This window comes from Rhyacophila brunnea, unplaced genomic scaffold (assembly GCF_057557595.1).
Source record: "Rhyacophila brunnea isolate RB1 unplaced genomic scaffold, BYU_Rbru_1.0 scaffold_12, whole genome shotgun sequence".
Classification (NCBI taxonomy): domain Eukaryota; kingdom Metazoa; phylum Arthropoda; class Insecta; order Trichoptera; family Rhyacophilidae; genus Rhyacophila; species Rhyacophila brunnea.
The window spans coordinates 25,760,889-25,882,953 of record NW_028232774.1 but is presented as its reverse complement, the minus strand read 5'-3'; the positions used below and the strand labels follow the sequence as shown (position 1 = coordinate 25,882,953).

Here is a 122,065-nt window from a genome sequence, read left to right as displayed (position 1 = left end):
ACTGCCGTAAAAATTAATAAATAATATTTTTAATAGAAACGCTAATCTTTTTTTGCGATAAATTGCGTCTAAACCGAGATATTTCGATTTTAATTGCATGCTTTCTAACATCTAAATCGATGTTTTTTAAATTAAAAAAAAAGATATAAGGATATAATAAATTCCAATTTACGTTTAGCGTTTCGCTAGGTAATAGATTTAGGTATATTTTTATCGTAATTTTGATAATAAATCTTATGTCATTCATTCTTACCACCCGATAGAAATGTACCGAATTTGACACGTATTTTTGGTATATAGAACTCCACGATACATCTTAATTTTTTATTTTATTTTTCTCATTACTTTTGAATATATATCTACCGATTAATAAACTTTTCTAGCTATTTTTCGATAACAACTTTACCTAGAGACATCACCTTAATGTCAACAGTATTGAAAGTCTACCAACTAGCGAGTCGCGATGATCTCATTGCATGCGTTCGAACAAGTTTATTGGGCCACACGTACTGATTATGGGTAGTTGCGTGCCGAGACTTGAGTACACAAACTGGTGACAGTATTTCCAACTCGCCTCTACTTGAAACCTACTCCTGTGGTAAACATACACATTCTGACTGGAATCGTATCAATCATACCCCAAATATGTGATTAAAAACACCTACTACCTATATGAACATACACTGGTGCAATCATATCTAATATCCTCGAAAAGTTTCTTCATGTCATGCAAGAAGATTTTGGGGTTTCCCGCTTTGGAAAGAATAGCGAGGTGACGTGACAAATGTGACCATACAGCCTTCTTACTGGTGCCTGACGAGAAGCTACCACCTGAGGGCACAGAGGACTTCACAGTTTGGAGGATGATAACTGGAATCAAAACAGTACGAAGAAGTGGGATAGAAAACTGCCCACAAGATAGCCACAGAAAACTGCGGAACACGTGACGGTCTGCCCGCCCGTTTCATCAAACCAGTCCCAAAAAGCCTTAAAGCCGGTGATGCAGTCATCACAATGGCCAAGGCACGGTTGACAAGAGATTCGCATCGAATAGTGAAGCCGTTCATTTACAAACTCTTAAAACAGAGTCTACTTACTTATGTCATTCGGCGTTCTGCCATGTAGATTGTAGAGCATACGCTTCATAACTTTGCACTTCGGCTCTAGGATGAAAATGATGTAAAAATTCTAAAAATACCTTTTCTTACATATATTATTATCTATTTATTTAATTATTATCTACTACATTTAGTAATACAAGTGAATATCATTTGATCTGATTTTATCTGAGGTAATCCGGCTAAGAGGCGTATCAGTGTAGTAAAAAGTACAAAAAATGCAATGTTATAAAACTATACTTTATATTTTTTGTATTGACTCTTTATACTCTCATTTATATTGTTTTACCTAATACTGCTTCTATTTCTTTTTTTTTCATGTCATGGTCCTTTTATGAATTTGTAATTTGTAAAGTTTACTATCTGTAATAAGTAAATATATAAGTTTGAATTAAAATGTATAGTTAGCTACATATTATACAACGTTATTAAACAAACGGGTTTGCATTACGTTACGTGTGCATTTTTGTACTGTCCCTGTTGCTGAAAATTTCCAAGGTATTTAATACATATATCCGCCCCTGGGTATCCACTTGTATTATGTTTGGTTTAAATTTTCCTTCAGCTTTATAATATATATTATATTCGTCGTACAAGAAATTGCATATTAATTAATGCTATGCGTGGTAATAATCTCACCAATTATGGATAGGAATTTTTTCCTTCTTAGCTGTGGTTTTCCTTGAAGTTAGTTATAAAAATCAAACAAATTGAATAGATTTTAATTTTTTTACAATTTCAGAATTTTGTGTTTTAAAAATTCATTGGATGAAATAGCAATACCCAATTACTGTATTTTTAAGATGCCGTACAAGATAATTTTCTCAAAGGAACAGTCAAAACTCTCATAATACGTGCAGAAACAAAATGATTGTAGGTACTTATATTATAATACGTAGAGGATGATTTTTTTTTTAAATATTTGGGGCAGTAAAAAAACAAGAACTTTTTTTGTATTTATTTATTTACCCGTTTATATAACCTCATCTCATAAACTAATGTCAACCTTGTTAAAATAATAATACAATATTTTAGATGTAAGTATACATATTTAAGTTCTATTATGCTATTCAGCCGTCGTATACATAGCAGAGTGGCGCAGCGAAAGCGTGCTGGGCCCATAACCCAGAGGTCCGGGGATCGAAACCACGTTCTGCTAACCTTTTTTTGATAAATGTTATTTTATTATTTCCAACCAAATGATAGACAATATTAAATTGAATAAATGAATTCATATTTTCATGAATAAATTTTATGTAATAATTTATCACCTTCTCAAAAGGAAGGTAAGAAATCAAGGAACACAAGCATTAAAAAACTTACAAGGTTAATTCATAGATTGAAGTCATTAGTTGGGGAAGAGATTGCAACTGTTTCCTTCGAAAATGGATAGGTACAAAAATAATTATCAAATATTATTAAAATTGTTCCAAAAACAGTGATTGCTGTGTTAAAATATACTTACTAATACTATAAAATCTAATACTAACTCTGAGGAAGTTGGTATATAGGTAGTATATAATCTGATAGATATAACAAATTAGAACAATTCTGAATAAAATTATTGATTCACCTAATCTTTAGTAAATACGCACATCAGACGTTTATTGGATTTGATTGTCTTAAATATGTATGTAACAAAAAAGAAAGAAAGAATGTATTTTCTAAAAATTATCGAGGGTTCCGGTTCGTTTATTTTTCCATTTCAGGTGCAGGAATTGTACACTTTTGTATAAAATCATGAACTGTGCTATATAGGCATATCCTATTGATCATTCATTATGCGTCAATTACCTACATTGAGCTACTTTACGAGCTGTTTGTTGGCGAATTTAAAAGCGGGCGATTCAGCTACTGCGATTGTGATGATGACACGCAAAACTTTCCATTCGCTGAGAAGCCGCAAGCCAGAGACTATTTTGACAGAACGTAGTTCGTTTCTTTCCCGGGAGGTTGCTACTACGCTCTACTGCGCAGACGCAGTAGGCCCACACGCCGGCGTATAGCGTGTAAAGTTGACCGGCTTTCAACTTTTCTCGGTAGATTGTTTACAATCTGCTTGTCAGCTTGTTCAATGATGACTCTGGGCGACTTTACAGGCAGATTGTAAATTCGTCAACAAACAGCTCGTAAAGTAGCTCAATGTAACTGACGCATTAGACAATGAATCGCTTCAAAATTTTCCTAGGAACCTGTAAATTCAAAAATGGCAAAGATAAACTCATTTTTTAGAATCACCATTTATAGTATTTTTTTATTTATAAAATAGAAACTCTTCCGGTTTTAGTATTTATTCAGAGTTCACAGAGATTAATCAACAATAACAGAGAATACCTCAAACGGTACACTAAAATAGATTAACAAGATAAGATGACTCGCTCGACGAAATAATCAGATGAACTTGCCAAAGGATTAGTTCAGTTCAGGTAGGTATTACATTTTACAACTAGAAACCACACTTATCACTAGAAACGAATGTAGATAGTGTAAGATGCTTAGTTTCAAAATAGAGGACCTGTATGATCAAAAGGGTCAGAGCTAATTAGACTAAGTTGACTGGCTGTAAGACTGTGAGAGATAAATATTACGGAGTCAACATAGACTTAAATTCTAATCCATCTACATAGCGCTTGCGGCGTCCAGTCAATAGACCGCGCCATCTATGGGTCTCTTATTGAAGTCACGCCGCTACATATTTGATTTTTAGTTTAGGGATGTATAAATATTATGGTGATGAATACAAATATGAAATTAAACTTTTGCATTAATTGAAAGCCCAAGAACAAACGCTAGGGTGCCATGAAAGATTTTTTCACACATTAAGGTGAAGCCTTTACTCAGCCTTTCTACCAGAGGCACCTAGCGGAAAAATTCGAAACTTGCAATTTGAGATTTTTTTTGATAATTTACAATGAAGATTGTATTAATTAATCAATATGTACCTATCTTAAACATTAAAAAGAAAAATGTTTTCTATTTTAAGTCAAAGATAAACCTACAATTTACGAAAAATGTTATAAAATGTGAAATTGGTGCAGGGTCTCACGTTATTATTACATATTGTTTTATAGTCATATTTATTATTAAATTAAATTAATTAAGTTTTCTATTTTTTGTGACAGAGATTTTTGACGAATTCATAGTTTTAATATTTTTTATATTCATTTTAAAAAACATCGATTTTTATAAAAAATATAAATGTGTATAACTTGAAATCCTTTTTATTTATATCAAATCTTATTAGTCCCAATATTGAAGCTCGAATCTCAAATTGCAAGCTTCGTATTTTTCCGCTAGTATATCAATTATAAATAAAAAAATGTTGTCACACTTGTTTTGTGGTTAAAACATAGTTTTATACGTTCATTTCTAAATAAATATTGATACATTATTTTTTTCTTTTGTTTTATTGATGTAAACTATCAATATTATTACTTACTAGCTGAGCCAGCTGGCTCTCGCCAGTCTGTCTCGCTAGGTCTTGGCGGTGTTGGATTTTAATATACCTAATTGTGAAGTATGCATAGATGGCGCAATAGTTTTCTCTTCGGGATGGGTTGTTTATTCACGTCAGACAGTTTGAAATTTCGCTGATAGTAGTAGAATGAGGTTGCGGAATCCTTCATCCAGCAGTGGATTGATCCTAGTTGATGATGATGATGATAACGATATGAGTATGTAGACAAATATAATATCACCAATTTTGATAAATACAGCAATTCAAATGACAGATAGGAGTAGAATATGGGTAGGGAGGCCTTTATCCAGCAGTGGATTGGATCAAGTCGATGGTGACGATAACGATATTAATATGTAGATAAATATAATATCACCGATTTTGATAAATACAGCAATTCAAATGACAGAAAGGAATAGAATCAGGCTAGGGAACTCTTCATCCAGCAGTGGATTGAGCCTAGTTGATGATGATGATGGTGATAACGATATGAATATGTAGATAAATATAATTTCACCGATTTTGATAAATACAGCAATTCAAAAGACAGAAAGGAGTAAAATCTGGCTAGGGAGGCCTTTATCCAGCAGTGGATTGGTTCAAGTCGATGACGATAATGACAATATGAATATGTAGATAAATATAATATCACCGATTTTGATAAATACAGAAATTAAAATGCAGAAAGGAATAGAATCAGGCTAGGGAGGCCTTAATCCAGCAGTGGATTGGTTCAGGTCGATGTTGATAAGGATGATATAAATAGGTATAGTATCACAAATTCGTTTAACTGCTAGTAGTAGAATCAGGTTGCGGAACCCTTCATCCAGCAGTGGATTGATCTTAGTTGATGATGATGATGATAACGATACGAATATGTAGATAAATATAATATCTCCGATTTTGATAAATACAGCAATTCAAATGACAGAAAGGAGTAGAATCAGGGTAGGGAGGTCTTTATCCAGCAGTGAATTGATTCAGGTCGATGATTATGATGACGATATGAATATGAGGATAAATATAATATCACCGATTTTGATAAATACAGGAATTCAAATAACAGAAAGGAATATAATCAGGCTAGGGAGGCCTTTATCCAGCAGTGGATTGATCCTGGTTTATAATGATTTAAATAATATGTATAACACCAATTATTAATTGTTGAATACCTTTTAAATATTTTTGGGTTATATGAGCTAATTGAATGTATATAAGTTTCATTGGTTTAAAAAATTATCATTTAACAGCCATAAAAAAAATGTTACGTTATCAAATTTTGAAATAATATTCTATGGTATCCAGTGTTGCCATGTCTACTGAAATTTCAGTAGATCAACTGATATTTTTTTCGAAATTCAAGAAATCTACTGATATTTGTGTTTCTCCATTATTGTAAATTAACTGATGATTCTTTTAATAATAAACTTGTAGTGATTTACGCATGACATTTTTTGATGTTATACACTTCTAAATTGACATAAAAAGCATTGTAACTCTACCCAAGAGCGCCATTTTACCCATTAATATCATCATTGCTTACAATAAATTAATATAATTAGTTATTGTTATTCTTATTAGTTTTAAATCATAGCTTATAAACCACATTTTTCAAAATCTACTGATATTTTATGAAATCTATTGATTTTTTTGTCAAAATCTACTGAAATTTTAAATTTTGACTTGGCAACACTGGGTTGATCGCATAGTCAGTGTTGCCATGTCTATCTACTGAATTTTTAAATTTTGACTTGGCAACACCGCAACCCAGTGTTGCCAATTCAAAATTTAAGCTAATTAAATGTATATAAGTTTGATTGGTTCAAAAAAAATTCATTCAACAGCCGTACAAAAAAAAAGTGACATTAAATTTGGAAATATTAATCCTTGGTTATGTTCATGTTATGTTAAAACGCCGATATTTCTTGCGCCCGCGTTTCAATGAAATGATCAGTTTTAATCGGAATTCGTATAAATGTTATTGTTTATTTGAATAATTATAGTTATCTACGGGTATTTGTTATAAATGTGAGTTATTATATAGTGCTGTGCATTTTTAAATCATTATGAGACGTAAATAATATCACCTGTGACCTGTGAAACAACAAATGACGGATGGTACCTAGTTTTTAAAAGTGATTTTTTTGTGACTGTGTTAAGTTTTACAAAATTGTGCTCACTTCAAATTATAGTTACTCGAATGCATCTGATAAGTAAATATGTGGTCAGTCAATTGAAATACCGTAATTTAGTATACATAGCGTGATAAATATGCGCAGTGTCAAAAGACTTCCTTTCCGTCAGAGGTGTAGAAACTTAACTTAAACAAAGAACTTAATTCATAAAAATTTAAATAAATCAGTTCTAATATGTTTATCTGTTAATCTTTTTATGATTAGTTTGTGAAAATTGATTGTATATATCGGTTAAAACGCATTTTAAATTTAAAGCAGCCATCTTTGGTTAGTCGGTTTGAGTGTTGCAAACATTGTGAAAAAATAAATTCCCGACATAATCAGTTGTCAATAAAATGGCGTGTCGCTGAAAAATGTATCGGGAAATGATTAAAAATCACCGAATTCGGGTGGAATTTCGTCAAACGGCAGTCAACTATGGTTTACCGATATTTCACGATCCGAGAGTCGATTTTTCATTTAAACCTATTGGACATGACGAATAAGGCACACAATCACTAGCAAAAACGGGCAAAGCTGTAGAATAATAATATATAGGAGACTAGCTGATCCAGCTGGCTCTCGCCAGTCTGTCTCGCTAGGTCTTGCAGACAGCTTTTCGTCATAGTGACTTGGTGTTGATTTTAATATAAAAATTGTAAAGCGTGTATAGACGGCGCCATAGTTTTCCACGCTTATTTGATTAGCTGATTTGTCAGTTTTACGATCTGCATGTCGTCACTGCCAATACAAATTTGGAGTCATGTGCGTAGTCTATTCTGGAGTCTGGCCTTCTCAATATCGTCTGACACCATTTCAGGCTGCTAGGCCTAGCAGAACAGCTGGCAATCGCCGATTGCTACCACTGTCATTTTAATTTTAATACAATATATGTGTAGGTATGTGCATTTAAATATGATAAATAATTATATATCTCAATCGTGATTATCATAAATAGCGATCCAATATAACGCGAATATTAATCTCTTTCGGGTCCCATTTACATAATAGAAAAAGGTTAGCAGCATAAAAAATAAATTTAAACATTATTTTGTTTCATTGTCTATAAAAAATAAATGCTCGGAGCCATAGAATAATATTTTAAAAATCATATTTTGATTTAAAAATTAACCTTAACCCTTTATAGGGCAAAGCATTTTTTTCTTCATTTCAAACCGGTCTCTAGCATTTTGCATCAGATATTTCATATCTTAAAACAATTTCAATATAAAAATAAAAAATATCTATCAGAAATTTGGAAAAACTATAATTTATGGTGGTTTTTTTATCAACCAGTGCCCATTCAGGTGATTTTTTTTTTTTGAATTTATGAAATATTTTTTTCAAATAAAACAAATCAATAATGGTTGTAAATATTATTTATTTAGTCATAAGAAAAGTTACAATTCATTTTTTATTTTTTTTATACCCATTTACGTAATACTTTTCAAAACATAGTATGCAAAGCAGTACATTACATTGCTTACAAAAATAAGATATGCGTTTTGGCTCTCTAGCCGTACTAAAAGCACATCGACAGCTCTTTTTCTTAGATTTACTCATAATGAACTGAAAAAAAAATAAAACATATTAACGTAACAGTACCTACCGACATACAACATTACCATATTACGAAATGACCGCGAAAAATGGAGTATAGTGGGGGAGGCCTTCATCCAGCAGTGGATAGACCCCGCTGATGATGATGATGTTACTTCTACAGTCAAATATAATACAATACAACCATATGAAAGTTGCGATTTTGATAGTAATTGAGTACTTTAGCATTCAATGGATGTCGCAACTAACAAAAAAACACCATTTCTTCTCGGATATTTTGAGAACTTTTCCGATCCCAAATATTCTGAGTAAAAATAAAATATATTTATGATAGTATACTATATTCACAATAAAATATAACTATACACAACTGCCTGAGTCGCTTTTTTATATTTAGAATAATTCTAAAAGTTAGCCATGCGAATTGCAAATTTGAGGTTATGTACTTCCCGCTTGGCAATAGAATGATAAAACAAGTACTCTATTATAATATATTTGTAAAAAATATAATGTAAATCAATAAATACATGCATATTAAATAATTATGTACATACCCTTATTCACAACACATAATATAAATGGGAACAAGATGACTTGCAAAGTCAAGTGTCACTCGCGAATTCGTCGAGTCGCGACCGCAAACGCGCAATGGCCGATACATCGACCAATCGTTGGAATAATGTTTTTCGAGCGATTGACGTATACTTCATATTAGATGGCTTATTTCATAACCAGAGAATGTTCTCGACAACGTCTTGAAGCACTAAGGTTGATAGTTCCATATTTAGTGTATGACTTATAGCTCATAAATGAGGTGGTCGATAAATAAACCGTTTTTGACCTTTGCCCTATAAAGGGTTTTAAACAATATAGTTTCCCGGTGCGGGACAAATAATGAAGCAATACATATTATATCTGATAAAAATAGGAATTTATAAGACCTAAAGATGTGGAATCAGCTTAAAGAGGCTTTCATACAGCAGTGGATTGATACAGGTTGATGACGATAATGACGATATAAATGGGTAGGTATATAAAATCACAAATTTAAAAAAATATTGCAGTTTATATGACCAAGAAGAGTAGAATTAGGTTGGGATAACCTTCATCCAGCAGTGGATTAATCTTGGCTGATGATGATAATGACGATATTATGAATGGGTAAATATAATATCAGCAATTTTGATAAATATAGCAATTCATATGACCGACAGAAATTCAAACAACTTAGAGAGGCCGTCATCCACCGGTGGATTGATTCAGGCTCATAATGATAATGGAAATATAAATAGATATAATATAATATCACCGATTTTGATAAATACAGCAATTCAAATGACAGAAAGGAGTAGAATCAGGCTTGGGAGGGCATTATCCAGCAGTAGATGGATTCAGGTCAATGATGATAAGGACGATAGAAATAGGTATAATATAGTAGTAGAATCAGGTTGCCGAACCCTTGATCCAGCAGTGGATTGATCCTGGTTGATGATGATGATGATATGAATGTGTAGATAAATGTAATATCACCGATTTTGATAAATACAGAAATTCATATCACAGAAAGGAGTAGAATCAGGCTAAGGAGGTCTTTATTAAGCAGTGGATTGGTTCAGGTCGATAATGATGATGATGATAATAATGACAATGACGATATGAATATGTAGATAAATATAATATCACCGATTTTGATAAATACAGCAATTCATATGACAGAAAGGAGTAGAATCAGGCTAGGGAGGTCTTTAATAAGCAGTGGATTGGTTCAGGTCGATGATGATAATGATGATGATGATGACGATATGAATATGTAGATAAAAATAATATCACCGATTTTGATAAATACAGAAATTCATATGACAGAAAGGAGTAGATTCGGGCTAGGGAGGCCATTATCCAGCAGTGGATTGGTTCAAGTCGATGATGATAAGATGGATAGAAATATGTATAATATCACAAATTCGTTAAACCAATAGTAGTAAAATCAGGTTGCGGAACTCTTCATCCAGCAGTGGATTGATCCTGGTTGATGATGGTGATGATTATGATGACGATATGAATATGTGGATAAATAACATTAGAAATTCAATACTGTCAATAATACAATCAACGTAGAGAGGCCTTCATCCAGCAGTGGATTTATTGAGGCTCGTGATAATAATGGCATTATATATAGATAGGTAGATAATAATATAATATCACTGATTTTGATAAATATAACAATTCATGTGTAAGTAAGGAGTCGAATAAGGCTGAGGAGGCCTTCATCCAGCAGTGGATAGGTCAAGATTGATGATGATAGGGACGATAAAAATAGGTAGATATTATACAATATGACTCATTTTGATAACTATAACAATTCGTATTAATTTCTTTCATTGTTTGCAATGGCAACTTTGTTAGTTTAATATGACTATATTCTGATCTATGGAAATTATTAGCCTAGGTAATTATTCAATAAAAAATAGACCGAGTGAACAGCCACAAAGAAGTATTTTAAAAAATCAAATTTGGAATATCACGTTATCTATGAAATGGCGGCCAGTGGCGTACACCGCTGTCAGAAGATATTATACCTAGTGAATTGTACCAAAATTATGGTTTTTTCACCGGAAAAAAGTGCGCCAATGCCTACATTACGATATTTGAATAAAAATAATCGAATTTGTTTGTCAAATAAAGGATTAGAAGGTCTTAAGCGACGAAGACGTCATTCTGCTGTACGTTAAATGAAATATGGCGTATCGTATACGGTATGTAAGAAAATATCGGATATAAACGTCAAGTACCTGTGAAATCATTGAAAATTTGTGAAATGTGGTCAATTCAAACGGTAGATGAATCGGTAGCGCACATTTTGAAGTGAAGATGTAAAAATAACAATAAAATGTCGCTTAAATGAGCTGTTAGTGAATTTTCCAAAATCTCTTAGGATAATAATAATGAAAGACTAGCTGAGCCAGCTGGCTCTCGCCAGTCTGTCTCGCTAGGTCTTGCAGACAGCTTTTCGTCATAGTGACTTGGTGTTGGATTTTAATATAATAATTGTAAAGTGTGTATAGACGGCGCCATAGTTTTCCCTTCGGGATGGATTTTCATTCACGTCAGACAACTGAAAATTTATCTGATTTGTCAGTTTTACGATCTGCATGTCGTAACTGTCAATACAAATTTGGAGTCATGTGCGTAGTCTATTCTAGAGTGTGGCCTTCTCAATATCATCTGACACCATTTCAGACTGCTAAGCCTAGCAGAACAGCTGGCAATCGCCGATTGATACCACTGTCATTTTAATTTTACTACAATATATGTGTAGGTATGTGCATTTAAATATGATAAATAATTATACATCTCAATCGTGATTATCATTAATAGCGATCCAATATAACGCGAATATTAATCTCTGTAGATAAATAACATTAAAAATTCAATACTGTCAAAAATAAATCAACGTAGAGAGGCCTTCATCCAGCAGTGGATTTATTGAGGCTCGTGATAATAATGGCGTTATATATATAGCTAGGTAGATAATAATATAATATCACTGATTTTGATAAATATAACAATTCATGTGTAAGTAAGGAGTCGAATAAGGCTGAGGAGGCCTTCATCCAGTAGTGGATAGGTCTAGATTGATGATGATAGGGACGATAAAAATAGGTAGATACTATACAATATGACTCATTTTGATAACTATAACAATTCGTATTAATTTCTTTCATTATTTGCAATGGCAACTTTGTTAGTTTAATATGACTATATTGTGATCTATGGAAATTAGTAGCCTAGGTAATTATTCAATAAAAAAATATTGTGTGAACAGCCACAAATAAGTATTTAAAAAAAATCAAATTTGGAATATCACGTTATCTATGATATGACGCACAGTGGCGGACGCACCTGTCAGATTTTTATTTACGCAGTGAATTGTACCTAGATTATGGTTTTTTCACCGGAAAAAAGTGCGCCAATGCCTACATTACGATATTTGAATAAAAATAATGAAATCCCTTTGTCAAATAAAGGATTAGAAGGTCTTAAGCGACGAAGACGTCATTCTGCTGTATGTTAAAAGAAGTATGGCGAATTGTATACGCTATATGAGAAAATATCAGTTATAAACGTCACGTACCTGTAAAATCATTGAAAATTTGTGAAATGTGGTCAATTCAAACGGTAGATGAATCGGTAGCGCACATTTTGAAGTGAAGATGTAAAAATAACAATAAAATGTCGCTTAAATGAGCTGTTAGTGAATTTTCCAAAATCTCTTAGGATAATAATAATGAAAGACTAGCTGAGCCAGCTGGCTCTCGCCAGTCTGTCTCGCTAGGTCTTGCAGACAGCTTTTCATCATAGTGACTTGGTGTTGGATTTAAATATAATAATTGTAAAGTGTGTATAGACGGCGCCATAGTTTTCCCTTCGGGATGGATTTTCATTCACGTCAGACAATTGAAAATATATCTGATTTGTCAGTTTTACGATATGCATGTCGTCACTTCAAATACAAATTTGGAGTCATGTGCGTAGTCTATTCTGGAGTCTGGCCTTCTCAATATCATCTGACACCATTTCAGGCTGCTAAGCCTAGCAAAACAGTTGGCAATCGCCGATTGCTACCACTGTCATTTTAATTTTTATACAATATATGTGTAGGTATGTGCATTTAAATATGATAAATAGTTATATATCTCAATCGAGATTATCATAAATAGTAATCCAATATAACGCGAATATTAATCTCTTTCGGGTCCCATTTACATAATAGAAAAAGGTAAGCAGCATAAAAAATAAATTTAAACATTATTTTGTTTCATTGTCTATAAAAAATAAATGCTTGGAGCCACAGAATAATATTTTAAAAGTCATATTTTGTTTTAAAAATTAACCTTAAACAATATAGTTTCCCGGTGCGGGACATTCATATCGACACAAATGTTGATAAATAATGAAGTAATACATATTATATCTGATAAAAATAGGAATTTATAAGACCTAAAGATGTGGAATCAGCTTAAAGAGGCTTTCATACAGCAGTGGATTGATACAGGTTGATGACGATAATGACGATATAAATGGGTAGGTATATAAAATCACAAATTTAAAAAAATATTGCAGTTTATATGACCAAGAAGAGTAGAATTAGGTTGGGATAACCTTCATCCAGCAGTGGATTAATCTTGGCTGATGATGATAATGACGATATTATGAATGGGTAAATATAATATCAGCAATTTTGATAAATATAGCAATTCATATGACCGACAGAAATTCAAACAACTTAGAGAGGCCGTCATCCACCGGTGGATTGATTCAGGCTCATAATGATAATGGAAATATAAATAGATATAATATAATATCACCGATTTTGATAAATACAGCAATTCAAATGACAGAAAGGAGTAGAATCAGGCTTGGGAGGGCATTATCCAGCAGTAGATGGATTCAGGTCAATGATGATAAGGACGATAGAAATAGGTATAATATAGTAGTAGAATCAGGTTGCCGAACCCTTGATCCAGCAGTGGATTGATCCTGGTTGATGATGATGATGATATGAATGTGTAGATAAATGTAATATCACCGATTTTGATAAATACAGAAATTCATATCACAGAAAGGAGTAGAATCAGGCTAAGGAGGTCTTTATTAAGCAGTGGATTGGTTCAGGTCGATAATGATGATGATGATAATAATGACAATGACGATATGAATATGTAGATAAATATAATATCACCGATTTTGATAAATACAGCAATTCATATGACAGAAAGGAGTAGAATCAGGCTAGGGAGGTCTTTAATAAGCAGTGGATTGGTTCAGGTCGATGATGATAATGATGATGATGATGACGATATGAATATGTAGATAAAAATAATATCACCGATTTTGATAAATACAGAAATTCATATGACAGAAAGGAGTAGATTCGGGCTAGGGAGGCCATTATCCAGCAGTGGATTGGTTCAAGTCGATGATGATAAGATGGATAGAAATATGTATAATATCACAAATTCGTTAAACCAATAGTAGTAAAATCAGGTTGCGGAACTCTTCATCCAGCAGTGGATTGATCCTGGTTGATGATGGTGATGATTATGATGACGATATGAATATGTGGATAAATAACATTAGAAATTCAATACTGTCAATAATACAATCAACGTAGAGAGGCCTTCATCCAGCAGTGGATTTATTGAGGCTCGTGATAATAATGGCATTATATATAGATAGGTAGATAATAATATAATATCACTGATTTTGATAAATATAACAATTCATGTGTAAGTAAGGAGTCGAATAAGGCTGAGGAGGCCTTCATCCAGCAGTGGATAGGTCAAGATTGATGATGATAGGGACGATAAAAATAGGTAGATATTATACAATATGACTCATTTTGATAACTATAACAATTCGTATTAATTTCTTTCATTGTTTGCAATGGCAACTTTGTTAGTTTAATATGACTATATTCTGATCTATGGAAATTATTAGCCTAGGTAATTATTCAATAAAAAATAGACCGAGTGAACAGCCACAAAGAAGTATTTTAAAAAATCAAATTTGGAATATCACGTTATCTATGAAATGGCGGCCAGTGGCGTACACCGCTGTCAGAAGATATTATACCTAGTGAATTGTACCAAAATTATGGTTTTTTCACCGGAAAAAAGTGCGCCAATGCCTACATTACGATATTTGAATAAAAATAATCGAATTTGTTTGTCAAATAAAGGATTAGAAGGTCTTAAGCGACGAAGACGTCATTCTGCTGTACGTTAAATGAAATATGGCGTATCGTATACGGTATGTAAGAAAATATCGGATATAAACGTCAAGTACCTGTGAAATCATTGAAAATTTGTGAAATGTGGTCAATTCAAACGGTAGATGAATCGGTAGCGCACATTTTGAAGTGAAGATGTAAAAATAACAATAAAATGTCGCTTAAATGAGCTGTTAGTGAATTTTCCAAAATCTCTTAGGATAATAATAATGAAAGACTAGCTGAGCCAGCTGGCTCTCGCCAGTCTGTCTCGCTAGGTCTTGCAGACAGCTTTTCGTCATAGTGACTTGGTGTTGGATTTTAATATAATAATTGTAAAGTGTGTATAGACGGCGCCATAGTTTTCCCTTCGGGATGGATTTTCATTCACGTCAGACAACTGAAAATTTATCTGATTTGTCAGTTTTACGATCTGCATGTCGTAACTGTCAATACAAATTTGGAGTCATGTGCGTAGTCTATTCTAGAGTGTGGCCTTCTCAATATCATCTGACACCATTTCAGACTGCTAAGCCTAGCAGAACAGCTGGCAATCGCCGATTGATACCACTGTCATTTTAATTTTACTACAATATATGTGTAGGTATGTGCATTTAAATATGATAAATAATTATACATCTCAATCGTGATTATCATTAATAGCGATCCAATATAACGCGAATATTAATCTCTGTAGATAAATAACATTAAAAATTCAATACTGTCAAAAATAAATCAACGTAGAGAGGCCTTCATCCAGCAGTGGATTTATTGAGGCTCGTGATAATAATGGCGTTATATATATAGCTAGGTAGATAATAATATAATATCACTGATTTTGATAAATATAACAATTCATGTGTAAGTAAGGAGTCGAATAAGGCTGAGGAGGCCTTCATCCAGTAGTGGATAGGTCTAGATTGATGATGATAGGGACGATAAAAATAGGTAGATACTATACAATATGACTCATTTTGATAACTATAACAATTCGTATTAATTTCTTTCATTATTTGCAATGGCAACTTTGTTAGTTTAATATGACTATATTGTGATCTATGGAAATTAGTAGCCTAGGTAATTATTCAATAAAAAAATATTGTGTGAACAGCCACAAATAAGTATTTAAAAAAAATCAAATTTGGAATATCACGTTATCTATGATATGACGCACAGTGGCGGACGCACCTGTCAGATTTTTATTTACGCAGTGAATTGTACCTAGATTATGGTTTTTTCACCGGAAAAAAGTGCGCCAATGCCTACATTACGATATTTGAATAAAAATAATGAAATCCCTTTGTCAAATAAAGGATTAGAAGGTCTTAAGCGACGAAGACGTCATTCTGCTGTATGTTAAAAGAAGTATGGCGAATTGTATACGCTATATGAGAAAATATCAGTTATAAACGTCACGTACCTGTAAAATCATTGAAAATTTGTGAAATGTGGTCAATTCAAACGGTAGATGAATCGGTAGCGCACATTTTGAAGTGAAGATGTAAAAATAACAATAAAATGTCGCTTAAATGAGCTGTTAGTGAATTTTCCAAAATCTCTTAGGATAATAATAATGAAAGACTAGCTGAGCCAGCTGGCTCTCGCCAGTCTGTCTCGCTAGGTCTTGCAGACAGCTTTTCATCATAGTGACTTGGTGTTGGATTTAAATATAATAATTGTAAAGTGTGTATAGACGGCGCCATAGTTTTCCCTTCGGGATGGATTTTCATTCACGTCAGACAATTGAAAATATATCTGATTTGTCAGTTTTACGATCTGCATGTCGTCACTGCCAATACAAATTTGGAGTCATGTGCGTGTTCTATTCTGGAGTCTGGCCTTCTCAATATCGTCTGACACCATTTCAGGCTGCTAGGTTTAGCAGAACAGCTGGCAATCGCCGATTGCTACCACTGTTATTTTAATTTTAATACAATATATGTGTAGGTATGTGCATTTAAATATGATAAATAATTATACATCTCAATTGTGATTATCATAAATAGCGATCCAATATAACGCGAATATTAATCTCATACGGGTCCCATTTACATAATAGAAAAAGGTTAGCAGCATAAAAAATAGATTTAAACATTATTTTGTTTCATTGTCTATAAAAAATTAATGCTTAGAATCATATAGTAATATTTTAAAAATCATATTTTGATTTAAAAATTAACCTTAAACAATATAGTTTCCCGGTGCGGGACATTCATATCGACACAAATGTTGATAAATAATGAAGCAATACATATTATATCTGATAAGAATAGGAATTTATAAGACCTAAAGATGTGGAATCAGCTTAATGGGGCTTTCATCCAGCAGTGGATTGATACAGGTTGATGACGATAATGACGATATAAATGGGTAGGTATATAAAATCACAAATTTAAAAAAATATTGCACTTTATATGACCAAGAAGAGCAGAATTAGGTTGGAATAACCTTCATCCAGCAGTGGATTAATCTCGGTTGATGATGATAATGAGGATATTATGAATGGGTAAATATAATATCGGCAATTTTGATAAATATAGCAATTCATATGACCGACAGAAATTCAAACAACTTAAGAGAGTATTTCATTGATTGATTGATTCAGGCTCATAATGATAATGGAAATATAAATAGATATAATATAATATCACCGATTTTGATAAATACAGCAATTCAAATGACAGAAAGGAATAGAATCAAGCATGGGAGGCCTTTATCCAGCAGTAGATGGGTTCAGGTCAATGATGATAAGGAAGATAGAAATAGGTATAATATAGTAGAAGAATCAGGTTGCGGAACCCTCCATCCAGCAGTGGATTGATTCTGGTTGATGATGATGACGATATGAATATGTAGATAAATGTAATATCACCGATTTTGATAAATACAGAAATTCATATCACAGAAAGGAGTAAAATCAGGCTAAGGAGGTCTTTATTAAGCAGTGGATTGGTTCAGGTCGATGATGATGATGATGACGATATGAATATGTAAATAAATATAATATCACCGATTTTGATAAATACAGAAATTCATATGACAGAAAGGAGTAGAATCAGGATAGCGAGGTCTTTATTAAGCAGTGGATTGGTTCAGGTCAATGATGATGATGATGACGATATGAATATGTAGATAAATATAATATCTCCGATTTTGATAAATAAAGCAATTCATATGACAGAAAGGAGTAGAATCAAGCTAGGAAGGTCTTTATTAAGCAGTGGATTGGTTCAGGTCAATGATGATGATGATGACGATATGAATATGTAGATAAATATAATATCACCGATTTTGAGAAATACAGCAATTCATATGACAGAAAGGAGTAGAATCGGGCTAGGGTGGTCTTTATTAAGCAGTGGATTGGTTCAGGTTGATGACGATGATAATGACGATATGAATATGTAGATAAATATAATATCACCGATTTTGATAAATACAGAAATTCATTTGATAGAAAGGAGTAGAATCAAGCTAGGCAGGTCTTTATTAAGCAGTGGATTAATCCTAGTTGATGATAATGATGATGATGATATGAATATGCTGATAAATATAAAATCACCGATTTTTATAAATACAGGGATTCATATGACAGAACGGAGTAAAATCAGGCTAGGGAGGTCTTTATTAAGCAGTGTATTGGTTCAGGTCGGTGTGATGATGATGATGATGATGACGATATGAATATGTAAATAAATATAATATAACCGATTTTGATAAATACAGAAATTCATATGACAAAAAGGAGTAGAATCAGTCTATGGAGGTCTTTATTAAGCAGAGGATTGATCCTGGTTGATGATGATGATGATAACAATATGAATTTGTAGATAAATATAGTATCACTGATTTTGATAAATACAGCAATCCATATGACAGAAAGGAGTTGATTCGGGCTAGGGAGGCCATTATCCAGCAGTGGATTGGTTCAAGTCGATGATGATGATGATGATGACGATATGAATATTTAAATAAATATAATATCACCGATTTTGATAAATACAGGAATTCATATGACAGAAAGGAGTAGAATCAGGCTAGGGAGGTCTTTATTAAGCAGTGGATTAATCCTGGTTGTTGATGATGATGATGATGATGATGATATGAATATGCAGATAAATATAATATCACCGATTTTTATAAATACAGGGATTCATATGTCAGAACGGAGTAAAATCAGGCTAGGGAGGTCTTTATTAAGCAGTGTTTCGGTTCAGGTCAATGTGATGATGATGATGATGATGACGATATGAATATGTAGATAAATATATTATCACCGATTTTGATAAATACAGAAATTCATATGACAAAAAGGAGTAGAATCAGTCTATGGAGGTCTTTATTAAGCAGTGGATTGATCCTGGTTGATGATGATGATGATGACAATATGAATATGTAGATAAATATAATATCACCGATTTTGATAAATACAGCAATTCATATGACAGAAAGGAGTAGATTCGGGCTAGGGAGGCCATTATCCAGCAGTGGATTGGTTCAAGTCGATGATGATAAGATGGATAGAAATATGTATAATATCACAAATTCGTTAAACCAATAGTAGTAGAATCAGGTTGCGGAACTCTTCATCCAGCAGTGGATTGATCCTGGTTGATGATGATGATGACGATATGAATATGCAGATAAATAACATTAGAAATTCAATACTGTCAAGAATACAATCAACGTAGAGAAGCCTTCATCCAGCAGTGGATTTATTTAGGCACGTGATAATAATGGCATTATATATAGATAGGTAGATAATAATATAATATCACTGATTTCGATAAATATAACAATTCATGTGTAAGTAAGGAGTAGAATAAGGCTGAGGAGGCCTTCATCCTGCAGTGGATAGGTCAAGATTGATGATGATAGGGACGATAAAAATAGGTAGATATTATAAAATATCACACATTTTGATGACTATAACAATTCGTATTAATTTCTTTCATTGTTTGCAATGGCAACTTTGTTAGTTTAATATGACTATCTGATCGATGGAAATTAGTAGCCTAGGTAATTATTCCATAAAAAAAGATTGAGTGAACAGCCACAAAGTATTTAAAAAAAATCAAATTTGGAATATCACGTTATCTATGAAATGGCCGTCAGTGGCGTACCCCGCTGTCAAAAGATATTATACGTAGTAAATTGTAGCAGGATTATGGTTTTTTCACCGGAAAAAAGTGCGCCAATGCCTACATTACGATATTTGAATAAAAATAATCGAATCCGTTTGTCAAATAAAGGATTAGAAGGTCTTAAGCGACGAAGACATCATTCTGCTGTATGTTAAAAGAAGTATGGCGAATTGTATACGCTATATGAGAAAATATCAGTTATAAACGTCACGTACTTGTAAAATCATTGAAAAATTCTGAAATGTGGTCAATTCAAACGGTAGATGAATCGGTAGCGCACATTTTGAAGTGAAGATGTAAAAATAACAATAAAATGTCGCTTAAATGAGCTGTTAGTGAATTTTCCAAAATCTCTTAGGATAATAATAATGAAAGATAATAATAATGAAAGATTATTGCTTTATACACCTTTGAGAATACATAAAAGAAGTTTCAAATTTTTAAAAGATGTTTAGAATTATTTATTTAAAAAAAACTAAATCGACGATTTTTTGGCAAAAAACGCTTGGGAGTTTTCACATATGCTAGGCTAAATCAGCTGGAAGTAAAAGAGTTAATATAATTAATTTGTATTTATTTTTTGATGACTGCATAAAGTATGTTTATTAATAAAATAGTATTATTTTAAGCCTCTCGATCTAATGTTTTAGAATATAGTCATATTTCAGTACATCCATGTGCAGTGGTGTTAAGATTTTTTAGATTTATTAATTTTTAAACGCATTTATAAAACCATTAGTAAACTTGTTGTTAACATTATATAGTGAAATATTTACGATAAAAAATTATATTTATAATCTCTGTGATCCCAAATTTGACAAGAATTAGGCATTTTATTATTTAAAAAATGGGCACGATTAACACATTTGAAGATTATTCTAAAGATACTAATTGTAAGCTATGTCTTTGATCAATAAAATGTGATACACATCCTACGAATAATGATTGTTTTATAATAATTGTTGACCTAAGAATAAGGTAGTATTTTTTTGAAATACGCCATTTCTATCGGCATTTCCCAGTGGTTTAAGCTACAACATACGGCCGTAGCCGTAAATTGACAAACGATAAATTAAGTAGGTACTAAGACCATGTTAATGCGCGTGTTTGAACATGTAACGAACCGGAAAAAAATCGTTTTCAACTCTGCTCAAATGTTCATTCATTACAGGGTCGAAGAGTGCTAGATATTGAACATACTTCAAGAAATTACTATTATTGGTAGTAGGGGAAGCTGTTGTACCTCGAACACATGCATGTTTTTGTATATTGGCGCCATTTTATCTTGAAATTTATAATAGTAGTTTGAACACCTTCCTCTCGGTGGATACTTGACGTTAGTTTCAGACGGCAAGCGGCACGCGTGTTTATGTGAAGTGATTTTGAAAATTTTCGTTAGTAAAAGTAAGTTTTTTTCATTTATTTTTTTGTAAATATATGCCATACCATGTTTCTTGTGTGAATAATTAATTGTGTAATTGAATTAAATTTCATATGTCTATAACATTGGGTTATTATAAATATTGTATTCCTTACCTAAAAAAAACTATTAATTGTTTTTATCATTTTGGTGTGGTACAACTTGGACATAACAAATGCGTTGTACCTCGAACATGTCCAAGGTACAACACGTTTGCCACGCATATTGTATATGACCATGATTAGTATTGTGCATTAATTTAAACATACAATTTAATTCCAACCTGTTGTTTAAACTTGTTCCAGGTGTTTATTTAATATGCCTCGTACGTATCAATACAGGAATCAAAAGGGTTCTCCCAGATAACGAAAAAATACAAAGTGCGATCCGTTTAATAAAAGAACAAAAATATATGCTGAACAGAGCTCCGATACTAAACGGGTTACGCAGAAGCACAATAAGAAGGTATATTCATCATTTTGAAAATACTGAAAAGCCTGTATGTACCATTTATGAAATCTTGCTTCAAAGAAAGTTTTCAGTGAATAAGAAGAACATAATATATTGCTGCAATACATTACAGAAGCTGCATCTTTGTAGTATGTCTTCTATGATAAGACCTCACCCCAAAGCTTCGCCGCGGAAAAATAATCACCAGGGGCGAGAAAAGGGTCGATCTCGTAGTCTGAGTGATACATCGGAGAAATTAAGAATCGAGGATAAGAAGAAAACTAAGCTGTCGAAGACTTAAAATATTATTCCATCGAAAAAAACTAATTATGTTCTTAAAAAAGTTTCTACTGTTAAGAAAAAGTTATTAGTTAGTTTCGAATTTTCATCAGCAGAGTCATCGGCTGATAATTTTGCACTGCAAGACTCCAGCGATTCAGAAGGACCTCAAGAATTTCCAGGTGAATTTTAATCTACACTGAATTTAGAATATCAAGTGGGGGATTTTGTATTTTTTCTTTATAAAAGAGAATAATTATTTTCTAGGAAAGATCTTAGAAATAGGCAAGGATGGGGCCAAGATTAGCTCAATGCAAAAATCGCTAAAGGGTTAGAAATGGTCGGAGAACGTCGACTCGATGAATTATCCTTGACATAATCCAGAAAATTCTACCACCTGAAAAATGCCAATCTAAATTTACTTAATTTACTAAATTCTAAATCTACATTTATCAAGTTAAGGAAATGGTCAAATATTAGGGTGATAAGGAAGAGATAATTGAGTTTTTATTATTGAAAACGATTCATTTTATGTGTTATAATATCTACATAATTCTAAAGGATAATTATGATTATAACTGTTATGAAAAAAATGTTCTTTTGTTCCATAAAACATATTTGTAAAAAGCTTCTTTTCTTTTATCGAAATATACAAAACCTCCAAATTTAATAAATCTGTGTTTTTATTTAGTGTAGGTACCTAAATATCCCCTTATTACGATTTTTTAAATGTATATCCAAGGTACAACCTTCATATGTTCGAGGTATAACACCCCTGTTGTACCTTTGACCTAAATCCACATTTTTTATATGGCCTAAAATCACCATAAATATCAAGATATTTAATTTGAAACAAAAACATCAAAGCATGCTCAACAGATGCTAAAATCAAACCAACTAAAGTTGGCAATTTTACCTATAACCAGTAATTTATGAAAAATCAAAAACAGAAAATAGGTCCGAGGTATAACAGCTTCCCCTGTACAACTTTTCATTTGTTCCACCAAATTAAGTCCTCTCCAGTTTTGATAGTTTTCCAAATGAAAAATATTCCTTTCGTGCGAAGACAGAAGAACTCCAATGTTTTTCCAGTCTTTTAAACCTGTTGTTTGTAGACACGAATAGTCTTTATCATTAAATAACTTGCAGCAAAAACAAAAGAGCGCATCTTTCTTAATTGAATATATCAACCATGAACGGTATATTTCTTCACCATTAGGCAGTAACCTCTTATAGTACTTGTAGTTGAACATGAACCTAACCGAAAAAAATATCTTTTTTTTAAACGGGGCTATGATTCCGTCGCTATAGGATTTGTTTCCCGAATAGACCAAACGTCAATTTTTCAGGAGACGAAAAACAAATTTCATTGTCGTATATTGAAATATCAGTAGATGTATCAATCATTCTTTCTACACTGTATGATTGCAACATTATCTAAGAATAGATTCCAAGAATAATATACTGGTATAAATCAGTAAATTCACAGAAAATGCGTTTTATTTACAAGTACTCGTTGTGGATATTCGGGAAATTTTTAGCGCTCTCTCAGAATAATGGATATTCGGGACAAAACAAGGACATTCGGGACTTAAGACCGTAGCGTATTGCTGCACGGCCCACGGATAACTGAGTGGTCAAAAAGTACGCATCTCAAATGTTATATTTATTTACACGATAATTGTTAATGATTACTTTTACTATTTAAATACCTAATGATCGTAATAACCCAAGTTTGTAGGTAAAAATAACATGCGGCATTCGCTTTTTTCGGTTTTTTTCGTATTAATTTCGTAGTAAGTAAAGTAATAAAATAGTTTTTAATTATCTTTTTTTTTATTCAACGAATAATTCACAAGATTTAAGAATGTACCATTCTAATTATTGAACATACATAATTTTTAAAATCACTTCTGAGAAAATATATTATAACCAATAGAAAAAATCTTTTTGAAAAAAGTAAGACACCCGGCAGGAATCGTCCCTGCATCTCCTGGGTTTACGACCCAGTCCACGAATTATCCACTATGCTACGAGGTGACATACTTATGACGACAAACATTAACTATTGGCCTTTTAATACCTGCTCATCAGTATTCTTCAAAATCAAGCGACTATCGGCGATCGGTTTTTGTTTATTAAATAAAAGTAGGTATCTACTACTTCAATTACTAACCGACGTCACGGATTTCTCCAATATTTTATGATGGTACTTACTCGTACTTGCTAATAATTTTATATTTATACTTTTTCCAAAAAAAAAAAAATCTATGTATATATATCTGTATAATATTATATCTATATATTTCTATAATTAACAATTAAACTTATTACAAGCCACCAAATAAATATTATATGTTTACTATTGGAATTACAACACAAAATAATACCATCTATAAATTAATTACCATTGGCTGCTAATATTAGGTAGGTACCAATATCCTAAGTATATAATATTCACCAAATAAATAGTTACTAATATACATATTAAATTAAATTAACTATCAGCGCATTCAAAAATAAATAATAGCATCGCCTTTATTTTCATAGAAATACCTAGATTAAAAGTAAAATAAAGACAAACAATGTTTGATTAATAATAATTTGAAATAATAATTATTTTTTACGTCATAGTAGTTGCCGGGTCATACTGTAGAATTCATATAACCGTTGGGATTTTGTGTCATTTATTAAAACAAAATGCAGTTATTTAGGTTAAAATACTCACTTCCATAACTTTACTATAAGTTCAGGGCGAACTGGTGATGTATCAGCTATAAATGATCTCTTCAAATTTGATGAATTCACTATTAAAACAATAGTAACTTTAAAAACAATATCAATAAGACGAAATTTGAAAGAGCACTCCGGACGGCCGAAAAATATGAAAGTGGGCGTGATTGTTTTAGAGCTGGATAGCGTGAATGTGGGAGCGAGATGCACGGCGTCAGCGCGGTTCGATTGGCTAAAAGTCATATTCGGGAAATAAAAACTCAGCCAGAGATTTATTTCGACCGAAATTAACTTGGATATTCAGGTACGAATAGTTGGACATTCGGGAGAACAACACGGAGTAATTGTAACTTAACATGGCGTATTCGGGTTTTTCAAAAAAATATCTCTGTTCCTAGATAAAAATAAATTGTTTTTATAAATGATTTCGGTAGAGTTCGATAAAAGAAATTGAACTGCATTAAAACGTCAATTTCGACAAAAATGGATATTCGGGAAACAAATCCTATAGCGACGACATTGTAGACCAGTATTTTTAGTAATGACTGGGAAAAGGATTTATATGCAACAAAAACAGGATTAAATAAATGTGCATGCCACATATGCAATTAATATTATTAAAATATACACTAAAAACGAAAAAATATGCACTTCACCCAATATTAGGTACTAATAAAAATGAAAAATAAATAAATAATCTTAATAAATATAATACAATACCAATTAAACACAAATAACCTATATAACGTTACATTACAATTTTCAAAGTACAATTAATTGAATAAGAAGGCAATGCAACTTTAAAAAACAAAAACATCACACTTGACTATCCCTAAATACTATTTACTGTTTTTTGTCCGTAACAATAAGTTACAATGTGGTGTGGCATTGAAATTTTTCGCATATCCGTAATGTATACGTAAACCACTGTTGATGATTCACAACCAAACATAGGGTCTCGTGATACGCTTGATTAAGATCGAGTGTGGTCGGGGCAATTGGTTATCGATTGTTCCACTATTTTGATAGCGGTTATCGGAACAATTAATTTCCGTATGTCAGTAAAAATATATATTCATATTTGAGAACACTTCATAAAGCGTCTCTTCGTGATTACGTCAATCACTGAGGGCTGCCGTTTCTGATAACGAGCTCGAGTGTTTGTAAATCGGTCGTACCAACATACCCCTAAGATTCAGCGGAGACATCGATTCTCAAAGCACAAAATCCGAGACCTCTGAAGCTCATCTCACATCTCACATCTCATCTCACAGCCATACAGGATCCTTTATATTAATTTTAAACATTTGATGACTGCATAAAGTATTTTTATTACATAAAATAGTATTCTTTTAAACCTCTCGCTCTAATGTTTTAGAATATATAGTCATATTTCTGTACGTCCATGTGAAGTGGTGTTAAGATTTTTTATATTTATTAATTTTTAAAAGCATTTATAAAACTATTAGTAAAATTTATGTCGACATTATTATAATGAAATATTTACAATAAAAAAATATATTAACGCGCGTGTTTATCTTTCTTATGCTTTGAAAATACCATAAAAGCTCTATTTTGACGTACGCTGAGCATGTGGGCCGTTAAGTAGGTATATAAAAAAAGAAATAGACCAGTTATTAAAAAGTAGAGAAGTATAATAAGTCTAAATACAACAATTATAAATTATATACAAGGAAGTACCCCGTATGAGCTAAGCAGACCCTACTTTATGAATTTATAAAACAGTGCCCACCTATACTCATCCTCACGTAGGTGGAATATGTCAATATTCGAAGTGATTTGGTTGAACAGAGTTATTGCCCTCCCAATAATTGGCATTACCAATGACACGTTAGCTCTGTACTTTGGGAGAACATACAACCTATGCTCCCGATTTCTAAAAATAGTTATCAAGGACACTCAGGTTAATACTACCAAGAACAGCAGAATTCTCATTTTCACCACGTATATCTAAGTCAGAAAAAATATGTGGCCAAATATAAATATCGTCTAGTGTTTAAACTGCAGTATGTAAGTATACCTAAGAGTAAGCCAGTTGGATAAAGCCACGGATAGTATCCATACAATACAACCTCAAGTAAAGGAGTCTCAAAAATATCTTTTGAACTCGCTCCACCATAAAGCCGTATTTTAACTGATGCAGGGGCCAAATAATCGACCCACTCTCAAGTCAGCTTCTAGCTAAGGAGTTATAATTTTTTTAAATATCATAACATCCGAAAAGACCCGGGAAGCACGCAAGACAAAGTCCAACATTAAATTTGTAGTGCTTTTTACAAACGATAGCCATATGGCCACTAAACGTCAGTGCCAAACACAATTCCAAGATTCCTTACAAATCGTATTCGCGAAAGAACTCTGCCATGCATCGAATATTGAAAAAATAATACTCGTGAGGCTTTAATAAACGATAAAATATTGCATTTATCAATATTGAAGTCCAGTTAGTTGCGCCTGCCCCAATCTAATATAATATTACCTATATCAAGTTGGAGTTGATGTCAATCGTCCAAGGTGACAAACTCCATGAAGAGTTTCAAGTCATCAGCGAACAACAAAAACATTTTTAATGACCATTGTCGTCATTTATGAAAATCGTGAACAACGATGGCCCCAAGTTTGAGCCCTGAGGGACACCAGAAAATGTTTTAAATAATATTCGTGACTGATAGAGGCCGTATACGTATCGTTGACGGTTCCTAAAATAACTCCCGAATAACTTCAAAAATCGATCCGACAATCCAATAGTCAACCTGGTAGTTATGTACATACCCACAAATAATATAATACAAAAGTAATGGGTACTTTAATTTTGAATACAAAGATCGATTGCTTACCGTAACTCAATTTCGAAAGCGCTTATCATCATCATCATCAGCCCGAATCCACCCACTGCTGGATGAAGGCCTCTTTAAGCAGCTTCCACTTCTCTCGGTCCTGTGCGTTGCGTTGTCACGTACTTCCGCAGAACTTTATCATTTCATCGACCCAGCGGCCTCTAGATCTACCTTGCGGACGTTTTGTACCTCTTGGATACCACTGGATGACTAAATTTGTCCAACGATTGTCTCTTCTTTGAGCTATATGTCCAGCCCATCTCCATTTGAGGCTTCTAATGAACTCTATTACATCGCAAACCCTTGTATGCTTCCTTATCCATTCATTACTCTTTTTGTCCTTTCGCGTTATGCCCAGCATGCACCTCACCATACCACGTTGTGCTTTTGCGTTTGTCCCAATTAAGCATGGCAGTCGTAGCATAGTGGTAATGCGCAATGTGCGAAGCCCAATAGACGCAGGTTCGATTCCTGCCGGGTGTCTTACTTTTTTCGAAAAAGATTTTTTCTATTGGCTATATTTTCTCGTGAGATTATGTATATGTTCTATAATTATTTACTTACACCGCTTTTTAAAGAACCGGTTCTTTATCGAACCCTGTTCAATCCTCGAAAATTGGACTGATAAAAATAATATTGCTCCATTTTAAAAAGGTTTCATATTTGATTCAGGCTATTCCTCAGTTGAGGCATGGTCTGAGGTCATGGTTGAGGCAAAGATCGTGGCTAGGCGATGCGTGGATTGCGTGTCGCGGGTGCAAATGCCGACTGAAATATAATTTGTCATATAAATCCAAAATGCGTCCATTTAATGTTCTGTTTATTGTTCTATTAGTAACAATAATAATATATTCATTCACATATGTTTTCTTTTTAAAGTAAATGGGTAACGTTTTTAGTCATCTTTACACGATTTAAGAATTAATACCTCCGTCGCCATCACGAAACAAATTGATGTGTTCCCAACTCGACGTTCTCTCTCCGAATGGCAGCGAGTCCAAAATTTCGTAGCGCCTATATAGTTGAAAATTATTTGCTGTTTCACTGATGTATCGCCTTAATAATTATTATTAATTGAAAAACGCACTGTTTGGTATATAAAAAGATTCTATTGAGTGTTCATAATGCTAAAATTAAATGATTTCCACCGAAAATATACCACTCCAATCAAAATCTGACCTCTCTACATATTAACTGCGGGTAAGATCGACACTATTATTTATATAATCGATGTCCGAATATTTTGACAAAGATTCGAATAGAGGTCGCCGCTGCATTATAAATTAATATTTTACTTACTATAACGTAGCTACATTCATAGTAGTTTTTTAAATTCATTAGTTTGTGGTTACGGTTGGTTCATTACCGTCGTTACGATAAGTTTTATATATTGAACAATCATTGCAAAATATTAAATTAGCAATACTTTTATCAACAATAATTGCAATTATTGAAGACTCACAAGATGGAGCCGGTTTCTTTGGAATGTTGACGTGTCGCAACTGTGAGACGTATATTAATAACATAATAACAATTGTAGTGTATACATTAAATAATATCATTGCTTCTGATTAAGTATGACATTGATTTTAAAATAATCAATACATAGTGGTTTTAGTGTTCAGTGACTTATCATTACAAGAATGGAGAACCGTCAATATGGCCTGAAATGCAGAGATGCATATAAGAATATTGCGATCTTTCTAATATTTTATGGTAAGGAAAGAATGTTTATATTTATAGTAAACTACCAATCTATCAGTGGCGAAGTATGGAGGTAGGCTGTTAAGATTCAACATAAACAGTAAATACTAAAATTTGTCAGTCATATTTATTTGATTTCATTGAAATGCCTGAGCACAGGACGGCAAAAATCATGACCAAGTGGATCCCACAGTGGAAACGGTCTAGGGGCAGACAAAAGAAGAGGTGGGCTGACTGTATCGAAGAGGACTGGAGAAAGATGGGGAGGGCTGGAGACTGGAGAGGAGCAGCCAGGGAAAGGAGCGTGTGGAGGACAATTGTAGAGGAGGCCAAATCCCGCCCCGGGATGTAGTGCCGAGAAAGAAGAAGAAGAATTTATTTGATTTCATTGAACTAAGAATACAATTTGCAGATGGTGTTGGTTAGTTTTTAAAATTCAATTAAACCCTGCATAGACCAAACCATAATAGTTTAGGTATGCTATGGGCGATCCAACAAAAATAATGCCCACCTTTTCAGCTGTGTTTATTCGTTTTTGTTGAATAAAGAATACATACCTATTACAGATCTGATGTTGTTGGTAAGTTGTTTAAAATTCATTAACCCCAGCCTATACCAAAATATAATCGATAAGAAATATTCTTCTATCTATAAAATATCTAAAATTAATGTACGGCTTGATGGCATAATTTTAGATGTTTTATAGATACATGAATATTTTTGGACTATTATCTACTATGGCTTGGATTAGGCGGGGCTTAATTGAATTTTAAAAACTAACAGACACTATCTCCACATTGTAGTCTTAGTCCAATGAAACCACTGTTTATATCGGATCTTAACAGCCTACCTCCACCCTTCGCCACTGCAATCTATGTAATACACTAAGTAAGTAAGTAATGATTTCGAAGAAATCTTTCCTGTATTATAAATGGAGCCTAAACGTATGAATGATAACAACGCGCGCTCACGAAGAACGACAAAAATACAAATTGTTAATTATTAATATGTGAATGAAATAAACTCTACTTCTTCTTCGCCGGGACCTCATGATTGCCTTGAGAGCCTACTCAAAATGTTGGCCCCTAATAATTATAGCCGTTATGCTACGCTCATTAGATAACCACTTGCGGATGCGACAGATCGCATCGGTATGGGGTATGTACCCGGAAAAGTTTTAATCCCTTTCTTTCCGATGCCATTTTCTGTAGACGCGTTCAGATGTCAAAAGTGGACTGAGTACTAGGATCAACAATTCATACACACCCTGATAAGATACTGCCTAATTTAACTATTTTTTGCTTAAAGAATTGTAACTTTCTTCAGAAATTTATGCACAGGAAGCTCGATCAGATAGAAGTTTCTACATTGTTGATTATTACTGATTGATTGGCGACTATATCGTAAAACTATATTATCAAATTTTCGTGTCGGGAGTAGGGAATCCAATGCCGATGTCTAGTATAATTTATACTATTTAAGACATTTATTGTTAATATCGTGTACGTTCAATCTAGGAAATACATGGGTTTAATGGAGTAAATAATATTGTAATATAATAACGTGAAAGTAAAACAGTTTTTTTTATTTACTTAAGAAAAGATTCGGCGTAGAAACAAAGTGCTTGCCTGCACGTCTGTGGCACTGGCGGTTAGACGCCGTTCGCGTGCCAGAACGTCAATGGCGTCTAGCTGGTTAAATGGACGAATTTATTATTTTTACGATGCTCTTACGATTGCGTACGACAACAAAAAATGGTTATTTATTATCCGTGAGCATCCGGCGATTCCCCCTGTGACATGTGCAGGTACATCTAACATAATTTTGTACACATACTAATTGATTGTGATTGGTAAAAAAATCAATCCCGAAGGTTTCTGGATTACGTTTACTAATCCCGGGATTCATATGTATGAATTGTCCGGGATCCCGGGATTAGATTCTCTAGTCGAGAGGAATTAATAGTTTATTTGAAGAATATGATGATTACTTTTGAGTAAGTATCCAAATTAAAAGTTCAATTGATATTAATTTCTAGGGGCAGATAGTGATCATCGCCCTGGTTCTAGCTTACTGTACGTACGTCCGATTTATTAGTTTTAATCAAATCTAGTTTGAAGATTTGGATCATATAATATTATTATATATAATATGTGTGATGTTTCCCTGTTCGATTGAGAAGAGTTCCGGGTACCTAGCCAATACGTCGATTGATAATAATATAATATAGCCAATGCATACCGAAGTAGTGAAGACTACTCTTTGTTATGCCAATTCAAAACGTTTTTTTTAGTTAGAAAGAGAGGGGGGGGGCTATAAAATTGTTTTCCATTGACTTAATTCATATATTTCGTATTTTTTTTTTCGTATTTCGTATTCATAACTCGAATTAAATACATTCATACCTCGGTATAACAGATCCCACTATTTTTTTTCGACCATGTCCGATCCTACTAAGATCATACGGGCCTCCACAGGGTGGAGGTTTGTATTGACAGATTTTGTTTTTACGAGAAATTGATGTCAGCCACTTGCTCAACCTATTAGGTCAATACTCTGACTCATACACAAATTGAAAAACAAAATGTGTAGTTGCGAGACCCAGGATTCGAATCTATGTATTTATGTATGTATTATAATTGTTTTTGTAAAGCAAACCCTAGACTAGAGCTATGGTGCACAACCTATTTGACAGAAAGTGCCGCAGTGGGCCCACGTGTTGAAAAACAATGATATTATAAGTACAACACTTAGTCTAGACATACATTTTAATTATTTTTTATTTAATAATTACATATCAGATACCGATTTTGGGCAGCATGCGGCACACGAGCCGTGGACTGTGCTTCACTGCTGCTAAATATTTAGGTACCTACTTTATTGGTTTTTCCTTATTTATATTCCCATAAATCAGTGAAAAGTAACACGTGGTTTTATATATATTACGCCCCCCTCCCCCAAATGAACTTATTGGTAAGTATTTAATTTGGCTTTCGTGTAAAAAACGTTATTCATCACCGCCATTGCCCATAAATATAGTCTACAATCTACATAAATACCTAATGCCTTTGAAAGAGAGGTTTTGAAGAAGCAAAGCCAAATTTTATTCGAATTAGAGGACATCACAAGATAATAATGAATTAAAATAAGCACATAGGTACATACGTAGGTACTTAATATATTCGAAGTCATATAATATTCTATGATCAATTAATAATATTTTTTCAGTGTATATACATATACTAAATATATTATACATACATGCATAAAAATAATACGTACGTACCTACCTATTGATACAAGGTCAAATAATAATAATGAACTTTAAATGTGATTCTTTATTCAAGTGGTTTTAAGCAGAGCTGGTAACTGAACTGAAACCAAACCATAAAACCCACTTACCCAAATATCTCCTTAATTAATTTGGAACCGGAACCCGCGAAAACCCACAACCAAAACCTTTTTATAAAGTCGTATGTTAGATTGTTTTTTTTTTAACTTTTAATCTTATAATAAAATATTTATTTTAGTTTCTGTCATCGTTTGTTTACTGGTGCTGAAACAACTTATTCGAAAAAACAGTTTATTGAAATAATATAATAAATATAATATTCCGACAAGTTTATTTTACCCATGCGGTTGACCACATACAGACTACTGACTAATCTCAATACATACTTTGAAAAAATTATAAATAATATCAATAATATAGCTACCTCTAACTAGACAGGTAAAGTGTTGGTAAGTAGATAACACTTTCTAATGAACCTATTGGTTTTTAAAAAAAACCGGAACCGAACCTACAAAAAAGTCGGGATTATAACAGCTCTGGTTTTAACACATTAAATCTTAAACATTTATTACATTATTATAAGTTAATATTAATTATATACTGAAAATAATGTAACAGCTTTTCAATGACACATAAGGATTAATTAAGTCAGCTATTCGTGGAAATGTTATTGAGTATTTTGTATACTTACATATTAACATATTCAAAATTGCTTGTAGGTAAAATAAAAAAATAAGTTAGGTACCTACCTACCTATTTAATAAATTATTCGAATATATATGTTAATACAATTTAAGAACAATGATTTTTCTCTTTTCTTTTGTTGTTTTCATTATCGTTGAGTATTTTGACTTCGGTCAAAAGGCTGTATCTATCTATTCTTAGGCCCGTTTCAGACAGGACACCGGTGCCGCGATCGGTATAATATAGGAGACCTTTGTATTCGAATAAATGGGCCTTTGTATTATGTTTATGAACGCCCCAGAGCTAACGAAATAACGCGTATCTGGTACACCTTTCCGTCGGCCGCTACATTTTCAAGCCGCCGATACAATTGTTTTTATTACCACAGCCAGTATTTTGTTCTAATTTATAATGAAAAATTATGCATTGATTCATTAGCTCTTGGGCGTCATAAATATAATACAAAGGCCCCTTTATTCGAATACAAAGGCCTCTTATATTATATCGAGCGCGACACCGGTGTCCCGTCTGAAACGGGCCTTACAGTTTGTCATCCGAATCTTTTCACTTGCTTGGGCCATTAAATAAGGCAGCATTTATGTCCAACTCCAAGTAAGCTGTAATCTACAATCCATAATCAAAACTTGCAGAGATTTATCACATTCTCGCGTTGCTATTCATCAACTTGTTACAAATTAAACAACAGCGTTTGTCTTCACTCTTAAAAAAAATACTCATTTCTAATAAATTCGTCGTAAAAATTATAAGTTTTGGTACAATTTTGTGCACTCTTGCGCTCATCGTCAAACTATTACTGTGTTAAGAGACGACTGTGCGTAAGAGGAACTACGCCTCAGTTTAAAGCGCGAAGTTTAACATACAATCTTTCTCACTCACTCCTGCTGCAGTCCGTAAGTAATGGAATGCAAATTAAGTTGTACTTTCTCATAGTTAATTTGAAAAAACTTCCACGTAAGTTAGTTAAGAATTTAAACAAGTAAAGTATGTATCACATTTGACAACTAGAAACCACACTTATCACTAGAAACGAATCTCGATAGTGTAAGATGCTTAGTTTCAAAATAGAGGACCTGTATGATTAAAAGGGTCAGAGCTAATCAGACTAAGCTGTCTCGCTGTAAGACTGTGAGAGATTACGATTAGAAAATTATGGAGTTAACATACAGTTGAATCCTAATCCATCTATATAGCGCTTGCGGCGTCCAGTCAATGGGCAGCGACATCTATTGGTCTCTTTTAGAAGTCACGCCGCTACAATGTAGATATATTTTTTTTTGTATTTGCACAACTTAATAATTAAAGTGAGCATATTATGTTGTAATCAATCAATGGTCGACGAATTGGACATGCCTGAAAATAAAAGATATATATTATTATTAGCTCTTCTTATTGACCATTGCTGTGATGTATTTTACGGCTTTCAAAAGTATCATCATTTCATCGGTCCGAATGATAAAATTTTATTATTATCTGCATAACTTTCTAACTTTCTTTTCTTTCTTTCTTTCTTTTTAAAAAAAAAACTTTCATCTTTATTTCCTATATTTAAAAGGCATTCATTTTGTTCACCACTAGTGTTATACAAAATCTACCAGTGCCACTAGTGGTTGAAGAATTTAACCTTGAACATGCGTCCAATTGAATCTATCTGTGATTTGGATGATAAAATACGTTGAAATAGATATATTTTACCAGACACAGGATTTTGACCCATAACCGTAGATTCAATGACAGACGTTTTGTCACTACTAGAACATGGGGATTCTACTACGTACTTAGTATAAGTAATAATGAAATTTGTTTGTAAATTTAAAAAAAAATGTGTAAGTAGGTATAATAATTATTAGTGTAGGTATTATGATTTTACTGATGAAACAGATTTGATTGTGCGATATATTTTATTAGGAAAATCAATACAGTTATTTTTATAAAAATATTCTACATAAAATTTTAGTCAGAATAACAGTTATTTAATATAACGATAATTAAATAGTGTTGTAGAATGCCGGGTCTTAAGTAGTTAAATTATTAAATCAAGAAAGGTCATAAAACAGGTTTTCAAGAAACTTGACTTTACACATACATGCTTACTTACTGACGTTGTTTTTGTGTAATCAACAATCGGTGTAATCATTATCATAATTATTATATTAATGTAACCACATTTGAGGAAATTGGTGATATTATTAAGTGGCTGTATACCTACTTGTAGTTAAAATAATATTATTTAATACCACAGCATTGGTTTCCTAACAAGGTGTTTGAATATTACATTCGTAACGTATTGGTACATGATACATTGCCATAGGTACATACAAGCATTGACTTATTGTTGGGGACCTAATACATACAATAATAGCAAAGCGTTTCCCAATTAATTTTAGTCATAAGACTTTTTTATACCACCTCAGTTCGAGTCTTGGCTGCCTTCGACCCCCGCTGCGACTCGCTTAATGCGCAAAATGATGACGCGGACAACGCAATGTTTATGTTCAATCATCTCGAAAATTATATCGACGACACCTATTTTTTTTTACAATTCTGTAATATGAATAAGAATATAAAAAGTATCCATGAGGAATCTATTAGTTTGATTGAAACTTTTAATAACTTTGTATGCAGATCTATGGATGCAGTACTGGACCGCCCCCGAACTTTAATTTAATGTATTGTCACCATGACCCTTTAATCCTAAAGCGGGCTCCCAGGCCAGGATTTCTGGCGGGCCAGTTTAGTGTAACGGTTTACATTAGGATTTTCCAAATGGTGTTCCAGGTAAAATTAAGTGTATTCAGTGTACTTTTAACGATTTTTAGCATTTTTAATAAATCCACTTAAAGTTGTCAAGCATCGACACACATTAATCAAAAATTACATTGCAAAACCATGTGTTTCAAAAAGTTAAAACCTTTCAAGTGAAATTGCACCACAGGCGACTTTTTTTTACTATTAAAGCAAATTTATGAAATGTGTTTATCTCACTTATCTGGTCGATCCACCATGCCGGACCCGAGGCTAGAGCCCTGTCAGGCCCCCTCCCTGTGGGGGCCATGATTGTCACCATAGACTATAGATACATAGTCTTAGTACATGTGTACCGAATTTCAAGACTTTTGGTGTAGGTACTTAAAATAATTGAGGAAAATGCTTTATCTGGGGGACGGTGAAAAGCTGCAAATTGTAGATTATTTTTATATTAAGAGCGTATTTCAGTGAAACGGCAAATAATTTTCAACAGTAGGTGCGACGAAATTTCTCACTAGTCGCCAATCGGAGACCGACAGTGGAGGTGTCTGCACGTCGATTTGTTTTGTCATGGCGTCGGATGAAAATATTCTTAAATCGTGTCAAGATGACTAACAAACTTTACGTATGTACTTAAAAAAGAAAATATGTCAATGAATGTACTATTATTATTAGTAATATAACAATACACATAACATTAAATGGACGCATGTTGGATTTTTATGACAAATTATATTTCGTTTGGCACGCGTCATTTGCACAATCCGCGCATCGCCTTGCCACAATCTTTTTAGACCATGCATCAACTGAAATATAGCCTTAAAGAGTAGACAACGGAACCCCTTAGCGTAGCATGTTATTCTTTCGTAAAATGTTGGATTTTTTTAAAAATATTTATCCACAGCTGAGATTCAAAATTGCAAATTACTGTGGAAACGTTATATCGCTTTTATTAAAAATATTTTTGTTCTTTTTTCTCGGAGTGACAAACATATTTAATTTATTTTTATGAATTTGTCTGCGAGATATGCAAATTTGGGTAACCATGAAACGTTTATTAATGCAAAACTGTGATCCAAGAAATATGCAAACAACTCTTACCTCATTTCAAAATATTCTAGCGGACTCTATACACATCTCGTGATGCCACCAAAATTCAACTTGATTGGTGAACCATTTTTTTACATGTGACTTCTTACGTATCTATCTGAATTGTATCCAATTGCGATTGGAGATAACCTGACTCTGACTCCTGACCATGGACCCCACATCCTGAAGCGGCTTCCCCAGGCTAAGATCTTTGGCGGGCTCCCTTACCTATCGCTAAGGATAAAGGCTGTGTGACGTTCTACACTCTACACGTTTTCCAAATGGTGTAGGTACGCTGTAAAATTAATGTGTATATTTAGTGTTTTTTTTGTATATTTTAATATATCCGTTTGAACTATGGAGTTGTCGAGTATTGATACACAATTAAAAATTGTATCGTATGGTACAACCACATGATTTACAATAATAATATTATTGGTGACTTTTTTTTAACTAGTGAAGCAAATTTTTGTTGTGTGTTTATCTCACTTATCTGGTCGACTCACCTCGCCTGGCCCCGCCTGAGCCTGAGCCCCCAGGCTAGGGCACTGTCAGCTCCTCTCTTATGGTGGCCATGCTCCTAACCATCACACGAGTCACTTCTTGACTAAGCACGGTAGATTCGCTGCCAAGATCTTTGTGTTTGGACTTGTCATCCGACCAACATGTCCATGTTGCTGAAAACTACAGGACGCAAGCCACATCTTCTGTGAATGTCCGAGAATGTGCTCTGAGAAGGAAGAGATGCTCAAGTCGATCCAACCAGCTATTGGACCCATCGGGCCGTCTGACCTGGTCGCAACGAAGGCCAACTATAATAATTTAAAAAAAATACGGCGTCTTATTGTGGACGTGAAGATCTCTTCACATAGTTTTTTCACATACTTACCTTTATTTGAATTAATTAGAATTCCCATGTGCACTTTTATTAGTAAGCCCCTGTAAACTCAGTCAAAACACACAAGTTTGTATCTACACTGTTCAAACTGAGTGCGTGGGGACTTCAGTCTTGGACATCTGTTCCGGAGACATTCCCAGGCGTAAACAATGCTTTACATCCAAACGTAGGGCCTCGTGATCGCTCGATTGTGACCGAGTGTGGTATGGGGTGGGTTGGATTAGAGGGAACTATTAAATAGTAAATTTTTACATCTGTACCATATCCGTTATCGTACTTCAGCGATGATTTTGGCTATACTTGTTCTATCAGTCTCTGCTTAAATATGAATGGAGTGTTGGGCTCAAACCTGACTGATATTCTTGAGCCAAAACGTTATTTCAGGGTTTTGCAGATATTCCCTTGAATGATAAGATACAGAAGTTTGAATTCTCAGGATGCCGCGTGATACTATGGTCAAAATATGTAATTTTTCTAGTTTTTATTAAGTACCTACTATGTATTATTACGATGGGATCCTTTAGCGAATTCATTATTTTGAACTATTTTTTTATTATGTACTGTAAGTTTGTCTTTGACTTATTTATACCCACATATTGATTAATTAAAACACTTTAAAATGTAATAATATTAATAAAGTGTATTAAATCTAATAGGCTGATCATTAAACCTTCATATATAATATATAAATTGATATGACGTAAGGGTTTATGTTGAGGGATTTATTCAAACTTATTAAAACCACGGGTTCGGGGAAATTAAATATTCAAATAAATGGTGGGGTAACATTTAAATAATTATCAATATTTCACGTTCACATACACTTTGGCGCGAAAAGGTAACGAATTAGATTCAGACGCGACGGTCAAGGCTCGAGGGATGGTTCCCGACTGGCCAATACCTGCCCTCTCTCATAAATTCATAAATTGGCCAGCGACCAGTGACTGATGCTTCGCACACTGCGCTACTGGAACCTAATAATCTCATAACCTCAAACTGTCAAACTCATTGTCTTTCCAACTTTATTCTAATCTTTTTTCCGTAATATCTTTACGGGAATATTCTACCTGCCTGTAATTATATTGGCAGGAGTATTTTTCAATATCTGCCACATGTTTTAAATTAAAAATCGGTTCGCCCATCTTTAACTTTTGACGTCTTAACTCTTGACTTGTTATTGCTTGTTTAGTTCAGTTCAGGGCCACCAATGTTCGTAAGAAAATATGATTTTTCATCGAATCTACTGATATTGGTACTATTGTTTTATTGATGACTTGAAACTGAGAGACTGGGAAGACTAACATGTCGCGTCTCTTCGGTTTCGGTCGCGAACGTTTTGAAACTGAGAGATTCAAGTCTTGCCGTCAGCGAGCCGCCATTGAAATTCATTAGCTTGCAGAATTTTTGATGGGGAATTTAGGTATTTAATGAGATATTTGGTATCAATATATATGTATATCTTTGACCATGTCCGATCCTATGTGTATCATAAATGGGTACTCTACGAAGGTTTGCGACTTGCTCAATCTATTTGGCCCATTCTCTGACTTCAAACACACATTGAAACACAATATGTGTATTGGACAGGCCCATGTTTGAACCTGGGACAAACAGCATTATAAGCTGATGAAATTATGAATTAATGAAAAATAAATTTAATTACTAACGTAATCAATGGCAACGACTGGGCAATAAAATGATTATACTATTTAACATTTATTGTTCACCTTGATTACTAAATAAATCATTTAATTGTGAGAATAATTTATAAACCATCAAAATGTGATTAGTGGAAAAAAATATATTTAGTGTTTAGTTAAATTATACAGTGAAGTGTCTTGGAATCTCACGCATAGTAGAGCAAAAAAAATGATTTATTTTTATTTTGATTATTGGTTTATTTCTAAATATCATATGAGTTACCTGAAGAATTGGGAATTTCTCTCAAAATTAAGTTGGGCACAGATCATCAACAAGCAATTTTTCGTACAGCCAACATTTTCACAAAGTGGCCTCCAAAACTGTCAGCGTCTGTACCTAAACACGTCGCTTTTCAAGGGTAGGTTTTTCGGAAATTCTCTATTTCTCGGTAGATGATGATGAGTTTTGTTGAACTTGTGCTTAAGATACCCATCCATAAATATATTAAAATAAATAGGTAATATGTAGGTACCTACCTAAAGAATTTGCATACAATTTGAGAATTTGAGACTAAAAATGAAAGGGAACAGCGTTCTAAATCAGCCTCGGGACGACGCCACTGTCTGAGGCATAATATAATAATATTTTTTATTGTTTTTTTATCACATCCGTATTACTGTGTGACATCCTATTTGTCCCATGGCATAATAGAAAAACATCGATTACCGGTGTACAACCCGTGGCACTGCCACTCATTTCAAAGATTTACAATCTCACTATTTTATAAGACAATGAAATGACAAATACCTATATATTATGTAGTATACCTGTTTATATATAAACGCAAGATAATAGGATCAATCAGAACTTAATCAGTATGGACTTACTCTACCTAGTTTTTCTCTTTACTCTATCTATTTTTCAACTTTCGATTATTCTTTAATTGTCTATTACAATGGCTTTACTATTGCTCCGAATATATGTCCAGCACATTTTTTTGTATTCACACCAAAAAAATGTATTGTTGTTTAAAGACGATGTCGTTGGAACGGATTCGAATCGATTTCTATATTATAAATTTTATTGATTTAAGTTTTGTACTATTTACATTTAGTACTATTATGTACATTTAGGTCGTTTTTTGCGACCCGGGTTTCGCCTTTCGGCATTTTCAAGTGCAGTGTACACTCACCAAAGGTAAACACACACTGACAAACGACCTAAATGGAATAGTACAAAACTTAAATCCATAGAATTTAAATTCAAATTCCATCAAGTACCGTCGGTCGATAGTATTAATATTTCTATATATTTTTATATAATATTATAATACCTATCACAGTTGCATGGCAAACAGTGGCGGACTTTATATAACGCAAATGATGCAATAAATTCGTCATAAGTGTATCTATAGTCTAAGGTCATAAGATTTAAAAAGGAGCCTCCAACACAGAACAAATTATTCACGTACCTATATCAAAATCATAATGTTTGAAGATTTTTGTTTTAATAAAAAACTTTTATTTTAGATTATATTTCACTCTTCGTCGAGCGAGCTATTTTCATTTCTCATAGTGCAGGATCCCATAGACTTCTCGTATACATAATATGCGGAACGTATTCTGACAATTGGAATAGGTTTTAGGGGTCACCAAGATATATAATGTCGATGTTGCCAGGCGATATTAGTGGTCAATTTTTTTTTATTGAGGTTTTAATTTTTTTTCTTATAACCCACCAAAAATTTTTCTGAATTCTTCAATAAAACCAAGACCGAAATGGGGATTGATTGAAAACGCAATAATTGTACCATGCCATCGGCATGGTCGTAGAACAGTTCGTCCCATTTGAAAAAATAAAAATAGCGGGTAGTGCAATGTGTCCAAAATTATCGATTCTTAGGATTCTCCTTGGCTTAAATTATTTTATTTAGTAGCATTTTTGTATAAAATCACCCAGATTGGTTTCTTTACTATATCTATGCATATGACATTAGTTTTAGTATTATGGTTAATCCATAAACAGTGTAGGTTGCATATAGAGGTAGGTGAATAAATGAAATAACGATAACCACTAATCACACTAAGTACACATTTATTAAAAAAAAGAAACAACAAGTCAAGTGTTCAAACTGCTTTAAGTAAAGTATCATGATCACAGTTTTTACAAACACTACTTACACATTTGCACAATGATATACATGTCAAAGCCGATTTCTTATAACTACATAATAATGTACGGCAGTTAGAATTACATTTATGCATGGTTTAACTAAATAATTTGGCAAATTATTTTCTCGTGACTCATAGCCAAGTTGTAGGAAATCAATAGGCTCAATAGTGGATGAGATGAGTTTTTTCTTAAACAAACTTGTGCTGAAGCCTTTAAATATTGTAAATACAATGATTCATAGTATGTGCATATCACTCTTGACAAATCCAAAACCTAATCCTAATCCAAATCCAAATCCTAAACTAAATCCAATATTTTGGGAAATAAATTTATATCGAAATTCATCCGCTGTTGTTTTTTGTTTATAAAAATATGTACCTGCCCAATGGGAAAATAGGTACCTACCTTAAAATATGTAACAATAACAACTATTGTTTCTTATCTAAATATGTTTAGAAGATCTTCAATATATAGATACCTATCTAATATCAAATGAAAATGTAATATTTGTTTTTGTGTTAATATAATAATATTTATCTCCATCTGTCATATTAAGTACATTGAGACTAGGGATTCCAATCCCGGGATCCCAAGCTATTTTCGATACCTATGAATCCCAGGATTGATAAACATAATCCCGAAACTTTCGGGATTGATTTTTTTATCAAATTTTATGGATTATAAAACAAAAACGAAAATAAAACAGAAAAAATACTTTTAATAACAAATAACCACATTAGAAATAAACTGAGTTTGAATGAAGTTTGATTTATACCCATGTGTAAGTTGCCGAATCATTTTATTTTTTCACATAAATTAATAGAAATGAGAAATATTGGACAAAAATAACAAAGTAATTCCACCATGATCTCATGCGTTTTACGGCAGTTTCATATTTGGCTGACTGATTTGTGAAACGGAAAGGCCATAAGTACACCATGGTTTGCTTAAGTATTTTAAACCTCGCTTACCCATTCATCAAGTCTTTACCATCAGAAACAGCTATCTCATATTAAATTCACATTATTATTTATATTACAATATTATTTACTCCATTAAACTTATGTATTTCCAAGATTGAACGTATACAATATTAACAATAAATGTCTTAAATAGTATAAATTATACTAGATATATTTTTGACCGATTTTATCAATGTTATTTGTAAATATAATTTTTTTATATTAACAATGGAAAAAAATGCCAATCCCGAGATTGTCAAATTGTAGTCCCGAAATCCCGGGATCAGAATTTTGGATCGGGATCGGATTCCCTAATTGAGACTTAATATATTATCAATATGACAAATTATTGTATTCTTGCTCCTCAACACGGTTATAAATCTAACAATGCATAATATGTAGATTACACACAGTGTAACAGACAAGTCAATACATATAGGTAATATACAAATGTAAGAAATATACTAACATAACATTTAAAGTTATAATAAATGAAAAGTAATATTCTTAGTTCGTTCCTGATCATTTTCGAATACCATAAAAAGTGTTTACACAAATAAAATCTAATGGAAATTTTAAATGGAAAATTTATACACAAATAAAAAAAACCGTTTGGACGCATGAATTTATTAAGGTACAATTAAAAATTGCTTGTTCGTTTTTTCTTGTAGGGGGTCTCAAAATCAGCGTCGGGCTCCTACGTCACTAAACGCGCCATTGATGGCAAACATTACTTATAGGTAACACTAATGTGTAACAGCTCAATGGCTAGGCCGTAGAATCTATTATAAAATCATTTATAAGCCAATAAAATCAAAAAAATATATATTATATTTCTTACATGTCAAATAAATTATGTGAAGAATTATACTGCCCTAAAAAGCCCTGTAAAAAGACAGTGTTTTTGGTTTTGGTGAAATGAGAACCCAAGTTTAAAACTACCTTTTCTCTTATAATATTATGTAATACCTATGAGAGAAAAGGTAGTTTAAAACTTGGTTTCTCATTTCACTAAAACCAAAATGACAGTGTTTTTACTTATCATGACTGTATATATTATACTCCTCAGGATACTGCGAGCATTTTCCCGAAGCGTTGCAGAGTATTAATGAAAAAAGTTTAATATTAATTGAATGAAATCTATTTATATTCTAATTTAGTGTAGGTTTTTTTTCAGAATAACACATTGCCCAACCTTTATCGAGTCGTGACTCCATTTTATAGAAGCCAGCTGACCATAGGCTGAAGAAAACTCATCGAATATATTATGTTTTTCAATATAACCTAATCCATATTTAATTCGATTAGTGAAATTGTAACTTATTAACCAGCTTTCTGACATGTGTGCATTGGATGTGTGGACGTCTTAAAATAAACCGATGCAGTTGGAACCTATGTAAAATATCCCCCCCCCCCACCCCCGCTTGGCGCGCCCCTTTATCTTTTAATTATATTATTATTTTATTAATATCTTATTTTGAAATTTTATTTTAGTAATCTTTGAATAATGAAGGTAAGGTCATCTTAACACGGCTCTTACATCAAAACTCGTCTCGTGTGATGCACAGCCATAAAAAACCTTCCGAGAACTGAGATCCAGTGTTGCTTGTGAAGACCGCGGATATCTACCTAGCGACAGTCGCGCGTAGCCTTCGAAACGTATCGATATTTGAACGTGGTGATCAGCGTGCCGGTATAGGAATGACCAATTCGTAGGTGTTTGTATTTAGCGCTCGAAATTGAAAAGTTTACGAACTGGAGCGCTCGAAAATTTTCTGATGATACTCGTATTAACATGGTTATCAAATTTTATGGGTATTTTATAAACATAAATGTGCTAGATTTTTTGTTATATGGCATAATCTAGCTCAGCCATTCAAAATATTTTAACCACGAGACGGAGCGATAACTTTACAGATTCCACGAACCGGAACAGCGTTCCGGTGCGCCCCGGTCCATTTCGAGCCCTGGTTTGTATGTGACGTTGACTCTTCGACTCGGAGCCCGAGAAGCATGCAACTTGTCGATTACAACAGCAGATGTTTTTTTTCAAACGAAACAGTCGCATTCGATCAATCTACGGAGTTCCATTTGGAAACGTGTGTTTTGTTAATAACGATGACGTCACATCGATATATTCGATACGTTGTAGGCAAGACGACTTCTGATGTGAGAGCCGGCTTGGAAACATCAACGCCGTGAAATATGAGACTATGGCTTTAAGCGAGAGATTATAACCTGAAGTTTCAAAATATATTTTATTGTTCGTCGGCTTAGATACTGGAAAGCAATAAAATTAATTCTATTAAACATTAATTGTCAAAGAGTATTATGCAATTTACCAGTTTTCTAAGGATTGTGGGAAACCCCGTCAAGTAAAAAACCCAATTAATATTATCGTCCAACAGTTTGTTTACAATAAAGTAATTATTACAATAAAAAATATATATGGCTGCAATAATAATATCTAGGTAACATTATAGAATGTAACACGTACGGCAGTGGTCTACAACTCTACAAGATACGTGGGCCGCGTACCTAACCTCCTCGACGGGTTGCGTAGTGTACTGCGAGTCACCAAATTATAGTACGCGGTCCAAAAAAATCATTTCGCCAAAAATTACAGGGCGCGTTATTTGTTGAAAATGTATGTAAAAAAAAAATAACGGAGAATTTGAGAGATTTCGGTGCCCGTTTTATTTAGGTAACTCTTCCGAGCAAAAATACTTACCGCCAAATTCAAGAAATTCTATTTCAAATCAAAGTGAAGAGCTTTTTTTACCTATTTCGAGCAAATTTTTTGCATGTCTCTCCAAATTTCTATTCTACATACATAATTATTACACACTTATAGTGCTTTGCACCAATTTATAGTACGAAAATATCAAAATTTTAGTACTTTTGGCGTACCTATTTGTAATGTTGAAATTATATTTTTAAGATAAAAAATAAATTTTTTCCGATATTCGAAATTTTAGTTTTTTGGGCGTAATATACCTTTTTAATATCGTATATAGTACGCAGATCAAAATTATAGTGCAAATACTATAATTATTGTACGGTTGGCAACACAGGCTGCCTGAAACTAATCTTCAGCTACTTTATCGCGAAACTTTACCAGATAAATAATTATTATTGCCATTTCAATAAATGTATCTAATTTATGGCCGACCCATAATACAAAACTTTCTCTGAGAACATGAATCTATATTTTTTGAAATTTTTTATATTACGTTGAATATTGCAATTTAATAGCAAATTTTACAGAAGCTCAAATTAACCGGCACATTCGCATATCCAATCAGATATGGATACGGATGCAATCGTGGCAGATTTTCTGCCACGATTGCATTCGAACGTGAAATGACAATTTGGATTATCCACTCAGTAGTCATGGTCAATGATATACACAGCCTGAACATAGTCTACCCGACTTTGACAGATGCTCGAGGCACATAAGATTTATATCTCCCCAAATTCCTTTGATAACCTTAAAATTGCAAATTTTTATACATAATGTTTCATGAAAAAAAATTGCGGTGACTGTGCTCGAAGTCACAGTCATTTCGGTTTGTTGTAGAACCTAGCGCTCGAAATGAAAAACTTTACGAACCGGAGCGCTTGATAATTTTCCAAAAATATCAACAGATTTATCGAATTTTCTGTAGGTACTTATAATTTTATAAAAATAAGTGTGTTAGATTTTTTTATATTATGCTCGTACGATCAAATAAATTAAGTGTCTTTAAACTTGTGGCATGCAAATGTTGCTAGCGCCGCAGATAAAAATTGAGCTGTATCATACATGATAAATAATATTTTATTATCATGAGTCCGACAAGTGTCACATTGAACGTTTAAAAATATGTAAGTAAAATAAGTGAATATGATTTACTTTTAAATAATATGGAGATATAACTCAATATTTAATTTTTTCACAGACGGAGCAGTAATCTCGGATATTTTTTCACAAACCGAAGATGCGCTCCGGTGCGCTCCGCTCATTTAGAGCGCTAGTAGAACCACATCTGTCTGGGGTCGGTTTGTGTGATTGGAGTAATGAATGATAATCATATCCTCGATTGCCCAACATACCCTCCCCGAACAGTTTCTGATGACACCTGCATTACCATATTATAAAACTAGCGTCTGTTACCTATACAACGCCACCTTATTCGTTGTGATATCATCTTGAATATTTTTTTTAAATTATCAGCATTATAAATTGCTTCCAATTTCGTGATACGGCTTCGTCGATAATGAATGAGTAGATACCACAAAGAGAAGCGTAGTTATATTTCAAAAAAACTTTGTCATATTTTTTACATTTGAGATGTCAATATAAATGATATTTATCTTCAATAATTGCCATTGCAAAGCAAAATATCCGTATTTCATAACATAATTATTATACATAGTCTTGTTTTCGTGTGGTTGTGAATTCCTAAATTTAATAATATAATATTATTGTGCTATCAGCTAACTGTGAGATATCTGAGTCATGACCTTACAACCTTACTTCGTATGGGTCACCATTGGTCATGAAAGACCCGCTCCATATGTTTTGATAATAATTTCACACGCCTGATAATAATATTATGGAACTATTATTTTATTTAGAGTTAATTTGGTCGACTTTTAAAACTTTCGGCCTTTTTCTCGTTTCCGTTTTCCATACTTGCTCTGATTCATCACCAGGCAAGTCAGCCGACAATATGTATTCTACCCTTCTAAAGAAGAAGGCAGTAGCTCGCAAATTTTGTGAAATTGAGTTATGAATGCAATACGTTAAGTCATTTTGAAAGCTATATATTCTGCTCACCTTAAAATCAGTATTATCACTAAAATACCGTTAAAATCCTTAGTGAAAAAATAGACATCTTCTAAAATACGAGGGTGGGTCAATAATTCCTTAGAAAAAAGCATTAAAACAGGTTTTATTTTTGTATTTTTTTTTTATTTCTCAACATAATTTCCTTGGAGCTCAATACACTTGGTTAGACGTTTCTCAATTTTTTTTAAACCGTCAGAAAAATAAGTTTTCGGAAGGTCCTCAAAATAAGCATTTGTCCGATCGATGACTTCTTCATTTGAAAAAAAACGTTGTCCACTTAGCCATTTTTTTAAGTTTGGGAAAAGGAAAAAGTCACTGGGGGCTAAATCTGGCGAATACGGTGGGTGGTCGACCAATTCGAACTTCAATTCTTCAATTTTAGCCATTGATCGTAAACATGTGTGAACACGGGCATTGTCCTGATGAAAGAGGATTTTTTTCCTGTTTAAATGAGGCCGTTTTTCTTCAATTTTGTTTTTTAGCTGGTCCAATAAAGATGCATAATAATCACCTGTTATTGTTTTTCCTTTTTCCAAATAGTCAACGAAAATAATTTCACGTGCATCCCAAAATACAGTAGCCATAACCTTACCAGCTGATTTTACGGTTTTCGCCTTCTTTGGACATGGTTTGCCTTCGCAATCCACTGCTTTGACTGTTCTTTCGTCTCGGGAGTATAGTGGTGTATCCATGTTTCATCTACAGTCACAAAGCGACGAAAAAATTCATCCGGATTGCGTTGCATGAGCGACAACAGGGCTTTAAAGGCCACCACCTTACTGCGTTTATTGTCGACTGTGAGCAAACGCGGCACCCATCTTGCAGAAATATTTTTCATGCCCAATTTGTCATGTAAAATAGAAATGACGCTACCTTTTGAGATCCCTGTAACCTCAATTATCTCACTAAACTTTAATCTTCGGTTACTTAACACCATATCGTGGATTTTATTGATCATTTCTGGTGTAGTGACCTCTACAGGACGTCCTGAGCGTGGTTCATCCTTTGTTGATGTACGACCACGTTTAAATTCATTTAACCAGTTATAAATAGTTGCAAGTGAAGGAGCAGATATGCCGTGAACTAAATCCAACTCATTTTTTATTTCCTTTGCTGTTAACCCTTTTATATTAAAATGTTTAATAACAACTCTAAACTCAATTTTCTCCATTTTCCATTTTTCCATTTTCCACAATTTTTTTTTAAATGTACGAGAAACACACAACAACCCGACCAATCTGATTGAAACTTCGCAGCATACTGAATCGGTAGTGCCGCTGCATGAAAACAAACCGCTTGCAGTACTAGTCGCTCCACCTGTCGGCTTTTCTAAGGACTTATTGACCCACCCTCGTAATAATTTTTTTTTAGGAAAAAGGCAGTAATTGCACCTATTCATACCAGTTACTGTTTTTTATTAATTCACAGTACTAAAGTTTGAGAAAAAACACATTATGTCATTTAACTCGAAAGTGTGTGAGAGTCAGTTACTGCCTTCTTCCTTAGAAGGGCAGTATTGTATATTAATACTAATCTAAACAAAAAGGCTAAACACCAAAACATCATGGCGGCCAGACTATCGTGCTAGTATCTATACTATTTGGTAAACAAGTCCTAGTACATTTTAGATAATATAACATTCTGAATTATAATGTATGTAAGTATAGCGTCTTAAATCGATGAATGTCGTCTTAAATCGATCGTATAGCGTCTTAAACCGAAGAAAATTGCGCCGCAGGCTATTTTTCTTCTAAACTTGATTTTGCTAATTTACTACTTAACGGCCCACGTCCTCCGCGTAGGTCAAAATGGAGCTTTTATGGTATTTTCAAAGCATGATCCTGGACATTCCTTAAACGTTGTAGATAATCTATTTATATCATTTTGAAGCCTTATTATCTTTTATATTTATTTCAAACATTTGATGACTGCATAAAGTATTTTTATTACATAAAATAGTATTCTTTTAATCCTCTCGATCTAATGTTTTGGAATATAGTCATATTTCAGTATATCCATGTCCACTGGTGCCAAGATTTTTTACGTTTATTAATTTTTAAACGCATTTATAAAACCATTAATAAAATTTAGGTTGACATTATTATAGTGAAATATTAACGATAAAAATTATATTGATAATCTCTGTGATTCCAAATTTGACAAGAATTGGGCGTTTTATTTTTCAAAAAATGGGCAAGATTAACACATTTGAAGATAATTCTAAAGATAGTGATTATAATCAATGTCTTTGACCATTCAAGTGTGATAAACATCCTACGAATAATGATTGCTTTATAATAATTATTGACCTAAGAATAAGGTAGATTTTTTTGAAATACGCCATTTCTTTTGGCATTCCCCAGTGGTTAAGGTGATGTCTCTAGGTAAAGTTGTTATCGAAAAATAGCTAGAAAAGTTTATTAATCGGTAAATATATATTCAAAAAAAAATGAGAAAAATAAAATAAAAAATTAAGAAGTATCGTGGAGTTCTATATACCAAAAATACGTGTCAAATTCGGTACATTTCTATCGGGTGGTAAGGATGAATGACATAAGATTTATTATCAAAATTACTATAAAAATGTACGTAAATCTATTACCTAGGGAAACGCTAAACGAAAATTGGAATTTATTATATCCTTATATCTTTTTTTTCAAATTTAAAAAACATCGATTTTGAGGTTAGAAAGCATGGAATTAAAATCGAAAAATCTCGGTTTGTACGCAAGAAATGAGAAAAAACGTTTAGCGTTTCTATTAAAAATATTATTTATTAATTTTTAGGGTATTTATTTAAATTGAATCTTGTATTTGTATATATTAACTAATCGATTGTAGTGATAATGGCCCAAATTGGCCCGAAATAACAACAGTTGTTCGTGAGGTGCTGCCAGCGCGGAAATAAATGAAACCCAAAATACACACATACATTGAAAATAAAAACACACTCACACATAGATAATACGTATGACGAATAACATTTTTCCAAGGTCAGTTAAAAGCCAAGCTTTCAAACAATAATAATATTTTCTGTTTGGAGATATCGACGATAGGCAATGGACTATTATATATCAACCTCCACTTTTTGACATAGTGTTGTAAAATTATTTCAGATATTTATTACTGTTTTGACATATCTAACTTTTATAAAGCGATTTTAAAATACGTATAGTTTCATAATAATATAAAGAAAGCATACGAGCGAAAATGCCTAAGATACTTCTGACACACATCAAATTTAATCTTTGTCTAGTGACTGTACAATTTATCCCTATTTATGTTTAAGTGTTTAAAATGTTATAAGTAAATAAAATTCGTCTATTCATGCGGTAGTTGCAAAAAATTATGAACAATATACAATGTTAAAAATAATAAGAATTGTTAAAATTTCTAGTCACAATATTATTCAAAGACAAATTAACCCGATCAAAACAGTCTCGACAAACTTCCGCTTCACTAACTTTTGTTCTATAATATGTTTATCCTGGATACAGCGGCAAACACATTTTGAAAATAGCCGATATACTGGATTATTTGTTAGTTTGGGTTAGTTTAAGTTAGATTAGGTAATCCTAACAAATAATCCAGTATATAGGCTATTTTCAAAATGTGTTTGCCGCTGTATCCAGGATAACCGACTTGTACCCTAACTTTAATTACATACATACTATTGTACTATATTTGGGCCATCAAACGTTCATTCCTGTCTACGGCCTTAAAATTATTATCTACGTGCCTATATAACTGTATGCCGTCCTGTCAAAAAGTGGAGGTTGATAATTTAGTATGTAGAAAATAGAAGTTATTATTAGTCTCCGTAAAATATAGGGTTAACAATTCAGTGAATGAACACATAAGTGGTGAATTTGAAAATAAATTAAATTAAAAACGATTAAATGAACTAAGAAAATTATAACAATAGGTAGGTACAATAAATTGTGTATAACCGTGGTATTACTAATTTTATGCCGTGATGCTTTGATAGTTGAACTTTTCATAATATTTGGATCACTATTTAGTTGCTCATTTATCTGCTACATCATAAAGTCGTAAATATTGTTTTTTTTATGAAGCAATCATAAATACAAAAAATTAAGATCTACTTTTCAATCATAGTAGATACCTAGGAATATGGTATTGGTGTTGATAATTTTTAATTATTTATTCGAGATCTTCAGGGAATTACAAAAGTCCACACCTAGAAACCACTGGGCCAATAAGGTTTCTTTTTATATCTCCAAATCCATTTCACTTACACATTTATAGGTAAAATAAATAAAACTATCTTTTATTTTATCTTGCACTGTTCTTTAAAATCGACATTAGATTTTTTCAAAGAAATAACGTTCTGTCTTTTTCTTAGAATATTATGTAATCAGTGCTGCACTTACTTCAAATTCTAAATTTTTTTCTTACGTTTTACAATTTTTTTTTTAATTTGTCACTTATTTTGTCCTTGGGTTTGCTTATCAAGATTTGTTCGCATGTTTATTTACGTTTTTTCTTGCCTCCAACTTCTTTTTTATCCAATTCGTTGCGTGTCTTACTTTATTCTTATCTCAGATATAGTTAGTTAGTTAATACAAACCGTCCACTCTGTGGAGGCCCATATGAACCCATTAGGATCGGACATGGTTGAAACGAAATGAATTGGGATGTCTATATAATATCGACTATGTGAGCACCTTATTGTCAAAAGATACCTAACGACCATTTTCGAGTTTTTTCAAATATTGATGCCAAACTGTTCTCTATGGCAATACCTATAGAATAAATATTCATTCGCTTGCGTAACTGCTTTAAATACAGAGATAATTCATGTTGAGAATCATGTTCAGTATCAAATCGTGCTCAAATCCTTAATGGTTTAGTTTCAAAATAGACTCATATCCATACAACCAATGACATCCGAGATGAAAACCGCAATTTTGATTTTTCGTCCAATTAAGACCGTAGAAGGAAAGGTCACTGCCTTTAGTCTAACCTTCAGGATTGTTGTGACAGTAATTTTCTCCGTGTTTTCACTGAATTCTTATTACATTTTTGAGATTTTTAAGACTATGAGTGGTTCAGTGTGTTCAACAATTCTACTAGCACATATTGGTTAAGCTAGAAATCGCCAGAGGAATCCGGAAAGATGAAAAAGTCGATTACAAAAAAATGACAGGCAAGTTATCTTGAAGTTTTAACCAACATGGGTGTATTCTTATTTGTATCAATTTATTTGATTTTATTTTACGTAATAAAATTTTTCTTTAAAAAATGCTTTCATTAAGTATATGAATATAATATTTGAATAGATAGATAATAAAATGTACCTTATCCGTATGTAAATGTACATTATATGAATATAATATTTGTATAGGAATAAGTACCTACCTACTTTTTTTACAAATGAGAAAATCAGAAAACATTCTACCTACTAATTGAAAGTATGTATTACTAAATTCTTTTTACTAAATAAAATTGAATTTACTAAAAATAGAATGATGTTTGACAGTTAAACATAAACTAACAATAATGACGTGATACGATATTTTATTATTTTATGATCAGCATTCGGGATTTCGGCATTCGGGATTTCGGCTTTAGAAATTTAGGCTTTCGGGATGTCAGCCATTCGGGATTTCGGCCATTCGGGATTTCAGTATTCGGGATTTCAGCCTTCGGGATTTCGGCCTTCGGAATTTCGGCTTTTAGGATTTCGGCCTTTCGGGATTTCGGCCATTCGGGATTTCAGCATTCAGGATTTCGGCATTCGGGATTTCGGCTTTAGGGATTTAGACTTTCGGGATTTCAGCATTCGGGATTTCAGCCTTCGGGATTTCGTCCGGCACCCGGTATATTGTATTATCGTTTTATATTGCAAGTATGTAATGAAGACGTATAGTGTAAAGTTTTAATGTCGAAATTATTTTTTTAATTATCACTAATATTAATTATTGTATTTCAACAATTTTAGTTAGGTTAGGTACATATCTCTAAATTTTACATTTTTCATTTATTTGCTAGTTTTAATCATTATATTACATATACTATAATCACTATTACTATATTGTATTATCGTTTTATATTGCAATTATGTAATGAAAACGTATAATTTAAGTTGTAATGTCGAAATTATTTTACGCCCAATATTCTTTTTTCTTTGATAAAATAATAATTTTCCAAAATAAATATTATAACACATCTTTCATTATTGCTTACTCCGTCATACACCCCTGGCATAAACTTTTATTCCAATTCACTTTATTTCCTTTCAAAAAAGCCTATATCCATATGATTGACTTTCAAAACCTACTCAAATCCGATGTTAAGTATCAAAACCTACCTAAGTGAATTCTTAACACACTAAATAACTTTTTAAATGTTGCTTTTACATTAGTAACCCGGCAGGTGACGTGTTATTATCTACTTCTTTATTCATTAATTTTATCTTTTCTTATATTTTGCAATAATTAAGCCCACAGCAGTTTTTTCGCTTTTGCCAACAATTGTGTTCGTGGAGTTAAGCAGGTTTTGATAATATACGCCTCATGTCATAATTATAACTACAGTCGAACTCGGTTATTACAATCTCGGACATAGCGAGATCTCGGATGTAATGAGGAAACAGTCGGTATATGATTTTCTCCATACATTTTTATTCACTGTTATTACGAGATACTTATCGGATATACCGAGCTAAAATACTGGTAATGTGTTGATCGTTTAAAGACATTTCGACCCTAAGCAATAAAATCCGATCGGACAAGATGCCGCCGGGGACAGATTACGTTTATGACACTAGTTAAGTGTCTAATTGTTGTTTTCGCCGACAATAAAAATACCTATTCTCTGATATAACGAGTACCGCTTATAACGAGCAAATTCAGCCGGTCCAACCTTCCTAGTAATAACCAAGTACAACTGTATGTTCCTTATTTTGTTTAATAATAATTCGAATGGCATTTGTTTTGCTTTTCATTTAATATCATTCTTTTATTCCACCTCTAGAAGAAATTCGATGTAATTGTCAATTGTACAAGATTAAACTCAATCTTATAAACATTTGTACTTAAATGTTCATTTACTACTATAAATGAATTTTACTGTAGAAAAATATTTATATTAATTCGTATTGACAACGTAAAAAAATCTGGTTCATTGACTGGACAGGATACCCTTTTATTACCACTGTAAAAAAACTACGGTAAACAAAATGTAAAAATCATAAACACTTTAAATCAAATCAAATAGACATGTTAGAATTGTAAATATTTTATGGGGAAAATATTAATTGTAAATATTTTTAAGTAAATATATAATAAATTTAAATGCATTTTTATCAAGCTTATGATTTTTAATATGTGGCGACACACAATATTTTATTTTATATTTTATTGCCATCTGGTTGCGATCGACGAAAGTTTTTAGTAACACATTTTTAGAAATTCAAGGTAGATGCCTGTAGATGCCTGTAGATGCCTTTAGATGGCGTTGAAGTTACATTTGATCGTAAATTGAGGCAAAGAATTCGCCTTAAGCTACAACATACGGCTGTAGCCATAAATTGACAAACGATAAATGAAGTAGGTAGTAAGGTCATGTTAACGCGCGTGTTTGAACATGTACCGAACCGGAAAAAAAGATTTTTTTCGGTTAGGTTTTTGGAGTCGATGGCCATTAGATATAATTAACGTATTATTTAAATGTGGTAATTATTGTGTTAATTTAACTAATTAAACGTTCGGAAATAATACATTATTCATAAGTACAAAGGAGTGACGTTCCGCGGGGGTCGACAATCCATGCACTGCTTATATATGGTAGATGAAGTGAAGAAATATAAAAACACCATTTTTGATAGTATATTTCTTATAAAATTGTTTTTTTTCGCCTGCTGCGCTGAAAAGCGTTCTTTACCCAAGTCTTTAGTAGTAGTGCATATCAAATGTCAACAAACTGTTATTGCATTTGTTCCATCCGATGTAATTAGGTAGACAGGTATAACAAAAAAACTCGTCACACTAATATTTGTGGAAAATTACGGAGCACTCCGGTTCATATTTCGAGACCTGTAAGTAACCTAGTGGGAATGGGAGAACTGGGTGCCAGGATAATTGGGCGCCGTACTGTCGAATGAAATAAATAGACGTTCGCTATGATTTTATACAGAGAGTAGACGAGGAATTTTATTAGTTTCTATCTACTAGTTGGTGGTTTTAATTCATTTTGTTTTTAACATAACGTTTTTTGCTGAGGCTTCATATAAAAATAAATGAACTCTCTTTCGTTAAACATATTATGCACAAATTAAAAATCATTATTTAGGTGTACATATTTAAATTCTCACGAAGTATTATATAATAATATTAATACTATCGACCGACGGTACTTGATGGAATTTGAATTTAAATTCTAATGGATTTAAGTTATGTACTATTCCATTTGAGTGCAATAATTTGAGTTTCCCCATCTCCACCCGCCATGTATATGCAGCCGCGGTTTGTGCACGGCCGCCTTCCATGACGCTATAAATGTGTCAGAATGAAAAGATTTTAGTGCCACACCTCCTTGTCCCGAAGCGATGCTGCACGGGATTGGTGTAGCAACCATGCACCTTAGTGCTTAAAGAAAGAGTTTTAGAAAATAACAAGAATCTTAACTTGTTCTGCCGTCATTTACCTTTAATGACATGAAGTGTCATACGTACCCATGTACTGAAACTCTGCCGATACAATGGCCGAAACAGAGGAGTCAGGAGTTGAAAGTAATGAATCTAAGGAGGGACCGGAATTATTCCGTCCTCCATATTATGACGCAGTAATGAGTGCAGCTGATTATAATATGTATTAAAGATATTTCGTGTTTGATTTCAGCTTTAGTGTCAAATACGGCAGCAGGCCCACTTTCTGTGGATGATGCACAAATTTCAAATGACTGCAGGTGAGACAAATAATTAGGTACATATTATAATTAATTATTATGTTTTATTTTTACTATAACGTAGACTGAGGTTTCCAATGTGCATGTTCGGAAACTTGTATGTATGCAGTTTACCGTATCACACTTCACCGTGAAATGTTGTATCGGAAATATATGGTCGTATATTAAAGACCGTCCAACCTCATTGGGACGTATAGTACTCACATAAAATTCATGTCTAAATAGAACATGGTTCTTGTCGGTTTACACTTTACAGGAAGCCAGCAGATTTTTTTTTTGAAAATAGCCAAAATACTGGATTATGTTAGGTTAGGTTAAGTTAGGTTAGGTTTTCATTCTTGAATTCATAAATTTTGCGAAAATCAGCTATGAAAATTGAATTAATGTTCATATTGAATCTAATAAAATTGGAGACCGAATAGTATACGCTCATCTCTTTCCGATAAGAAAGCTCACGGCGAATTGTGGCACGGTGAAATGTTGTACGTATAATTTACATGTAACTTCCAAGGTGTGCCCGTCATTATAGTTTGCCAGAATCAGTCCATATTATTCTTTTGATAGATAAATGAAGGTGAAAGTAAACGAACCTACAAACATTGTAATAAGGGTCAATTTCGAAACTGTGTTAATTTATATATGCCAAAAAAGTATAGATCAGAGGTAGTCAACCTTTTTATACCTACCGCCCACTTTTGTATCTATGTTAGTAGTAAGATTTTCTAACCGCCCACCGGTTCCACAGTAATGGTGATGTATAAAGTAGGGAAGTAACTTTACTTTAGCAAGTTATAGCATATAATAATAATTACTTACCAAATACTGTATGTCAGACTTTCGCTAAGTTTGACAGAAAAATCTTTATAAAACAACTCACTGTAGTTAAATTTATCTTTTTATTTATACTTTGCATTCATATAAGCATGAAGTCTGATGAAATTACATTTAATTAATTAAATTATTAATGAGTCGCTGAGGCAGATGCATAATGAAAATGTTTTTAAAACCCTACCGCCCACTATGAAAGCTGGAACGCCCACTAGTGGGCGGTAGGGACCAAGTTGACTACCCCTGGATATACTTTTAATATCGAATCATTAGATACATTTCCCTTAGTTGGAATATTTAAATGATGATTGGCGATTACAAAGCATTAGAATATTTGCAATATTTTGGACATTATTTTCAGTATGTTTCTTTTGAAATTTTTGCTCGCTTCATAGCATACAGTTATGAATTAGAAATTGTTTTGTTTTAATATCATTTATCCGTTGGTCGCCAATAAATATACTGTTTTGAAGTTAATATTTTTTTTTTGTCATTGTGTTGTAAACATTCACCCAGTAACAGTGTGATGGAACGAACTATTTATGAGGTGACAATAGACCAATGCTATTTTCAAAACTTTTGTACATTGTTTCTGTTTTAGTCAGTTATAATAGTCAATAGAAGGGATTGCAATACCGGTATATGAAAACCGGTATCCCAGTATTTTTCAATGCCGAAATACCGGTTTTAAAAATCAGATAATAGTGGAAACAAAATGTACCTATTAATTAACATAAAAAGCTTCACAGGGCTGTAATTTTTTTCTTAGGTTACGCAATGTCTGGTTTACTCCCTTTCATCGTCCACGGGGACCAGCAATGAGACATGCTATAAAATATTAATATTTTAAAGATAATTTTACATGAGTACATTCATTATATTTATTGTTAGATACTTCCTCTTGCATGCTGGTATTCAATACCAGTATTGATATTTTCATTCAATATTGCAATCCCTAGTCAATAGTACATACATTTTGTATATCATTAACATGATTTTTTTTTTAAGAAAACACTGAATTTTTTGTAATAAGTAATAAAAAGTTTCAATACTTTGATATAATAATACAATATTATATTCTTTTGATTTGTTTTCAGCGTCACTGACAACCGATGCCAATCCAGTAAACTTCAAAATTTTGAAAATAATTTAGAGTAGTAAGTATTTTCATGGATTAGTAAGTCGTTAATTATTTTTATTATGAAATCAATCGATCTGATATTTTTCATTGCCACTGGATCTTCAATAATCTATAGCATTAAGATTATAATATAACCCAGGTTCGGGCCCATCCAAACTTACTCGGCGTCTCTGTGGGAAATTCAAAAAGCCCCACCCCTGTACTTTAATTAAAATACTCGTACCAATGTAATTTTTCATGAAATAAAAAATGTATTTTCCAAGAGAGGTATTTTAATTTTACTTAGTATTTTGTACATATACCAACGATTAGGGTTATTAATGGTAATGTGGTATTGTGAAGTATATTGGCAAACTAAAATAAGCACGTTGCCTGTTGATGCTTTTATAAGTCACGGCATTGCAGGTCTTATTTGAATTCAATGGCATCCGATTAGAATCGCCAATTAGATTCGTTTTATCCAATTGGTGGTTCTACTCAGATGCACGGTCGACGCACGTATATACATGTCGACTGCAATGACGTGTGTTTGCGCTCTAAGGGGTAGCAAAATTCAGTAGATTATTAAGGGTCGGTTGAGCGGAGCATCCGCGCCTTGTTCCCTATTTACAACCAAGCGTCCGAATTGTCTGAAAATCTGTTAAAACTGGCGCTCATCTTTTGTGATTTTGTACCTATCATTGTAACTAGATTCCTAAATGACGTAAGAATTTCTTCAAATTTAATTTTTAACGGATAAATTGAATAAAAAAAGTTTATTTAAAACAATGTGTATTTAATTATTTTCAGCCCATTGGACTTTTTTAATGAAAGCCCATTGAACGACACAAGTCGACGGACATACTTAAGGCAAAAACGACAGGCTAATACGAAATGTCCGTAAGTGTCCTGTTTCCTCTCACCTTTATGAATAATTAAATTATTTATGTAACACTGAAAACACGTCATGATTTAAATAATTACTACATGACGTAATTACGATACTATTTCATGCAGTGGCAGATTGGCCCGGCAAGAAACTGGGAGAAATCCTGGTAAGCCGATGATCCCCTAATAGTTTCTTAAGAAAATCATTTAATAAAAGGTAGGTATAACTCATTAAGTGACACTGTGGATATAATGAGAAGATTTGCATTATGAATAATAGTTTTATTCGGTAGTTTATTATTTACACATAAGTTCCGTATGATTATGTTGAAAAGAGCGTGTCAATATGTATTTTCAATAAAGAAAAATAACCGTTAGAATAATAATTATTATCTCTTTAAAGTGGTATAATATTATAAGTTCCCTTCGTGAGTTTTATCTTTGAAACAACCAATGAAACTTTGAAAATATTGAAATATTATGTCTTGCATTACACTTTTAACCGCCCATGGCACATTCCAATATTGCTAATATTGCTGAAGTTTCAGTTGTTTTACCTACTTACTGATATTTTTGCTCTATATTAAAAACAGATACCTATATTGAAATAGGTACTACACGAGAATTAGTTTTTTTTTTTTGCTTTTTGAATATTATAAAGTAACCTACTTTTTTTAGTACGACTGAATTGGTGGCTACAACAAAATGAATATTCTGTATGTTTTGCTCTGTCAGTAACTCACGATTTTATTTATGTTTTCGTATTGTTCATCAAAATATTCTAATGAATCGATTCTTTATAGAACGATTTAATCATTTATGTTTTTGAGAAGTATGATACTTAATTGTTTTAAATGCGCATTTTTAGGCGCATTTCTTAAGCGTCTATGACATTGAGCTACTTTACAAGCTACAAGCCAGCGTATTTACAATCTGCTTGTAAACTCGCACAGTGTCATCATTGAACTAACTAATAAGCATATTGTAAACAATCTACAGAGAAAAGTTGAAAGTCTGGCTACTTTACTCGCTACTCGCTGGCGTGTGGACTGATCTGCGTCTGCGCAGTAGAGCGATAGTGGCGAACTTGTCAGTAAACAAACGAACTACTCAATACGTCCTGTCAAATAGTATCAAAAATGACGGTTTCAACTCGCCAGCCTGCTGGCTTCTGAGCGAGTGGAAAGTTTTGTGTGTCATCATCACAATCGCACTAGCTGACTCGCCAGCTCGAAGCAGGTCCCTTGATCAGATTTCTTGTGTTGAAATTATAAGATAATAATAATGATTTTATAAAATGATTTCTTCATTTTTTTAGGTACTTGAATCGAATCAATTCTAAAAATTGATCTATTTGCAAGAATCGAACAAGCCTAACAGAATTATATGATGCGAATCTTTTAATATTATAAGAGCCTTAGTATTGAAAAAAACCTAAATATACTAAATATGTCTCTTTAACGTTTACTATTTTATTTCAGGAATGAAGGATTTAAATGTAAAGATGGAACCTGCGTCGATTGGGATAAGCCATGTGATGGCAAGGCAGATTGCCCTGACGGCTCAGATGAGAAATTTTCGGTTTGCCGAAGTGTCCCGTATGTATAACTGTTTAATAGTATGTATATAGATATATGTAACTTCATGTAGGTAAAAAATTAAATTATATGGTTTCATTAGGTGCTAGGTAAACGATGCTTATGGTGGCAGTATGGCTGAAGCAGTATTAAACTTCAGTAAAACGCAGTGTTTCACAGTCTATTACGAATCGTTTTGTGACAAGTGGACAGCTTTCGCACTGCACTGGATCTCGTGTATTACGTGTATTACCACAGAACATTATTTCTGAGTTCCCTGTGTATTACGCTAAGACCAACTCAGAGCGCAGACACACAGTATTGCAGTTGACTCCAATGCGCCGTGTGTATGCGCCCTAGTAAATGTACTAAATAATCTCTTTGGTTCGTGTACCTAGGGTAGTCTTTGAATTGGGTACGCGTGTCTCCGTGATCCATAGATGTGCGTCAAAAAATCGTGTCTTGAAGTTTCGTAATTTATTCCAAAACACCATTGGGAAAACACTCCCAATTCAGTAAGCAGTCACGTCTCTATGTAAAGTGCCGCCCTTAGGCAGACTGAAAAAATGACTTCCCCTTTCTGTCTTAAGCTGGGAACCGGAAATTCGTATCAATCGTATAAATTTGAATGAGAAAAAATTAAATATATGCAGGTAAACTTTTTATAAAGTCAATTTGGTGACGACGGAAAAACTATTTAAATTTTATAATTGAAGGGTAGTCGAAAATAAAGATCATTGTTTATTAATAATTAACATTAATTCACTTTTGAGATAAACTGAAAAAACTTAATTACATCCTTGTTATATTATTTATTAAACTCAAAATGAAAAGTTCTTACATGTCAGTTTAATATTAATTGCAATCGCAATTCACTCGAGTAAAGAGCGTACTTCAGTGAAACGGCAAATAATTTTCAATAGTAGGTACGACGAAATTTGGCACTCGTCGCCAATCGGAGAACGATAGTCGAGGTGTGCGCACGTCAATTTGTTTTGTCATGGCGTCGAATGAATATATTCTTAAATCGTGCAAAGATGACTAAAAAACTTTACGTATGTACTTGAAAAAGAAAACATTGTCAATGAATATACTATTATTATTAGTAATATAACAATAAACATAATATTAAATGGACGCATATTGAATTTGTATTACAAATTATACTTCGTTCGGCACGCGTCATTTGCAAAATCCGCGCATCGCCTAGCCACGATCCTTTTAGACCATGCCTAAACTGAAGTAAGTATAGCCTTAGGAAAGAAAGAAAAAAAATATATAAATATAAATATTCTTTGTCAAATGTCTTAATGATCTTTCTTTTGAATTTCAATGTTTTCTTTCTGAGGTCAGTGTTGATTGAGTCAATGATTATTATTATCTAAGTATGCCATCTAATAGCTTATAAAATTTTCCAGAAGATGGCATCATTGACTTAATTTGCGATTTTTTTGGAGAATGATCTTTCTTTCCGTCTACTCTTTTATTGGGAAATATTGTATTTATGTACTTACCTATTTAATATTTTAAGTATAATCTTTTCTTAAATTTCAGCTGTAATTCTCCCTATTTCCGGTGTGCCTATGGCGGATGTATAGCTAAAAACTTGAAGTGTAATAAAGTGAAAGACTGTTTCGATAACTCTGACGAACTTCACGTCGACTGCAGAAAAAATGACCCACCTAGACCAAAATGTGCAGAGTGAGATATTATATTTTTTGGAAATATCAATATTAAAGTTATCTGCATGAATGAAGCCAATGAGATATTATCTATTAGAAGCAGTGACGTCCCTAGGCAACGTGCCGACCTTTAGCAGACGTAGGGCGCAGACACACGGTATTGCAGAGGACGTGCGTAGACGCAGGATCTTATTTGATTCCAATTGCATCCGATTAGAATCACCAATTGAATTTGTTTTATCTAATTGGTGATTCTAATCGGATACAATCGGAATCAAATACGACCTGCGTCGACGCACATCTACGCACGTCGACTGCAATGCCGTGTGTCTGCGCCCTTAGCCCGCTCATACATCCAAGCTCGTGTCAAACATGTCGACGTGAAGTCATTATTATTCACAAAACACACGTTGCCAAATGGAGCTCCGCATATTGGTGGAATGCGTAATTTTAATTTGAAAAAAAAAACAGCTGGAGTCATAATATGCAACTATTTTCACCCGACATGCAGCTCAGGTATAATCATACAAGGCACAACGTCATTCATTTTGGCTAGCCGTGTGACGTCACTGTCCTCGCACGGCCTTGCCTATACGCACATAAGAAAGTTGCATGTTGTGCTCAGTTTTGATTTATGACTATTATCCCAGTCGAGACGATTTTTAATGTGCGACTGGCTTAAGAGACGGTTGTACTAATTACCAATCTACAATTTACAAGATTTTACAAATAAATGTTGATAATTTACTGTGCATTTCTATTGGAATCAAGGATGAAAATCATCGAATGTCATATCGCTGTGGTCCGATCGTCAGCGTATTTCAGTAAAAGTTAGATCACCCATGTTATAATGATTTAATTTATCCACTATAAGGGAACTAATAATTTATGTCTACTAGAGATAGCAAAATGCATTGAAATATAGAATTTATTACATAAAAACCTAAAAGTATAGTAATGTTATAAACTTTTAACGTAACATTTTTTGAATTGGAATACACACTATATTTTGACTCCGAATTTCATATAATAATACCGTAATTGGTCTTACAAAGCCTTTTCATTGGGTTAAAACGATTGTAAATAAAATATACTTTATAATACCTAATATGTTTCTCTCTTTTTCTTTGCTTAGTTCTTTCTACTGTGTGTAACTTTACTATTTTCATAAATAAAAAATACATTTTATAACTAAACTATGTACAATATACCTAGTGTGTAGTTGAAAGTACGTAAAGTTGTAGAATGTATTTTTTTTGTTGACAGCCCTTTTCAGTGGCGCTGTCCAAAATCGGAACAGTGTATTGCCAGGGAGTTGGTTTGTGATGGTAATAAAGATTGCCCAAACGGAGGTGATGAAACAATAGCAGAATGCTCCTCAAGTAAGTGCATAAACAAATACTTCAAATGCGCTTATGGAGCCTGCATTGAGAAGCAAGGAAAATGCAATTACGTAAGTACCTACTTATAAGCTAGAATTATTATAAATAATCATATTTAATATGATGTAATAATCTATAATTATTTATCTAACATACCTACCCGAAGTTTCAAAAATATAATCGGAACTACGAATTGTCAGGGCGATTGAAGGTATATTTAAAATCGTAGAATTAATTTTTGTAGATACCATAATATTATAATACTTTTATGACCCATCGCCATATAATTTACCAGTAGCGATGAGTGGAGGTAGGCTGTGAAGATCTGACATAAATAGTGAACACTAAGTTTCATAAGCGTTGGACTATCACGCTGTAGGTCTCAGGTTCGAATCCTGGGTCGGGCAAGTACACATATTGTTTTTCAGTTTGTGTGTGAGTCAGGGTATGGACCTAATAGGTTGAGCAAGTGGCTGACATCCATTTCTCGTAAAAAACAAAATCTGTTAATACAAACTTCTACTCTGTGGAGGCCCATATGATCATATTAGGATCGGACATGGTCAAAAAAAAAAAAAAAGTTTCGTCAGTCATACATATTGAACTAATAATACTAATTGCAGATAGTTTGGTCAGACTTTACAATTATTAAACTTTGCCTAAACGAAACCATAATAATTATTGATGTTATATAAAAATATTTCTATCTATTAATATCTAAAATTTTAACATTAAATCATACATAATTTTAGATATTTTATATAAGTACTTAAAGGTTTTTTTATCAATTATAGTTTGGTTAGGCAGAGTTGAATATAGTTTTAAAAATCATCTGCAATTTGTATTCGTAGTTCAATAAAAACGAATAAGTATGACTAAGTTTAGTGTGTACCATGCCCCCCATACCATGGCAGGGCTCTAGCCTGGGGGCCCGGGATCAAGGGGGGCCCGGTATGGCGGGTAGACCAGCGGCGCTACTTTACTTCTTGTCCAATAAATTTTTCAAATAATTACGAGACGGTGCGGTATAATTTTCGATTATTGTGTGTTGATGCTCGACAACTCCACAATTCAAAATAATGCATTAAAAATACAAAAATCGCTAATAATACACTAAATACTCTTATTTTTTTTTTAACTTAAACACTATTTACAAAACACCACTGTAGAGGGTCACACCGTCTTTAACCATAGCGATAGGTAGGGGGCCTGCTAAAAACCAAGCCTGAGGGCCCGCTTCAGGATGTGGGGGCCATGGTGTGTACTATTTATGTCTTATCTCCACAGCCGACCTCCACGTTTCGCCATTGTAATATAATATAATATTGCAGCAATTGGAGTGAACTAAAATATTAAATTAAACTCGGATAATATTAAATAAACAGATGGAGTGTTTTTATATTATATATTAAGGAATGTATTATATATTATAGTTTTCCAGATAATTTAATCAAATTCGAAGAATTGCCAATGCTAAACTTGCTGTCTTCACTACTGTTTTCAAAAGATACAAACCGCCCCACAATTTTCTTTAACACAGATGTCGCAATCGATTCGTCAGAAGATTTAAAAGGAGACCTCGAAACAATTTAAATTGGTCATACAATTATTTAATTATACAAAAATCTTAAAAAAATGTGTATTTCTCAAAATTTGAGTTCCTATGCCAAGGCTTGAACAAACCTGAAAAACGAACCATAAGTGCGAGTAAGAAAGTATTCGGCACGCTTATATCTCCACAATATGCGTTAGAGTAAGATAAAATTTATACGTCTGAATTAAATATTTTATGTAAACGTCGCCCGTAAATTTTGATTTGATTTGACTAAATTCATTTACAAACTGCGAGCAAATAAAGAAAAGAAAAGAAAAATATTTATTATTGAGGATGACATAATAATATTAGTGATGTAGTATTTTTTATACAAGTATGTGTCCACTTGAGCAGTTACGTTGCCGCCCTCTTTGAAGTCAGTTGCAGGGATTGTTTACGCTTTGGGCTATATTTTGTACTCAATCTGTAAGAAATGTGAATCTTTTAAGATCCTGGTCTAATTTAATAGCTTTTTTCCTGGTTTGAACTGGTTGAGGCCTCCTTCTGACGAATCAGTTGCATCATTTGCATCAAAGAAAACCACACTCGCCATATCTGCTTCATGAAAAGCCGCCATTGAGCAGTTAGGTATCTAATGAATTACTAACTTTTTTCATATGTGTAGAGAAATGAATGTGCTGATGGTTCAGATGAAGATCCAGATGTATGCGGACCTGGCTACACACCATCGTCTACTTTACGACCAACCGCCACTACCCCTATGGTACCCGTAAAACCTACCATTCAACCTACTGGGTATGCATCTTTCACTTTAACTTATTTTCTACGCAGTGATTCCCAACTAGGATTTTGCCAGAGTTTTCAATGTTTTCTAAAAAAAATAGAATCTGACAGGAAGCGATTCCACGAGATTTTACAAAGTTTTTCAAAGATTTCGCTAAACAAAAACTTTGGGAATCACCACTATTAACTATTTACTACTAAAGTATATTCTAAAGAGCGTGAATTAATCAGAACATATGATAAGTGTGCAAGTGTTCAACTGCTCTTCAGACGATGATCATGAGACATAGGAATGCCGCAAGGAAGAATTATTATACTAACACACATAATATCCTGGGTCCAAAGAGATAGTTTTTTTCTAGATGCCTTTTTGGATACCTTGTATATACTATCAACGTTTCTTTAAGGACTTTGGCACGCAAACTACTCTACTTGATGCTAAATCAATGGGAATTTCTGCCGGCGGAGAAAATCTCTATTGAAACCATTAATTTCATCTACCCGCATTGGGTATTTCTAATTTGTATTTAGCCAGGGCCTAAACCCTGAAAAATTCTTTGTAGTGCAAGGCAGTGGTGATTCAGATGAATATTTTGTCATATTCATTGGAAAATGAGAACTGAGATTTATAGCCGCATTTTTTGGCACTGGGACAATTAAACACCAGGACAAGTAGGCGCCGCACTGTCTAATAAAACAACGTTCATTAATGAAAAAAATAAAAAAAAATAAAAGAACTCTCTTCTCGTTGGAAATTAAGCATAGGCACAATTAAATCATTATTTACGTCTGCATATTAAAATTCTCACCAAGCATTAAATAATATATAAGAATTGAATACATTTTAAAAGAACCCATAATTCAAGAACGTCTATTTATTTTCGAATTTCATTCGATTGCATAGCGCCCAGTTGTCCCGGCGCCGAATCTTCTTAGACCCCATTTTCTTGTAGTTTTTCCGACTGAACTTCTGACTAGAATTAAAGTTTAATATTTATTATGTATCCTAACCCATAGTTTCTTAACCGGTGGTGGTCGTGGCGGCGGTAACGCGAAGATTTTTGGGTGGGTCGCAAAAATGTTCTGCAGTTAAAAAATAGTTACCTAGAAACCCAAGGTTTGAAGTGAGGTTTTATTATATTTCGACAATTGTTTCAAAAATAGTGTAAATATAAATATTTAATATTTTATTCCGATGTTGATGGTCCGCAAAACATTTTTTTGTGGCACGCGGATGTAAAAAGCTTAAGAAACATTGTCCTAACCTATATGACTGCAATCACTGGATCTTAAAGGAATGAATCATTGATATTTGTCACTGTTTATTATTTTGATTCTTTTACATCAATGCAGAAATTAAAAAGCGCATCTCTCCCTGCCTCATTTGCCATAGTCTTTGGAAGGTTTCGGATGTCCGCGTCTACCATCTGTAATAAAAAAAAATCAGGCTGTGCCGTTCCTTGGACAATCGAGGAGTAGATATCGAACATCCTGATCGCTTCCGCCTTCGCATGGGAACTTGCTGTCAGATGTTATTTTAAACTGGTGCAGATAGGCTTATATGACTTCGTAACCCATAAGAATCTGAGTTATCTCAAAACAAAACCTCTTATGCACCTTGACATCTCATGCTGCTGTAATGGCTGGTGGGAACTTTCGTGTCAGCTCCCCTGTCGGAGAGTTTAAGTACCGCTCCAAAGAGTTATCTCGCTCTATGAGGCAGGCTCTATGAGGCAGGCATATATCAACAGGCCGCACATAGGTACACATTTTGCGAGTTATCCCGTCCGACTTTAAACTCAAATTCCTAGGCACTGTCGAATAATTATGAAATACTAAGCCACAAATTATTGGTATTACAGCGATTGTAGTAAGAGCTTCGCTCTATATTTGACGTGTGTTGTTAAAAATCTGTGGCTTGTCAGATACTGCCATAGTAATATTGTGAGGCAAAGAAAAGGTTGATTTGATAAACATGCCATGTAAAACATATCTTGCTGGCGAGCATAGGTTAATGATCAAATAACAATGCTTTCTAATAATCGCTGCAGGACGACAGGTTCCGAAATCCGTGAAGCTATGGTACAAAGTCTCGGAGTATCACACCCTCTAGCAGTATTTAAAGCACGTGTCACAACCACGTCAAGCGAATTTTAGTGGTGACATGGCGATCACGCGATTACTGACGAACTCGACCATTCCTTATGCAGTCACACCGGTGCAAGTTGTACTTTATTCGCATGTTGCAAATTTTCCTGGAAGCCCAGGGTTCCTCGGAACCCTGCATAGGAATCACTTATGTATAATATGTATAAACTTTTCATGAATTAATCGATATGGCTATTTTTAGCGATGCATGTGTGATACCTGCATCTACCCGAGAAACTAAATATTCATTAAAGGGTACCGTCGTTATGAATGCCGGAGAAATTGCTCCCCCATTCTCTTTTCTGAATGTGGAGTGTTCTTCCGGCACGATTAACACTTCTCCTGGCATCTACTGTGACGACACTAAATGGAGCAACAAGATACCAATATGCGAGAGTGAGTAACAAACATAAATACTAATTACTACTACAAGCAAGGTGTGCGCAATCCTAAATGGTCATTAAAAACTTTGCGATTCACCCGCAACCGACCGCGTCGTTAAACATAAACATCGGTTTATCATTACCCTGTCTACGCAAAGATTTTACCGGTCGCAGGAGGAGGCATTCGGAAAGCGGGCGATAGTCGAAACGCCTCAGGAGGCGATTCCAAGCGGTTGTCCCGCTGTACCGGTTACATCATGCGTGGATCAGCAACAGTGTTTGCATTCTGCGCTCAAATTAAATAAATAAATAAGCCGATTCAGAGATATCTAAATGCAGAACACGTCAACGAGCTTGTTTTTCATAACTGTTAATTGATCACCTATTAAGCCATGTCCACATTTGTTTGCTTTCATTTTCAAGTTCTCTTCAACTTTTAATCTTGCTTTTAAGCACCGAGTAGTTTTGCGCATGCTTTTGATTAATTGTGTTGGAGGTACTCCTTTCACTATCTACACTTGTAGAGTTGCCACTTGTCTTCATAACTTTGTACTCCGGCTCTAGAATGACAATGATATAATATACAGTAGAACTGAATTTTTTCGTTATTAGCATTACTCGTTATATCGTTATATAACATTTTTCGCGCCACGTTCTATTTAAGCATAGAACATAAAAAAATCTGAAAACGATCGTAAAAATCCCCGAAATAAGTATGGCATTCATAACTACAAAAGAATTTGTTTATTGTAATGAAGTGCTGAGCCGTCGGCGCTGGTAGGTACCCACTGACTTCATAAAGCTTGGATTTTTTACATGCGATTTCAACCATATGCGTGGATACTTTTTCAATGTTGTCGGCGAAAACACCAATTAGGTACTTATATACTTAACTATTAACTGCCCCGTCGGATTGTATTGCTTAGGGTCGAAATGTTGTTTTTAAACGATCAACACATTAACAGTTTTAATCGGTATACCCGAAAAGTAGCTCGTTATAAAAGTGAATAAATGTATGGAGAAAATCATAAACTAAAATGTCAATGAATGTTTCCTCATTACATCCGAGATATCGCTATTTCCGTGATCGTAATAACCAAGTTCGTCTGTATTCTAAAATATATTTTTTACATTTTATTATTATCTATTTATTTATACGTATATTGATACAAGTGAATATCATTTGAACGTAGTTATGCAGAAAGTAGCCAGTCCACAATAATGTGAAGCTGAGATAATGGCACTTTAGCAACCACATGAAATTAAAAATGAAGGAAAGTCATAGGTCGATGTGTTATTATTTAAACTATAGGTATAGCGATAATTTAATCTTATTTATTGTTTTCTATGGATTTTATCCCTCAATTTTCGAGATATTTAAGATTTTGTTGGCTGGTCACTTTCTGCAAAATGCAATTTTTTTAAATAGCCATTTTGTTAAACATGACCAGGTATGATTTTTATAAATATTATTCGTATTTAGATACTACTATGTGATAATCAAGATACTAATATGTGATAAGGTCGATATGTGATAAGGTCAAGTGTGATAAGGTCAAGAAGAAACAAGCAGTGTAAATGGTGTGCAGTTTAATATTTAAAATATTGACATATTTTTATTACAAAAAAATGAAATAAGGAAAGTAAAAAGATAAACAATATATTAATCAAGAAGCTCTACATCGAAATCCTACACTTCGTTGTACCCATCTACGTCCTCTCGGTTAGTGGTACTTGTTTGTAAATTCGTGTAAAATGATTTTGCATCCGAAGGAATAAGATGCAGCAACGACTTCAAATCTTTTATTTTCGCCGGTGCAATTGGCTTACCCAAGGGCCACAAAAGTACCAGCATATCATTAAAATTAGGTATTGTTGTTGCTGGTCTTCCTCTTGTCCTAGGACGTAAGTCGACTTTCATTACATCGCCATCAAAATCAGTCTTCAAATTGAGGAAATACGGTTCATCAACCAAAAGCTTTATTTCTCTTATGTTAAACCAGTTAACTTTTTGTTTGTCATCACCTAGTTTTCTGTTAACTATGTGTTTTTCTAATTTAGAAGTACTAAAAAAGGAATCTTTTTTCATTTCTTTGACCAACAATGGTTTTTTCTTTCTGCAATTTTTCATTACACAAATATAATCTTCGGGTGTGTACAACCGCTGTTGGTGTTTTAGTGCACTTTCGATATCACTAAAATCTCTATCGTTAGGCAAAAAGCTATGGCCGGAATATAGAAATTTCAATGTTACCGATTTTAATGTTGAAGACGACTGAAGGATTGACATTAATAATAGAGTTAGTATGATATTCCTGTTCTGGCTGCCGCAGGAGTTTGACCATAAGACTAAGTGACGAACATCAGATGATACTTCTTCATTAACGTGTTTCACCAAAGAAAAACGAATCTCTTGGGCACCTTGCCTGCTTGCCCCTCAAGTCATACGTAGCAATAACCTTGGTCTTTCTTAGCACTGTGTACTCCAGTGTTATACAACCACAACTGCCTTTTATAAAACACAATATTTGTGGGTATTCTTGGTAATGTAAGAGTTTTTTCCATATCAAAAGTGATACATTCAATTTCTCTATTTTCTTTAGCCAAAATCATATCACGTTTAAGATAACGTTGAGCCTTTTCTGATAAGGCAAGGTGCGTATCATGCGTTGCTTTAAGATCTATCCTTTTATCTAGGTCCATTTCATTCACAACTTGAATTTTGAGTGTGTCGCATAGATTGCAAGAATCTTTTTTTAGCGTCTTTGTCCTCAGATTAAACGAAGTGTAAAAAATTCTTTTAAATGAAGCAACACTTACTGCGTTTTCTTTTTCCTCGTCTTTTTATAGTTCAAATAACTTTGCCAAAGTAATTTCTGGAGGTAAAAATTTTGCCTCCGTAGATTCTGTGCAGTAATGCGATTGATATAGAGGAATCTGTTTTATAAATTTTATAACGGACTGCGTTGCTGTAAGTGGCAGTTTATTAAATCCTCCCTGGTAGATTCCTCGCTGATCTTTGAGCGGACCATGTGAAGAAAATTTTGTAAGGCACGTGTGAACTCTGCCAGCAGAAATTTGTAATTTCTGACAAAACATCGGACGACAGACTACAGATGAACCCAGTGTGTATGTTCGCATTTGAATTATTAGATATTGATCGTGCCATTTCAACCATGCGTCGTCCTCGGCAATCCATTTTTATAAGACTACAATAAAGTACACTTGTAGACGAGCACAAATATCTGAAGATATCTATTAAATAACAATAGCGACAAAACGTAACACAACCGTCGCTAAAAAACTTTGACGCGAATGACAATGCTATATTGGCGGGAGCGCAACTGTCAAATTACATAGAAATTACGTGTATAATATGACCAGTGTAGAGAATCACGGGTCTGCAGTATGCGATTATGCCGCCTAGCTAGGCTTCAACAGATTGCGTTTTATGTTGTATTTGAAACTGATTGAAATGCAGTAAGCGATCAACTATCTTTGGTTGTTTTATGTGTAACATGTGTTTCAATATATTCTATCAACAATACTAATGCTGAAAATAGACAATAGGCTTGGTCATTTCATGCAGATTTAATAAAATAAATATTTGCTTATAATATTAAATGTAGAATATGATCAACTGACTTTGACTGTTTTATGCAGAATACAAAATCATCCATATTTTATCGTAATAGTAACTAGAGTGGTGTAATTGTTTTCTGCTGATCACCCAAGTGTCCGACTTGCATGATCAGCAGAATATTTCTATAGTATTTTATTTCAAGAATAATTTTTTTGCGGCTTGGATATTTTCAGTAGAACGTAGAGAAAACCTTCTCGCATCTGATCTATATCATAACTCATTTTTTTATTTTTTGTGGACTGGCTACTTTCTGCATAACTACGTTTATTTGATCTTATTTTATACGAGGTAATCAGGTAAAGAGGCGTATCAGTGTAGAAAAAGTGCAAAATTATAAATCGTAGGTATACCGTACTACACGTCAAATATTTTTTACGCGAAGAAAATATGTTGCCAATACCGATTATAACATAAAGATGGAAAGGTGGTTTTACAATAATTAATGATGGGATCAACGTAGACAACTTGACACAGATAGACAACGTTACCTACCTACATAGACAAAGTCTCACCGCTTACCCATTATGTCGGCCTCAAATTGAATGTGAAGTCATCACCTACTTCTGCTACATTTCTTGTACAATAAGGTATTTTAAACGGATACATACTACATTATACAGATAACACTGATCTACACATACAGGATGCTAGCGTCGCAGGCGAAAAAAATGTTTTACCCCACGGAATCTACTCAGAGTGTCTTATTTGCATTTATTCTTTAATTTGCCACCCCAAGCATCGCATGACCACTTAGATATGCGATAGGTACATCACTGCAGCTACCCAATTTTTTTTCAGATCTTGTATCCGTTTGAACTTTTCTATATTATCTACCTGAAAGTATTTTTAAAACCAATTGCCAATGTAATTAATACTTATATTATCTGTCATTCAAAAATTAATTTATATTCTAAAAGAACGCCTTGAAGGTCACAAACTGATGAAGCAATGTTATCTACTTTTGTGATCGTGCACCAGCGCCTTTAATACTATTTAATTTTGCATGCAGCTTGCGTCACAGCTTGATATTGGTTGCGGTAACCTAAGGGCGCCGCAGCGCACAATTAGAACACCACTACTTTACCGTTTATATTATGTGTGTGCAATATTTGTTTTTAGAGCAATGCGACCCTCTCGACTCGCTGACGGTGACTTTTTCATGCATGATTCCCACACCGGATGGTAGAAACAAAGTGGAGTGCGACAGAAAAGTGCCCTCAGGGTCAACGGCTTCCCCCATTTGCCGGGAAGGGCATATTGCGGTCGGCCGCCATCGACTGCTTACTTGCAAAAGCGGCTCATGGGACTACCCCATGCCAGATTGCAGTCCAAGTTTGTACCTACACTGTTCAAATTGAGTGCGTAGCGACTTTAATTTCGTACCTGAGGTATTCCCAGACATAAAAAGCTGGTTATGTTTAAAATCCAAACTTACCTCGTGATATGTCTGATTAAGACCGAGTGTAGTGCGGTATGGGTTTCATTTAGAGGAGTCTATGTTTGTGTTGTCGCTTATACGAAGGCTAAACAAAAATTATCCGAACTCTATTTTCCCAAAGAAGTACGGAAGGTATCCTCCGTTAGAGAGATGGAGACCTTTATGTGCATAATATCTGATAGTATCTGATAGCATAATTCCAAACGCAGAGAGCGTCAATCATTGACAGCCAGCCTGTGAGTGAGGGAGATTACTTAGACTTGGGTTTATCCTTGTTGTTGTTGGATTTGGTTTTTAGAGTTTTTAATATAAGCAAATCCGTTTGCAAGCCTCATATGAAATGCTGGATACAACAAATGGTGACCTCGTCTTCCTAATCACCACGATCACTGGTGATAAGTCTTTGGTTTAGAAGGTATAATACCGCCGAAAGTGATCCGATTTGAGTCACGAGAAGACGTGGCCCAGCTCTATTCTATTCTCAATGAAGGGTGCCAAAAATGGTTCCAGCAATGAAGGGACCTCTATGAGAATTGTGACTGCAATACCAGCTATTTTTAAGGGAATTAGGATATCAGAACTCCACTTGAATAATTATATTTTAATTTCAGATCGATTTCTGAAGTTATTCGGAATTTATTTCAGGAATTGTTAACAATGCGTGTCATACAGCCTCTATCAGTCACAGATCTGTGCTCAAACTTAACTTGCAATGTAATGCAATTGTCATTAAAAGTGCTATGTTTCTGTTGTTCATCTTGGATGATTGTCAACTTTATATAGATAATAATATATTAGATTTGGCCAGGCATAACTAGACTGCAGTGTTGACAATTATAATCTTTTATCATTGAAAGTCGTGATGCTCAAAGATATTGTTATTCCAATATTCGATGCATGGTGTTCCAATATTTGTTGAAAAATAATATGCCTATAATTCCAGAGTGTGGAACAAGAAGACCAAAAGGAGAAATATATGTGATTGCGGGACAAAATGCTACCAAGGGAGAATTCCCTTGGCACGTTGCAATATATACTCAATATGGACAGGAAGGACAAGGCTTGCTTCCTAAATATTGGTGCGGAGGAAGCATCATACACAGGAACCTTGTCATCAGTGGTATGTTCAAAATAAATTCAATATTATCCTTGTAATTATAGCTATTTTTTAAACTTTAAAATGGCATGATCCACTAAATTGGTGTATCAAAATTTAAAAATCGACCAAAAGTTTACTTTTGTTATAGGATGAAATCAATACCACGTAGGAATCGTACTAATAATAATGTATTGCTGTAAACCCCATGAATGGAGCATAGGATTGAGAAATAATAAAATCTTGTTATTACTCGTATAATATTGTCTTCTACTTTTGGTACCATCTTCTGTAGAAGGCTCGCGAGCAAATTGTAGTACACCTTCCTATCTGATCCCCAGCGCCTTCGAAATTGAGTCACTTACTTGTAGGTTTTACAGTCAAGAGAATCTGTCTACCTACGCTTCTGCCACCCTCTACCTTCATCTGATTAAGAGTTGGAGTAAATCATACTTGAAATTGCGGAAAATTTGGCCGAAGAGTGCAGGTTTTCTGCGCTTGATGGTCGCTATAAGTTCTCTTATCTTATTGGCTAAACTTAAAACTTCCTCATTGGTAATGTGATCAGCCCAGGACATCTTTATGATACGCCGATGCAGGTTCATCTCGAACGGCTCCAGTTTTCTTATTGAGTTTTCGTTTAATGTCCAGGCTTCAACTACGTTGACCAGTGGATATGATGTAGTAGATGATCCCTTCCATCGATTGCCAGATCTGTCTCGATTTCAGAAGAGATTTCAAAATTGCTTCTTGTCATCTTAATCCTGATCTTAATCTCATGTTCCGGGTTCCAGTCTTCGTGTAGAGACAGTAGACCGCAACCAAAATATGTTACATGTCCCTCCCCTTTTCAGATCTGCCATTAATGTACTCGTACCTACCTACAAGTGGATATCTCTGACTGTTTTTTTCTAACAATAATATTATAATTAATATAATAATATGTAATCGCATAAAATCAACCCCACTTAGTAGTATGGTATTTTGTCTCTCATTAACATTTTTAAAAAAATGGTCCATTCGCAGTATTTTAATTACACCGATGATTGATATGTATAAAATCATTTTCCAAAATTGTGTCAAATAAAGTGTGAAGGAAAAATTGGGAAGAAATAAGGCACGATGACAACCAAAATACCAACGATTAAGGGCCTTGCCAAGAGTAACTGCCACCCGGGTGCCTGCCGAAAAACATTTTTTTATCAAAACTAAGAATTCTGCGATTCTTGGTAGTATTGACCTGCGTTCCCCTGATAAAATCAGGAACATTAGTTGTTTGTTCTCCCAAACTGTAGAACTAAACCCGCCATTTGCAATGCCAATTGGGTGGACAATAGCTCTGTTAAACCAAATCGCTTCAGACAGAGGCGCGTTTTCCTAACGCAACATGACGCAACCGACTCGTGAGAAAATTGAAAAGGGGCCCGCCACTCATATAAAATGAATAGAAGGTTTTGACTAGATCATCATCATCGATATCGTCATTAGCCTGAATCTATCCACTGCTGGATGAAGGCATTTCCAAGCTAATTCCACTTCTCTCGGTCCCGTGCGTTACGTTGCCACGTACTTCTGCAGAACTTAATCATTTCATCGATCCAGCGGTCTCTAGGTCTACCTTGCGGACGTTTTGTACCTCTTGGGTACCACTGGATGACTAGATTTGTCCAACGATTGTCCCTTATTCGTGCTATGTATTGATTAGATATATTTATTGTAAGTCACATATTTCCGTTATATTTGATTGTAAATATGAATTCATAAAAACTTTTTTCCAAATATTAAATTGGTAGGTATGTCCCTATGCATTCTGATTTGTAAGAAAGGAGGCTGTTTGCAGTTTGAGGCAATTAATCCATGTTTGTATAATTTATACGAAATAAAAATTGTTTTAATGCATAGATTTATTTGGAAATTTAAAATTAGACTGTTCATTTTTTATAGTATGGGACCTCAAAATCAGTCAGTGCCTCGGGCCTCTACTTCATTAAACGCGCCACTTTCCTCTGATATTCATATAGTCCACCTAGTACGGATGAACAATATGTTATATACTATTTATTTGTCTTTTATATTAGGTTTTGAACATCTTGATTTTTTTAATTTCGTGGGCGGACAGGCAGAAATCACTAACTCCAAATACACAGTTCTGAGATAATCAATCTTTTGTGTTTTAGGTGTTCTTAAAATGGTTGTAAAATCTTTATTTTTTGAGTTCTTCATTACTTTTATTTTTTTAATGTTCAATAATCTTAAATTGTGACTTATGCCAGTCAAGCAGCAACTTTTTCTATATAATGACATTAAAATCTCAATTTCGTCAAAATTGGAGTTAGTGACTTCTGCCTGTATGCAAACGATTTGTAAATAAATAAATTTTAATTAAGCCGACATGGTAACCGCTCGGTCTCCGTGGTGTGCATTTTATATGTTGGTGCCTATATTGCACTCTAAAATAACATGAATTATTTTCAAATTTTCATTAGAGACGTAGCTCTGGAAATCATTTGGTGTTATGATTTATAATAATTCATTAGGCATATTATATTAATTGTTGTAGAAAAGTTAAAATAACTTTAAAGTATTATATTGAATGTATTTTTTTCAGCTGCGCATTGCTTTTATGACCCCCTAACGAGAAAATCTTTTGACCCCAGCCTATTCACTATTGCAGTTGGGAAAATGTTTAGTCAGTTCAATCATATTGAAGACTCCACGGAACCAGAAATTCAAAAATCTGTGGTATAATTTTTTTTTAATAAATATGAAAATGCAAATTGACGAAAACGCCTCCAACTATGTTAAAAATTATTATCTACACAGTGTTTCGGGAAGAATAGTTAATAATATAGGAGGTGTTAGTATTGACCATTTTGAAGGTGTAAATTTTTCAAACATACAGGTCGAATAATTACACACAAACACCTAACGTTTAGTATGAAGAAAAGACAAAAGACTTACATATTGATTTGATGTATTGATTATTTCAATGCAATACATATTATATAACACACGAATAATTCAGAAACTTAAAAAAAAATATAGTAAATACGTCCATATTTTCAACACTTATAGTATTATCGAAACCTCTGCATTTGCAATAAATATCTCGTCTTCTTCTTCTTTGCTATGTTTCGCCTCCTACGTGTAGCAAATAGACGCCGCATAGCATCTCGCCTTTATCGCGATTTATGAACTAAACATACTTTAATGAACATACAAAATCTCGTCCATACATCGGATGTCGGCCAATGTGATTGACCAATTTAGCCAGCATACCTAATTACGACGAAATTAACTAATAGATATGCGACTAAAGTGTATACAAGAATTTTGTTAGTATTATACCAGCTGCCTGTTACTACTCCTATGGGATCAAATGTGGTGTGAGATGTTATATTTGGTAGTGAAAGATAAAATTGGTATACCTACTATAAATTTTAATTTTTTGTTTTGATTTTCATAAATGAAACTATCTGAGATTGATGACATTTCGTTGTTCTATAAACGCAGATTGTATGCAAGTGACATAAGACTTGGGGTTCTTTAATTTGTTTTTTTTTTTAATATTCAGTAAAATAAATGGATATCAGAATCCCTTTTGATTTAAGAATGGTTACAACTAAACAATGTATGAAAATACATGAATTTAATATAATATTTATGACTATCGGAGCCAGCTGTCTAGCCAGACATTGGATGTGGATTGGCGTCCTAATCACATATCTAGCGGTGCATTTTAATATAATAATGAAATAAATCTGATTATAATAATGGTACCTACGCTTTAACTTGGGATGTTTGACGTGATTTTTTTTTTACTGATTTGACACTTTTTCGATGACTATTTTCGATGTTTTATTTTTATAAATTTAAATTGTTGCGGTAAAAAGTATACATTATGTTTTTCCCTTGAGCAAAATAATAATCGATCTACTGAATAAATCTAAAATGGGAAAATGAAAATTAGATCGATAAATTATTGACATAGTTATTAGAGCTTTGAAATTACGTTCAATTTATTAATGATTCCGTTGGTTTCAAACAGTCCAGCATGAAAATATGATTCATGGCCTAGAATAATCTTCAAGGACAAATACACACGGTCATTTCATTATAATTTTCAAATATTTCAGGTGAAAGAGATTAGAATTCCTGAATCATATAGTGGAGAGACGACCAGCTTTTCTAATGACATAGCGATAGTGGTTCTGGAGACCCCACTTAATTTTTCCAATTTAATTTTGCCAATTTGTTTGGACCTCAACGATGTAAACTTTGACAGTGACCAGACGTCCCCCGGAGTAATTGCTAAGGTATGGTGTACTCTATACTTATTTTAGGAATATATTCATATGCCACAACGTTTTCAAGTATCTACAAGACGATACGCACGCACCAATTCGGCTACCAGAGTCGTTACGGCGACTGGCGGTATTGAGCGCGCATATATGGATGCTATGGCCAGCCACGTTTTAAATGTACGTTGAATACATTGATGTAAAATACTGGATGAACCATATGCCTCTTAAAATGACCCCCGATTTTCTCTGACTCGGCCAGTGGCGAAACTTACTGTTTTATTATCAGCGGACTTCACTCAATATACGCTCAATTAATATTTGTTTTTTTTTGATTTCTCGAACTTATTGTCAGCTCTGCGCGCCAAAGACAACTTTCTCTGTTCACCCCCTATGCGTTTTTTTATTTGCTTGCAAGTTTTATGTACAGGAGCGAATTGACATAAACGAAAATAAAATATATTAATTTGTGAAATAAGTGCTGCAATTTTAAATGACGAATAAAAATGAAGGGAGTGTGATGTGATAATACTTAAATGTGGCGTATTTCTTATTAAATTAAAACAGTAGTCTCAATTTACAATAATTACCAATATAATATGAAAGTACTAATTTGTTTTACCATACGCTTTTGATATCGCGTAGGTATATTATTTGTGTTACCCAGTAAACTTTAATGTTTTTCTTGTACTGTCATGTTTTCATATTCGTATATAATCAATTCAATAGTTAATCTGTTATATGTTAATATATCTCCATCTCTCATATTAGGTACAATATTAAGACAATTATATCTAATATCAATGTGACTAATTATTGTATTCGTACTCCTCAACACGGTTTTTAATCTAACAATGCATGTAGGTATAGATTATACACAGTGTAACAGAAAATGCAATATCTAATAAAAAATTAATATTTGTGTGTTTGTGTGTTTGTTTGTTCGTATTTAATGCGCAGCCATACCGTTCATCCGATTGCAATAAAACTTTGTAAACTTATTGCTTGCACTTGCGGGAAGAGTATAGGCTATACTAATATATAAAAATGAATGTCTGTCTGTCTGTGTGTCTGTCCCGTATGCGTTCCTATACCATTCATCCGATTGCAATGAAATTTCGGTAAGTGGTTGTATGCATACCCATAAAGGTTTCTGAATTAGAAAAATCATCATCTTCTTCTTCTTCTTCATTATATTTTCTTTTATTCGTATGGTTCCTATACCATTCATCCGATTGCAATGAAATTTTGGTAAGTGGTTGTATGCACACCCATAAAGGTTTCTGAATTAGAAAAATCATCATTTTCTTCTTCTTCTTCATTATATTTTCTTTTATTCGTATGGTTCCTATACCATTCATCCGATTGCAATGAAATTTTGGTAAGTGGTTGTATGCACACCCATAAAGGTTTCTGAATTAGAAAAATTATCATTTTTTTCTTCTTCTTCATTCTATCTTCTTTTATTCGTATGGTTCCTATACCATTCATCCGATTGCAATGAAATTTTGGCAAATGGTTGTATGCACACCCATGAAGGTTTCTAAATTAGAAAAATCATCATCTTCTTCTTCTTCTTCATTCTATCTTCTTTTATTCGTATGGTCCCTATACCATTTATCCGATTGCGATGAAACCTTCATCAGTTGTTGTGGTAACACCCGCAATGGTTTTTGAATTAGTACAACCATCTTCTTCTTCTTCTTCTTCTATTCTATATTCTTCTATTCGTATGCGTTCCTATTCCATTCATCCGATTGCAATAAAATTTTCGTCAGTAATTGTGCCAACACCCGCAAAGGTTTCTGAATTAGTACAACTATCTTCTTCTTCTTCTTCTTCTTCATTCTATCTTCTTTGATTCGTATGGTCCCTATACCATTCATCCGATTGCAATGAAACCTTCATCAGTTATTGTGGTAACACCCGCAATGGTTTTTTAATTAGTACAACCATCTTCTTCTTCTTCTTCTTCTATTCTATATTCTTCTATTCGTATGCGTTCCTATTCTATTCATCCGATTGCAATAAAATTTTCGTTAGTAATTGTGCCTACACCCGCGAAGGTTTCTGAATTAGTACAACCATCTTCTTCTTCTTCATTCTATCTTCTTTTATTCGTATGGTCCCTATACCATTTATCCGATTGCGATGAAACCTTCGTCAGTTGTTGTGGTAACACCCGCAATGGTTTTTGAATTAGTACAACTATCTTCTTCTTCTTCTTCTTCTATTCTATATTCTTCTATTCGTATACATTTCTATTCCATTCATCCGATTGCAACAAATTTTTCGTCAGTAATTGTGCCAACACCCACGAAGGTTTCTGAATTGGTACAACCATCTTCTTCTTCTATTCTATCTTCTATTCGTATGCGTTCCTATACCATTCATCCGATTGCAATTAAATTTTGATCAACTGTTGTGCTCACGCCGCAAAGGTCTCTGAATTGTTACAACTATTTTCTTTTTCTTCTATTCTATCTTCTTCTATTTGTATGCGTTCTTATACCATTCATCCGATTGCAATGAAATTTTGACCAGTTGTTGTGAGCACGCCCGCGAAGAGTTCTGAATTAGTACAGCCATCTTCTTCTTCTTCTATTCGTATGCGTTCCTATACCATTCATCCGATTGCAATGAAACTTTGGTGAGTTGTTGTGCCCTTGCCCGCAAAGGTTTCTGAATTACTACAATTATCTTTTTCTTCTTCTATTTGTATGCGTTCTTATGCCATTCATCCGATTGTGATGAAATTTTGACCAGTTGTTGTGCGCAAGCCCGCGAAGGTTTTTGAATTAGTACAACCATCTTCTTCTTCTTCTATTCGTATGCGTTCCTATACCATTAATCCGATTGCAATGAAACTTTGTGAGTTGTCATGCGCATGCCCACGAAGGTTTCTGAATTATAAAATCATCTTCTTATACTATTCGTATGCGTTCCTATACCATTCATCCGATTGCGATGAAACTTTTGTCAGTTGTGTGCGGTTTCTAAATTATTATTATATAACATACTTACAAAGTTTGTTGTTTGTTTGTTCCATCCAATTTTGATTTTTTTTTTAATACATATTTATAACATTAATAACGTTTTCATATTTTGGATTCGATATTAATTTAGTGTTCTTATGTTTGACCTTTACTCCTATTATAATTATTTTCATATTGCCATATTGTATTACACAGATATTTTAATATTAAAGAAATAATTGGGCATTTTCGCCAAAGTTTGTACATGTTTGAAATTTGGGTAATATTATTTTTTCACTCAAATTAACCATTTTTATATAGCTAGCAGATTCCTTGTTCTATTGCTGAATTGGTGATAGCAATTTTTCAGCAAAATATTGATTAATACAATATTTATATCATTTTTATTATGAAATTGGGCATAATAAGTTTCCGTTCCGTGACTACGAAACTTAGCTTTTAAAACATGAATGAAACACTTTTTATCACTTAAAAGAGCTCTATTAGATTAAAAAAACCATACACTTCAAAATAAAACTACAAATAGTCAAAAAATATTATTGAATTTTAATTCTTGGGCACATTTCGTTCCCCTCCGTTACCCTATGTCTATAATGGCAGAGCATTTTTCCTTTAGTATTTGAAAAAACCAATCAATGTTCGTTCTGCTATTTTTTTAAAGACAATAATCACTTTTACTAAATTTTATTGGAAAAATAAATAAGTTTCGTTATTTAATAATCAAATGAAAAATAGTTAACGTTCAACTTTTTTGGGGACATTTTCGGAATGGAACGAAATGGTAACGGAGTGTAATTTGTAAAGCTTAAGTTACATGTTACCATAAAAACAAATTTTTGTTTTATGAAATTTATTTGAATTTTTTGATAGACAGATAAATATTCAACGTGCGTCAAAATAACAAAACAAATCAAACTTAATCACTAAAATAGACATATTTTATAATAAATTTCACAATACTTGTAAAATAAGGTAGGTAATAATTTTGACACACTATACATTACCATAACTTTATTTGGCATTTATATTATTTGTAACTCAGATAAAAAATATTTTTAAGCAAATTAACAATATATGAAAAAAAAAATCAGCAAGGGATTCAGACGCGAGTTCCTAGCGCGGCACGGAGTATATAACTTTTACGAAAATAATTATAGTCAAACTCGGTTATTACGATCTCTGACATAGCGAGATCTCGGATGTAATAACGAAACATTTGTTGACAATTGGTTTATGATTTTCGCCATACATTTAATTCTTTCACTGTTATAACGAGCAACTTATCGGATATACCGAGCTAAAATACTGTTAATGTGTCGACCGTTTTAAAACATTTCGACCCTAAGCAATAAAATCCGATTGGACAGGATGCCGCCGGGGTCGGATTACGTTTATGACACTAGTAAAGTGTCTAAGTACCTACCTTATTGGTGTTTCACCGACAATAATAAAAAAGTATCCACGCATATGGTTGAAAAATCCAAGGTTTGTGAAGTCCGTAGGTACCTACCAGCGTTAATTACAATAAACAACTTCTTTTGTAGTTTATGAATGCCATGCTCGTTTCGGGGATTTTTACGATGGTTTCCAAATTTTTTATTTTCGGCTTTTTGTGTAATGTGACATGCTCATTTAAAAATACCTATTCTCTGATATAACGAGTAACGCTTATAACAAGCAAATTCAGTCGGTCCCATCTTCCTCGTAATAACCAAGTTCGACTTTATGTTGTCTTGAAATTTAATTGTATTCATCAACATAAAATGTAGCTATACAGGTTGATTGTAATCAAGACGTACTTTTCTGACATTTCGTGAATACCTACAGTTCTAGGTATTAAATCTAATCGAGTACACATTTCTGTTAAACGTGACAAAAAAATACTTTTTCATACATTTTTATAAATTTCTATGCCTAAAATGTATGGAGAAGTTTTAAAATTTTGGTGGCGTATAACAGAAAGAGTATGACAGAGCCAGTGCCTGTCTCGCAATTATTTCAGTCTGGTGTTTTTTCTTTTCCTTCTGTTGTTTTTTTTTATCTCCATACTTTTATGTGCGCTATTTTTGCGTATTCAGACATATCACATACTTTTTTAATCTTTATTATATTATTATATTATAGTCAGGTTATTTTTTATATTTTTTAATGAAAATATTTTTGTTTTTCATACGAACAGACAAAATAATTTTTTTTATAATCTATGAAGAACTAAACACACACTGTAAACCCAACTTTATGCATGCCATTTCGTTACTTTTACATTCCACATATACGTTACCACCAATATAGTTTCGGAGTGGAAGTAACGGATTCTGTTTCAGAAGTGTTTGAAGCCAAAATTTAGCTTAGTTTTATTGTTAAACCTGCGATATGTTTTATTATATCTGTAGTATGAAAGATAAGCTCCATATGTGTAGTATGTGAAATAGAAATATGTGTTTTCTTACCTTATAAATCGTGGTAACAGTAGTGGAACTTCTTAAATGACCAACCCAGAAAGCAACCTGTTCCGATAGCGATACCGACACACACCAACAATTTAAAGTGTACATGGCGATCAGTGTTATACAAAAATGTTGCTACATTAAAAAAAAACATATTTATAGTGAAAATTTTTCGCCTTCATGCTAAAATCGTGGTAACGGAATGTGGAGTTCCACTTTTTCAAATATCCTGGGACACACTTTAAACGTGATTTTTTTTCAATATTGGTACAAATTTACGAAAAAACTATATATTTTCCAAAAATATATAATGTAAGCTGTTGAAAACACTACGAATTTAATTTTACACACTCAAAATTAATGACGAAATCAGACTTTGTTTATTTGAATTTATGGGTGGGACATGGTAAAAACGCACTACCTTTCGATCTAAATAATCAATTAAAAATATATACAGGTCAGATAGTTGTATTTAACTGATTGAATAGAGTAAATTAATAAATTTGCATGTTAAAAGTACATAACTTTCCAACATTTTATAATATAATAACTATGAAAAAATCAATCAAAGTCATGGGACATGCCAAAAACGCAATGTACAAACTTTGGCGAAAATGCCCAATTACCTCTTATTATTTTTCAAATACCTAAGATAAATATAACCACGAAGCGACCCCGTGCGAAGCCGGGTACTTCAGCTAGTAATATATAAAAATGTAATAAATATTACTAACATAATATTTAAAGAAATGAAAAGTAATATTCCCAGTTCGTTCCTGATTATTTTTAATGCCATAAATAGTATTTTTCAAAATCCCTTGGAATCACTCTTCCGTGCACAGAAATTAAGTTTTACAGCCCTTGTAAATACGGCTGATATTCGGCAATCCATGATAACAGTCTTAACGCATTATACTTACAAGAAAATATTATAAGGTGATATTCGTAGTACTTATCTTCTTTTGTGGTACAGTTTTAAAATGACATTTGTATGGAAACTACTCATCTAAGTAATATATCAATGGTTGAATAGCACGATTTCACATTAAATTATGAACATCGGTGGCTACGACACTGGTCGTGATCGTGGCACTGCGTTCATAGCGTGACCCTTTTCATAAAAAAATACTTAAGTACATCAATTTCCCGTGGCACATTAAATTATATAACATATTAAAATTGTATCTACCTACTTTTCCTTTTAAGTATCATTCATTTTTGATTAATTGTTTTATTATAATATAATATATAGGTATTTATATTAAATACGAATATGGAAAAGGGCTCAAAATAATTTATTAAATGTATTCTGTCCTATATTGCGTTATGAATGAGTAGGTATTAAATAGTGAATACTTAGATCTAGGAGACGCTATTTAATTATGAAGTATTCATATTATATTAATGAATGTCAAAACAATAAAAATAAATAATATTACCAAAATGCATTAAATAAATAATTGTACAACACGATCATAGAAAAAGTAAAAAAAAAGAATTACGAAAAGCGACTCGATTAGCAAATTAAGTACAGTTATCAGAAACTCAAGAAATCGAGTGATTTTTTAACATTCGATTTTTGAATTCTTGGCTTATTAATTTCTTGCGTTAATTTAAAAGAAAAATCCTAAAAAGAGAGCTTTTTTTAGGTCTTTCGCCAAAAACACACTTTTTTCAATACGAAACCAAATTCAAGAGGTTTCAATTAACTATTTTTTTCTTCAACGAATAATTCACAAGATTTAAGAATGTAACATTCTAATTATAGAACATACTTTTAGAGTAAATATAAGATTATAACCAATAGAAAAAATCTTTTTGATAAAAGTAAGACAATCCGTTTCACACATTCCATTCAATTTCAAGACATCCCCCGTCACAAATGATGTATATTCAAGAGCTTTTGATAAGATTTTTCTTTTAAAAAACCGTTAAATTCAATTCTGACTTCCCAATCTCAAAAGATTTTTTATGTAATATTCCTGCTAAAAAATACGGAATTTTCGAGATTCATATTACCTTTATTATAATACATTTTAAGCCCAAAGTAATGCATGCATCTGACGCTCACGATGGCCGAGCGGCTAACGCGTCAGCTTATAATGTCATGGGTACCAGGTTCGAATTTTGGGTCTGACAAATACACATATTGATTTTCAATGAGTGTTTAGAGTCGGAGTATGGACGTAGTAGGTTGAGAAAGTGGCTAATATCAATTTATCGTAAAAACAAAAATCTGATCTTCTTAGGATTGGACATGCTCAAAAAATGCATACAAAGATTAGAATATACATAATATTCTGAATGACAAATCGGTAATTTTAGCAGGATGAAAAAAATAAGGTGATACAATATATGCTTATGAACTGAAAGTTTGATAATATTACGACGAAATCAGCCATTGATCCACAAATATACCATGTCCAGATGAAATCGTAGACATTACATCATCTTTGAAATTGCAAATATCTCTCATGGAAACTAACAATTTTAGACACATGAGGTAAGGGATGTGTGAGATGGGGTAGTTAGATTTTAATGAGTAGAAGGATTTTGTGCGTGGTAAAGTAGTCTCAGTTTATTTCCCTTAACTATCAAAAAGATACAATAGTTAATACAGATTCGTACAATGAGATTAATGAATTTTACAATTTATAATTACGGAGATTGTGTTGCGAGAAAAGTTACTACGCGCTGGATCGTAGATGCGTCTAGAAAGTTGAACTGCGGTAATACGTATGACGTTGTTGATATTTCCCCCCTTCGGTTTTTATAGCGAATTGAGACTAGGCGGCTCTCGTGGTGCAGTGTGTAATGCCAGCGCTCCATTGGCGAGCCAAAAGTCCGAGGACAATAAATCGTCCGATTTGTCTATGCTCTGATACTGATCAACGAACGAATAAAAAAGTCGAGCTGTCAAAAGTGAAAAGTTACGATTCTCGTAATTTCTTCCGATAATCCTATAATTTTGTGTTATTTATATATTGACTTGCATAAAATAATATAGCAGTGAAAACAACACAAGTTTTACGATTTCTTTTATGAATTTTAAAAATACAAATTTAAAAAAAATGGTAAATCTCTCATTTTCTAATGTGTAAATCAACAAATTATCAATGAAAATGTTTAAATTAGTTACAGATTTTTTTTCGGTCCGAATGATTGCGTAATAATGTCAAATCGAATTTTCATAGTGATCGACTGACGAAGTCTGGCAAAAATATCAAACATGTTTGAAATCCAACGAGCCTGGTCTGCGAATTAAAAGGTCCTCAGGTCGGGGGTGCTCCACGCGAAAAAAAAGTCCGAAGACTGTAAATCGTCTGACTTGCGTGCCAATGGAGCTCCGGCTTAAGGCGCTTGCCTTCCACCCGAGAGTTCCTGGGTTCGATTCCCGGTCGGGACACACAATATTTATGTGTTTTTCTCAAAGCCTGGGTGTTTGTGATTGTTCAAAATTACTAACAACCACCTTATACGAAAAAGCAAAGACATGGTTATTAATTAATATACAAAAGAAAAATATTAGTTTTACAACGTAACATAGTTTTACGGTATTAAAACAAACTTAAGATGCAAACTAAAAAAAGTACACTCTGTCTGAAGATCCTTTTAACACCTACACACATTTCCATGTCTTTTCGCGAGCAATCCTTTTCATAAGGAATGATAGATTTTATAACTATTTTGCTTAATGACCATTAAATATTCAATTATAGGTAGCAGGATTTGGTCTGGTGCAGGCAGACGTGCAAAAAGAATCAGACACATTAATGACAACTACGATGCCGATCATCTCCAGTAAAGATTGCAGAGAGAATTCTCCACCCGAGTTTGAAAAGTACATTATCAGTGGCAAACTTTGCGCAGGATATCTTAATGGTAAGTATCCCCAGTCTTTCATTTTAAACACTATACTATAACATGTCATGAGGCCAAATAACACTAGTGTGGTAGTAGAGAATAGTATAAAAATCACAGAAACGCCCAGACTACACAAATACATTACTTACATAAATTATGTATTGTGGTATCACTAGCGAATGGAACCCAGACCCAGTGCTTTGCGTGTTAGACTGCGAGGATACTCCTTAAGTCAGCGTTTCTTAACCTTTTTGATCTGAGAATTTTAGGTAATAATTTTGGTTCGCGACCCAAGATAAAATTAATAAAATATTATATTATTAAATAAAATTTATTTTATTTTATTAATACAGTTTTGGTAAACAGCATTTGATCTTATTAATGTGAACTTTTACTCCGGCTTTGAGAGCTCATCAAAATTTGGTGTTATATTAGACAGGCTGCATCTTAGATAGGTATTTTTCTGGCTGCAGTCTATTTTATTTCGAAATTTGGATTTCATTACACTCAAAGCAAAAAATCTGCTGTTGCATTAAGAGCTTTAATATGAGCAGACTATATAATGGTCACAGAAAAACAGAGAAGAGAACGCCGTCTCGAAAGAAATTATTAGATTTGACTACTGCGATCGGGTGAAACGTCAACGTTAAAAAGTGTTGCCAGAATAATATTTTGTTGAAAGTATTTCGCGACCCACCAAATATACCAATCGATCCAATTTTGGGTCGTGACACGTATGTTAAGGCTATACCTCAGTTGAGACATGGTCGAAAAAGATCGTGGCTAGGCGATGCGTGGATTGCGGGTCACGGGTGCAAATGACGCATGCCGAACGAAATATAATTTGTCATATAAATCCAACATGCGTCTATTTAATGTTCTGTTTATTGTTCTATTAGTAACAATAATAATATATTCATTGACATGTTTTCTTTTTCAAGTAAATAAGTAACATTTTTAGTCATCTTTGCACGATTTAAGAATAATTAATACCCCCGTCGCCATCACGAAACAAATTAACGTATTCACACCTCGACGTTCGCTCTCCGAATGCCAGCGATTCCAAAATTTTGTCGCGCCTATAGTTGAAAATTATTTGCCGTTTCACTGATGTATCGTCTTAAGAAACGCTGCCTTAGCACCATGTACGACTGCAACCTCAATTAGGAATAATAATCAAAGAATAAAAAAGCACATGTTTTTAACATTTCGCCTAACCTAACCCATTGGGTACCTGTTGAATCAAATAACAACGTCCATAACTGCAAACAGGCTGTGAATTCTACCACGTTCCTTGCTCGCCTGCCTGATCTTTTCAGGTAGGTATGTTATATAATATGCGGCATGATATGAACATCTAAATGTAAGCTAATCTCGAGACTTCGGTATAAAAATATCCACCGGGGGATGTCGGGATGAAAATTATTCATTATGAATGAAGAGTTCATTAGATGGGTGCTGCGATATTCGATTACGTATTAAAATATTTCGATTGTAGAATACCTAGTAATACCTAAAATGAAGAGACTGTCATGTGAGCTGGTAAGATCCTTCATCGGGCATTACTTCAGGTTTGGGAAGTATGTGACATCATGGCGGACAGGATCAGTTATAACACAGAAATTTTTAATTTGACAGTTCCGCGCGGAACTACTTTTATTTGCACTAAATTATACGAGCATGGGTAGTATTACATTAGGATAAACATTACTTTTTATAACGGTTTGCCGAGAACTTTCACTTCGCACAACCTTGACAAGCGTGGGTTTGTCTTTGTCGCGTTCCACAGTATACACTTGTTGTTTCACGTGAAAATTTTTATTTATTACAATCTCGCGTAGTAGGCGTCACACGGCAATATATGTAGTTTATTAAGTGGGAGGTTTTATTTTAAACTTTGTATGGGAGTAAATGCGGCAAGTTAACTTTTTAGAGGCTACGCCCGCTATGCGGCATAGCGTTACATCGCAAGGGTCCTTTTACAACTGTCGTACATACATAACTATTTTTCAAAAGGGATCTTTTCCCCTTGCGTTGCGGGATGAGAGGAAGTTACTTGACAAAACTCTCCAAAATATTACTGTAATTTTTGGCCGTCTTCGCGCCCAGCTATCTTTTCTGAGAAGGGGGACTCAGATAGTTGCTTGTAGGTTCAAAGACACGTCGAGAGAGCGTATTTTGTTTGCGAAATGTTTATTTGGCTTTGTCAGGGATTATTAACTTTCGTCAGGGATATTCGAATGATGTTTTTAAATTTGTGGTTAGATTACTGATTTGGAATTTGAAACCGTTTTGTGCCAGGGGTTTTGTTTGATAACACTAGGTACCTTAAGTTTCCTAACCTCATTGTCATACTTAGCCAAGTGGCGGAGGGTGTAGGTAGACGGTTAAGTGTATTCTAAATTAAAGTGTTAAAAATAAAGTAATTATATGTATATTAAATATAGTAATTAAAATTATTAGCAAGTTCAAGTAAGTTGCAACAGAAAACAGGGCGCGATACCCAAGAGACACAGGCTCGATTCCTGCCGGGTGTCTTACTTTTTTCAAAAAAGATTTTTTCTATTGGCTATATTTTCTCATGAGAGTTTTCAGAATTATGTATGTAGAAAATTATTTGTTGCTAAAGCGTCAATTACATTGAGCTTTTTTATGAGCTGATTATTGGCAAATTTATAATCTGCCTGTAAATTCGCCCAGTGTAATCATCGAATAAGCTAATAAGCAGGTTGTAAACACTCCACCGAAAAAAGTTGAAAGCCGGTCAACTTTTCACACTACACGCCGGCGTGTGGGCTTACTGCGTCTGCGCAGTAGAGCGATGGTGGTGGAAAAACGAACTACTCATTTTGAAATTTACATTTTTGACGTTTAATGGAAACATTGTTATGGAGCGTAGCGACCTCCCGGTAAAAAAACGAACTACGTTCCGTCAAAATCGCTCGCTGGCTTGTGGCTTATCAGCGAATGGAAAGTTTTGTGTGTAATCATGAAATCGCAGTAGCTGAACCGCCCGCTTTTAAATTCGCCAATAAACAACTCGTAAAGAAGCTCAATGTAATTGAGGCTTGAAGCGATCCTACGAGTAGCAACAAAATTGTTATACACGCGCGTTGCTATGGATATCAATATTAAATGACATTTCAGTTTTTCGATGAAAATGGCAGGCCGGAACTACGATAATCTGCACTTTTTGTGAAAACTCATAAAATATTAAAATTTCAATGTTATTTAAGTACTTATATAAAGTTTGACGAAATATTTAGGTACTGTTTTATTTTACATTAGGTAAGACATAGAAGTTTGGAGAATACGAACACAAAATATGATTAGGCCCGTGCCCCATCGACATGTTTGCACTAGTAGGTACGCAACTAGCAGAACCTACTTATGCAAATGAAAAAAAACAAGACATATTCAGTGGCGCACTCAGGATTTAATATTGGGGGGAGCCCAAGGAGGAGAATGTAAATTAGTCCCATAGGCTCTTTTTCTTCTTCAGATAATTATGACATATTTTCCACAATACACGGTGACATATTTGTACAGTTTCTCCTAGTTTTTATTAATTTTGAGGCATAGTGGCGGTAACCGTCGAGCGAGTCATCAGCGACTGGCGGATTGGAAGTGACTAACAGCGACCATGCTGGACATGTGCGCCTAGTATGCTAAAACATTACTCAAATAATATCGGCTGTGCTACCCGCTTGGTCTAGAGAGCTACAATATTTATGCCGAATTCCACTGAAAAAAATGTTCTTTTGATTTACACCACCACCGACTGTAGTTGGTGTAGTCGTTCTTTTCGCCTAATGTTTATCGTCGATGTTTGGTTTTTTAATATTGATGTTCCAAAATATTAATTGAAAAAGGACAAAAAAAATTATTGCATTTAACTTATACTTACACAAACCCACTCAACACAGCCTAATTACAAGTTTATCGGTCTTTTGTCTATTGCACTCGGTGTATCTACACCATGGCCCCCACATCCTGAAACAGGCCCTGAGGCTATGTTATTTGGCGGGCTCCCTACCTACTGCTAAGATTAAAGGCTGTGTCAAACACTATATTAAGGTTTTTCAAATTGTGTTTTATTTCAAATTAATGGTACCTACTTATACAGTGAATTATTAGTGATTTTTATACATCTACTTCAATATGGAGCTTGAATATCGACACATAATAATCAGAAAATATATTGCACAATCATATAATTTAAAATGTTCATGAGCATGAAGTATAATAGCGCCGAGGTCTTTTGTTTACTATTAAAGCTCATTTATGATGTGTATATTTATCTCACTTATCTGGTCAACCCAACCCACCGGGCCCCCAGGCTAGCCCTATCAGCCCTCCCCAGCCATGACTTACACCACTCCAGAATTCGGGTGGACACCGAGATTTTTTGACAGTTCCATTAAGGATTGGCAGCGCTAGAAATGGAAAAGTTTACGAACCGGAGCGCTCGACAAATTTTCTGAAAATATTTACATAGTCATCAAATCGTAGGTGTATTTTATGAAAATAAGTGTCAGATTTTCTATTCTATGGCCTATCTAGCTCAGACGGTCAACATAGTTTTTTCCACGAGACGGAGCGATAATTTTACAAATTTCACGAGCCGGAACGGCGCTCCGGTGCGTTCCGTTCCATTTCGAGCCCTGAGGATTGGGTTTCTACAAAAACCTGACATTAGTGTTTCGAAATTTTTGTGTTGGAATTTTTTCTATAAAGGGTGCTGGGAATTACAAATTATTTTTTGCCGTGTTTTTATTTGTCTAAGCCCAAGGTATAAGTAGTTTATTGTTTCATCAAAATCAGTCTGATAATTTTTATGTTTGGGGATGCCAGGGCCTCTTGCCCCCCCAACCCTGGGTGCGCCACTGGACATATTATTAATAGAACTGGCGTGTACGTGGTAGAACTCCATTATACTGGTTTTGAAGCGAATTTATTTTTGTTAATTGTACTTTAATTAAGTCTTTAACAATGACTAGCTGTTTCGGGCTATAAACTTAATAAAAAGAAATGGTTTAGGTACGCTGAAGTCCAAAGCGGTGACAATTTTGGAGGTCCCGTTTCGAAGACCTGCCTAGCTGATAAATTACCATTGAGCTTTAAAAATACAACACCTTTGATTAATTTTTATTAATTATTTGGGTATTGATGGATGTTTTGCCCTGAGATTGTGGAAAATATGCATCTTTTTAAGATTTCAGTACTTTCTGATTAAGCTACCGCCTCATGTGTTTCACGGAAAAATCGCCACTGAGTAATTGAGCTGCTCGAATTGAATGAATATCGTTTGTATGTCAGTCAAGGAGTTTATAATTCGGTAATGTTTGGGCATAACCTGCTTACTGCAAAATGTTGAATTTACAGGATAGCAATTTTAAATTCTTTATCCTTTCCTTATCCTTCTTTCTTCCTACTTGAGAATTCTTTCTTCTTTCTTTTATTCTTTATCTTACATTGAAAAAAACAACTGAAGAAGAATATGACGACAATTAGGTTGTCAATTATTCCAATAAAAATAATAAAAAAAAAAATATATTACATAATATCAGTGATCAAACTAAGATAAGGTTTTTGGTTAACAATGTTTTGACCAAATTAACCGCTGTGCTTGTTTACATAATATAATCATATACCATAGCATTTTGAGCATTTCAAATGAAATATCAAATAGAAAAAAATACTATAGATACCAAATTTTCACTCTTAACATAAAATTACCAAAAAAGCAGTTATCAGGTTACAGTGGCGCACCCAGGATTTAATATTGGGGGGGGGCCAAGGAGGAGAATGTAAATTAGTCCCATAGGCTCTTTTTCTTCTTCACAGCCTAATTTCTCGTTGTCTATTGCACTCGATGTACCTACACCATGGTCCCCACATCCTGAAACGGGCTCTCAGGCTAGGATATTTGGCGGGCCCCCTACCTACCGCTAAGATTAAAGGCAGTGTGAAAAACTACATTAACGTTTTTCAAATTGTGTTTTAGTTCAAATTAAGGGTACTTATACAGTGAATTATTGGCGATTTTCAATACATCCACTTTAATATGGAGCTGTCGAGTATCGACACATAATAATCAAAAAATATATTGCACAATTATATAAGTAATTGAAAATGTTCATGGCCATGAAATATAATAGCGCCGCAGGCGATTTTTTTTACTATTAAAGCTAATTTATGATGTGTGTTTATGTCACTTATCTGGTCAACCCGACACGCCGGGCCCCCCACAGCCCGGGCCCCCAAGCTAGAGCCCTGTCAGCCCTCCCCAGCCATGACCTACACCACCCCGGAATTAGGGTGGACACCGAGAATTTGTTGACAGTTCCATTTGGGATCGGGTTTCTAAAAAAACCTGACATTAGTGTTTCGAAATTTTTGTGTTAGAAATTAAAATCTAAGAAATTGTTCTAAAAAGGGTGCTGGAGAATTACAAATCATTTTTTTGCCAGTGTTTTTATTTGTCTAAGCCCAAAGGTTTATTGGCTTTCAATTTCAATGGTTAAAATCATTCCGATAATTTTCATGTTTAGGGGTGTCAGGGCCCCTGCCCCCCCCCCCCCTGGTTGCGCCACTGTAACCACCTCACTTCAGTGTGAAAAAGCAAACATTCGTACTTAGCTTCCATAGAAATGCAAAGTTTTAAAAATGCCTGTTTTTAAAGGTCTGGATTTGATGAAATTTACCATATTGGTCTAGTACAGGTTTTAGCACTGCGGTAATGTTTTCGAAACTATAGATTCCCTGTGTAAATAAAACGGTGCGTAGATATAATGTTAGGGTTTCTTGTCTTTGCGAGGGTAACAAATCCTTTAAATGAGCCTAACATTGACGGAGCACCATTCATACAAATTCCTCCATGATATTTTAGATTTTCTAAATATGAAGAAATAGAATCAAAAACATCTTGTCATGTCGTACGCTCAGTGAGTTCTTTGCAGCATAAATATTGATCCACTATTTTGTTTTTATTTATGAAATGAAAACCTGTGAGGCCAACGGTAGACGCGTGCGATCGATTCGGCAACATCGAAATCACGTTAGATCTTTTCATCGGCTTTCATAATTTCACGGAGGACTTTTTCGGTTTTCGCTATTTCGCGGATTTTTCTGCTTTTATCATTATTTTCGCGGTGCACTTGCAACAAGCCAGCGGTGCACCGGTTAAGAACCACTGGTCTAGAGCCACAATATTTATGCTGAATTCCACCGAAAAAAATGTTTTTTTAAATTTACACCACCACCGACTGTGGTGGGAATGACCCCCATATCATGAATGTCTTGCGGGCCCCCTTACCTATCACCAGGGTTAAGGGGAATGTGATGTTCTACAGTAGTGTTCCCAAATGGTATTCCGTGGATTTATCTATATTGTTAAATAATTCCCTTGTATTCTTGATTTGCCGGACCTCATATCATATTATCGATCATTATCATACTATGAACCACTGGTCACGACCCCCTCTTGTGGTAGCCAAGTAGCATTCGACCCTTTGATATTGGATAAATAAACATTTTTATTTTTCTAGAAACACTAAAAATAATTGTAATATAAAATGATACACGTGAATTATTATCATGTAGTTACGTATATCATATTTTCATCATACTTCATATTTTTTATGTTAATTTTGATGAAGTAGTATAACGCCACATGCGATTTTTTTATAATATAACAAATTTCTGGTGTGTGTTTATCTCACAATTAGACGAGCCGCCACGCCGGGCCCTCTTATGCCCGGGCCCCCAGGCTGTAGCCCTGTCAGCCCATGGTGGTGGGTGTAGTCGTACTTTTCGCCGAATTTTTATCGTCGATTTTGGGTTTTTAAATAGTGAAGTTCCAAAATATTAATTGAAAATGGAAAAAAAAAGTATTATTGCATTTAACTTATAGGTACACAAACCTACCCAACAGAACACAGCCTAATTTCTCGTTTATCGGACTTTTGTCTATTGCACTCGGTGTACACCACTCCGGAATTCGGGTGGACACCGAGAATTTTTTGACATTTCCATTAGAGATTGAGTTTCTAAAAAAACCCGACATTAGTGTTTCGAAATTTTTTTGTTAGAAATTTAAATCTAAGAAATTTTTCTAGAGGGTGCTGGAGAATTTCAAATCATTTTTTGCCGTGTTTTTATTTGTCTAATCTATTGGCTTTCAATTTCAATGTTTTTGGGGGGGGGCAAGGCCCCTTGCCCCCCCCCCCCCCTGGGTGCGCCACTGTCAGGTTATGCCCAAACATGGCCGAATTTATTTTGTCTTCGAGCTTTTCATCTTTAAACGTATTTTGTGACTTCCATTCGCAACCTCCCGAGTCCAGCATCCTATCCTGGAAACTAAAATATGCCTCAAGATCAAGAAAAATGTATAAAAATTGCTTTCGTTCGACAACTGACAATAAATCAATATTCTGTTTTTCAGGTACTGGTGTTTGCAAAGGTGACAGCGGCGGCGGTTTGGTGGTAAGCACCAAAGTAAGGAATATCGAGACATGGTACCTAAGAGGCATCGTCAGCACAGCCCCTTCAAGCGACACTGGCGATCACTGCAGCATTAAGACGTACTCAACTTTTACACGAGCATACGACCACAAGATTTTTATAGAAAATTCATTATATTAGTCTACACACCAGTATATGGATCGAATCTGATTGAATGGGAAGATGTAATCAGATCAAATGTTTTGTTTTTTTTTTTGTTTTTATCAAGAATCTATTGACTAATTCCAAGATCTTTAGCAGCATTTTCCAACCGATGTGCCATGAGTGGACTCGCACTGCGTCGTCAATTTGTGTTAAGTTTTATTTATAATGAGCATAATAACGTGAAATCAAACCTTCTAGTGACTCACAAATGACAACAAATTAATATTGTAAAAAATCATTTAAACTAAAGTAGTTGTGTACCTTTGTTCATTGTTTTCAAACAGGTTAAAATTTTTTCTATGCTAATAGAGATGCCTTTACATATTTTACCTCACCTACGCCTAATGGTAGAAACACATTACGGTCACGTCACCATGTAAGCGCACATGCGCTCACGGTAAACTCGCGCCACGGTCAAAAAGTGCGGGGTGTCATTTTTCTTAGTATTTAAAATTATATCAGACTGATGCCTCCCATTCGGCATGTTTTGCATCAAAAACGAATAGTTCCAGTTAGGAAAATCTGACAAAATGTACCAGAACCACACTAAGGTCACTTTATGCGTATCACACCATATCACCGGTCTCACGCCCAATTAAACTTTTATTTTTGTTTTCTAAGAGTTTTAGACATTTTTGAGTTACGTGTTTTCACATATCTTTGATTTTAATGACTACAAATGACAGGTTATTGACACAATATTCTTGTGAGTTGTCAGTTTTTATTATTGATTGTTTTAATTGTTATATCACGTCACGTGAAATCATGTGCTATAACCATAATAACATTCAATAATAATAATAACTGACAACCTACAAAAATATTGTGTCAATTACATGTCATTTGTACCCCCTTTCCAATCTACTAAAATAAAAAATACGTGAGATCGAGTGAGATCACTGAAGGTGATGGTGTGGCGTGATACGCGTAAGATCACCTCATTGTGGTTCTGATACATTTAAACACCCAGTAAAACGAGACATGAGCGAAGCTTTCAGACTGTATGTGTATGATCGCGTAATGTGATGTTAATATCATTATGTTCCTAGCATTAGTGATACAAAACCCAATTTTCTGCAAACTGTTCCATACAAATCTCATTGGTCGTATGCCTGATCTAATGCCAATAGACTGACCAATGAACAGCCTTGAGTGTTGTCATGTCAAAAATGGTGTACGCCTTAAACATGTGCAAAAACATCTATGTAATGATTGTTATATTTATTTATCTGTTTTACTTTTTTTTTTAATTTTCTTATTCTACTCTTTGGCCCTTTGATGATGATGATGTTGATGGTCAATATAATGAATAAATTATTTGATAAGTAATAATAGCATCTTGTTTTATTTAATTTCTATTAGGTACTATACTTGCAACTCTCCTGGCTAATATATTATTAATTACGGTAGTGCATTATTGTGATTTGAAAACTAAACCTAAAAAATACAAATTTAATTCCACACAAGCATCAATAAAAATAGACGTATTTCATTACACGGAGTAAAATTAAAAAGTCAACATTGATTACGATAATTATTATTACAAATTATGGTGAAAACCAAACATGCAGTATTAGAAAATTCTATAGTTTTGGTTAATTTTGAGTTTGTTTGAAGTTTGTTCCTCACAACACGATACAAGGGATCCAGCACCAAAATATTCGAATTCAAGGGGTGACCAAAACAAATATTTTCACATTAAAAAAAATATTCGTTTGTCTACCTTTAATTCTTTGGTAAACTTTCCAATGTAGTTAGCAATTGATTCGTACTTTTTTGAGAAATTGCAACATTTTACGTTCCTTCTGTATTTCTCATGATTTAAAATGTCTAGATAGCTGAGCCGATACTGTGTCGACCATAATTTCGTGGGTCTGGGGTTCGAATCTCGGGTCTGGCAAAAAAAAGTCACATGTTGTTTTTCAATGTGTGTTTGAACCGGGAGTATGGACCTATTAGGTTGATCAAGTGTTTAAGTTGTAGTAGTATGCAGCGGCGGCTCTTCTAACACCATGCATGTGCGCTGCACTGCTTTTTCCTAAACATCACTCAATGTGCAACAATGCTATACATAAGTCATCACTCGTTTATCGCAATTTAATCCATGTAAATTTATACCAAAAGCATGTACTCACTGAACAGTCATCGAAATCGTGCGCTCGTGGTGAACGCACTAATATTGATCTTAGTTTGCCATTCATATTGCATTGTGTAATAACAGTTCAACCCGATACTTGAAACTCATAAACATGTCATAAAAACGCAAGATTTAATTGCTTTTTGGGATGCCGACCAGTTCACAAAATTCGACACAGAAAAAAAACAGTAGGAGTACGCGAAAAAATGTAGTAACTGAGATTTAGCAGGATTGATAAAAAATAGTTTTTTTTTATTTAAATCTCATATAAATTCATTGGAAATAAGCTGATATTGAATACAAATTGATTATCAATATAAATATTATGGTTACGATCCTCAAATCGTTCTATATTTGCAAATATTTGAATATAATTTATAAAAAAATAATATCTGAGTTATCATGTTCTTTTAGCAAGTGAGTGAATTATTATAACATGATGTCATATGTTTAACAATACTCAACTCGCGCTGAAGGCCGGTCCGGACCGGGCGAGTGATTTAGTGTATTAGTAACTGAAAAGTGTCCGAACACAGTTCATTAGTGAGTGACGCGTCAAAATGAACAGAGCGTCGAGAGCGACGGATATTTCAAAAAGGACACCATTCGCGCGACACGAGAGTGCTGCCGTCTATCGTAACTTCAAAAATAATTCAAATGACACTATGCAAAAACAGCGTTGTTGAATTAAATCGATTTATGCTCCAAATTCCTATTGATGAATACTAATTTACATAGGATACTTACCTATTATATTTTTGTGGTTGCATAAATTTTTGTATGCTTACCTATGTATTTTTGTAATTTGTTTAGCTAATAAATAGGTACTTTATGCACAATATTAAAACCACACCAGACATCTATCGAACCGCCAAAGAAATGTCTTGCACATTCCCAAATGTAGAAATATTTTTTTAACAATCCCCTTATCTAATGCATCAGGTGAAAGACCGTTTCTGTTTTAAAGCGTGCAAAAAATTATTTGAGAAGTACCTACTATAGGAGAAAAAGATTTAATTTAGTATATAGAGCAAGATATTTTAAGCCGAATTGACACTGCCAAAATAATTAACGAATTTGCAATAACAGAATGATAAATGAATAATTATAATTATTCTAATGAACACTAGGATAATGTGTACCCACTTACCTACGTCTTTATCTACTTTCAATAACAACAAGTTTTCTGTGAAATATTTACATTATTTATCAAAGTTTTAATCAACAAATTATCCACACTACCTACCGACATGACATACTATCCTTCATACTGAGTGTACAATGTACCTAAACGTGATAATAAATGAATATAATAATTATATATCTCTATATATATAAAAATCTCGTGTCACGATGCTTGTGGTCGAACTCCTCCGAAATGGCTCGACCGATTTTTATGATTTTTTTTATGTATATTTGTTAGGTATGAGAATAGGTCAACAAGTATATTTCATACCGCTAGGTGATTAGGGTATCTCTATCCAGAAAAATTTTCTTTTATTTTTTTGACAATTTTTTTTTTTGTATTTTTTTTATTATTTGGCATAAAAAATACCTATAACTCCAAATTTTAATTTTCCTACCCCCATCCTCCCATTTTTTAATCGCGATTTTATTATTTTTGTATGAACAAATTTAACCGTCGTTCGTATTTCAAACAGAACGAAATTATTTATGTTGTTGAATGACAGATGGCGCTACGTCAGAGAAGAATTCAAGATAAGTGTCGCATTTGGCATAATTGAAGCGTGCGTGCAAAATTTTGTACGATTTATTTTAATTTATCTATTTTTATGTGCGTGTATTACAGTGCACAATGCCAGCAAGACGCAAGGGGGGCCATTTGGGCCGTCGAACGAATAAAGCAACAAACATGCGAAATAGTAGAGCAGAAAGAACAGACGAACAAATCCAACAAGATAACAAATACGTGCGTGTAAGCATGTCGCAATTGCGCGCCGGTTCGTAGTTAATACACGCAGAGCAAATGACCGACAACGCCAACAAGTACATCGAACATTTACATCCGCTTCGTTCCTTCGTCCCGCATTCGAGTACGAGCCAGATATTGAATATTCCGCTCATCCGAAAGTGCTGATTGGTGCTATGGACAAAGAATGTCCCCATTGTCATGCGCTCAAATTCAAACATGAGTCAGCCGGGATATGTTGCGCATCAGGAAAAGTGCAACTACCAGAAATTGAGATACTACCAGAACCATTGAACGGCTTGCTCATCGGCACGGTTCCAGATTCAAACCTGTTCCTGAAGTCCATTCGCACATTCAATTCATGCTTCCAAATGACTTCGTCCGGAGCAACAGAAATAGTTCAGAATACTGCGGCAAATGGTCAACCATTCCATTCTACGTTCAAAATCAAAGGCCAAGTATACTGGACGCCCTGTTGAACGAGCACAATGAATTATTGAAATTCTTCAAAGCCCACATGCACGAATTGCAAAGTGACAATCACACTATTGTCATCAATCCTGATAAAACACCAGCTGGAGAGCACGTACGTCAATTCAATGCGACTGTTGTTGACGACATTGGTGGAATCATGGTTGGCGACCGCACATCGACGCCAGAAATCGTGATTCGGAGAAGAAACAATAATCTGGAGTTCATCGCTGACACACACCGTTCATATGACGCTCTCCAATATCCGCTAATTTTCTGGAAGGGACAAGACGGATATTGCATAAACATCAAACAACGAGATCCTGTCACAGGTAATTCATTCATTATGAACATCATTACTCATTTTGAATTGAGAAAATGAATGGTTGATGTTTTTTTGTTTTTATCGGCGGTCATCGTATACAGCGCTCTATTCCTCTTTCTGTCATAGATCCCATCCCCACACACTTACGATACATTCGTTATTTTTTATTTAACAACCAAAATATTCACTATAAATAATTTAAATGGCAGAACAACGTTTGCCGGGTCAGCTAGTAATAATATAATATATATAATAATTATAAGATAATGTGTACCTCTTTACCTATCCTCAATAACAACAAGCTTTCTGTGAAATATCGCCATTTATCTACGGATCTATCAACACACGTTCGCGACTTTTTGTCGCATTGAAGTATAATAATATAAGTTATATTATTTCGAGTAGTAATCTTTGTTTCAACGCTGTGCCATTCCTACGGCAGTCGACAACTAATGTACTCGCCTGCGCTCGCCTGTTCAGACTTGTTTTGTAGTTTGTTTAGTATATAGTGAGAGGTGGTGGGGATCGCTACTCGCCCGAAATAATAGAATAAAATGGATCGGATTGACTGACCATTTTACTAAACTACTCGACTAAATTTGTCTGTTCAGACACAGTTTTTTACCAATTCACTCGCTACTTTACTAAATCACTGGCACAGTCCGAACAAGGCATAAGTTTTATTGCCGACGCAATTTTTTAGACTTTATTTTATTTTGTAGACGAAGGGTCTAACGCCTTTTCGTCGATAATTCAATATCATGTGTCGAAAAATACGTAAGTATTCAAAACAAACGATAGTTATATGTATATTTTTTTATATTGTCTTGAAAAATTATTGCAGTTCTCTGTTCAGTTTAGTTTCTGCTGCCGCAATCTAAAGTCACGTTCTGTTTATCACTTTATTTCGATAATTTTCTTCGTAAAAAGAAATTATGAAAAATATATGATTGTTTAATCAGTGAAGTGTGTGTGTTTTAAAATGATGTCGATAAATGTAGACTAAGAGTTCCTTCTAAGAAAGAATCATAATAAAAAAGGCTGGTCCACCGATGCCTGAATTAAATATTTAAAAAAATTCCCAAATTTTTTTCACGGCCCCGAAACGAGTAAAATTTCTATCTGAGATCGTGAAGAAAAAAAATCCATCAGCCCCACAAACGAGTTGGAATTTTAACATTAAAACTGTTGACACCATTTAAATATATTACGAACCACTTAAGGAGTGTATGGAAACAATATTAAACAGCGAAAATGATAGCAATACAATAAATCAAGCAGATTTGCTTCTGCGGTATCTCACAGATGAACATTTCATGTTTTGGCTATCATTTTTTCGGCGGATAATGCCTCATTGTGACATTTTATTTAAACAATTGCAATTTCGAAACTTATTAATTTAACTTAATTATTTGTGATTTTGAAGTGTCTGTTAATAATTTTAAAAGTTTCCTTGAAAGTTTATCCGAGCCTCCCAGTAAAAGAATAAAATTTAACAATATAGAAATGTGTATCACAGACATCTTTAGATGTCTGTGATTTAATATTAGTCCAAATGAAAGATAGGCTTGAATATAATAAACATTTGCTAGCGGCGAAACTTTTTTATTGTGAACATTTTGAAGGGTACAGGGCTAATTTTCCTGAGAATGATTTTAAAATGACCCTGGAATCATATGACTTTTTGGATAAATTTAAGCTTAAACACGAATTATCAGCTATTTACAATAGGGACGATTTTAGAAACGCGGATGGTGCTATAGCCATTTTACAATTGTTTTATAATAATAATTTAATGACATCATTTTCCCAATGTACTAAACTTTTAAAAATCATTTGTACAATTCCGATGACATCTGTGGAAAGTAAAAGGTGTTTTTCAACCCTTAAAACAATTAAATCGTTTTTAAGAAATACCATGAACCAGGACAGACTTAATTCTCTATCTATGTTAAGCATCGAGAAAAAACTTTTACAATCAGTTCCAGACTATAATGAGAAAGTGATTGAGGTGTTTGCTAAGCAGAAACAACGCCGAATTGATCTTCTTTTTAAATAAGATAATAAAGTTTTTAGTGCACCCCCAATGAAAGCAATTTTGGTAACCACCGGCTGCCACTGGTAGTATGTAGGTGTAGCATAACGTGTGTTTGAACCCATAGCAAGGATCTAAAAGTCTTGATCTTACAAATCGGAGCTAGATATATTAAAACCTCTTTTACGATAAATAGTTGGACATATTATGATCAATCTACTGGGTTTATGCTTCATGAAAAAAATAAAATGTAAGTACATTTATTACTGCAACAATCAAAATATCCGAAAAATGAAACTATCATCGGAAAAATTAATATGTTAAGGGCGGACGTGCTCAGCGTAGGTCAAAATGGAGCTTTTATTGTATTTTCAAAGCATGATCCTGGATATTCCTTAAACGTTGTAGATAATCTATTTATATAATTTTGAAGCCTTATTATCCTTCATATTTATTTTAAACATTTGATGACTGCATAAAGTATTTTTGTTACATAAAATAGTATTCTTTTAAGCCTCTCGCTCTAATGTTTTAGAATAAAGTCATATTTCAGTACATGCATGTGCAGTGGTGTTAAGTTTTTTTACATTTATTAATTTTTAAACGCATTTATAAAACCATTAGTATAATTTATGTCGACATTATTAAAGTTAAATATTTACGATAAAAATTAATATTGATAATCTCTGTGATCCCAAATTTGACAAGAATTAGGCATTTTATTATTCAAAAAATGGGCAAGATTAACACATTTGAAGATACTTCTAAAGATACTAATTATAAGCTATGCTTGTGCAATTGTGCGGTGGCAAGCCAGGCAGATCCGACGAGTTTAAAAATTCAGTTGGATAGTTGGTTGCTTCGTCTTCGTTTGTTACACAGTCGATAGATTTGAAGGAATGCAGTGGAGCAACGATTTGATTTTGAATTGTGAAGTTTAAGTGATCCACATCTTTGTTCTTTGCCACAAGAATGCTCGTTCACTCAACCAATTGTGATTTTTGTGGTTACCAATGATGTTCGGGAACACTTTGTTGATGAGTTCGTCCTTAGTTGAGATGTAATTGCAAAAATTCAGCGGAAACGAAATCAATCCGTTCGATTCATTGACAGGAACACGGCCGATACCGATAGTCAGCATTGCTTGGAGAAATCTTCGGCTGATGGATTGCTCCTCCTGTCGAGATTTGGATTCCCTGAACTGACACGAATTTGATGTAAAATGTCTTCTGACATGTCATCCTTGTACTTGTTCCACAGTTGAGGTGGATTCGATGGGAAACATGTCAAAATAATGATAGCAAATAATGTGCGTATCTGATTTGGAGATGCAGAAACAATTGCTTCAGCGATTGTCATATCCCAATAATAAATAATAAAACGGAATTTTTTGTTTTAGTACTTATTCCACTTTTAATCAATAGATTAGGACCGGTTTCGTCCGCCTCAGAGGGACATTTTCAACATGAAGAGTTGAAAATGTTCTTCTGAGGCGGACGAAACCGGTCCTAATCTATTGATTAAAAGTGGAATAAGTACTACAAAGTTTTGTTAGTAAGTAAAATCATCACCTGGGATGAATGCACAATGGCGCACAAACGCGCATTGAAAGCACTCAATCGAACTATGAAAGATCTGCGCAATGACTCAAGAAGTTTTTTTATTATTATTATAATTATAATTATTATTTATTATTGGGATATGACAATCGCTGAAGCAATTGTTTCTGCATCTCCAAATCAGATACGCACATTATTTGCTATCATTATTTTGACATGCTTCCCATCGAATCCACCTCAACTGTGGAACAAGTACAAGGATGACATGTCAGAAGACATTTTACATCAAATTCGTGTCAGTTCAGGGAATCCAAATCTCGACAGGAGGAGCAATCCATCAGCCGAAGATTTCTCCAAGCAATGCTGACTATCGGTATCGGCCGTGTTCCTGTCAATGAATCGAACGGATTGATTTCGTTTCCGCTGAATTTTTGCAATTACGTCTCAACTAAGGACGAACTCATCAACAAAGTGTTCCCGAACATCATTGGTAACCACAAAAATCACAATTGGTTGAGTGAACGAGCATTCTTGCGGCAAAGAACAAAGATGTGGATCACTTAAACTTCACAATTCAAAATCAAATCGTTGCTCCACTGCATTCCTTCAAATCTATCGACTGTGTAACAAACGAAGACGAAGCAACCAACTATCCAACTGAAATTTTAAACTCATCGGATCTGCCTGGCTTGCCACCGCACAATTGCACAAGCATAGCTTATAATTAGTATCTTTAGAATTATCTTCAAATGTGTTAATCTTGCCCATTTTTTGAATAATAAAATGCCTAATTCTTGTCAAATTTGGGATCACAGAGATTATCAATATTAATTTTTATCGTAAATATTTAACTTTAATAATGTCGACATAAATTATACTAATGGTTTTATAAATGCGTTTAAAAATTAATAAATGTAAAAAAACTTAACACCACTGCACATGCATGTACTGAAATATGACTTTATTCTAAAACATTAGAGCGAGAGGCTTAAAAGAATACTATTTTATGTAACAAAAATACTTTATGCAGTCATCAAATGTTTAAAATAAATATGAAGGATAATAAGGCTTCAAAATTATATAAATAGATTATCTACAATGTTTAAGGAATATCCAGGATCATGCTTTGAAAATACAATAAAAGCTCCATTTTGACCTACGTTGAGCACGTCCGCCCTTAAGGCAGACATGCGACATCAAAAAGTCACATGACAATAGTCGACATCCATTACAATTATTATTACAAATGGTGAAAACCAAACTTTCATTATTTGGCAATTATTCTATAGTTTCAGTGAATTTTGAGTTTGTTTCAAGTTTGTTCATCACAATAATTATTCCTCACAACACAATACCAGGGATGCGTCAATCGGGGCGCAGCAACCTGGTGGCAGAATTTAAGGGGTGGCAAAATAAAGTAATAAAATATATTCTTTTGACCATATCCGATCATAATAGGATCATATGGGCCTCCACAGAGTGGAGGTTTGTATTAACAGTTTTATTTTTGTTTTTACGAGAAATGGATGTCAGCCACTTGCTCAACCTATTTGGTCCATACTCTGACTCATACACAAATTGAAAAACAATATGTGTACTTGCCAGACCCAGGATTCGAACCTGGGACCCATGACGCTATAGGCCGACGCTTAAGCCGATCACTGATAAAATATAGATTTTCCCAATATTATTAAAAATATATTAAATTTATTTAAATATCTAAATGAATTCCAACAGATGAAAAATAATACGAATAAACACAACTATAAAAAATACCTACATTATGTATTTCCTCTTAACCAATGGAAACCTCTGATCAACCACTAAATATGCAACTACAGCGCTAAGAAATTATAAAAATATTTACACAAAATAATCCATTTCTAACACAATAGCTACCCATACACGGAGCTGCGGGTTGAGTCTGCAGGTCAACACGTAATGGCGTGTATAAGCTGACCATACACAGCAAGTTTGACCTCCAGATTAACAACTGTAAGTTAGTGGGGCACACCACAGATCAGTTCAAACTTCCCCATTACAAAGGTGAAGGTTAAGTTTGTGGAGATATGACACAGGGGTAGTGTTTAAATTGGTTTGAAATCAGTGACGTCCCTAGACAAAATGCCGCCCCTGGGCAGCGCCATAATGCCGCCTCATTTTTGTATACAATATTTTTTATCACCCGTGCTCGTGTCGTTTCTGGTCACCAACGACGTCGAAGGGCAACAGAAGTAAACTAGACATCGTGGACCCGACAAAAAAATCTGTTATAGTTAAAAAGTCCTGTTAAACCTTTTGTGCTAATTAATACATTTTTTCGAACCTGTGAGTTGAATTATTGAAAGGAAAAATATTTTCGTTAAGTTATTTTTATATATACCAAATGTTTCTCCTCTGTTTGCCGCCCTTAAAGTAACTGCCGCCCCCAAGCGACGCTCAATCTGCCTACCCCCACGGGACGTCACTGTTTGAAATAGAGTATAGTTGAATGATATTGATAGGTATACGAATAATTTTCATTTGATAATTATTATGACATGTTAGTTGTTTTTATTAGAAACAAATTGATATACATACACACCCATGACTTTAATGAAAATAAATCATGGTTTTGCTAATTTTTTGTATGTTATCAATTCACCAAATAAATGTTTATGTCAATATATTATTATCTAGAAACTAGATACCTACTATTATTTTGAATAAACTATTCCCTTGATATTATATAAATGGTATTAAGGCCATTGGACCCGTTTTTTCCTGTCTTCTCAGAATCGTGGAAATGGCAAGGACGTTTAACACGAATTGACACATAATAAACACTTTATTTATTTAAAATCTAATAAATAATATTCAAATAACACTTTTTGTGTCATTAAAATTTTCTGATTCGCTTTACTTTTTAAAATAAATGACAAATAGTCGGTCCTGTTTTCGAAATTGGCCAAAACGACTGTCACGCCACAGTGAATTTTTGAACTTAATAATAGTTTTGCAGGTATATATTGTATGAAAGAAATGGGTAAAACAATACATTTCATTGATTAACTCACGTACTTTTTTTAATTTCAGAAAAATAAAGATTTTAAAGCCATTTTAGTTTGAGTATACATCAGCCAATTTTGAATGATTTTTTCTCACAAAATAATATATACTGCACAATAAAAATATTTTTTTATTATAATATAACATTTCCGTAATACTATAAATAATAATTAACAATGAAAAAATAAATAAAACCCTATAAATTCGGTACAATTAGTGACGCTATATTACCAAAACACGTCGTACGTTTTCATGTATTTATCCTATTTTCAGACAATTTAGATATATAATTATTTTGCAAAATTAACAAAAAGAGACCATTTGATCGATTAATCCATATAGTTTTTCTAATTTCTCATTTCTAACCTTAGTAGGCTTCTAAATTTCAACGGGTGAGGACGTCTTTTTTTCCAAATTTTTATCCGTCGCGAACAGTATTTTAACTCATAGAAAAATGACCTTTACTCGCATTGCAGTAACAATCAAATTGGCAAGACCACATGACGTAGACCAGGTGTTATAATTTGTGTTGACAAATCAAACATCATAAAATACCAGTGAATGTCAAACTGAGAAAAATGTAGTTATATTATATTATTTATTATCTTGTAATACAAATGGTTGCAGCATGTGAGATATTGTAAGATAATTGAATCTTATAACCACGGTGTCTACAAAGAAGTCCTAAAGGTATTCGTTCGGTGCAACATTTATAAAAAAAAATATTTTGGACTTGAGCAGTTTAGATAAAATATAGGTGGACTTTAATTATTTTGATAAATACCAACTTGGTTGGGCTTTAAACGATTTGAAAAACTTTGCATGTACTTAATACAGTTTTTATGTACCTGGGTCGCCATGTTTTGTTATTTTCAAAGGGACGTATCCAGGAGTATGTTTATTGGCATTATCAATAGAAACAAAATAATATTATTTTTCAAGGTCTATTTATTATCGATCTTAAGTGGTTTATGTCACAAATAGTAAATTTGTAGAAAATTTAAAGTAAAATACGTTTTCGAATGCTGTCATAGTAATGGCCACTGAAACATGTGTCATAATTTTCCTAATCGTCAAAATAATAATAAAATAAGTGTTTTGGGGCAGAAAATCACGTATATGTTTTATGATGTATGTATTTTTCAGATGGTTTGTGGTAAAATCTTTTTTTTTCATACTGCCACAATTCAACTATTCATAATTAATTGTTTGTTAAATTTTTCATTGTGCACTTTGACTTAATAGGTAGGTGTTAAAGTTTTTACCTTACTTTATTGTATTAATTTATTGTTAAGTGAGAATTAGCTGCTTTCGTTGTCAGTGTGTATTTGATGAGTGCGCATAGTGCCTGACGATGTCGAAAGGCGAAACCAGGATCGCATAAAACGACTCAAATGAAATAGTACAAAACTTAAATCCATTAGAATTTAATATATTTAATGCCGAGTTGAATTGAATGGAATCACCTTAGGCATTTATTAGTAATTATTTAACACAAGTAAAAAATATATTGAGGTAAGAACCTAGTTCATTGAATAATAAAAACAATATTACTCTTTACATCACAACTGACAAGATTTATATGAATTGTATATTGCCTGAACTCATTGATCCTAGACTAACACGGTCGATGGATATAAGAAACCCTCAATATCATAATTATATTAGATGCTATCAATAGAAAAGAAAAAAAAATAAAAAATAATAAAAAATAATAATTTATAATAGTTATTCTAATACATTACATACCGTTAAGCCTGTACACTAATTAAAGAACCAATTATTAATTTTCTATACACACTAATGTTCCGAAATCCTCCGCGGTGACCAAAACGTACTGCCGTCAAATACACGTTATTATAATAATGGTTTCTTAAATCTTGATTGTTGCGTAATAAATTTAAAAAAAATTGTAAAAAGTTGTAAATATTCATTGAATTGCTTTCTTTTATGAGTCATGTTTTTATAATTCAATAAAAACGCAATAATAACAGAAATCTTTTATGCATCTTGTGAATGTTTTAAACTTATAATTTGTAATGTGAGCTCATGAAAAAATGAATAACTTTTGTATTCATACACACCGATATATATAAATAATATACCAATTTGAAACACCTCAGAAACATACATAAGTATTAGATTTTTTTTTGAAAAATATTTGAATTTGAACCCACAATATGATAGGTTCAAGAAAAGGTGTCACTTCACAAATTCAGCATATCAATAATATGAGGTTCTTATTTGGAGGTCTACTATTTTTATTCTTATAATTTATTCTACCTACCACAAAAATGTTTATAAAATTTGTTAGGAAAAAAAATATTATTAATTCAACACTTTTAAAACCTCTGATTTCGTATCTACTCCCAGAGACGCTGTTTGTTTTTTTATGCGCGCTCCGCGTATTGCTATTTTGTTGTGGCTCTTACGTCAAATTTGATTCTTACGAATGAACCCATAGGCCTTAATCTGTATCCATAGTCATTTGAGTACCTAAGCATTTACCATATTATTAAGCTGACTGTCTTAACCCTTAGAATGCTACGCAACGATATATCTTTGATTTTGATAATGGCCAGAAATGCTAACAACGATCGTCGTTTTGCTTTTGATGCCTGAAATGTTAAGTTAATTTGGGAACATACTACTGCACCAGTGGTACGAAACATTGTTTTATCTAATTAGATTTATTGTTGTGTAATATAACCCGATTCATATATGTTTTGTGACTGGGTAGGTTTAGAACTAATAACTATTGTATTTTTTTTCATGGTATCACCCTTTTAACAATAAAAACAATTCCAAATACAAATTTCAGTTTACCATATAAAAAATTGTTTACAGTCAAATTCTTGATGGAAGGACAATGTTGTATTTTATTTTATGCATTTGAAATAATGGGAAAGACTTTTACTCAACTCAGTGTTTAAAGTAAAGTTGATTTGTGCTATATAAAAACAGTTTCATTTTTTAAAAAACAATGAAATAAAATCATTTGCAATACAAATTTTAAATGTTCCAATAAACAAACACCATGAAGACCTTTTTCACAAATCACGCATATTGTACGCGATCTTTTAACGAGGCCACCATGCAATTTTTTTCTTTTCAGCCGGGTAGTTTCCTAATTCCACTACTTTGTATTATCCCTTGTGTGGGATAACCGATTATTTCCAATAACTGGTAAAAATCAAAACTCTGTGCGCAGATCGTGCTTTTCGCTCGCTCCCGCGATCGCCCGTATGATAGAGCAAGAAAGAGATATGTCAATTACTTGGCTCGTTCGTTATCTATTCAAAACGATAAATTAATTACGAAATGTGTTTTCATAACATTCCGATTTCGCAGAATCAATTAGAGTTGTAAGGTGTCTAAAAATTATACAGTACTTTCATTTATCGACAATTATTGGTAGCAATCCTCGCCCGGATTTTGGAAAACATCGTAGCGTAGCAGCCAAATCGAACCCTGCTTTAAAATCTCGATCCATGGTGACTAGTTTTCAATTTATTATATTTTATTAATCTGCTTTGTGCTCGTATCCAACGTTTCCTATACGACAGCAATTCCCAACCGGGTTACGCGGAACTCTAGGCCTAGAACAAGCAGCCTTATAACGTACATATTAAGAAAAATTAAAAACAGTTTTAGTGGACGTTTTCACCAGTTCAGAGTAAATAAGACTACACTAGCTTTTATCGTACGTGCTATCAAAATAAATTTCAATGAACTTAACTTGACACCGTTCGACACAGATGTTGGTTCACTCCAGATGAAGGTCATAGATTTAAAAAGCAAGGAGGTGTGGAGTAACAAAAAAAATACACAAATAATTTTGAATATTATACAATAAGTACTTACATCATAGCCAAATTCGCGTACATGAATGGTAATACATTTTAGTACCTGCATGAACTTAATAAAATAATGCAAGGTCAGAATGAAAATATATTGACGTGATCTGATAAATTAGAAGGAGTTAAGACAAGGATCTCTACAAATGTACCAAAGGACCTACCAGACCACCAATGAAAACAATTAATTTTCGATCCGTCTCAAAAACATTTAACTTTGCTTCAAAAGAAATTTCATCATTACTTTCATTTTTTTCCAATTATCCAATTTATTTATTTTTTTAACATATTGTGGACATTATAAATTATAAGTTTAAGACGTTCACAACATGACATTTAGAAACAAAGATATATAAATATAACAGTATTACATAAAAAAAGAGATAGATCAGTAGATAAATTAGATAGGTACAAGGAAGTACACCGGATGAGTTAAGCAGACCCTATTTTAAGAATTTATAAAACAACGTCCAACTAAACTCATTCTCACGTAGGTGGAATATATCAACACCCGAAGCAATTTCGTTGAACATAGTTATCGCCCTCCCAATTGGCATTACCAGTGGCAGGTTGGTTCTGCACCTTGGGAGAATAAACAACTGATGGTCTATATTTCTAAGATAGTTATCAGGGACACACAGATCAACACTGCCCAGAATGGCAGAGTTCTCATTTATACCTCGTATAAGTCGAAAAAAATACGTAGCTAAATAAAGATTTCTTCTAAATTGCAGACTGCAGTATATAAGCATGCCTAAGAGAAAAACCATAAGACGGTAATAGACCGTCTCAATACATTCCTGGGTGAAAATAAATGCTCCATCCAAATTAGAGGACCAAACTACTCCGTGCAAACGGAATCAGTAGTTGCGCACAAACTTCTTGTTAACGGTCTACGAGATTCTGGAGCCGTTTTTCACACATTCACCCTTGCAGAGGATAGAACCTGCAAGGTAGTTATAAAGGGACTTCCCAACATAGAACCGAGAGAAATCTCGGAGGACCTCAGAGCGAGAGGCTTTGAGGTAATATCAGTCTCTTTAATGAGATCCAAAAATCCGACCACCACCAGAAATCCCCTCTTCCTGGTGCAAATGCCCCCTGGCTCCGACATGCAGTTTATGTCAAACAAGGTTAGAGAAATTTTTCATGTCAAGGTGTCCCTGGAGAAATTCAGGGGCAAGTCAAACAATGCTGGCACTCAGTGCTATAGATGCCAACAGTTCGGTCATTCGGCCCATAACTGCAATAGAGACGCAAGGTGCGTCAAATGTATGGATGCTCATGCATCAAAGGAATGCCCCCGCCCTAAAGGTAGTGCCATAGGTTCCCCAGGAGTCAGGTGCTGCAACTGCGGCGGGGACCACCCAGCCAATTTCAGGCAATGCCCTAAGCGTATTGCCTACGCTAAGGCAATAGCAGCTCGCAGAGCAGCCTCAGCGACTCCTAAGACCAAAGCCATGCCGCACAAATCAGTCTCCCGAGCGGCAGACCCCCAAATACTATCATACACGGCAGCTCTCACGGGACCGCAAACATCTGCTTCCGCAGCAGCCAATCAGTCAAGCCCCCACAGTAGGACCATTCCTTCAACTCTGGTAGAAGCACTGAATTCACTCCTTCATGGAGGGGATGGTGTCACCATTGATGACATTCCAGCCATACTGGAATGTATCAAAATGACTCGCTCTATCCGAGCAGAGCCTACCCTGTCCATGGAGGAAAGGCTTGACAGAGCCGAATCTCTGCTTATTAAATGCGGCATGTTACCCTAAATGGCTAACACACGCCCACTAAAAATAATCTCCTGGAACGCCCGCAGCATTGCTCAGCGCAATAAGCGACCGGAGTTGACTGACCTACTCCGGGTGCTAGACGTGGACATTGCTTTAATTCAGGAGACATTCCTTAAACCAAAAGACCGTTTCTCCGTTCCCGGTTTTGACTGTTATCGTGAGGACCGCCCTCTCCCAGCAAAGGGTGGGGGTGTCATGATACTAGTCAATCAAGACTTAAAACATGCTCACATCCCAATTAAGCCTCTCATTGGATTTGAAGCCACGGCAGTTGAAGTAAACTTAAATGGACGCCTACATGCCATAATTTCGGTATATGGGCATGCCAAAGAAAAAATGAGCGAGGCAGAGGTGGTCTACCTTGCCAACCTCAGAGGCTCAGTCATCCTAGCAGGTGATTTTAATGCACATAATAAGATTTGGAACTGCCATTCCAACAACGCCCGTGGCAATGCCCTCTTAAAGATTACAGAGAAATACGATTTCTCAATCTCACATCCTGACGAGCCGACTCGTGTCCAAGCTCGTTGCAACCCAGCAGTTTTAGATTTTGTGATAGCAAACAACTCCCCAGAAACCGGTGTCCCGAGAGTTGTTAATGCTCTGAAGTCGGATCACCTGCCAATTTATTTCGAAGTTGGAGGCGAATACGATAAAGAAAGTAAAATCCAATTTGACTACTCTAAAGCCAAATGGCACCTATTCAAGAGGCATATTAATCGATGCATTGATCTCACGCCTAGAACCTTTCAAACGGAGGTAGAGATAGAGACAGCGGCCGTCGAACTCACTGATACTATTCTCACAGCGAGACGTCGCTATATTCCGAAAATCAAGAAAAATCCCATCAGGGTGGATCTTAATGATGAGGCCAGAGAGCTCATCAATACTAGAAACCAGCTACGCAAGGACTGGAACAAAGCTAGACGCACAAATCACTTCATCAAACGTGAGATCAATACTTTGCAAGGTAAAATCAAGAAGATAGTATCAGAACTACAAGCCGAGCATTGGGACAATAAACTCAAGGACTGCAGAATTTATACAGACGACCCGCGGAACTCGCTCTGGGCACTATCCAGGGCGATTAAAACGGGCCCGTCTGTTATAAAGCCCCTCAGAGAGAATGCGACTAGTCGAAATTTCGTGTACTCAGATCTCGAAAAAGCAGACGCACTTGCCGATGCGTTCGTCAATAATACTAAAATCCAGTCGGACACCGATTCAGCTACTAAAGCCTTGGTGAACAACTCAATTCTTGCACTTGCGAAAGAAGACATCGATCCCGATGATGTTAAAATTGTTGAACCGCGCGAGATCTCTAGATCTATCATTACCTTGATCGCCAGAAAGGCACCCGGACGAGACAATATCACAAATTACATGTTGAAACGACTTCCCGAGAAGGCGCGGATACATATTGCTAAGATCTTCAATGCATGTCTGCTGCGCGGATACTTTCCAAAGACCTGGAAAACGGCTCACGTTTTCGCTATAGCAAAACCCAAGAAAGACCACTCTTTGGCTGTAAACTACAGACCTATAAGTCTACTAGATGGCATAAGCAAACTTTTCGAGAAAGTGATCCTTCGACGCTTTCTCCCATCCCACAATCAAGTCCTCCCGGACACCCAATATGGTTTCAGGAAGGGTCTATCAACGACCCTACAACTCTCCAGAATTACCGGGATTGTGATGGCCGATATGAGGCAACGCAAGACCACTGGTATGGTTCTGTTGGACCTCGAAAAGGCATTTGATACGGTCTGGCATGACGGTCTAATCCACAAACTTTTTACCACAAACATGCCCGTGTACATCACAAAAATCATCCAGAACTACTTGAGCGGTCGAGCGCTTTTTGCAGTGGTCAAACGGGAGAATTCATCTCACCGCACTATCGATGCAGGGGTACCACAGGGCAGTTTGATGGGGCCTAGGCTCTTCAATCATTTCATAAGTGATATGCCAAATCCCGCCAACTGCACACTGGCGCTATACGCAGATGACACAGCCATCCTTTCCACCAGCCGCCAGACTGACACGGCGATTAGGAACTTAGAAAAGGGCACTCGACAGCTAACTGATTATTTCAGTCGCTGGAGACTTAAAGTTAACGCGGAGAAGACGGAGGCGATTCTCTTCTCGCGGAGCCAAAAATCCTATAAAGGAAAAATTACTGTTTGTGACATTCCCTGTTCATTCAGTAACACTGTGAAATACCTCGGGGTATACCTTCACCATAGATTGAACTGGACACCTCACCTATTAGAAGCCAGGCGAAAAGCCTTTATGGCGATGGGGGTTCTTAGACCCATCTTCAACCGTAGAAGTTGTCTCTCAGAAGAAAACAAAAAGGCACTATATAGCATGGTTATTAAACCAACCATGCTGTATGCATCCCCAATTTGGACTACTGACATCACTAAATCCAATTTAAAGATGCTGCAAACAATAGAGAACAGATGCCTTCGAATCGTCTACGAACTCAAGCCTCACCATAGCATCAAACGCATCAATGCTAAACACGATGGAATCGACATTGCCGAAACCATAACTAAATACAGAGAGACCTTCTTGAATAGACTGACAGAAGGGCCTCATAAGAAACCTACACTATTTGCCAACAAAATTCAAAATTTTAAGCACAAGCGCAAGGAAGCTAGGCTCCGTCATATGATGATGCCCCCTGACTCTCCAAATCCTGATGATCCACCCCCTCCTCACTCAATTACAGGTACCTCTTCCACAGCGGATGCGGCCGGCAGTACTCTGACCCCGCCGGATCCCTTCCAGGGTCTAGCGGTAGAGGTAAAAGAATGTTTGGAAGCCCTAAGAGTTAAACTAGGTAGCTTTAGAATGTACATCAGAATGAGACTCGGGCTCAAAGCCCAGGTGAGAGCTAAACTTGTGGAAAACAGAAAACGGGGTATACCCCCTAGGGACTGGGCGAACATCTTCGATGTTATAAAATGATCCACACAAGATCATAATCTCAAGCCGAACATCCCGCTAAAGGATGAACTTTTTGTTTGTTGGACCCATAAGGACAATATTCGGAAGAGGGTTTTTCTTAACTGTTTTCCCTCGAAAGACTTGTTTGAAAAGCGAAGGTAAATGTAAATTCAACAGCTCAATACTTAGCTAGATTACATGCGGGAAAGGGCATTAATGTACTTACAAGACCCAACCCTAGAAATAATAGTCAGGAAACCGAGGTCTGCCTCTCAGACCTCACAAGATTTCAGTTAGAAGAAAAGGTAGGGAAAAAAAAAAAAAAAAAAGTCAGTTGGATAAAGCCACGGATAGTATCCATACAACCTCAAGTAAAGGAGTCTCAAGAAAAAAAACTTAAATCATTAAGGTATGTATATTATATACTAAGTATAATAATATCAGTTTTAATTTTTTATTGCATAATAATATATTCCTACATTGTTGATTTTGGATGATTGAAATATTTGAACGGATATAGAAGTTTTTAAAATCCCTAGATGAAACGATGGAGTCTCATTATTGTAGGTATTAACTAAAAAAAATATACTTCTCGCCGCAGTGGACTTCAAAAACAGAGCTGTAGGTATAAGTTTTATGTGAACATTTGGTGTAGAGACCAGGGACCACGTCGTGCTCTATCAATTGCATCTTTCCACAAAGCCTAGGATAAGGAAAATATTTCATTGTATTAGAGGATAAAAGAATGAATGCAAGGTCTGCGTTCATTTCAGGGTAGGCACTAATTTAACTCAATTACAATAATATGATCTCTATATTCAAATGAAACAAGAAGCAAGAGATGAGAAAATAAAAGACAAAACTAAGGAGAAGTATGTGTTTACAATAGACCTGCAGGCGGTATTATTCTGCCCTAAAAGTACGTTGCCTAGTCTGTATTATGACAAAGTTAGTGGTCCATATTCTTTGTGTCTTTGATTTTTAAAAATTCGATGGATTTTGCTTCGTGTGGAAAGAAAGAGACAGAGGGTGTATTAGATGGAGAAGAACTTGCAAGAATATTTTTTTAATTTATTTAGAAGATAAGTCTACTGAGGCGGCCATAAAATTTGTATTCAATTCAGATGGATGGACATACCAAAACAAAAATTGCATACTGAGTAACATGCTTGTCAATGCAGCCTTTACTTTACTTTTCATACTGTTTTTGTGATACTGCATAGGTATGTCAATTTCTTCGTTACACTGTTTCTTTGTTTTTAAATGTCATGTTGTGAATGCCTTAAATTTATAATTTGTCATGTTCACGGTATGTAAAAAGTAAATAAATTTGAAATAGCACAATTCATTATATTTAAGTTAAGATTTATCAACGATTGAACGATACTTCCACAGAAGAGAAACAAAAACATTTCGTCAATAACTTTATGCGATTTGCCAACCCGTTACTCATCTAGATTGAAAATTAAGAAAAGAAAATACACAGATCTTCAAGAACTTAAAAAAATCGTTCCTGTTGATTTTCACAATTACTACGACAATATACCATAATATGAAAATTAGTAGATTGATGTCATTGTTACTTTGTTGCATGTTTTTTAATATAACATAATCACAACTTATGATGTAAATGCAAATGCCATTATTATTACCTTTTATCATTTTCATGTACCTACTAGGTTTTATTCTTTTTGGTTTTAATAATGTTGTTTTTTTTTTTAATCATGAAAATCATAAATGCTTCAAAAAATATGTCATATTCTAATGCTAAAATGGAAAATCTCCTATCTCCTCGATATATATTTCTAAATTGAAATGTAAACCTCGTAACTCCATAAATATACTATAACTATTATGAGTATAATTAAACCACTAATTTAGAGCACATATATTAGTTTCTCACAAAACATACTTCCAAAGTGTATTTCAAAATCTTAAAATTAATGCTAGTTCAAAAGTTAAACAGTTTTTTGTCTCTCCTGTAAAGTTGGCAAAAATGGACTTAAGAGTTTTACTAAAGGTGACGAAATTTGCTCTAATAGCAAAAAAAAATTGCACGGTGCCTACAGACGGAGCACGTAAGAGGACTCGCACATCAGAACTCGCCGCATGCGTCTTACGACGAATTCGTCGATGTGACGTCATCGTAAACCAAGAAACAAACGTTATCAAATGGAGCTTCGCAGATTGGCCGATGCAACTGCAACGCGAGACGATCCGCAGATGCAACATGTCGCATTTGCTACAGCCAGCATGTTGTATCTAAAAAAAGTCGACTCACAATTGGGGGATCGGTCATTTCTCTCCAGACTGTCGCCGAGTTTGACGTTTCCCGTTCGATAAAAATGGCAGACGAACAAAGCAACATCTCGTTCGTGCAAGAAATAGAAAAGTACAAATGCATTTACGATTATAAACGGCAAGATCACTCCAATAGAGATGTGATCGAAAAGGCGTGGACCGAAATCGCTAATCGTTTCAATATTACCGGTAAGTCAAACCAATTATCTACCTTATTTTGTGTTGGGACCGCATGAAATGATTTAATTATGACCATAATTGCAAAGATAAATACGTTATCGTTATGGTTATAATCAAACATGTCTTCAGCAATCAGTGTACCCGCGTGTTCCAAGGAATTTGATATAATTCACGCTATTTTACCCACGTGTTTAAAGGAATTTGAATACACAAGTATGTAGCCAGTAGTGTGTATAATATTCGAAAGTGAATGCAGATTAGGTAGGTACTTGGATTCATAACAATGTGACACCATATATTATTATATCTACATTATTCTTTTCTTTTCAGAACGAGCCACATGCGTCTTACGACGAATACGTCGATGTGACGTCATCGTAAACCAAGAAACAAACGTTATCAAATGGAGCTTCGCAGATTGGCCGATGCAACTACAACGCGAGACGATCCGCAGATGCAACATGTCGCATTTGCTACAGCCTGCATGTTGTATCTAAAAAAAAGTCGACTCCGCGCAAGCGCACAATTGGCGGATCGGCCATTTCGAGCCGGCTCGCACATCACAACTCGCCTTGTGTGCCTGACGGTCATAAATCAAAACTTCCCAGACTGCCGGCGAATGTTGCATGATCACAACCTCGCACATCTGCCTAGCGCTGCTAGCTCTAGCTCTGCCGAACGCGGCGACAGTCTGGAGAGAAATGGCCGATTGTGCAGCTGTGCGCATGCGCGGAGTCGATATGGCCGGACATCGACATGCAAGCTTTGGCCAATGCAACTAGACGAATGTCGCAGGGTCACAGAGTCGCAGTTGCATCGGCCAATCTGCGAAGCTCCATTTGATAACGTTTGTTTCTTGGTTTACGATGACGTCACATCGACGAATTCGTCGTAAGACGCATGCGACGAGTTCTGATGTGCGAGCCCACTTATGGCCGTCAGGCACACAAGGCGAGTTGTGATGTGCGAGCCGGCTAAATGTCAGACTGAAGCACGTTTTGTAGGCAATTGCCTACAGATGAAGTGTACCGTACTCGGACATAAAAACGCTACCATTGAGTATTTTTTTTATCAATACTTCAGCTTGTAACCAATTTATGATGAGCTTATTTTCATTATGAAAAGTTCCCGCAATAAAAACCTTATGAGGAATGAGGGTAAGAAATAATAATGTAAATGGAAGTATTTTATTTTTAATAGCAATACAAAAACACATAATATTTTGAAAAATTAAACAAAAATCGGTACAAATGGGTAAATCTTGGAATAAAAAAATATGATCTTGTGTTTATATATTGTTCATAATAAGTAAATATACCTATCTGTACCTAAGAGGCAGACGGATGCAAATCCAAATACCCAATTGTTCAGGAGAGCCAAAAAACAATTTTTATTTTAAACGAATACTCATAACTTCTAAGAAAATATACAAAGAATAATCATTATTTTTTTATTCTAATTCAATTAAAGTACTTGAATATGTAAGAAAGGAATAAATATAATACAATTTTAAATCTAAAAAAAATTAAATAAAAACGTAGTGTGGATTTGCATCCTTCTGCCTGTAAAGATATTTTGTTAATGTGGATTTGTATCTTATTTACCTAGCCAAAATAAAACAATTTATAAGTTAAAAAGATTTATAGGTATAAATATAACAAAGCAAAACACATTTTTTTTTAATTTTTATTATGCCATCATCATCATCACCAGCCTGAATCTATTCACCGCTGGAT

The 122,065-nt window shown here is 34.1% G+C and overlaps 1 protein-coding gene across 1 annotated transcript; it reads left to right on the top strand.

Annotated features, from left to right (window-relative positions):
• Positions 1–29,312: 29,312 nt before the first annotated feature.
• LOC147077987 (modular serine protease-like) lies at positions 29,313–98,109 on the top strand. The gene is made up of 15 exons (XM_085961081.1): positions 29,313–29,678; positions 56,868–56,934; positions 58,860–58,919; positions 59,693–59,782; positions 61,252–61,368; positions 62,902–63,048; positions 64,296–64,482; positions 66,631–66,761; positions 69,100–69,293; positions 74,043–74,255; positions 75,305–75,481; positions 78,066–78,199; positions 79,594–79,773; positions 88,921–89,083; positions 97,512–98,109. Exons 1-15 carry the CDS (start codon positions 29,606–29,608, stop codon positions 97,709–97,711), a joined length of 2,133 nt encoding a protein of 710 aa, XP_085817207.1. The 5' UTR covers positions 29,313–29,605; the 3' UTR covers positions 97,712–98,109.
• The last annotated feature ends 23,956 nt before the right edge of the window (positions 98,110–122,065 follow it).

What these genes read in the sequence shown, in the direction of transcription:
- LOC147077987 (XM_085961081.1), top strand. Translation starts at nt 29,606, where the DNA reads ATGGAGAACCGTCAATATGGCCTGAAATGCAGAGATGCATATAAGAAT. An exon ending in TCGGTTTGCCGAAGTGTCCC is followed by an intron (nt 61,369 to 62,901) that starts GTATGTATAACT and finishes CTTAAATTTCAG; the next exon opens with CTGTAATTCTCCCTATTTCC. An exon ending in CAGAAATTCAAAAATCTGTG is followed by an intron (nt 78,200 to 79,593) that starts GTATAATTTTTT and finishes CAAATATTTCAG; the next exon opens with GTGAAAGAGATTAGAATTCC.